Below are 144,179 nucleotides of genomic sequence, written 5' to 3'. Positions count from 1 at the left end.
AGAATTAGTAAAGGGTTTTATTTACTAGCACTGTGTTGATACCATTATTGAAGGACTATTAGTTCAAGAGAGTACCAAACACTCTGTAGACTATCAGGTCAAGAGAGTACCAAACACTCTGTAGACTATTAGGTCTACAGAGTGTATGATACCTCCACCCCCCTCTTAACTTAATTTGGGAAAAATTGATTGACCAATATGGATATATGTAAAATCGATTTTGGATAAACAAAACTTGCAGCAATTTTAACACCCCAACCCCCAAACTATTTGATTTAAGTTTTTATCCTACATTGATCTTTTGATGCCGTCCCTAAGTTTCGAAATCGCTTCGACAAGGTTGATTTAGAATGAATTTAACTATGTTTTTGTCAAATTTCGGTATACAGCTAGCGCTTCATGGAGTTTAGTCTTATACATCCTGGGCTTTCAAATATTGTAGTTTGAGAGTTTCCTGACGAGCTATCTTTGAAAAAGCGCGTCGCACGCTCGAAATTTAAAAATATTTGATTTCAATTATTTTTTCTAAATCAAAGATGATAATTGGTTTAGATGGAATAAGATGTTAGAATTTTTTTTTTATATATTTGTTCTTAAACTTGGATATATAAAGATGAAACAGATTAAAGTAATAGCATTCCTGTTAAAGGTAGAACCAATTGTGGTGTTAGCTATCTTGCTGAAGTTGGAAAAGATTATTGTGCTTGCTAACTTGTTAAACTGGAAAAGATTATAGTGTTAGCTTTCATGTTAAAGATTGAAAAGATATAATGGTATTAGCTATCTTGTTAAAGCTAGGAAAAGATTATGGTGTTAGCTATCGTATTCGTCCTTTTTTTTCTTGGTTTATGAGGTATCCGTGGAAAACTTTATGGTTTCAGCTATCTTATTAAAACTGGAAAAGATTACTGTGTCAGCTATCTTGTTCTTCCTTTTTGGTTGTTTTAAGTATCAGGACATAAAACGCTTGAAAAGATTAGGGTGTTTGCTATCTTGTTGAAGCTGGAAAATATTATAGTGTTAGCTATCTAGTTTAAGTCTGCAAATGTAATGGTGTTAAGTTTCATCTTCGTAATTTTTGGTTCATGAAGACTCCATATTTTGGTTTACCGATTCGATAAAAATGCCTATTCAATATTATAAATGCATGAAATTAAACTATTTGTAAACCCAAAACTTTTTCATTAAAAAAAAAAATTAAAACAAAAAAATTAAAAACAAAACTTAATAAAAGATAGCGAACAAATCCACAAAACACTATTATAGCAACAAAGTAATGACACACCAAGATGACCTCTGCCGAAATTCACGGATGAACTCATATACTCTGAAAGGCAAACAGTGTCTGCATTACGTGTGGCACTAGCTAAAACAAGGAACATTCACTCGTTTTAAATGTAAATTTTAAAGCGGATGTTGACAGATTTGAGTAAGTTCAAGGAAGTCATATAGAATTGTTTACTGTTAGAGGTCGGTTAAGAAATAATTCTATAACTTTTGCAATTTATATTGAAGATTTTTTTTTAGATATAGATAGGGAGATGTGGTAGGATTGTCAATGAGACAACTATCAACTTAAATTCTAATGAAGTTGAAGTTAGCAATTATTGACAACCGGATGGCAAAATACAATAAAGTATATAAAACCTTCAATTTTTACTATAAATGTAATAAAACGTATCCGGAATCTGCGAGTGTCGATAAAATATTTGTGACAGAAAGTGGAAATGGGTTTCGGACAGTAAAAAGTTAAAATCTATAGATTTTTTTAATAATTTGCCAAAATGAATTTTTTATCATGCTTTTTTCAAAAATATAATAAAAAGTATGATTCACTGCTACAGGTTGTGCAACATGGTCAGATTATTTTTGTGTGATAAAAAAAAAACTGCTCCATAGATTGATAAAATGTGAGAAGAGGGGCGAAAGATACCAGAGGGCCGGTCAAATTCATAGATTGAAAATAAACTGACAACTAATAGTACACAGGACACAACATAAAAATCTAAAGACTAAGCAACACGAACCCCACCAAAAAATGGCGGTCATCTCAGGTGCTCTTATAACATGCTTTCCGATAAGAAAAAAGAAAAAAAAGGGTCAGCGGACTTGTTTTCTCGCTACTTATTAAAATAGGGAAATTCACAACACTTTCTTTTATAAATTAACTTTATCTGAGTTATCTCCTCTACTATGTCAGTTATCTCCCCTTATTTGGCAAAGTTAAAAAAAAAATTTAGATCCTGGTTTTTTTTACCATAAAATTTATTAATATTACGTTCAGGTTGATGCTATAGAAAACGGACGGCTAAATGAGAGGTGAAAGATCCAATTGGTGATATTTAAACTCATCAGCGGAAAGAACTTACTGGCATTGTAAAAAATGAAATACGACGAAAAGAACACAAAACAGCAAAAAAAAACCAAACAAACTGAGCAACATAAACCCATCAAAGAACCAAGTGTGATATAAGTGTGATATAAATAGTTGAGTTCCGGCCTGGGACATTAGGTTTTAACTTTGAAATCTAAAGTGTCAATTCGATTCTAGCCTCCCTCTACAACGACAACTCTACGATCCTATAAGCTGCTACTATCTCTCACAATATAAAAGGTACGGTCATTTCACTCTGATCAAAAGTTCCTCTTTCGAGACCCAGATGAGCCAGCCAGTTTGATAGAACCTTCTATGTTACAAATATTCAATCATGTTAACACATTTATCTATCATTCTTGTATAGTGATTTGGGAATAAACACCTTCATTTTACAACGATAACATCCTAGGTTGACATAAGAACAATCGAAATTTTCTGCATTTACGAAGAACTAATTTTAAAACATCTTAGCAGAGTTACGAGCATCTCGAAAGTTCAGTTACTTTTATTCATACCATACCATATTAACCTTTTCGTAAAATTAAAAAAAAATCTTCTATTCTACATGGTAAATCATGGAAATTGGAGAAATAAACAATGACTTTATATCTATATTCCTATTGTTTAATGTATATATCAAAGTAAACCATGCTATATTATATCGGAGTACTGTACTATTCAGTTCTTTCTGGAATATGCCTGGCTTCGAACGGTACATGCGGCAGAAAAGGTTTTACATGTGATGAGACGTTCGGGTCTGGATGGAAATATAATGGCAGATGTTGTAATGAAAGACCATGTTGCAAATGTAAGTAGAAAAATAAATCAAGCGATAGTTATTGTCACTGTTGATGAAATCGAATGAACTGCATTGGAAATTGGACATATATAATTATTTTTGGAGAAAACCAGCACGGAACAGTTTTTCCTTTCTCTTCTGAAATAGATTGTGCTTAACATCGACGATGATATGGAGACTTGTACATCCGACAAAGACAAAAAATCTAAGTATGACATGATAGTACTTAAAATACCACATCTGCAATTTACCTTGTCTATGAAGATTTCTTTATGTTACAATTTTCAGAATTATTTCTGTTCTTCAGTAATGTTTTGACTGTACATCTGCATAGAACACACTTGGGAAGCAAATTAATGTGTTTACATTTGTTTATTGTGCAATTTTTTTGCATATTCAATAAATGAATGTCGACTCACTTTCAATTAAAACGATTAATATAGTTAAACAAATGTGTCACGTCAGCGGAAATGATTTTAACATTGGTTTATTGATCAACTCGAGTTCTATCCTATTTCTCTTAATAATGTATATATGAATATTATGAAAACAATCAGTTTGCATTACACAAAGTATCGTTTTATTTGTTGTGATAAAAATAAATATAAACTAAAGGGTATTTTTCTTAATGTTTTAGGATTTATGAAAAGTTTGCAGTGTTCGAGTTTTGGCGTTTTCATAGGGCCCGCCCTTTCCCGAGTTCCATCATATGCCACTTTTCTGACGCCCTGCTCTTTTTCGCAAGTTATTGACTTTTTCATGTTTATTGTCGTTATATTTTGATGAAAATAATAATATTCTACCTGTCTTCAAATTTATGACAAGTTTATGACCACAGCTAACTAACATTTACAGCAGGTGTAATAAGTTGTGATTACAGATAATTCGCTTATCGCCATCGGATGATTCATTAATTCGTTAAATAAACCTTATAATTGTCCATTGTAATTATATTTCCCATAAGATTTTGTCATTTTAATTTCTAAATTTGTCAAAAAACCAAAATTTGCAGTTCGTTAAACCATAGTCCAAATAATTAGGACGTCTTGAAAGGCGTCAACGAAAAAAATATATAATAGCCTTTCAAGACGCTATAATTATTTGGACTAGTTTAACCATTATGTCCATAGACGCGTTGTTGTTTGTTTTTTGTTTTTTGTCAATATAAAAAAATTGTTCTCTACCGGACAGTGTTCATTTAATTTCAAAATTTTCAAACGATTACTTATTCCAGCTTCGTTGAGGTAGTTTCTTCATTTGAACGTATTTTCGTCATATTTTATCATAAATAAATTTGGTGTATTTACTGTCTTCTGATTGGTTAACAGTATTACCTTTTTTTTCAATGTTATCAATTTTTATGGCGACACGCCCACTCTGACGTTGTGTATTCATACGCCAACATGTGTGTACGTTGTTATTGTTAATATAAATAATATAAAAAGCTCTTTGAGCCTTATTTTTGATAGAAATGTATTTATAATGAATGGCTATTATTTTTTTTGAATTTATTGAACCATAAAATTAATTTTTGACTCTTCACATTTTACATAATCCGCTTCGCGGATTATTCAATGTGAAGAGTCAAAAATTAAATTTATGATTCAATAAATTCAAAATAAATAATAGCCATTCATTAAAAAAAATTTTCATTGATATCTATTGACAGTTTAGATTATAAAGATAACACTTTATTCAAAACGATCAAAAATACTTTCACGATTCAAACATGTGTTTTCCTAATCATGAACTGCGCATGCGTTCGCGTATCTTTTTTTAATTTAATAGAAACTTAAATGTCAAATACGAAACCATTTAGTATCAAATCAACCCGAAAGACAAATATATTTTTTACTGAGCAACTGAATTTAAAAAAAATGATAATTTCTTGCCTTTACATTTAACACAAACCAATCTGTAGATGAATCCGGAATCATTTTAAATTTATCTTCCTCTTGTAATTGTCACTTCCTGTTTTCATTTCGTTTAAAAATCGAAAGAAACCGTGATCTTCTATTGTTTCATTTAATAAAAAACAATCTTTTTTATCATTCCAAGCTCATACGCATCAATTCCAAATATTGATTTTAAAACGTTTTTAAAGAGATATTGATTATGCAGTAAAATAGTTGTTACAATTTCATTTGTGCTGGGACTCCTCGCTTTGAAAAAGAGGAACCCTACTTTTGTTGATCAGGATGTCAAAAATAACTGAAATTGTGAACCAAATTTCCGGATCCTTGTTCTTATCTTCATATTTAAACATCATAGCATGACTGCCTACATTTGTAGCATACCTAAGGCCTTCAAAGATCCTTGTTCTTGAAGGACTAGGGCATATGTATAGCTAGTAATATAGCTATGTGCCCGACTGCAATATGCAAAATTAAACAGAACATCATAAATAATGTATTCTGTTCCTTTACAAATAATATTAACGACAAAAGAGTAACACATTGTAGTAATTATACACTTTAAATACGTTATCTTTTGCAAATAAATTTGATATTTACTTGCAATGTAAGTATTCTTTTTTCTTTCCTTTATGTTTCTCTTTTGTTCGTCTATTCATTTAATTTATTTACAACTCTTTTTTTTTCTTTTCTGTTTCTTTTAATCTTTTTCTTCTTCTGTGTTGTTTTTATCATAAACTGATGTGTAAAATAAAATTGTCTATGCGTTAAATGCATAACATTGTCTGTGGAGGAGAGTTGTTTCATTGGCAATCATTCAAATTCTTCTTAATCAAAGACATACCTGTATCTTATGTATTTCTATTGCCTAAATTCGTATTATTTAAAATCAAGGAATTTTTTTTCCTGCATGCAAAGTTCTGAATCCTTGTCCAGCTTTGGCTATTCTGTTTTGTCCTTTTTAGTTTAAAGCTCTTCATTGTTTCAATAAGTTTAGGATTTGAAAATATTTTGGCCTCAAGCATCACTGACGAGACATTGATTGTCGAAATGCGCACCTGATTCAGAAAATTTGGTACCGTTTATGTTTAATTGATGTTCTGAAACATTCGATCAAGGTGATTCATTTTTACGTTATTATAATTACGCCATTGCTTTATCTGTTTGTGTTTTAATTGCGATTGTGGATAAAATTTAACCCATATGGTTTTTATTTTGAAAAGCGCCATGTGTTCCGGAAACTTATCCAAGGGGGTTCAGTCTGTTATCAAACCAATCAAGTAGTGCTTATTGTTATTTCGATGGTGGTTATTCATTTGATGATAGGAAAACGTGGGAGGAAGCTCAGGTGAGTAAGTCAATTAATCACTATTAATCTGTAGGCTGAAAATAAGATTAATAAAAGATTACAATAAAGGTATTTTTGATGTATTTATCAAGTGACATTACAGAAGTCTTTTAATCGCTGACTTAAGTAATTTACTACGTTATCATTACATTATAAGTGTAATAAAAGATTACCCGATTTATTATACGCAGAATGACGACTTTCAAACCCGATTGTATGAGTTTTTCATGATCATGTCATTGGCGTTGTTTCTATATTTAATTTATACAATACAATGTTGAAGGTCTGCTTAATTTTGGGGGGGGAAAAAAAAAATTATATATATATTTGAAAAACCATGTGACGCTTTTCGTGATGTTGAACGAAGCCGAGATCAATTGGACATAATTTAATCTGAGACAACAATGATATTTTGATAGTAGAATAATAGTACAACAAAATAGCTGAATGGTCTTTGGCGTAATACTGACTCCATGTAGACCATTTTCATATTACCGACTTTTAACTCCAGGATTTACATTTTTTCGACAGGTTACCTTCTATGTTGTAGGACATCCTAGTATTTGGTCAAGCAAGAGCAAAGATTTCAATCAATCTGCACAAAAAAAAAAGTTTTCTGTTTAATGCTTTCTATACACGACTGTATCCGAGGAAAACAGTAAACTTTCCCCCGAAATTGCACCGATTATATATTTGATTTTACTTCTTTAGGCTGCTCGTTATTGCCTGAGTACCATGATGTCCTACCACTGTGGAAACCTGTCGAAAAATTATAAACCCGGAGTTAGAAGTCGTTATTATGAAAATAGTCTACTGCATTTACGATATGGGAGACATATGTAGATGAAAAAACCAGCCTATTTACAAAAACAAAAATCCTAAAACAGATATACAATATGTGCTTAAACTTATACGATGAATAGTATTGACACTTTCTGCAAATAACAAATTATCTACTGTTATTCGTTTATTTTCGTGGTTACCAATTTTCGTGGATTAGGGAAAACTTGCATGTTCGTGGATACTTAATTTCGAGGTTTTGCTGAAGTCATCATAAAGCCTATAGAAAATGTGTCATTGGTTGAAAGTTTAATTTAGTTTTGGTTCACCTGTACCCACCAAATCAACGAAACTTGGTATCCAACAAATATTAATGAATCCACAGTACTATGAACAAAAAAATTCAGTGAACGAAATGTAAAAATAATATGAATGTAATCTTATTAAATTTCAGTCGATTTGTGCCGTGACACCAGGTGCCTACCTGTGGAGACCGAACACTGTACAAGAAGCCAATGCTGTTAAAAATGAATTTAGTCATTGTAAGGTGAGAATATAACATTAATTCTGTTTAAATGAAGTTATTCAGTAATCACGAATTACAAAAAAAAAACTGTGACAACAAATCAATACAATTCGTGTGAACGAACCTAATCCGTTATCACGTATTACAAAAAATGTGACAACGAATATAATCCGTTATTAAGATTTACGAAAAACTGTTATAACTAGTTCCACAAATTTAATTTGTGTTGACACATTTAATCTGTGATAACGAATTTTACATTTCATAATAACGGTTTTAATTCGTGATTTTGAATAAATAAAGGCAACAGTAGTATACCGCTGTTCGAAACTCATAAATCGATAGAGATTAAAAACAAATCCGGGTTACAAACTAAAACTGAGGGAAACGCATCAAATATAAGAGGAGAACAACGACACAACAAAAACACAACATTAAAATGTAACACACACAGAACGAACTATAATATAACATTGTTTTATCTGTTTGTGTATTAATTGCGATTTTGGATAAAATTTAATCCATATGGTTTTTAGTTTTAAAAGCGCCATGTGTTGCGGAAACTTGTCCAAGAGGGTTCCTTGTCGAAAGGTTAGGGAAGTATTTATAATGTAGAAGCGTTAGGATAAAAAAAGACCGTTACCGAATAGCAAATTCCACCTAAAGTTACCTTTGCCTGAATAAATATTGACTACTGTGATTCAACTATTTTCGTGGGTACCAATTTTCGTGGATTAAGGAAAACTTACATTTTCGTGAATATTTAATTTCGTGGTTTTGCCGGAGTTTGCATACAAGCTTATAGGAAATATGTCATTCATTGAACTTTTAATTCCGTGGTTCACCTTTACCTACGTTATCCACGAAAATTGGGATTCAACGAATAATTATGAATCCACAGTAATTTCATTAGTCTCATTTTTAGTTCTTCACATCAATGTAAATATAAAAAAGAAGATGTGGTATGATTGCCAATGAGACAATTCTCCACAAGAGACCAAATGACACAGAAATTAAAAATATAGGTTACCGTACGGCCTTCAACAATGAGCAAAGACATACCGCATAGTCAGCTATAAAAGTCCCCGAAATGACAAATGTAAGAAAGGTATAAGAGATTTGAATATTGCTTCCTACTGTTGCCTAAATTTACCATTATCATTAGGAATGAGAAACTATCAACTATCAACATTTCAATAATGGAGGAGTGTTTAACCAAATGGACATACAAAAACTATACTAAACAATCTGATGAGTTGAACCCCTTGTGAAACATTAAAATCAGTTGATTTTATGATAACAAATTTACCATGTTCACCCGTTTTGTTTCTATCAGCTGTTGAATGTTTGCCTTGTGTTTTGAATTTTTGATAATTTAGCCTCGATCATGAGCATTTGGTGCAGAAAACAATGTATCGTGAACATCAATTCCCACATCATGTCAAAAATTTTCATTATTTTCGCAGTAATATAGTTTTTCAAAAATTGCATCACATGTTCTTTAAAACGTGGTTCACAGTAAAAATAGTCTTCAATTAAACAAGAGTTGACTTTATTATAGAACTTGCAAAAGATTAGGCAACTTCTTTAATTGAAATTGAGTTTTATATTGTTAAGTATATATGTATGTGTATCTGTGTAAGTCCTAGACTTATAGTCATTTCATTCCCCCATTTCGTACCCTTACAAAAACCATTTCGTACCATGATTATTTCGTACGATGACCAGTTCATACCTCATGGAATATTTATATGTAAATCATTTCGTACCTTTTGGAAGATTTATACGAATGCAATTTTGTAATAATTGAATATTTATATGCATACCATTTCGTGTTTCACGAAAGAGACTTATGTTTGCTATTTCGTACGCAACGGAATACATCTATGTTTACCATTTCCTACCACACAGCAGATTTATATGTGTGCCATTTCGTACAGGACTGAAGATATACATGTATATGTATGACAATGGTCGTATAAGGTGCCAATTATTATGCAAACATTTTTATTCGTGGCTTTCTTCTTTGATTATATCTCATTTCACTGCATTTCACGACATTGCATTTCACGATAAAGCAGCTATAAAAATGGTTGCAGAAAATAATTCCGTTGTTAATTAACTCAAATTCAAAAATGTAAGTTGAAAAATTGGTTAAGGATAAACCCTTCAAACAAACAAAGTACAATAAAAAATATCCAAGTTTCTATGTATTGCCTTATTCAACTAATAATAGCTCTTTAGAAATTTTATAATGCTTAGTAGCATTTCATCTGTGTTAAATATATATTTGTTTTAAATCAAAATGATCTCAAAAGATTTACTTCATACATGGATTATGCCTGATATTCATATGATGAAGACATAATCTTTCAATCAGTTTAATTGAGGTCTGGAGCTGGCATGTCAGTAACTGCTAGTAGTCTGTTGTTATTTATGTATTATTGTCATTTTGTTTATTTTCTTTTGTTTCCCATTCTGACATCAGACTCGGACTTCTCTAATACTGAGTTTGACTGTGCGTACTGTTGTGCGTTTGTTTTTTTTTTTTCTACATTGGCAAGAGGTATAGGGGGAGGGTTGAGATATCAAAAACATGTTTAACCCCGCCACATTTTTGCGCCTGTCCCAAGTCAGGAGCCTCTGGTCTTTGTTATTCTTGTATCTTTTTTAATTTTAGTTTCCTGTGTATAATTTGGAGTTTAGTATGACGTTCATTATCACTGAACTAATATACATATTTGTTTAGGGGCCAGCCGAAGGACGCCTCCGGGTGCGGGAGTTTCTCGCTGAATTGAAGACCCGTTGGTGGCCTTAGGCTGTTGTCTGCTCTATGGTCGGGTTGTTGTCTCTTTGACACATTCCCCATTTCCATTCTGAATTTTATTCTACATATTTATTTATGTATTTTGATAAATGGAACAGTAAACATTTTAAAATATAATAACATTTAAAAACTTACAATTGGGCAGTATGAACGATCTTTCCCTTTTTGAATTATACATTTTTTTCCATTACCAATGTTCGGACACAATGTCATTGATATATATGATAAGCAAAAGTTATCATGTATTTATCTATGAGGTACGAAATAATTTTGAACATGGGTACAAAATGGTAATTTGGGGTATGTAATTGCAGAGGTACGAAATGGATAAGGTACGAAATGACTTGCTTCCAAGTCTTTAAGGTACATTGTAATATAGATTAATAACGAAAGAGCAGCGACAAAACAATTTTCCACTTTCTGGCTCTCATAAATTCACATTCAAGAAAAGAGTTTATCTTTGATTATATAGACAATTATTTAGAATTCATGTAACTTGTGTATCTTTATGTCAAAATGTTTGTCTAATGTTTATCCCTGATAGAAGTAACAATTGAAAATTGCATCACACGCTACAGATTCGGTACGTTGTATTTTACATTGAATATGAAGTGGAAATAATATTTGTATTTTCAACCGGGTGTCATAAACAGGTAATATTCGTGAGCTACAAAGGCGATTTGAGGAACATGTATGTAGTCAATGATGAAAAAATATCTCATTTGATATGTTTATTTTATATGTTAATTTTCCAAATTTACAAAACTAACTTTTATACGGGCAAACAATTTTTTTAAATATTTTACCCATACGGTTCCGTACCATAACAGTTTACATCGTTGTAACTTATGTTTTTCGTTCCCTTCAACCTCAACAGAATTAATTTTTCTTGTTTCTTTGAAAAATTCCAGTCAGGAATATGAGAAATGTTTCCCATCAGTTTTGCTGATTAAATATTAAGTTTGTCAAGTTTTAAGGACTTTTAAAAAAAATCTCATCGGAGTTGGTATTTATGTTCATACCTTTTTTTCTTAATCTACTGTTTTTCGATGAAGCTCATTTACATTTTATTCTCCTTACAGTCAATTTTTTAAGTGTATGGACTGGTGCAAATGATATAGACAAGGATGGGATCTTTACATTTGCCATAGACAATGGTCCATTTTCAGTCTCTTCTCCTCCATTCGGAACAGGTAAATTTGACATTTTTATGACAATTTAGCAAAAGTATATACACCATACGTCGATAAGACAGCAAACAAATAACACACAAAAAGAAGCATCATCTATAGGACAGTACATGGTATCCAACAATAGATATATGTGTATAAAAAAGTAGTGACAAATTTAATAGACTAATAAGGATCCGCCATCGGCACTTTTCCAATCGGTTCATAACAGGATAAAAAAATAAAACAAATAGTGTTTTTTTTTCGAATGTGACCTACCGAATTCGACTGATTAACGGGTTTGTACGTATATTTTGGGGTACGAACAATACAATTATCAATACGAACAATACAATTATCAATACGAACAATACAATTATCAATACGAACAATACAATTATCAATAGTCCTTTAGATTCTGAAACGGCCAGTTGACAATCATAGAAAAACCTTAATGATATTTTCATTGAAGAATTGTTTTTATATCCTTATTACAGACTTATATTGGATATCTTTTTATGTTTGAATTATTTTGATTCATTAGATTTGTAAATGGTGCTAGTCATCGACAACGTAACGAAATAGTCAAATAATTATAAGTTTCAAAAATGAAAAATACAATTGTCACCAATATGTATTTCAATGTAAAAAATTAATACGATTATTCTTTTTGAAATTCTAAAGATAGTTATAAGAGCAAGCATCTGGTTTTATAATACTTGAATAGATATCAGTGACTATTGCTGGCAGATTTATTCTTTCGTCTATTGTGGAAAAATACTCTAATATACAGTGCCTTATTAAATAACAGTTAGAAACAATGTATTCATGAGAATATATAATTAATAGCTGATAGATCTTCAACAAGACGAGGCAGAGTATACATTGAAGCTGGTATTTTAATTTGGTAAGAGGATTGAGTAAGATTGTCTACTACATTGGGATTGTCCCTTTTGTATTATTTAATACGAAATAAATATTGAGTTAATCAATTCAGGCGAAGTTTTACTTAGTGCTTAGTTCAAACTGTGTGGCGATACAGCTCCCTCCAAATAGAGATACGTGGGTTTGGATTCAAGAGTTGTGTACCATTTATAGTCGCTACATATGCGAGTATCAACGAGTAAGTATACTCCTTCATTTAGCCTTTAATTGGAAATATTCTAATTTCTTTAAAATATTGATATATAACTACAACATCGTCATGTATCATGCAAACTTTAGTACAATTCACAGACAGGCTACAATCGCCTGGCATTTGATACAAATATATTATGTTATTTTTAGAAATAAAGTATTCGTACTCTCATTCGTACAAGGGGTATTTGCCAAAAACCCTGGTTAAGAGCAAATTTCTAAAGCCGTTTCTAAAATGTTTACCTTTAAACCGATATTTTTTAACAAATGCCCCTTGTACGCATGACATAATTGTTTCAATTTATTGTAATCAGGTATCCTATGAACAGTATTGCTGAGGTCTTCGGAAGTCACGTTATTTTGAGAAATGTTACTTCCCGTCTGCCGTGGTATTTGCTATCCAATACCCCAGCACATTGAAGTCCCTTGCTACAAATACACCAACAGAGAAAAGAATATCTCAATATATAGGAAATTGGTGAAAAATATCATATTTCTCATCCAATCAAAATACAGCATTAATTACATAAGATGGAACTGTATGCAATAAAAGACGCATATCTTGAATTTTTTTTTTTATTTTTACTTTTGAACAAATATCTTAACCTCATCTGTATTTATACTCTCATCATTGCCCAATGCGGTCGCCAATTGTTGATTGCGTATCAATTTCAAGAATATCTATCTTGTCTTGTCTTTGCTTTAAGGCATCAATTGTTTTCAAAATAATGATAAAAAGTTTTCGTATTTAAAATCTAACGCTGTGCTGATCTTTAATATAATGCAAATTGTTGATTTCAAGTCAGAAAGGTTCACAGTATATAAACGCCACATTTAAGCACCACTTTTGGGCTATTTCGTGGTGGCTAGTTTTTATTGTTGAAGGAAGCTGGAGTGTTCGGAGAAAACCACCGACCTTCGATAGGAAAACTGACAAACCTAGTCAGTTAAAATTGGAGTCGAGTGCACCCGCATGAACGGGATTCGAAGTCACAACCTCAGTGTTGACTGGCTAGTGATTATAGTAGTAACTACTTAGACACTCGACCACCGAGGCCCCAAATGTGCAAAAGAAGAACGATTGTAAATGTAATAAATTTTATGATAATTTTTTTTTGAAAATTAACAATTGGTTGATATTATTCATTCAATTATATAATTACTGACACATCGGCAGGTTTGACTATCTTAAACGAATTGACCATCAATTTTCCTGTCACCTATGAGATAAATATGAGACCATAAAGCTGTTCAATTTAACGTTTTTACTTTGCAAAAAATTATAGAAAAAGACAAACCTAAAAGAGCAAAATACACCAACTGTTAAAACATTATCTCATCGATAGACTCAAGAATGTCGGTTTTCACAGGTTTTACAGATTTCCAATTACATTCATATGACTAAAATGTATATTTATAAAGTATTTCAGTTTAAATCAATACAATGATAGATCCAGCTAAAAAATACCATATGTCTACATAAACTTGCATCTGTTTTTTTTTTCTTTCATCTTATTTTCACATTTCCTTATATATTCAAATTTGTTTCCGAAGATACTAGTAATACATTTTAAAGAAATTAGAAATGTTAAATAATCATAATATAGATTTCGTATATGGTTCAATAATTTTTCTTCGTGATCAACCATATAAAATTATGTAGTCTATTAGATTTTTGATTGATTATTGTGATCTCTGGTATTTTAAGTTGATGATATTGGATACAATCAAATCAAAAATATATTCGATTCCATTTATTATCTCATATGGAAGCAAGTGTGGCTGCTCTACTTGCAATCTTTTGTTAAGGTATGTTACCTCATTTTAGCAAATTTGAAATGATGGACATCAAAATATAAATGCGGCTGAATTGACGTGAACCAATTAAATTTTTTGTTAGTTTAAGGCGAACAAAATAAACTTAGTTTTATTTGATCAGAGAATCAGCAGACAAGGGTGCCAGATAATATTAGTTTATGTTCCTTATAATTATACCACCGCTTGAAGAAAAGTGGGGGTATACTGTTTTACCTCTGTCTGTTCGTCCGTCCATCCATCCATCCGTCAGTCCATCCGTCAGTCCGTCCGTTCCATGGATATTTTTCTTCGCATCTTTCTCAGGAACTACAATACTAGGATTTCTGAAATTTGGTTTCAGGGTTTATATAAGTCAGCGATACCGTGTGATGGGTTTTAAGATTCATCACTCAACAACTTACTGTTTACCGAACACTTGTATCATTTTACACATGGTAGCAAAGTTGAAAATTTTCATAACACTTTTCTCAGGAACTACAATACAAGGATTTCTGAAATTTGGTTTGAGGGTTTATATAAGTCAGTTGTACTGTGTGTTGCGTTTTCAGATTCATCATTTACAACTTCCTGTTGACAGTATATTTTTAGCGGTCGGGGGTATCATTAGTGAGCAGTAGCTCACAGAATCACTTGTTGACAAATATTTTCTAACATATACAAATATATATCATGTGATCTCAATTTTTAATTCAGATATTAGTTATTTTTTATGTGTCTGTTGATTTATAGTTTTGTGTTTTTCAGAGAGTTTGTCCGTAGAGAGGATGTATGCCATTGCAGTACTTGATGTAATAAAATCGTTAAAGCAGATTTTTCTTTTCTTTGAAAAACAAAATAGAAAGGATATATCAATGTTGCATCAAACACGGTTTGACGAACTCACCCCCCTCCCCCCCCCCCCCCCCCCCCAAAAAAAAAGAAAGCCCAAACAAACAAAACAAAAAGAATCAACTATGAGAGTGATCAGTTTCTTTTCCACTATAGCATTGGTTGGTGTGATCATGCCAGGCAGATATGAGTGTTTCGTTAGTACGTCGGATTCGGCTTGGTCTTAAGGTGGTACCAAACACCTTGACTAAAATTAATTTGGCTTGTTTAATTTTCATAACATTTTGACAAAATGTTTGCTTTGACACTTTGTCAAAAATATAAAAAAAAAATTCAAAAAGCTTGAACCACACACTTTCTCGAAAAATGTTCATTGGATATATAGCAGTTTGACAAACACTAATTTTGCTCATTGAGAAGCTTAATGTATCCTTACCAATAGAACGTAATTACAACGTTCAGCTGATGTTTACAGAGTTATCTCCCTGTAGTGTTATGTACCACCTTAATCGAGGAGAAAATCAAAGGATTGTGGCCACGACGATAGAATATATTCGTATTCAATGTTGACCCTAATATTCTGAAAGGAGAAATTAAGCCATGATTGCAATTGCAATGCTTTTAATTGCAATCATTAAACGTAAACTAAAACGAAACTCTTGGTTCATAAGGGCTTCTTTATAGGCAACACACTAAGGGAAAACGAAAATAGAAACTTTGAAAACTAAAAGACAAATAATCCATACACGAGAGCTGCTGGAATAATTTTACACACAAAAAACGAACATCTAGAATTATATCTTTTTTCAAATAGGTATTTACATTGTGTCAAAGACAAAATAAATTCGATCAGTGTTGTTCACTTGTGTTAATATGTCTTTTGATTGCGTTAGGCTATTACAGTTGATATTTTGTAGTGTGTCTTTCTATATTGTGATGTTACACTATTGTTTAAGATAAGGGTGAATGTTAGTACATATTAAAACGTTTAAACCCACTGCATCTGTTTGCACCTGTCCTGTTTAGTGCTTGTCGTTTGTTGATGTGGTTTATAAGTGTTTCTCGTTCTCGTTTTTTATATGGATTAAACTGTTGGTTTTCCCGTTTTTATAGTTTTACACTTGTCATTTTGTGGGCATTTAAACTACATTATTCAAACATAACTCAAGTACATGGTGATGATAATTAACAAGCATCATTTATTAAATATAATCCAATTAACGGTTCCAATGTACTTTGCATAAAAGGATGAATCAACAGCGGTCAGATGATAACGATCCTTACTTCATAGTTCTTTTTAGCCATTTTAATCAACCGCACCATGATCTTTCTTTATATATGAAATAACGCATCATCGAGAAAATTTATCACCACATCAAAATTATGTGTACTAATATTTGTCTGTTTGTCTTTTTCTTTTTTAACCATGGCGTTGTCAGTTTATTTTCGATCTATGAGTTTGACTGTCCCTCTGGTATCTTTCGCCTCTCTTCTAAAAGCCCTATACTAAGTACCCTTTTCCGAAAATTTAGAGAAAATGTCAAGAAAAGGGAACTAGGTATTGCAATGACAAATGGTTGCAATGATAATGTCATATGAGTAATGTAAAAAAAAGTCCTCCAAATGTAGATTTCCCTTGTGAGCTTTGATGACATTCTTTCACATCTTCATAATCCGCTAGGCTTACACTGCATTATAACTATTCACTGTTATAATGCAGTGTAACACAATGTTGACTGCTGTACCCCTGATTATTTTCAAAAATGTTTGAGAGACTATGCACTTGACAAAGGATTCATAAATACATGTTCCCCTATATACAGTATAATTTGTGATGTAGCTCTTTATTTTTCGTCTTTTTAAACCAGTCAGATCGGAACCTTTACATGATGAAAAGAGAAAAATCCTCCCTATTCAGTTTACAATTATGGAATTGATGCAATAAACATCAGCAACGTTCTACATCACAATGAGGTAAATTTTAAAATTCCGCTTTATTTTCAAAATCAGTCTGTTCCTATTGTACCCTATAGTTGCACCATAACTATTGCACCTACAGTATGTGACTATAAGCAACGTTATTGATTTTGAACCATACATAAAAAAAACCTCTGACATGTGACTGTTCCAACTCGCCTAATATTTACAGCCCTTTGGCCATGTTATTAAGGTAGATCATAAGTATATACTTTTTGAGATAGAATTTTCTTATACTTTGCCAAAAGGAAGAATTTACTATGCTTTTTTCAAAAATATAATAAAAAGTATGGGTCACCGTGCTATTTCCCAAGCTATGAGTCGTTGAAAATTGCCTAAATTTGGTTAGATTGTTCATGAAAAAACGCATTTGTGTGCATAAAAAAAATTCTATGAGATAGAATTTTGAAATAAATTGTAAGAAGATAGGTTTTATATTATGTTTTAAGAAAATAAAAAGAAAAAAATGGTGTCACCGAACTTGTTTTCTTGCTACAAGTAAAAATTAAAAATTTCCCTATCAGTCCATTATATATTTTTTACTAAAAGAGTTATCTCCCCTTAAATTGCTTATTTGAAAAAAATGATTCTAAAAACACAAAATTTGATATTTGTTTAAATGTTTTAAATAATACAATAAATCACCAAGTTTCCTTTATATCAATAAACAATCTAACCATTAAATTGCAAATCTGTCTCCAAATTTGCAGATTTGGGCAAATAACTAGACCATTTTTGTGCTGAGATTGTACAATCCAAGATGGCGGTATACCATGAATCTACCTTAACTGAGATCTAAACATAATTCAACATGATCATCACCGAAAAGTGATTTTCATGGTCCTTAGTTTAGAGAGCTGAAAAACTGTGTAAATGATCGACCCAAATCCGTTATCAGAGATAAAGAATCTATGAAATGTTTATCATCTGTTCACGATATATGTTGATGTTCCTGCGGATAGAGCTTCAAATAATGTTATCTCTGCATGGAAATATTACGAATGTCTTCTTAAAGAAATAGAAATAGATAAGCACTCAGGTAATCCCACATACAAAAACATATCTTATGACAAGGATGAAATTTTGTCGAATTATAAGTCCTTCATGGCTTCAATGAACTTTCCATTGAACAGTAAATCGGAGGACCTACCTTGTATTGTATTGGATACTTAAGTTTCACAACATTCCATACAAGCACGGTACATTGCGGTTCATCTGCATGCTCCACCAAGGAATTGTCCATTAGATTGACAAATATGTACGCAGTGAAAGATGGTCTTCAGAAATACTACGAAACTGTGTACTCGCATAGTAGTAGCATTCATATGTGGATTCTAAAAAACTCTAAAATACTTCTGAATAATTTCAAATTTCGATCTTTCTCTGAAAAATGTTCTCATTAATCTTTTGATTTTTCAATCCTGTAAACAATTCATGCAACCATTCCCAATGTGAAATTAAAAATCGTGCAGAAAGAAAAAAACCACAATGCTTTTCATCATTAAAATGGTTGCATACGCTATACATTTATTTCTTTGGGATACAATACGGCATAGTTTGTTAATATTGAACAAAAGATAAAATATCGTACAAAAGAAACAAGTGATCAGTATGCTTGAGTTTCTTATTGACAATATATTTGTTAAATTTAAAGGTAGACTTTTTCAACAAATTGTTGGCATTCCTATGGGAAAGAACTGTGTGCCTCTCCTAGTCGTAGATCAAAGGAGCCAGATCATTTAATTTCACATTCAGATATATTGATGATGCTCTTTCCATTAACAAACCAAACTTTTCTGATTGGATTCCATTGATATATCCTCCAGAACTAGAAATTAAAGAAACAACGGACACGGCTTTGTCTGTCTCATTTTAGACTTATACCTCGAATTTGACATAAATGGTTATCTCAGTAACAGAATCTTTGACAAACGAGACGATTTTAATTTTTGAAATAATCAATTTCCCCCACCTTATACTTAGTAACTATATACCAACATCACCTGCATATGGGATATACATTTCCCAACTCAATCGGTATTTAATAGCTGGAAGCTGCTACTCAGACTTTGTAAAATGTGACCAGTGTCTGAGCAGAAAGGTGATTAATCAGGGTTGTATTAAAAAACGTCTCGCACTTTTTCATCGGAAGATACCAAGACCTTGTTGATAAATACTCCGTGTGAACTTCACAAAAATACACGATGGTTTTGACGTTTAGATTCTAGGTACTGACGTTATTTATCATCTTAATTACGTGATATAGTGTTCTTGTATTTCTCTTTGTAAAGTATATCTTTAACTGTTTAGTCTTTTCTTCGTAATATCCATTTGTCGTGGATTTGTACATATACATCCTGTCAGTTAAATATTGCGCTATTATACATTTTTTGTATTTTTTTCTTTCGTTTTTGCTAATGTTCTTTATCTATATGCCTTTTGTTTATCTTTGTTGACATTTTCGTTTGTTTTTATAGTGATTAAAACTATAACACAATGTTGACTGCTGTACCCCTAATTTTGACATTCATACCTATTATGTCTGTTTGGCAGGAATATAACTGTTGTTATCAATTCGTTTGATGTGTGTGAGCTTTTGATATTGTCATTTGACATGTTTGATAAGGGACTTTCCGTTTTAAATTATCCTCTGAGTTCGGTATTTTTGTTATTTTACTTTTTATTGTTCAATATTGTAACTAAAAACTCTAATTAGAAGATGTTTTAGACGGAAACATATAATAGTCAACTATCTAATTAGATATTAGCAATGCGAGGTATATTTTGACTAATTATATTGTTTTCTCTATGATGATTGTTTTCAGACGTCATGTTTTAAATGTTTTAGTACTGTACATTTTTACTCTTTTTGCTCAGGTTTGTTTCAATACTAAAACTTTTGTAAAGGTCATTTTTCAACTTATAAATATGTAGGAGAGCGATGGTTTGACGCTGGAGAGCGTTTGGATCACGCCGAAGTGCGATGGTGGCATTGTGACGCTATCTTGTTGATAGGTAAGCTGAAGTGCATTGGTGGTTACGCTGAAGTGCGATGGATTACATAAAACTTATAATCCGGTTTTTTTATGCTCGACATGTCATCCATTATCACTGAACTAGTATACATGTTTGTTTAGGGGCCAGCTGAAGGACGCCCCCGGGTGCGGGAGTTTCTCGCTGCATTGAAGACTCATTGGTGGCCTTCGGCTGTTGTCTGCTTTATGGTGATTGTAATCTAAGAGTTGGCAGTAGATCTTTAGAATTCTTGATATTTCCAAACTGTTGACACTACTGGTTGAATATATCTTATCCAAATTTATTTTGAGGCCATCTTTTACTGTTGAAAGAGAAGTCAGCACTTTAGAAAGATGTTTAGTTGAACATCTTGATGATCCAGCAACATGAGCAAGGTATCGTTCTTTATAAGAAGTCTTTTGAAGTATAGGTAACCAGCATAATGCTGGTAGATTTTCAGCAATTTTTTTGATGTTAAAACCATAAGAAAGAAGGACATATTTTTGATGTTTTAAAATTTTTATTATTTGTAAATGATGTTGAAGAATACGTTTGTATGTAGGATAACAAGTTTTGCTGTTTATTCCAAGCTCTGTTATGTGGTTTTCACAGAAGAAGACAATACTATTGGAGGCTTTATCTGCTAGAATAACTGACATATTTTTCATGAAAAGAGGATAAAACACTTTAAATCTCCAGGTTCTTGAATGGATTGGAAACCCTTGTGCTTATAGTACACCATACTTTCTGAATGCGCTTCTTAATTCATGATCAAATAGCTTAGATCCATTCAGACAATTATTTCAGTTCTGGTTCATCTGGTTCGCGCTTTGTCAATTTTCTTGCATAGTCCCCAACTGCATCCATCAGTAACCGGAAGTTTTTTTCCCAGATAATGGGTTTGGTAACTCTATATTTTGCTCCTGTGGCTAACTTAGTTGTTGGCTGTCACGTCTAACAGAGACGCCAACAAAAAGGTGTAGAAGATAGTATATTCGACAATGACGTCAACAAATAAGGTTTGTGCCGTTAATAGCACATACCATATAAAGTATACACTTTCTTGATACAGTAAAATAGAGTAAATATAAATACAATGATTAACAAAATAGAAATAACACTGTGAAAATAATTTGTCCGAATTGCACCTCCTGACCATCTGCCAACAGTCATGCCAAAAGTTGCAAAGTCAAACACCCGACTGCAGAATGCATAATGACTGAGACAACTCAAAAGTCATACAACCAAAAGAAACATAAAACCAAGAAGAAAAATAACCCGCAGAGTAAAGTAAAATGGAAACATACAATACTTCATGACCATCTTGTGTTATTTGTGAAGTTGATAATAAATATTCATTTTAAGGTCTTTGTACTTTCTAATGATAATTTTGAGAAAGGGGACGAGAAATTCTTTGACAAAACCTTGGGTCATTATTGTTTTGCAAAGTCATCAATTTACAAAGTTTGAGTAGCAATAATTGCATGCTCTTGAATATCGTATAATGTGAGAAAAATTTACAATTTTAAAATTGATATAATCTTGTTTGTTAGAGATTCTGGTACTAAGAAGACAAATGTCTGAAAATGATGCGGAAAAAGCTGTATCTGAGGTTTCTTAAATTCCTAGTTGAAGAGAATATACTGTGGATTCATTATTATCCGTTGGATACCAATGTTCGTGTTTTTCGAGGATACAGGAGTAGGTCCGGTAAGGGCCGATTTTGGCCTCAAATTTCAGGTTCATCTGATGAAAGATTTTGGACACTTTTTAAACACTTAAGTGTCTACTTCAGTCTATTCAATTAGTTTATGTGAAAGATTTTAACTGATTTAGTCATTAAATACGCTCAAATACAAGCTTAAATATGACAAATCTATCAAATATGTCATAATTTGTCACTTTTCGGATGGTTTTTGTCAAAAATGAAAGTGGCCGCATCCGTATTCACTTTCAATCTTTATATATGTTATGTATTATCATCAAATACAACTTACATTTCAATATTAAGAATGAACACAAATGCGGCCACTTCCATTAAAGACGAAAACAGTCTAAAATTTAACTCAAATGCTAAAATTGTGAAGATTTCAGTAATTTTGCATGACTTAATGATGCTAGTACCCGATATATGTGCATTGTTTTGTCAAAACAAGCCCATATTTATGTAGCAGAAGTATTATACTTTCCAATAAATAGCTAAAAGTTTACATTTTAACAATTTTGTAAAACTGCTATATTTTGGGGCCAAAAAGGGGTCTTACTGGACCTACTCCTTTAAACGAAATCACATATCCACGAAAAGGCAAGTGTTCGGCAATCCACGCAAATTGGAACCAACGAAAATAAATAAATCCACAGTATAATTGGGACTCAATCATACCAGTTTGAATTGTCAACGGAAAGAACACCAGCAATATTATTTAAAATTAAATAATCTAGCTTTATGTTGTAACTAATTTTATTTTGATGACATTTGAGGCTGATAAATAAATTACGAAAAGTCAGACATTTGTTTTGTCACGGGCAAACTTTGCATCCAAATTTCTGCAAATATGGAATTGTTTTAGTAGACACATGTTAGTTTTTGGCAAAAATCCAAACTTTCCAAATATGATTAATGCAGGGTTACATACTTTAGAAAGAGCAACAAGAAGTCAGATTTTTTAGAAGCATCTGAATACAACTCATGAAACACGTAATGTATACATAAAGACTGAGACTAATGAAAAAATATGGCCAACCTTGCTTTCAGCAGTAACAGCTGCTGAACAAGTTAAGGAAATAGGGGCATGATGAGAAAAAGGAACATTGTCTAGACCCAGAATAGGGATTTGTCAAGATGAGAAAGTGGTATTTGTCAAAAATTAAGGATTATATCTTAAAGCATCACTAAACAGATTCTGTAAAAAAACACATCTTTTAAAAACGAAATGAAACATGAAAATGCTATTCTACAAAGTAATGACACTATCTGTTTTATGTGTGGGTTGTTGCCTCATGCACACTTACTTATAATATCTCTTTTGTTTGCAATGATCAAAAGAGTTAACAATTATTTTTTAATGTTTTTTTGTGTTAATGTTGAATAGTTTTTGGTGTTTTCTTTGCTGGTGTCTTGACAGTGAGTTTGTCTTAATAAAAATCTGAATGTGTTGGAGAGGTGCTGGTCAGATTCATTTATACATGCCATGAATCATACACCACTTCTATACTAGTTATGACCAGAATACAGAATTCAAGCTTGTAAAATTATTTTTTTTTAGTTTTTCCTAAAAACAATTGATGGAAATGACAGGAAATCACTGAAGCACTATGGAATTTGAAACACTTTTCTGTTTTTCTTGTAAATATATATTATAGAAGAGGATTCCCTTTCATTTCTTTCTTTCATTTTGCATTTTTATGACAAAAGATATCTACCCCTTTTTGCTGTCACATTATATGACAAGTCCCTTGACAGTATTTTTGTTTACAAAAATCCCACCCAAAACTCCCTCGGTAATATAGAATAAAATGGTTTGTGGATACATCCTCTTACACTATGACACTTACAAGCAGACGACATTCACATATATTCTTGTCAGGGGTTTAAACACTGATTTTAAACGTTTAAAGCTGTTACCTGTTGAGCATATGTTGTATATGTATAACTGTCTGTGCATAGACTAGTGTCTGATATATATAACACCAGATAGCATCTGTGTGTGTTGTCACTTTCAAAGTCTCTTGGTGTAGACGAAGTAGCAAATCCGGTGATCCGGAGCAAAAAAATCCGACAAAATGTTCCGATTTCATGTATGCGCTCAGTCTCGCCAGAAGAAATAACTTTCGGCATTAAATTTTGGAACAAAAACAAACAAGATATGAAATAAAACACTTCTGGCTAGCAACTGCGCGCATATTTAAAGTAAGCAAACAGGAACATAATTTAAACTTTTTTGTAAAAAATCCGGAAATCCGTCTCTGATTCTGATACTATAAACCGTCTTTGGGCTATTTTTAAACTTAAACAAAAAAATTTTCATTGAGTTATGAATGTCTATGATCGTTTTACATGCTCATTTGTTTGACAGATTATTTTTTTTTTGTTGCTTATACACAAGGCCAATAATAGGGGTTTCCGAATCTAGTCCTTTCTATTTGGTCTTTTTGGAGGATGCATGTTTGAATAAATATTGCATGAATAAAGTAGAAAATATTTGTTTTTGGTAGATTTAGATTAACAGTGAAATGTAATCCGTTACTTATATAAAATAAAATATGAAGCTTAATTCAACATCAATGACATCCATATCTATTAGATAATTAATACTGATTTTAGAAAAATGATGATAAGTCGAGAAAAAAAAACTGACAACGCCATTCGAAGAAGACAAAAAGACAAACAGCAGTTTAAAAAACACTAAATAGAAACCTAACGACAAATAAACAAGACACCTACTGCACCGAATTCGTCGCATTGCTTTTATATCTGAATGAATACTTACTGTCCAGTAGCTTCACATGTGTGGTATCTGACAACATTGACACAATACCAAGTGCTATTCATTTGACAACATTTATCACACATCGTTATATTATTCCAGTCTATGACAGTACAAGGAACATCGCATTCAATGTTGTATTTTGTAAATTCTGGATACGCATATTTTGTTTCACACAATTCGGCTAAAATTAGAATAAAAAGTGCAGTCAATAATTATGAAAAGTGAAAAGATTCCACACACGGCAATCAAAATAATGCATCGAAAAGACAGATGTTGAAATTATAAAAAAAACTGTAGTATGCAAACTCGTATTGATTTTTTGTGATGGGAAAAATTGAAATAATTGATAACTGGACATTACCAAAAAAGGTTAGTAGTTTTTTTTTCATAAAATTGATTTTGTTGATTTTGTTGATGTTTTTTTTTTTTTTTTTGCTTGGCTTTAAATCTTAACGCAATAAGGTTTAAACAAAAATTCATACGGCACGTTATAAATTGTATGCATCCGGAGCACTTTTCTGAATAAACCGTCATCTTGAGCAAAGGCAAATGAACAAGGCAATGTACTGTAAATTAATATGTTTTTCTGTATACCTTTGTTCAACTTAAGTGAAACCAGAATAAAATGATATATTGAGCACTCATAGCTGAATATTTGAAAGCCAACGATTTATAAAATTGAAACTGTTGAAGCATTATGTAACCAAAATTACCTAAAAAAAGCCAAATCCATCTAAAGTCGACTTTGCCTGAATGAGTTTTAACCTTAGTTTCTTTATAATTTCAAAATTCCAAAACGGACAATTTTAAAAAGGTTTGTTGTAAATGATGTCTGTACCAAAGTACTGACTACTGAGCTGATGATACCCTCGAGGACTGTAAATTCATTCCAGACTATTTTTTGTCTTTCATTTCTCATAAACGACATATTGAAAATGTGTTATTTGAAAAAAAAAATCATTTCAATAATACTGATCCAGGAGAATTTTATTCAATGCATATTTCAAAATGTCCAACACATTGAGTCTGCAGGTTATGCATACATTTCAAAATATGAACCAGTCAGAGCCCGACTAGCAAGGCCTTGTAAAAATCATTTGTATATGTTTTGTTTAGCGCAGTATTACAGTGGAAATATGTGTATCAACACATATTCTATTTATTTATTCAATTATTTACCTGTTTACAATTTTTCAATTTATCCTTATGTTTATCTATTACACAAAAATCTGATAAATAATGAAAGCACTTACCTGCAGTATTGTTAAATAATACAAATAAAATTACTTTATCGAAGAAACCCTGTTTCATCTTTAAGACGTTGAGTTTTTCACTTGGACTAGTTTTGTTTTCTAATCAGATTATTGGTGTGAATTGCCTGTATCTTTTAACAGTTTTATCAGATGTTGAAATGTAAACAAGGGTAAAATGTCCAAGTGTAATCTTGACAACGCAATACATACGCATATTGTACTGTGAAACCTATTAAAACCGAACTATCTTGATGATAGAAATGTTTGTTTACATTTTGAAGGTATTCAATAAAGACATGTTCAACAACTAAAGAGAAGCCATTGCAAGTCCAAAAATAAGAATTCTTATAATCAAGGATTTTATCTTTACAATTGGGTTCGTTCAGACATGTTTTGAGTGTATTTTTATGAAATCTATATCTCGTTTTCTGAAATAGCTCATATACCTTGACGACCTTCAAATAGGGAATACAATAATTCGTTCACGTAGACAAATATTAATCATAATTACTTCTTCATATGTGTAACAACTAACAGATACAAACGATCATATATACAAAATATACTATTCATAGAGCAATAGAATTTAAAATTGAAATGTTTAAATTGGTATGATATGTTTTGCTTATTGAAATAAAGTTAGCAGGATTGTTTACAGTTCTTTGTATTTCACCATTATATTGTACCGGAATTTTGTTTCGACCGTTTATTCGAGAGTTATTCGACTTTGACTATTTGACACAACTCATCTGAGACAATTTGATAGAAAGCTGTCTTAAAAAAATGTCTGTACCAAGCCAGGAACATGACAGTTGTTATCAATTCGTGTGATGTGTCTGAGCTTTTGAGTTTTCTATTTGATTCGGGCCTTTCCGTTTTGAATTTTCCTTGAAGTTCAGTATTTTTGTGATTTTACTTTTTAATGGTAGAATTATGTTTTTTTAACTATATTTAATCGTCATTTTGATTCTCTGTCAGTTATTTGATTTTTCCTATTTTTTGGTTGTTTTTGCTATTGCACCTCTATGACACCTTCAGACAAACAATTTTATTCATCCTTAACACAACGACGGAAAACTCCACGGTACGGAATAGAAATATTGTTTTTATTCAAACCTCTAAATTGTACAGAAGGTTTGCGTCAAAAACCAGGAACCTCTTCATTCTGAATAAAATAATCGTGTAGGAACCAACAACAAATTTAATTTAAAATGTGAGACAAAACGCAGCATAGAAAGATAAAGACAATATAATGGGGATTCATCAAGTTAAGTCACGAATTTGAATTAAGTGGAAATCAAATTATTTCAAATTATATATAATATATCATATCTGTTTTATAATTTAGCCAATTATATATAAAAATGAACATTATATATCATTATCTATTTATCTGGTTAAGTGGTAATGTACTGAGATTTCAAAACCAAGTAACATGGAGAATATCACACATGATCTTTATTAAATACAATATTAACTTAAACCTTCGTTTGCTTTTGTTTAGTTTTCGACAACCATACTTGAGATTCGTAGACAACCATGACTTTTTGAAGAATAAGTCCAATATTTTGTGTTTTTGTGTTATTTCTGTATACGGCATTTTGTAATCCAATGGTTTCCATGTCGCTACTTGATGATACAAAAGCTCCGCTTGTAGTCAATCTAGACATGTCAAATATTAAATCTTACATCGATACTGAAATAGATCAACTAGAACAAAAATTAAATGAAACATTTTGGAAGAAGGTTGGCACGTTGATATCATATGAAAAGGACTACATTGAGGAGCTGGAAAACAAAAAACGAACTTCACATACAAGTAAGTGACGCATGTTCAGTCTGTAATTCGAGGTGCTTAAAACTTAGAACATTTCCTTCTTTTTGATTGTTTTCAAAGTGAAATTTTTATTGGATATATGTACAAGAATGGACAAGAAGTGTCAAAAGCAAAGCTTGTCAAATTTATGTGTCGATGCCACTGCTGGTGGACGTTTCGTCCCCGAGGGTATCACCAGCCCAGTAGTCAGCACTTCGGTGTTGACATGAATATCAATTATATGGTCATTTTTATAAATTTACTGTTTGCAAAAGTATGACTTATTCTTATCCCAGGCATAGATTACCTTAGCCGTATTTGGCACAACTTTTTGGAATTTTGGGTCCTCAATGCTCTTCAACTTTGTACTTGTTTTTGGCTTTCTAACTTTTTTGATCTGAGCGTCACTGATGAGTCTTATGTAGATGAAACGCGCGTCTGGCGTATTAAATTATAAGCCTGGTACCTTTGATAACTATTAGCATGTCGAAATGTACTACTGTATTGTTTATTTGTGTATTTTTCTGTCCTGAATGTTCTTGTATTTATTTGTACTGTAGTCCTGTCATGTTATGTTGTCATTTTAGTGTTATATTCAACATTGCCATAAAAGCGCGAGGTTTGGCTAGCCACAAAACCAGGTTCAACCCACCATTTTTTTCTTAATATGTCCTGTACCAAGTCAGGAAAATGGCAGTTGTTATCTTATAGTTCGTTTCTGTGTGTGTTACATTGTCGTTTGGTTTTTTGTTGCACTTATAACAACTACTGAACTGTCGGAATATAAACTGAAAGAACCGATATTAATTGACTGCAAGATATTGTCTTAACGGTATTGAATTCACCTCAGTGGATAAGTCTGAAAAGGGACTCTTACTTGATGTTTTAATGTTCTATTTTGTAAAGGCTGGTCAGATCAAAATGACTGTTTCAAACTGAAATGTGTAACTAAAACCAAAAGGACAATATGACAGCAGGAGGGTGTTGCTGTTGTTCCGTTGTTTTTCTCTGATGTGTTTTTTTTAGTTTTAGTTTGTAACACGGATTGGTGGTTGCTAAATCGATTTATGACTATTATACAGCGGTATACTACTGTTGCATTTATTTGTTAGCATTACTATTTATAGCAAAAACTATTAAAGATTGCATGGACTTAACAAGAGGACCAAGTGGTGTATACAGGATAAATCCAGAGGGAGGGACAGGATACAATGTATACTGTAACATGGAAATGGACGGTGGAGGATGGCTGGTTAGTTTGTATTAGACTTCCTGAGTTTGAATATCCCCACATTTAATGGAAATACAGATCACGTGTCCACGCTTCGCTAACAGGAATCTGACAACCCTTCATTTTACTTTCTGTTATCGTTCCAATCTGTATAACGGAGAGTTGTCAGATCCTTGTAAGCAAAGCATGAACTTTTACCAAATTTATTACTTGTATTGTTAAGACGCAGAATCTGTACTCTTATTAGATTTGATATCGCCGCCATTTAAACTACAGATTGGAACGATAAAATCTGTACAACAATTTAATATACATCTTTACTGGCATTCATTATTTAACCTGAGATGTATTTGCGAAACATTGAATTATCCCACTAATAATGTTTTTGTCTTACTAAATTTCGGGTCGGTGGGTGGTTATCTCTTTTTAAAACGTGATTTTAGTTTAATTTACCAGTTTATTTTAATGTACATATGCATTATAGAAACAAGGCACCTAAAATAAGAATACTGGCAGTTACTGAGAGCCAGTTCAGAGCTTATTATAACTTATTCATAATTTGTGTCTTCCCAAAGCCGAATTCGTAATTGTAGATACCCGATGCGCAGTAGAATTTGGTATATTTGTAATCTCATGTATAAAAGAGATTTACATCTCTGTACATGCGATTGCATACAAGGTATATAGGAAATGACAAAAATTTTATTTTAAAATTGATGTTACTTCTATATAAGAATATCACACGTATGAATTGAAAAATCATGTTTTAGTTGCTAACATCTACATCATTTGGTTTCTTGTTGATAGATGTCTAACAGACAACCATACCGCATATGCTTATTGTTACTTACTTATTTTACTTTCTTCTTCAAGGTTGTTCAAAGACGCTTTAACGGAGACGTCAATTTTGGAGATAAACTTTGGGACGATTACAAAAATGGATTTGGAGATGTTGCACAAGAGCATTGGCTAGGTTTGTATAAATATCAATATTATTCCTTTGAATAATGCTTTTGTTCATGTATCAATATATCGACGGTTTAATTCACAAGTACCGATATCTACTATAAATTCAGAAATTATTGCGTGCATTTTTATTGCGATTTTTGAAAAATGGACAAAAATGCGAGTTTAATTGTTGCGATGTCAGGAAAATCTGCATACAGATATATGTATCAGATATAAGAATACGAGTTCTTATTATTGCGATACTCACTCAGTCGCATTATCCGCATTAACAAAAACCTCCCAATAATTTCTGAATTTACAGTAACTGTTATAGCGTGTCCTTCACCATGATTTAGAAACATAATTTGACATCTCCGCACTGTTAACCAAGTTCCCATTGAAATATTCATCACTTACCTATCAACACTGTAGTTATAAGTGCGACCTCAATCGTGCGTATGATTAGTGTCTGAATTGGTATCTGATTTTTCAATTGGTACTACAGATTCTTCCACCAATAAAAAAAAATAATAAAAAAACAACTGGATGCCAAGTATTTCGTGTGCTGTTTTCGATTTTGCATAGTTTGCTCTGTGTTGAATGTCTCAATGTTATGACAAGATGAATTTATCAATACAAGGTTTTACTTTTTTCTTTTCTTTTTTTATTAGTTTGTTTTCCTCTTTCTGGTTCTTGGTGTTTTTGTTCTCCTTTCCCCCCTTTATGACGATGTTTATAAACAGACCTCTTAACAATTTCAGGTAACGAACGTTTACATCAATTGACCTCCAATGATCAATATGAACTGCGGGTCGATTTACTTCATGATGAATTAAAGAAATTTACAGTTTTTGCGTAATATAAACAGTTTTCAATTGGAAATGAAGATTCAAAGTATATTTTAACTATTGGTAACTTCAGTGGAAATCAAGGTATATAGTTTTATTATAGTTATAACTGAAATAACACCTCACATCGTTGCATTGTGGTTGCAAATGTTTGTTTAGAAAATTGTATTTACAATGCAATGGGAAAGCATGGCTCACGGATAGCTTCAACTGATTTATTTCGTGTAATTTCAAAACGTATTTGAATAAATAGCGATAAGGTGTATAGACAGCTGCCATTTAAGTTATGACTATACAGATTGTCTGAACAATAGTTAATAAAAATAACTAAGATATAAAGTATACAACTACGAGAATGTTTAAATACCCTGGGTTTTTTTTACAAAAACAATAAGAAAGAGGCGAAGGATACCAAAGGGTCATTCAAACTCATAAGCCGAAAATAAACTAGCAACGCCATGGGTACAAAAAGGAAAAGACAAACTACAATACACAAAATTCAACACAGAAAACCGAAGACTAAACAAAACGAACCCCACCAAAAGCTAAGGGTGATCGTAGGTGCTCATGAAGGGTAAGCAGATAGTTCTCCGCATGTAGAACCCATCATTGTGCATACACAAAGGTATACTTTTGCGCCTATTACATCTGTTTATAAACGCAAGGAGTCATTTAAATGGAGACACAGTCCAAACAATAAACTTGCAACATATCTAATCTTTCATCGCATCTTTTTTGTTTAGCACCGTCAATGATTACAGAAAATGGTCTACAAGATTTTTTTTGGAAAACAGACAAAGTTTACCACTCCAGACATGAACAACATTGATGGCAATTCTGAAAATTGTGCTAATGGCGAACCAAAACTAGAGGGATGGTGGTTTCTTCCCAAATGTGAGACTTCATATTTGAATGGTCAATACCGTAACGGTATGCGATGGTCCTACATTCCGTTTTTCCAAAGACATGCGTTTTTAATGAAAGAAAGCCGTATGATGATTCGTCGCTTGTGATCAGCAAATGATAATTTGTTGATAGTGGTTACTAATTATTAACATCCTAATTTAGTTGAATACATTACTAAAAGCATGTTCAACTTCAATGCAACTAATAAATATATCATGTTTTTAAGACTTAAATATCAACAATTGCACATTCATCAGATTTAGTGTAAAGACGTCAGGTTCACTCCCAAAATTCGAAAACACAGTTTGTTGTCAATCTGACAGCTTTTGTTTCGTTTCACGTAATATCAAATATTACTCTTTGTAGCATTTTGTAATGATGGTTCAATCCGTAGAATGATTAATCAGCTTGTTCTTTTATGATAACATTTTACTTCTAGTAAAAGCAAGAGGATATTACAATCTAAAGGACAATAAATAATCACATTGATCGTAGTCTAAAATAATGATTACTTCACATTATTGGCAATCAGAACTACCCAGCCATTCTTTGTCGGCTTTGCGAAATACCCAAGTATTTACGATTGAAAAAACATTGGTTGAGGACGTTGTTGGCCGATCAAAACATTGTAAGGAACACTTCTAAAAAAATATCCTGCAACGCATTACAACGGTGATATTGAACCTATAATAGCCCTTTGAAGGTGTAAAAAGATATTCCCTTATTTTTGAATTATGTTTTCTAATTCTTTGAAAATTAAACCCTTTATGTGCCCATTTTTAAAATATGACTTCTTACAGTGGTAAAGGGTATTATCGGAATAATCATCTGGAGATGGTTGATTGCCGAATTTTCAAAGTCTGAGTTAAGAAGATGGACTACAAGATTTTTTCGGATGACGGAGAAAGTTTACCACCCCAGACATGAAAAATATTGATGACGATTTAAAAAATTGTGTTAATGTTGAACACAAAAAGGAGGGTGGTGGTTTCTTTCCAAATGTGAGACTTCATATTTGAATGACATATACCATTACGGTATGCTATGGTCCTATATGGGTCATTATCAAAAAACATGAAAATATATGTTATTTGGTCTTTATAAGTCAAGGACATGAAAATATATCAAAATAACACTTGTATATGCTAGATATGAATGTTTTGTGATACACTATATACAGTTTACAGTATGAAATGTTGTAAAAACATCCTTAATGTTTTCTGAAACTCTTGAATATAGCCAGAATTAAGTGTTATTTTTTCTATAGTACCTTTCAGGCCTGAAATAGGACTATTATTCATATCCTTTGTTATTAGGATTCATCACTAGTCTGTTTATTGCATTTTGATACATACAAACATTTTTTAAAGATTTGGAAAGTGTATGTTGGTTTGATAATAAAACATTTCAACAAAAAGGAAAGTGTCATTTTTAAGTCACTGGTGTAACCAAAAGACAAATTGGGTGGGTAAGAGTTATCTTTCTCAAGATTTTAGCATTTAAATAGTTTCTCCCGTAGCAATGTTACCTGTAAGCATGTAATGCAGACGACAAAAAATATATATGTTGAAAATTAGTGAAAAAATCTTAAAAGTATGTAAAAGCTATACTGTAATTGAAATTAGTGTCCATGGTGTACCCTTTATAAAAATCATTTTCCGAAAGATTACCTAAACTTTAATTTATGAAAAGATATTGATTGTAGAACCATGCACCAGGGACAACATAATAAAAAGGGGTAGGGAATGGTGAGACCACTCTAATAAAGTAAAACCATTGACCAGTTTGGTAACACCACTAAATTGATTATGACAATCAGCATTGTTTTTGTATTTATGAAATAGTGTCCCTGTCCATGAAATTTAGTCACCCTTATTTAGACAATATTTCACCATGAAATTTTGTCCGACGGACAATATTCCATGGAGGACAATATGTTCACTATGAAATACTGTCCATAAAAACATTTCTCAATCAAATTATTACAAAATTAAAAACATTACACAGGCATGCGGCATGCACATTTTAAAATTTATATAACTGAAATTATTTTGTTAATTAAGTACAACTATATGTAACTACATCAAGTTTATCTTCAATAATTACAAGGTTTTTTTGTAACATCATTTGTTTTTTTGTCAAAACCTTTGGAATAGATTTCATTATTTTGTAAACAAAATGAATTAGCCATTCTTCTGATTTATTTAGTAGTCTTTTCTGATTTTCAGAAATTCCTACCAATACAACTTTATGACCGAGATATTCGAAAAGTGATTTGTATTCCTTTAATACCATCCATGATGAGCAAAAATAGTTTTCTTTTAATATATCAATACCTGTATCTATTTATTAATTTGTGTTTATTTGTTATTATCAATCAAATAAAACATTTTAATAATATCATTATCCAACATGATATATGTTGATAACCTCCCCTTCATGAGACAAATTCATGACAATCTGTCTATGAAATATTGTGTTAATACAACAAAATATTACCTCCCTTTATCAGGACAACATTTCATAGTATTAATCTGTGAAATATTGTCTGTAGTAGAGAATTGATAAGAAATAGTGGATTCGTAAACGATAATCAACGAGCGACTTTAGTCGCAAGTTGATTATCGTTTCTGAATCCACTACTTCTTATCAATTCTCTAGCTTAACCCATTTCTAGTAAAACGACTGTCTGTTTTATGTTTTGACAATGAATCAACGGAATTTCATAAAAATAATTTCGTATTTTGTCTTTTTTATTTTATAATAGCTGAAAATGATTATATCCACATGGTTCACGTCTATATTTAAGTTAACATAAGTTTAATATAACTTAAATGGGTTGTTAGCTCCCCTTTTTATTACCAGATTTCATACTTGTATATTTATATTTCATTTAATGCTTTATCATTACAAAGTATTTAAATTATATAGATTTTGGTATTTATGATTTATTCAAAAAGACATATATAAAAATACAGAATTTATTTTTTTTTTTTTTAATAGTTAAAAAATTGTAATTACCAAAATTTAGAAACCTTTGAAATTTACATATATAGTATTTAGCAATCTGCTATTGTTGACAGCTGATTAAAGATTCTCTACAAATTAACCGTACTAAGTCAAATACATATATTTAGCGTAGTTGCCATAATACTACAATTTCATGATGCACCAGTTAATGATGCTTTCCGAAATAAATAAAATAATTGCTTAAAGTCTTTTTTGAACAATTATACATGAATTTTGTTTAAACTGTTTCCCTTTCATTAAGTTTAGATTATTTTTAACGTTATTACATTTGGTATCCATCGTAAACCAGTCAATAAACTAGTATTATCTGTGGTACGCATTCTGAATCTCCAGCAGAATTGCTCTTACTACAGATGTACAATGTATAATTATGTGAATTTTTTACTTTTACATTCAAGCTGTTCATAGCCGTGATCGTCTAGTCGTTGGTACCGAAAAACATAACTGTGACATTAACAGTGCCAAGTTCAAACCTTGTACCCGATTTGAAATTTTTTCATTGCAATTTTTTTCTCGACAAAAATATTGTTTTAATCTTAGAGGTATTATATACTTCATTTTCATTTAAAGGCGATGATTTTGTTTCTGGTTTTACAATCAAAGAAGTAGTTTTACGGTCGTAGCTTATATATCACACTTTATTCAAATTAGAGTCCGTTCAATGTTGACGCGATGTATATTTGGACCATTTATAATCAAACAAAGAAAAAAATATTGATAGTACGATATCATTATAAGACTAAAACCATAAGTAAGTATTTGCTATGATAAAAAGGAAAAGTCCTTGTACGTTAAAAGTGACAAGTGTAATGGGCATATGAATGTTTATTTTATCAAGGAATTGCACTAATATATACAATTCCTTGATTCTCTAGTGTTTAGAACTAGTGTGTAATAGCCACAATCGTATAAAGACCCATCGGTTCATTATAACGATGTTGAAAATCGACCAATGTTCAAACCTGACATCGTGAATAAACTCTGTTTTAAGATATTTCCATACTGCTATATAACTTTAATCAAGAACGTTCAAATGTAGAACATAATCTTCCTTAAAAACTAACGCCCAAAATAAAACAATTTAAATAAATTTGAAAAGAACATGAACAAATCCAGACATAGTATATATATTTTATTAGATAACAAAAGCGAATTATCTCTGAGACAGACATACAGTTTATTGACATGTATTGACAGTTGTGCGCTTTATGAGTGTTATTTAAATATTGATTTATGTCAGCACTCGTGGTATAGTGGTATCATGCATAGACTGAAGACTCTACTGATTATGAAGAAAATACGCGCGAGTTCGAACCCTTCATATGCCACTCGTTTTTGAGAGGATAAAAAATCGTAAGTTAAAAGTTTAAAGTTATAAAATAAGTTATCTTAAGTTAACGAAGTGGTCAGTGGATTCTTGAAAAGTAATCTACTATAAGAACAATAGACTGACGTCAGAGAAATGGGTTAAATATACAGACAAAATTTCACAATGAAAATTTGTCCTTCTCTGGACATTTTTCCATAGATAAGGACAATATTTCATGATACATAGTCATGAAATATTGTCTTGGTGGACAACATTTCATAGGACAATATTTTGCTTTACATAACAACTGAAACACCAATGACACTATTTAGTAACACTATTGACATGTTTAGTTATTGATGTTATGTTATATATTTTGGAATCTTTTAGCCTAAGAATTAATTTTCTTCTTTTTCTTTTGCTTAGTGTTCTTTGTTTTGTGTTCAGTACTATAAGAGTAAAATTTGAAATGGGTTGTCAATGGTGATACTTTTGTGTCATTGTAGTTACTGATAGATAGGTCAGTGGTGTTACTATATAAAAATGCAATATTTTATATTTTTTATTAACAACTGAAAGTTTTTTTTTACCGTATACGAAGGATTAGGCATTATCTAATCATTCAGTCTTACACATTTTACATATATTCAGTTTTAGTGTATTCTTTAATATTAACAACAACCATAAGTAGAAAAGATATGTTTTTACAACAATTTATTCTGACATTTATGTTCAAATAGAATGCATACTTATAAAATAATGTCAATAAATAGTAATTTAAACCTTAACAACAAATTGGAACAGTTGTTTGGTATTTAAAAATATTTTTTTAATAATTAAATGCATGTTTTTATATTGGTAACACCATTGACCTGATTATATCAAAGGATGACCTAAAATTGATAAAATTGAAGGAACTCCGAATTTTGCCCATTGCATATTTCTAAATATAGTTGCTACCATATTTCAGAAAAGCAGGACATATTTTAATTTTTAAAACAATGACATCAGTTTTCCGAAATTTCCCTCATCGAAATATGCATGTTTTATTATGATGACCCATATTCCTTTTTTGGACCGTAGATAAACTGTTTTAATTGCAGAGAGCCGGATGATAATTCGTTGCTTGTGATCACTGAAAAATTACGAGGACATAAATCTACAATGTGTTTCTGTATTTTTAGTTCCCTTAGCTATATATTTAATTTAACAATATTTTTATCTATTTTTAAAAAGCTTGTTATTTTGAAACAGAAAACAGAAAAGCGACCATCCTTTTTAAATATAAAATTAACATTTCAAATAGACTTAAACATTGTTAAATGTGAAATGTTCACTCTTGTTTTAAGACGTATTTATATATTGTAAAGTGGGTCGGTTTTGCTAAATGAGTTTTTAATTTTATATTTTCACTGATTTAAAGATAAAGATAAAATGAGGTAATTATCACCTATGTTTAAATTTGACATTAAAGGAACATGTTTTCGGGGTCAAAGCACGAAAGGAAATTGAACCTCGCCTACATGATTTACCCTAGAAAATCCAATCTCAATATTTTAACTCCGCAAATGTAACCCACTCTCCAGTAATATTCTTTTTAAAGTGTATAAGATGGTCACTGTACATTAAAAATTGTGCATGTCCTTAACAATATTGTCCAATGGCAACATATAATAAAAGGATTTCAAATTTCTAATATATTAGTAAAATAAATAGGACGACGTTGACAACAATAAAACAACGTAAAAGGAATCGATGTTGACAACTATAACACAACGTAAAAGAAATATGGCGATGTTGACAGTTGTAATAAAACAAGCAAAATATACATGTATTAAAGGGACATTCAATAGCAATAATTTAAATAGAAAATTACTACGCCCTTGGAAAAAACTAAAGGCAACGAAAAAACAAGCAAAAGTCTTCAGTACACTACGTATAAAACTAAAGACTGAGCATCACAAACCCGACCAAAGCCGGAGAGGCACCTGTTGCGTTACTCAATAGAAGGTTAAATTCGGTGATAGATGAGAATAATCATTTACATATTTTGTGTTTAATAGATTAACCTTCATCAGAAATGCTTCAGCCAAAGCATGTATAAGTAGTTATTAACGTTAGGATCTATATAACAAAAAGTCTGCTTCAAACTACTAGTATTAACTAGGTGAAATCATTTACCCTTCACTCTAATAGCATATCGATTTGTATATGTCGACACTTGTAATATCGCTCTACGAACAACCTGGAGTCATTTTGTATCGTTTGGATTAATTTCAAGATATACCCGCACTGTATAGCTTAAACAGAACAATAAAACGTAATTCGATATTTTATATATTTTCCATTGAATGTTTATCCTATAACAGGAGCACTCAAGCATGTTTCGCAACACTTTCCCCTGTGGCTGGAACTATAATGGGAACATCTAGATGCTTCACATCCACTTTGTTTATCTCCATATTCACAACCTGTTGAATACGATTTTCAAATATATTTTTAGCTGTTTGCAAAACATGTATAAACTTCGTATTCCGATTCCGTACGGTAAAAAAGCGAATTCACCCGATATTTGCCTATTGCTTGCTTATAAATTCTTACAACCACATTGATTTCAATCGTACGTCCAACCATTTTTTTTTAATCAATAAATAATCTTCGAAAGTTCTCCTCAATATTGAGTAATCATCTGAATTGAGTGGACACGATTATTTAAATTGAGAAATTGCACAATTACTTGCATATATGAAAAATCTCATTTTTTTAAACTAAAAAATGTTTCATATTAATCCTTTATTTGTTTGTTGGTCAGTTGCATTATTTGAAATTGTAAAATCCGTTCATCCAATTGTTTACTGATTTGTTTTATTTCGGGGTGAATGACTTCGAAAAACTGTTCAAAGGATCATTCCTTGATATAACCTAAACACTTACTACTCGAATGAGGACAGACGCATCTTGAGAATAAAATTTGCCGACATTTCGACCTTTCACAAACAATGTGTTATGAAGGCAGGAGACAAATATACTCTCAAATATGCATAAATTAATGGTACGTACCGTGGTGTGCCATATTCCTGTATTTAGAACAAGACCCGCAACATAAATCTGCATTATGTCCCCAGTAACACATCTGTTTATCGTTCTGTGAGGCTATGTTTGTTTGGCACCAGTCACTCTTGTCTCCATATTCACATCCTATCAGAATAGTAAGTAATAATTAACTGAACGTTATGAGAATGACAACAAACCAATCAACTTCCGAAGCAAGATCTACGGAAATCCGAACTTTCCTGAAGTCCTGTGTGTGCCCAGTTTATAATGAGCTTCGGTCCTTGCTTCAAAATTGCAAAAAACAATACTAGTATATGATAATCGAGTTTTTGGATATCACGATTGTTTAGTTATTTAACTAGGCTATTTTTCTTTATTATTATTAGATCTTTTGTATGGCGAAAAAAATCAAAAACGTTTACTTGATAAGTGTAGTTTGTCTTTTTTTTTATCTCACTAAATTGTGGTCTCTTGTGGAGAGTTGTCACATTGGCAATCATACCACATCTTCTTGTTTATATAAACGACGAAAAAAATGAAAAATGGGGTGGTAAAATAAATTGTATGACGAATAGTGTGTAAAAAATAAACGGAAAGAGAAAACGACTTTAACCAATTTTAAAATACAGGAATGAAAACCCCTCTCCAAGTTCAAGACCCTCAATTATAAACGCATTAATTAAATGATAAAGAAAATCATGTCAAGCATATACACTCAAACACATTATATACATGTACCTTGTTGATTTCGTAAGATGGATTGACAGGTTTCACAACATTTTTTTCTTGTATGGTCGTCATAGCAACGCCAGTGATGTTCTGGATGTTTTATCTGAGCACAAGTGAGACCGTGAGCTGCGATACCAGTCGACTGGTCCCCAAATGGACAGGATTCTAAAATAACCAAAAGTATATTCCGGATATATTTTATAGATATTTCTAGATATTAGTTTTGAAGCAGATAGTTCAAATTCAGATATCTTTTTTAATTGTAATCTGAATAAAATATAATAAACAAATACTCTCTTTTATGTCCTAGTTTTGTAATATTCGATGAAGGTTTTAACTTAATAGTAGAATAAGGAAATATTTTTACCTAGATTTATAAGACAAACTTTCGTATATAAAAGAAAATGTAACTTATATGTATAGGAAAACACGTAAAATATGAGAAAAATGTCATTTTCAAAATTTATTATAATAACTTGGCTATCTTTTGACCATGGAGAAATTTAGGTTTGGTAAAAAACATATTATCTCCAATTAATGCACAAGATGCACAAGATATTGTATTTTCATTATGGAGCAGCTTCGGTGAAAATAAGAAGTTCTATACAGGTTTAACAACATTACACTAAAATACACTATGCAAATGAAAATACCTCTCAATATGTTTCGTGCGTCCGGAAACTCTTTTCTAAATTTGTCTCCATCAGGAACGAATAACCCCAAAATTTTAAAAGCAAAGGAGACATAAATACGTCGAGAAGGTAAGACTTGAATGACTAAAAGGGACAAAAAAAAGAATAGCCCAATTCATCTAAGGTCAGTTTTGCCTGAGGGAGTTTCATCTTAGTTTCTAAGTAATTTAATCATGTTTTTAATTCCTTAACGGGGACTTGTAACTTTGAAGGTTGCAGATGAGACGAAAATGAAAAGATCTAGTAAAAAAGTAAAGCAGAAATAAACATTAAAATTATTTGGCGTTAAATAAAATGTTTGTCTGCAGTACGATACCTTGCATAGAAGGAGCTGCATTGTCGTGTACACATACTTTGTTGATGCACCACTGGAATAAGAAAATAAAACCACAGTACAGTCAGTTTAGCACACATCATTTAATTGCTGATAATGACAGTCGTTCTCGTGACATTGGTAAAAATAGAATACAAAAATGAATATTGAACCGACTGCTAGCAGCCGGAAGGATATTGCATATTGAATAACGAATAACGAACCGACCGCTACATTCACATTTCTCCTCCCTATTGAACAAAGAGAATACTTTCATTGTCCTGTGTACCCACTCAGGTCGTTTGAACAATTAGCACCTTTACAGCATCTACATGAATCAATGAAAACAGTGATATTGGCGTAGGAATATCTCTCTTTTAAACTTGGGAAGGATATTGCTTTCAATTCTACTCTCATTTGGATATTATCCTAATACAAGTAATCTTTCTTCCTTCACAATTTAGATAATAATTTGAAAGGCTTGACAAATTGCCTTTAAAAGAGTAATATGAAACTGTGATTAAATAATTTGGACAAGACCATGTCTTGGCGCGCTCAGGTTATCAATTGACTGGGTCAGATTAGTTGAACGTTCGTCTGTAACGCCCACTTGACATAATTTATCGTACGTGTTATACACATTTAAACTGTGGGGACTTCAAATGTTCTAAACGCTTAAATCAAATAATATGAATAATTAGCAAAGGACTTAACATTGTGTGTTGATTTAAATGTTGAATACTTAACCTTTCTTTTTTTTTCGTGCACCTGTATGTACTCTTTTATTCTATTTAAATCCCCAATGGAAGGCCTCTGATAGACTGAGTGAGCGTAAAATCACTGTTATCGATAGCCGTTGACAACTAACTTAAAGGTAAATGATTCAGTATTATTACCAACATAAGTATTGCTGTTATGAAAATGATTCTGTAATAAATGTAAGTTGAGTTCGGTTAGTCAGAAAACGAACGATTGAAATAAGCGATTACAAATCATGCAAATGTTCTGGTGGAAAATTAAAAGTTTCCTTCTGAAATGAAGCATTACTTTTGAATAAAAAGGGATCATTCTGCATTCAATTGGAGGTCACTAACCTTTTTATCGCCACAAGTCGTTCTATCATCAGATGACGATGACAAACACCAATTACTCCGTGTGGGGTCGTTACACATAAGGTCTGAACAAACCATCGAGAAATAATTTGCTGCTGAATACCGATGTGTTCCCTTAAATAAAAAGTGTATTTATTTTAAATTTTCTTTGTTTAATTCTTATTTAGGTTTTTTTTCCCCCTTTTTTGTTGGTTTTTTAATGTTGATATTTTTCAGGTCATCATGTTTTACACTAAACACAAATATCCTTTATTTTCTGTAACAAACACACAAGAATATTTGATAACCATTGATAAAGGAGTCTATCCTTTGAAATTGCTTATCTCAAGGACTCCTGATTTATATTTGGGTTTGTGTGCTGAATTTTGATTTTTTTGTTGTTTTATAGACTGTAATAAAGTTTTTAGTCAACTTATAAAAGCGTCGTTCTTTTTCTTGTTTTATCATATTTTGTTCATTTTTTATGCACCCTCTCTTGTAATTTCAAGCACTCTTAATTGTGTGTTGTGTCATTGATTATTGTTTGATTTCATGTAAAAAAAAAATGTAATATTGTTGTAATTGTTCTTTAATAAATACTGTTTAAACTAAGGCAAAAGAAGTAAATGAAATGCTTGTACGAATTCACTGCTATGTATTATACGGACAGTCTGAGTCAGATTTTTAATGTTGTAAGGTATCAGTCTGCAGGAAGACTAGTGTTTCCACACGGGCATATTATTCTAACTCCGAGCTAATCAGTATTTGCTGTTACTCCGTTAGATTGCGCTTAACGGAGAAGAAGCAATTACCAACTCTAATGTCTATGTTTGAACTATCGACCTCCTTGACTCGAAGCGAAGACGCGGCCACCAAATCACCGTGCACGTGGCGACGTGTTTTTGTTAACTTTGAAAATTACTTTCTTATGATTCTTACCCTGCAAAGATACGATCCCTGTCCATGTCTTTTCACACATTGTTGGTCTATGCTGATAGTGTTGCCATGTTGATCGCTGCCTGCGCATGTGCTGCAACATTTGTATTTAATGCCATGCGCATAACATTCATTTGGATCGGAACTAATCAATTGTTTGCACGTCATGCCATTTTTAACAACGCCTGTCTGGTCTCCAGCAGGACAAGAATCTTAACATACAAAACGCTGATTTAAAATGAATTCTCCGCGAAAAAGATCTTAAAATTACATAGTAATGATATTAAAATAAACAGTATGTTCTTTGGTGTTTCAGTACAAGCTTAAACAAATTGAATGTTTGTCTTTACGATTTGCTTTCCTTCATTAAGATGAAAACTTAAAGTTAGTATTTCATTTCCGGTTTTTTGCCAAAAAAAGCAATATTAGAAAAACAATCTTGAGTAAAGTAACGTTTAAGTCATCTGTCCCTGATAGAGGGTTGCCTCACTGATATTCAAACTTACCACATCTTCTTATAACTTTGTATAGCACTGATCGGTTTCAAGCTGGTAACACAATTTGAAAATATCCCGTTCGTAAGGTTTCCCAATGCAGTAACTTCGTTAAATTATGGTAGAGATTTCCATTTCATATGTTGGCTTACATAAATTAAGAATGGAAACGAGTAATGTGTCAAAGAGACATCAACCCGACCAAAGAGCAGAAAACAGCCCAAGACCACCAATGGGTCTTCAACACAGCAGGAAATCCCGCTTATGGTGGTGTCGGGCTTCAGCTGGCCCCCTAACAAAAGTGTGACTCAACTCCGAAACATATAAATGAACCAAATTAAAACAAAATAATTTACAAGACTAACAAAGGATAGACGCTCCTGGCTTGTGACAGGCGCAAAAATGCGGCGGGGTTACATGTTTTGTGCAATCTTAACCCCTATACATCTAGTCAATGTAGAATAAACAAACAAACAGCAATATGCACAGAAAACTTAGTTTAAAAGATTGTATTGTTCGTCATGGAATTTGGTGTTAAGGAAAGATTTTGGAGGTCTGTTTTGAACTAAGCCGCTACGTTTCTAGATTACTTTTTGGTCTGGATGGGGATTCTTAATTTTTGTCTTAATTAAATTTTTGCATTTTTCTTTATCTTTTAAAAGTAATGCTGATTCCGTAAATTTCTCATAAAAATGATTTTACTTATGACTTTCCTGTAATTATACATGTTATATGATTTCTTTATTCTGCACATCATTCGGTTTATCATCTATAAATCTTTTATGTTCCACATTTATTCTTTACACTATTGAACCCCATTATTCTCCAAACCCTTTTTTTTCAAATATTGTGACAACACCAGTTTGAGTCCATCATCGTGTTTGTTATTCAATCTGATAAAAACACAGACCATGTGAACAAGCTTCGCTTACAAGGATCTGAAATAGCTCAGTTCTACTTCCTGTTCTTGTAATTATTACCTCAGCCAATGAAATTTCAAGCTTCGTCTATTTTTGGGTGTGTATCATTACGACAAAACCAGAGGATATCAAAAGATGTCGAAAAAGAAAGTAGAATGGACAGTTGTCTGATCTTTGCAAGCGAAGCTTAGTCACACGATATGTCAAGTATCTTAATCAGATTTGGGTTTGTATTCCCCAATATTGTACCGTTACTTAGTAATGGCCATAAAAATATGTTTCTTTATGGCCATTATATTTTCTGTGTTTTATTGCCTCTTGTTGTCTTCCCTCTTTTCCTCTGTCTAAAGTTGAAACTCGTGTGATGCCCTCTAGATGTGTTATTGTTTTTATGACTTGTTAGGTTGCTGTGTCATTATCGTTTATTCAACATTCTTTTATTGATATTCAGAGTGAAGATTTTTTATATAATCAAATTTGAATAAAAACACATTATCAATTTCATGCGTTCGCAGCGCTTTTTTGGATTAACCTTCATCGGGAACACTCAAAGCCGAATATTTGAAAGCCGAGAATGTATAACCGAAATAATTGAAGAGTTATATGACCAAAAAGTACCTAAAAATGGCTAAATCCATCTTAGGTCAACTTTGCCTGAACCTAAAGTATCAACACGTGAGGCATTCATTTACGTCAATGATATTTTAAAGACTACAATTATATCCTTCATTGATTCAAAATATTAATTCGAATAAACTCTGTTTACCTGAAACCGAGGGTGCATGATTATCCTGTACACATACATCCGAAATACACCACTGCAACAAATGAAAAAAAATCTACTTTTAGAAGAAAAGTGTTTAGCAAAAGCACTCAGTACCTACGTAAAAATTAAGTGTTCTAAAGTGTCACAGGTCAAATTTATTCGTTCATTGTGTGTTAATTTACGTTTTTTGATTGAGTTAAGCCTTCCAATTGATATTTTATAGTGTGTTTTTCTATGTTGTGATGTTATACTATTGTTTCAGAAAAGGGAGAAGGTTTGGTACCATTAAAACGTTTAATCCCTCTGCAAATGTTTGCACCTGTCCTAAGTCAGGAATCTGATTACAGTAGTTGTCGTCTGTTTATGTAGTTCATACGTGTTTCTCGTATACTATTGTTTCAGAAAAGGGAGAAGGTTTGGTACCATTAAAACGTTTAATCTCTCTGCAAATGTTTGCACCTGTCCTAAGTCAGGAATCTGATTACAGTAGTTGTCGTCTGTTTATGTAGTTCATACGTGTTTCTCGTTTCTCGTTTTTATATAGATTAGACCGTTGGTTTTTCCGTTTGAATGGTTTTACACTAGTAATTTTTTGGGGCCCTTTATAACTTGCTGTTCGGTGTGAGCCAGTGCTCCGTGTTGAAGGCCGTACCTTGACCTATAATGGTTTACTTTTATAAATTGTAACTTGGATGGAGAGTTGTCTCATTGGCACTCATACCACATCTTCCTATATCTATATAAAGGTATTTTTTTATGCTATGCATTTTCATCAATTTATTTTTAAGTCTCTTCATTAATGTTCGATTCTTAATAGCTTAAAGATGGGGTTGAGATAACAACAATAGAAATTATAAGGTTCAAGCATTGTAAATGAAAAAAAAATTCTTGGAAATGTGTACATGGTGGTTCAAGTTAGCGTTGATATTTTTAAATGTTACTAGAACACACCCGCGACATCTCGGGTCCTTGGCTGATTATAAGATATGCAGTTTGCTCTGCTTTCAAAATCTTTCTGCTTGAACCCGTCCTGGTTTTTCTCACTACAACCGGAAACTACATAAGACAATATCGGTATCGTATTCGACCCGGAACTTGTTAATTATTGGTAATATTAATTATGTGGATAACAAAAGGGCCTGGAATGGTGTAATTTTTAACCAACACCATTGTACCATTTTAGTTATATATAAAGTTAAATTGTTTGATTCGTCGTTTTTACGTCATGCAGGCTAACAAATTATACCTTGTTACTTCAGTAGTATAGATACTATTAAACATGTCGCGTAAGAAAAGATTAAAGCGTCTGAACCTTTTTGTTTCCACATGGTGTTCCATCACCGCCATCTATGTAATAACAGCTATCTCGCTTAGCATCGTAGCATTTCAGTTTTAGACAAATATTGGTGTAATCTTTATAGTACCTATCCTGAAATGAACAATAAATCGAATTTGAACATATGGATGTTTCAATTTTTGTGTAATACTTTAAACGAAATGCAAAACTAATTCCGTATAGTAGGTTATAAAACAGTCAGGGTTCTACTTCGTCAAAATTATCTCCCCATTACGCCAGGTTATTTTTACAATCGTAAAAATGGAAGCCATTGTAGGGATGACGCGTTTCCAATTTAGCTCTTGAAAACCGATAAATTTATCCACATAGCACCATTACGATCCTTATATGCCAGGTGTATTTTAAAAGACAAATGTATCTACTAGCTAATGAGCATCAGTTAATGTACTTGTCTGCATTCAGTCAACTTAAAACTTTTGTCGGATCGGTTGTCAGGTGGAAATTTCGGAAATTCATAAACATTTAAAAACATTCTAATTAAATATTTCGTGGAAGGGCAGACTAAAAATTTTCAGTGGTTGAAGACTATAAACCCTAATTGTCACACACAAAAAATGAAGTTTTTTCGAAGATATGCATTTTTAAGATCCAACTTAAAAGTCAGTCGTCAAGTACTTTTAGTAAAAATTTTCTATTCGAACACACCTACACTGTTTTTGTGATTCATTAGAAAAGTATTTCACTTGACCCATATATTTATTTTTTTAGTACTGTGAACTTTCGATGTTATAAAGTCAACCTGTAGCCTTGATATATAAAAATAATAGAATCTGAAGCGAGATGATGTATCAAATACTCTTGCTTTATACGTTTTCAAGACAAAATATTTAACTCAAACACGCCCTAACATAAAAAGGTGCACTCGATTTTATCTTATCGATGCAATTGTTACCCATTTTTTTGAATTTTTTCTTGAGTTACATAATGGAAGGGCAGAAACAAAAATCTAGGAACAAAAAGATTGATATGTTCTCCGTCCGTGGTTAAAAAAAAAAATAAAAATCGGAGGTTATGCATTTTTTAGATCCAACTGAATAGACACCCATGTCGTCAACTTGATATCTAATTGTTCTGCTTAATTATGTAATAGATAAATTGAAAACTTATGCAAATTGTGTTTTTATGATAAAATACTTCGTAATTTAGCCGAAAACTGTCATTTTATTTGTTTCTATTAACTTTTAAAAATTTTGTTACTATAGTAAACATTACAGTAAGCATTTATCGCCTTCTCTAACAAAGAGCTTCGATTCTTTTGTTCTATTTCAACTGGGTTTCCGCCTGAAAAGGCCCCGGTAAGACAACATTTAAATCAAAGCGGATTTGGCATTTAATTTTTGTCCTTTTTAGATTTGATTTTTTCTTGGGTAAAATATGGATTGCGTTATGACTAAATAATTCTTATATGATTTGCATATTAGGGAATACGTTGATATGATTGGCCGAGAGGACTTCCAGTATTTGTTCTTGACGTTGTTTATTTTTCGATAGACGACGTTGACCGAACTTCTTTTTGTAACCAATGTAAACAAGATGGCAACGATAATAACACAATCCGGCTGGACGTTTAAAATATTTATTTTCCCTTAGCGTTAATCATTGAATTAAATAATAAACATAAAATATTCATTTGAATGATATTATGATTTTTTGTAGTTTGTTTTTTATCAGATAGCAAATTTCATGGAGTACTACTTTTGTTTTAACAAAAAAATGTACTTATGCGCCAGGCTAATTCAAAGACATCATTATACAATTTACGTGTAAAAGAGGTTATGAGTGTGGAAAGGACTTTTATTTGTTTGTGAGTAAATTAGTCGAATTTATACACCAATAAATTAAAAAGGTGTTTAATCCTATAATAACTCACGTACTCGGCAAAGATAGGAACCTGCTCCATAGTGCACCCGACATTGCTCGTCAGCGGAATATCTCTGTCCATACCATAGAGTTGTAACATTAAGCACGTACGGGTCTGGATGTCTGTTCTGTGATGATAACAAACAGTCCCTATGCTGTCTATAACAATAACATTACAGTCTATGGTATTTGTGTTTAATTTGAGCTAATGCTTAGGCAAGGAAAAATCGACATTATCAAGTTTATGATATTTGAAGCTACTCATATAAAAGACAAATAAAAAGTAGGTCAAAAATGCACATCATGAATGCGATATCTAATGTTTTGCCATCAAAGGTCTTCTTTTTCATTTGACGTGAGCAAATAAGTAAACATGGAATAATTAAGACAACAACTTAATTCTTCGCTTCTTTCCTAAATCTATCAACCTGATATTCATTTTTCTGTGAATACCTTTAAGCATCATACAAAAAACTGAAAGTTATTTTGTAAAAAAATTATAAAGGTATTACTTTTTGGTTTTCTATCTATTTCTGATGCATTGTACTATTACATTCAACTGCTAACGAAAAAGTAAAAAAAAAAGAATGACTGTCCCTCAAAAGAAAGCTGCTGTTCGATGACACTGTTGTAGTAACACATACATGTAACGGGAACTGCAAGTTCATCTTTTTTTATATCTTTCCCCTGACCGATGACACAATATCTGGTAAAGATTTGATCGCACATTTCTTTTTTGTTTTGTATTGAATATTTCGAAATACCGACGAACTTACTTGTCCAAGCTAGATATGTATGTTTGAATGTAATTCACAGAACAAGACGAAAATGTCCATTTCTTTACATTTGCCAGGATAAAGTGTGTTGCCATGGCATATCCGTCTTTACTATTACAGGAGTTGCCATCTCCGTCATGATCACATCCCAAACTGAAAGGCAAAACATTTAGTAAAAATTATCTCTGGTTTTATATATTTAGTGTATTAACACATGAGCCATCAATTGTGCTGTATAAAAATTTATATTGTTCTGTACTAACGATAAATTTTCCAACTTTAAACCTAACTAATTGACCACTTATTGTGCTGTGTAGGAATAATTATTGTACTATTTTAATTAAATGAGTGAGAACTTACAAATCATGTTTAACCCCGCCGCATTTTTACGCCTGTCGCAAATCAGGAACCTCCAGCCTTTGTTAGTCTTGTGTGTTTTATTAGTTTAGGTTCAATTGTATGTTTCGGAGTTAAGTGTGATGTCTATTTCACTTAATATATTACTGTTTGGGCACAGTTGAAGTCCGCCTTCGTGTGCGATTTATAAACCTGTGCCCATGGACCATTTATTGTGCTGTATAGAAATCCGTAATAATCCGTATTGTCATGTATAAACGAAATTAACACAAATTTACTTACATGTACCTATGACCTAACTCCTTGGCAATTACTTGCGAAGTGTAGAAATAAGAATAGTCCTGTAAGAAGGAATTGCTCTTTGATAAACATACCTGTGGCCTAACTCATGGGCCATTAACTGTGCTGTATAGAAGTCGGTATTGTCCTGTACTAATGATTCGCCCTCAGATGTACATACCTGTGTCCTAACTCATGGGTCATTAACTGTGCTGTATAGAAGTCGGTATTGTCGTATTGTATCAATGATACGCTCTCAGATGTACATACCTGTGTCCTAACTCATGGGTCATTAACTGTGCTGTATAGAAGTCGGTATTGTCGTATTGTATCAATGATACGCTCTCAGATGTACATACCTGTGGCCTAACTCATGGGCCATTAACTGTGCTGTATAGAAGTCGGTATTGTCCTGTACTAATGATTCGCCCTCAGATGTACATACCTGTGTCCTAACTCATGGGTCATTAACTGTGCTGTATAGAAGTCGGTATTGTCGTATTGTATCAATGATACGCTCTCAGATGTACATACCTGTGTCCTAACTCATGGACCATTAACCCTTCTGTATAGAAGTCGGTATTGTCGTATTGTATCAATGATACGCTCTCAGATGTATATACCTGTGTCCTAACTCATGGACCATTAACTGTGCTGTATAGAAGTCGGTATTGTCGTATTGTATCAATGATACGCTTTCAGATGTACATACCTGTGGCCTAACTCATGGGTCATTAACTGTGCTGTATAGAAGTCGGTATTGTCCTGTACTACACATACTGCTCACGTGAATTTCACATAAATCTCACATGAAATTCACGTGAAAAATTGCATGTGAGATTCACCTCAAACGAACTTATACATGAAATTCACATGAAAATGTTCATGTGAATTTCACATAAATCTCACGTGAAATTTTTCACGTGGATTTAACGTTAATTTCACAAAACACAAAATTGGTAATTTTCATGATTTTAATTAAATTTGAAAATTATGATGTTATTTGAATGACTATATACTTTAAAAATTCAGGTGAATTTCACGTGAAAAAAATTCATGCGATTTTCATGTGAAATTCACGTGAGTTTCACATGAGATTAACGAGAAACTCACATGAACTGATTTCACGTTAGTTTCTCGTATAAGCTCGTTTAAGGTGAAATTCACGTGAATTTCACGTCAGATTCACATGAATTTATATTCCCGTGAAATTGATGTGAGTGAAATTTCCCTGTGTATTGATACGCTCTCAGATGTTCATAGTGTACCTGTGGCCTAACTCATGGGCCATTAACTGTGCTGTATAGAAGTCGGTATTGTCCTGTACTAATGATATGCTCTTAGATTTACATTCTGCATCTGTATAGGCATATCCTGCAAAAAAGAAACTGAAGATAGGAAAGGAGAATCAGAACACTTAAGATGAAGAGAGACTGTAAAAAATCATAGTAAAATGAAAATCTACAAAAAGACAAGCAAAATTCTACAAACTACTACATACAAAACTAAAGACTGGGCAATACGAACCCTACCAAAACAGGGAGTGATCTCAGGTGCCCCGGAAGGATAAGCAAGCAACATAATATATATACAAATATTTTTTTCACTCAAACTGCGTTTTCTAACATATCTGAATTTTGAGAATACATAGGAATACATGGATGACTTAAATACGTTCGTTACGTTTATAAAAAAAACTATTTGAAATATAGCTTTTGTTATTTTGTCTAAGTCATCTTTTCCCTGGAAACTTACTATTATTTATGAATAAGCAGTGTGGCGGAGACAAAAAAGATGGAAAGACATCTTATAATGTGTTATGAAACAGACAGTTTCATAAGATATGCCTCATGTGAATACATGTTAATAAATTCACAACTAAAGGTACTGCTAGCAAACAAATGACACCACCGCTCGGGCCCCTTTAAAGTCCATGATTTGTTAAGGAAACCCCCAAAATAATTCGGACCAAAAACAAAATAATTGTTGCACAAATGCCTAAAATGGTAGAGATTCTGAGATAGTTTCTTAAATTATGTTTAGGGGTTGAGGAGGAGAAGTGGATACAAATATGTACTAAAGTATCCAGATATGACGAAGGCAATCAAAATAAAACTAAAACATCATTCAGATGAAATATAATAGGAGGCAAAAGTACATCATGTGAGTAAGATGCTGTGAAAGTTTTACACAATTGTGTCTAGCTGTTGAGGAGCAGTAGGGGATTTAAGTGGGACAGAATGACGGACGAACAAATAAACGAACGGACAGACAGACGGACGGACTCCGTCATCACTATAAACCGCAAGATTTGGAAAGCACGTGGTATATTAACAAAGCAACACATATGATTTACATATGATATATGATATTTGTTTTGTAATTAATTCAATATAATGTGTAGATGTGTATATTAAAACAATTGTAATACCTGAAAATGTGTTATTGTCTCCGTGAGATAGGGCATACCTAAAACAAATATGAACAACAATAATACGAAGGCAATAAACCTGTAACATTGAAACCTGAAACATTGAAACTTGTAACATTGAAACCTGTAACATTGAAACTTGAAACATTGAAACCTGAAACATTGAAACCTGTAACATTGAAACCTGAAACATTGGTATAGCATTTAATGTTTTCCCCTACGTGAGGAAAGACCTTATTTTAACAGTTTTTTTTCTAATTTTCAAATTATTTTGACTGAACACACTAGAAAAATATAATTCATATACTAAGTATCCCGATTGAGATGTTATACGATTTTTGTACGTACGAACTCTGGTTCAATAAGTTAGTACAGTATTTCCAAATTTGTATATAAAGAAATAAACCTCTAGTTTTTCTCAAGTATAACTATGCATTTGTCTGATGTATATTTGTATTTTGTTTCTAAAGTATATCATAATATTTCTTGTGTGTCTTTCTCAAATAAAAACTGCTAATAAATTACAAAGAGTAAAGTATAAACGAAAAAATGATAAAAAAAAACTGTAAAATATATTCCGTGCTTGAGGTGTATGGCTAAATTTAATGCTCCTTTACGTTTTTCAGTAACCATGGTTACGTTAGTAAACTACGCATCACTCTCTTGTTGTTGTTTGTTTGCTGTCTTACTGACATTCACGCTATATATATATCTTATTATGAACGACTGATACATGTATAATATTTTAATCAGTAAAGACAGATGTTTCAAATAATACCGTTTTCTTTTAGAATACAATGTCTATAAAAGAGGGTCAGGATGAGGTTATGCATTTCTGTATTCTTTAATTTTGAGGCCATTTTTCTCTATTTTTTATGAATTTTTCCTGTTATTCTCTATTCTTTATATTTGAGCACCCCATTATTTTCTATTCTTTTTTTTTTTTTGACTTAGTTTTCCCTATTCTCTATATTTATTGCATGCCCTTTATTCTGCACTTTTTGCACATTATTCTCTATTCTGGAAACCCCATCCAGAACCTCATAAAAATTTGAAATGAGAAGTACAGATATTCACGTACATCGTAAAGACCATAGCATGATCATGCGGAATTGTTGATTGCAGCTGTACAGACTTTGGTTTGAAAAGAGGTAATACTTTGTTAGGATCTACTCGGTATTTCGGTGAAGCTCGGACCTTTACTGTTTCTGTCCAGGGCGAATCCGATGCTCTCTGTAAAGAAAGTTATTTTGGCAGATTATCAATTTTGTTGCAGTTTCACTTACAATGTATACCTTCTACAAGTCGAATTGATTGGACCTCTCTAGTGATTTTGCCAATGATTTGAATGAAATGTGGGAGTATTGTCAATAATACCACAACCCGACAAAATGATGAAATATAAAAGTTCTTTATTGATTTATATCATTTATACGTTTTTTTTGCTTTCTCTCAGTTATTATTTTTTTATTTCACTTATGTTTTTTTTCATTTTTTTTTTTAATTCTTTCTTTTCATAAAACGCGCTCGCGAGCGTGTGTGTGTATGTGTGTGTAAATAAAAAATAGAGGGGAGGGTTACTTTCAAGACTAATGATTTCAATTTCTTAATATTGGTTGGTTCTGGTTCACTATGAAGATTTTCAACTACAGTTGGTCGATGTCACTAATAGGGTTTCATCAGCCGAGTAGGCGACAATCCTCTGCCGTCAGGAAATATGATTCATTCGGTCATTTTTCGGTAAATTGGCTGTTAATTAAAATCAGTTGAAATCATCCGAAGGTTTTTTATCCTTAAGATAGATGGTCTTTGCTAGATTTGACTTAGCGCTTTTGATTATCAATTCTCTTCAACTTCGTATTTGATTTGGTCCTCTGACTGTTTTGAGCCTGATGTAGACTAAAATCGGGTTCGGCGTATTTAATTGTGAGCTTGGTAACTATGATAAGGTTTCACCACGATTTATCAGGACGGATATTCAAAGCTAAGATCCGATGGAATTGTTCATTCTATTTAACCTACCGCATCATAGAAACAAAATAAAAGACGAATGTGTCTGAGGACACGAATGCCCTTGTTCAAGCTTTGCAACGAAAACGGGACGGATGGACGGAAAGACGGAGACGGACGGTCAAGGGTAACATTTTATGCCTCCGTCGCCTACAGTGGGCGCATAAAAAAGTGTGAATTTAAAGTAAAGTAAAGTATAAAAACGATAATTACCGTCATGACGACAACATCAACGAGTTTAATCTGTACAAATATATTGTTTGGCTCCAGGCTTTTATAAACAATATTACTCTGTAAATAGAAAAATTAACATACTTTTTAGTACAAGCATAATAAAAGTTTCATGCATTATATAAAACTCAAATAATCAATCGTGAATAGTGGATTGGTTGGTATCTGCTTAACGCCCAGCGGCAAATATTACATGTTCATTTAGATCAATATCATGGTAATAAGTTACGAGTATAGATTTCTTACGGGAACTAGTCTTTGTCCTTAATGCGGCGCGTTTGTCTTTGAAGCACCCAAACACATTTTGTTGCATTGCACTAATGTTGTTGAACTATTAAATTTAAAACAAAATATTTCTTTTCCTCCGATTTAAGAGGATGAAAAGATTTACCTCTTATGCCGCGATGTTGGACACGTTTTAAGTCACATTTTTTTCAGCAATTAGAAGCCGTACCTTCTTGATACACACATGCATGTAAATCATAGAAAATGAAAACAACAAGATATAAATTGCATGCGTCCGAAGCGCTTTTCTGGATTAATCTTTACAAGGAACGCTCAAAGTGGAATATTTGATAGCCAAGGATGTGTAAGAATCGAAACAGTTTAAAGCTTATTTAATGTTCTTTTTCCCTTTTGTCATGTTTATAGTATTTGTTTGATTTATTGCTATTAATATAACTCAGTACATACCGATTTTATAAGACTCCCGATATAAGCTTTCAGGTTACTCTTTGCAGCGCTTTCTCTGTTTTGTGATGTGTCAGTTGTAGGCGTTTTATCATACCAGCTGTCAATCATTTAAAATTGTCATTTATGTGCATTTTTGCAAACTAGTTAGAGTCGTTTACAGAGAAAAAGTTTGGTTCTGTTAAACGTCTAGTTGCAACTATTACAAACATATTTGGGAAAAGCACGTGTAAATGTGCCGAATATGAATATATGTCCTGCTTTGAAGTAAACCGATAGGCTGAGCCATAGTTTTAACGTGGTAAAGGTCAGAAGTAACAGTCAAAAGAATGACATTCGCTCTCTTTCCCTGCACTCAATACCTCAATGCAAGCACGTATCCACAAGACAACCTTTGCGGTCCATGGAACACTATGTATAATTCTATTATTTTAAGCAGTTATAAAACTTTATTGTTTGAAAATTGAATATTACATGTAATACCCATAAACATCTATGTTTCTATCGAGTAATTTTGGCGGCGAGTCAGATGCAAAGGCATCCGTAAAGAAGCTTAAAACTTGTAAATAAGTGAACCACCAAATATTGAATGTTTCTTTGCTTTTTAGGGTGTTACATTTATCTTAGATTTGTTTGTGTCTATCTAATCGTTCACTGTGCCAGTATATTCGGTTTTATTGCTTGTTTTTTATCTTTGATATTTATGCACTCCTATGAATCATTGTTTATGCTCTTTGAAAATTTTATTTAGAACGTACTCATTCAAGGTCATTATATCATTTCTAAAATACAATTTTTCTTTAATTTGTATATGTTCGTATAGACGCAATAGTTCCATTTAAATTGCCATGCGCACGAATTTATTCCAAATTCATGATCGTAGCAGGGGCAGATCCAGCCATTTTTTAAATGGGGGGGGGGGGGGGGGGGGGGGGGGGGGGGGGTCCGAACCCAGGATAAAGGGGGGTTCCAACTATATGTCCCCCATTCAAATGCATTGATCGTCAAAAAGGGGGGTCCAACCCCCGGACCCCCCCCCCCTGGATCCGCCACTGCGTAGGCATGCAATAATACAAAATATGGTTGTACACCCCCAATTATTCCAAATACATAGTCCGTAGCTAGCAAATTACTTTTCGCATCGAGTTTACGAATGGTGAATGTAAATGTACTAGTATGTTTCCCGAAACTAAAACACATACTGGTAAGAGGTTCAAAAACGTTGTATGTCCTATAAATTGTCAATTAAGGTCGGTTGAAAACAAAACATTACGACAAAAGAGATGATTTCAGCTTTCCAATTGTGAACTTTCAATACCTATTTAGCAACATTCCAGCAGTGCCCGCATGAGGAGTATATATCTCCCAGTTGATACGATATTCCAAAAGTAGCATTCCTATCATTGTTTCTTGATAGAGGGTTGCTGCTTACAAGGCAGAAATCAAAGAAAGAGTTCCAAGTGCTGATGTAGAAATCATCCCTTTAAAGTTTTACGGACGTCATCACGAGTTGTTTGACCTTTATGGAATATCTGTTTCCCAGATTGTTCCAATTGTCGTAACTACAATCTCGGCCTCTTTTCCTCGAATGTGACCTACCGAGTAAGTCGGATTTGTAATTACATGAGCAACAAGACGGATGCCACATGTAGAGCAGGATCTGCAGGATCTGCTTACCCTTCCGGAGCTGTGACCTGAGATCACCCCTGTTCTTTGGTAGAGTTTGTGTTGCTTAGTCTTTAGTTTTTTAAGTTGTGTTTTGCGTACTGTTGTTAAAAAAAACAAGACAAGTACGAGTGACTATAAAAATAAGGAGATATGATATGATTGCCAATTGGACAACTACCCACAAGAGATCAAATGAATTGGATGCAAGACATACACTGTATGTAATGTAACTCACTTTTTATATGCACTATAATCGGCTACAATAAGAAGTTCTATCTCATGACGTGATGCTGCTCTTTCTTCTAAATGTGTACCTTATCAGGAAAAACAACAGGGAACAGAAATTCGTTATGACTTAATGATGATTTAGATTATTTATAACATAATGCATTGAGAACATACAAAGATGTTAAACTGCCATATCATTTTTCGCAAAATTATATCAAACTTCGTTCGATAACGTCAGGCTCTTCTATTAAATGATCAATGTAATATTCTTAAACTATATTTGATCATATTTTATGAATTGGTCCTTGATTAGCAAGCTGGTGTCCCTTTTATATAGAGCATACATGTAAGTGGAAACGACATTTTTGTTGTGTTAAAATATATATGACGACGCTGAATGAGGATAATTATTTCTAAGCCGGTTCTTTCTTAATCATTTCTAAACCGGTTCTTTCTTAACCATTTCTACCGCCTGGGTGGTCTCGTGGTAACGTATTCGAGTGCGGAAGGTCGAGGGTTCGAACCCCGGCAGGGTCAAACCAAAGACTTTAAAACTGGTATTTGCTGCTTCTCCGCTAAGCACGCGGCATTTAGGAATAAGAGCACAGACAAGTCGGCTCGCAGTCAGAATAATGAATCCGGGTAACGTGCCTTCATGTGGTCTGTTACTAGCACGTTAAAAATCAGGCTCAGCATGACGGTCTAGTACAGAGCAGAGTTTGAATTCTTACAGTAACATGTTCTCGCCCTAAATATGCATATCCATTTGCCACTTGACATTAAGCAGCCATTCATTATCATCATCTCAATCATTTCTAAACCGTTTCCAAAAGAGCACACACATCAAACATTTAATTAAAGAAGGGAATGTTATTCATCGATTTGAAAAGCAAAGTGTCATATCGATGATTGATTGATTGTGTTTGATTTACGTTCAGTGGCAAATAAGATATACTGTTCAGAACAACTAATACAATAGGTAGGCCTGCAAGGTATGAATTGACCGAGATGAAGGCCCGAAAATTTGGACTGCCCCTTGAAAATAGGTCAATATGTAGGATAGGGATACACATTTTGACTTGAAATAGATCACCTACGGACCTTTCAGAGAGTTGTTAGAATCGTTCTGTAACGTGATCTAACACGCATAGGGCGTCGCATTATCTGTACAAGAGGCATCTGATTATAAACATCCCTAATCACGCAGGAAATGGACGTGTATTTATACATCCCGCGCAACCAAACAGATGCCAACTTTAGTTACAGCCTGAACGAAAAAAATCAAGGGGTTGCCATATGTCTACTCCCGAGTCAACCATTGTGATTGTGTCATATTGCTAGACTGAGTATAATCAATATATAAAACTATGTATACCTTCAGTAAAATACACAAAAGCGAACAGTCCCAACCACAGGATTTCTTTCATGTTGAAGTAAGAATCGTATTCTGAGGCCAATAACCTTATCTGCAAACTGACGTATACAAAATAAGCCTAAGTTCCCTTGTTCTTATCGCAGATGACGAAACCATGTATGATATACTTATCGTCAAGGTTGAGGCACCACGTTCGATTACGGTTTGTTAGTACATCAACGTATTGTTTTTGTTGAATTCAAAATAACTGCCAAATATATATAGTGCAAGAACTGTTTATCACCTCAGTATACCCGCGGTTTGTTGCAAAGCCATCAGTTTTTTGTCCCGTGTCTTGTTTTGTTGATCTTTTTTTCTGTCTTTTCTTCTTTTTTTATTGACTATGACGCTGTCAGTTATTCTACGACTTCTGATATTTTGTTTTTTAGAAACTTTAAAAAAAAAATTATATATGCTCATAGAGAGACAAATGTTTGGACATGTAAGGATGACTGATAACATTGTACATGTGAACCTAAACAGAATAGCCAAACCCATGATTGACACAAATGTATGCACCTTCAAATGCTTTTGTTACTTTGTTTCGAATGGACGAACATCCGTGTTATTATGTTTTAAATAAGAAATATTGGATATAAAATGTATAGACGAAACATAAAGATACAAAAAAGAAAGAAAACAGTATAAAGATACATAGAAGAAACAAGGCAATATAAAAATACAAAGGAGAAACAAACCAAACCAAAGATACAAAGAATAGTGTTTTTCCACTGTTAGCTCTCGCGATTAGCTAATGCAAAAATTACCATCATTCCAATATCGATCAGCAACTAGTTTATAGATGATCATATATTACCGTATCAAACATGCTGACAGTTACTGGTACTTAATCCAACGTTGTGTATAAATGCAGGTTTTGGTATAGTAGAAAAATAAAGGATATGGGGTATCCATCCATGACACACAATCAATACAAGCAAAGAAAAAAACACAAAAAAAAAAGCAAAGGAACAGCGCTAATACATTTTTGTAAGTACGTTAATAGGTTTTTTGTGTACGGTGTATAGTGTATTCTGTACTGTTAAATGTGTATTTGTAGTTTCGTCTTGGTTTCGTCGGTCTCCCTTCGTCTAATGAGTTTTGACAGTCTCTTTTAATATCTTCTTACTCTTTTTTGACTAGTAAAAATGCGCAAAATAGAATGAGGAGTTCACAATTAGTACATTTTTAAAAAGAAACAAATTCCATCAATTTGATGCTATCTTTGGTTGCATTTGTAATGCTAATCAATAAGGTTTTTTTTGCCCTGTCTACATAGGACCACAATCTGATATCTAACATTATAAATCTCGTAATAGGAAAAGCTGTTATTACAAAGGTAATGGTGATTTCATCTTATTTAGTATGCGATATTTATAGATGGATCTTCGAATTAAAATTGGCGTATTGTAATATTTTGTACTCTACATCCTATTTTATGATATGCGTCAAACATTTTCAGCGTTGGATCGACAAATATTTAAGATGTTAGCTTACTTCAATGTTAATTATTTTTTGCATATTGAGGTTCTAGTACGTGAATATGCTAGCTTGCAGCTAGATAAAATGGAACAATCTACAGGTTTACCAGCAATCAATATGAAAAACATCAGCAATCAACATCGCAAAAAACAGTAATCATCATCGAAAATACCAACATTCAAAATCACAAATACCAGCAATTAACATCTCAAATACTTACAATCAACATCGCAAAAACCAGTATAATCATCATCGCAAATACCAACATTCAAAATCACAAATACCAGCAATTAACATCTCCAATACCTACAATCAACATCGCAAAAACCAGTATAATCATCATCGCAAATACCAACATTCAAAATCGCAATTACCAGCAATCAACATCTCCAATACCTACAATCAACATCGCAAAAACCAGTATAATCATCATCGCAAATACCAACATTCAAAATCACAAATACCAGCAATTAACATCTCCAATACCTACAATCATCATCGAAAATACCAACATTCAAAATCGCAATTACCAGCAATCAACATCTCAAATACTAGCAATCAACGTCGACATATACCTACAATCAACGTCGACACATATCTACAATCAACGTCGACATATACCTACAATCAACGTCGACATATACCTACAATCAACGTCGACATATACCTACAATCAACGTCGACATATACCTACAATCAACGTCGACATATACCTACAATCAACGTCGACATATACCTACAATCAACTTCGACATATACCTACAATCAACATCGCAAATTACAGTAATCAATATCGCAAATACCAGCAATTTACTTTTTTGTTTTTTTAACATAGAGTATACTCTATTTTCAAAGTACTGCATGAAACAGTTCATGATATTCTTAGGTTCAACAAATTTGTTTACCGCAATGAATCGGGGATACTTGGACCAGCACTGCAAAAAAGGTATGTTTGGAAAGGGCTGAATTATTGCTTTGCAACATAAGATGGCAACTGGCAATACAAATAACATGAACATATTCTGTTTCCATTCAGGTAATGGCATTTTATTTAATACTGTTTTATTTCAAAGAACATTTGTACAGACATATATAGTTCAGCTATCATTTTCTGCATGCAAGTGCCACTAACAACAGTATAAATATATAGCAGTTGTATATTGAATGTTGACATGGAACTGGTCTTCTATTAACTGTAAATAAAAATTGAATAAATCATTACTTTGTGTTTTTTTTAAAGAATGATTTTTTTTTTGCGAAAAATATACTTATTCTTATTAAACAAATTCCTGTGTTAAACAGTCCTGATTTCATCAACTAAATTTATTTTTATATAAATTTACTTTGATTGCATTTTGCATAAAGCCAGATTTTGAAATAACTTTTCTCAAGCTCTCGCGATACCAAACACAAATCAAAAGCTAGGGCCTAAATACGACAGAGAACATCACAGACACTTAAAGGCAACTTGGTCTTGGTATGTGCACTACAGGATAGCACAATTACGTAACAAATTTAATCTAAATGTAGTAATTCACAACTTTCCGATCTGCCGTGATTAGCTTTGCGGTCGACATTTAAGCACCGAAACTTTCTAATCGAATGCAGTTCAAGTGTGAAATACACGTGTAACTTCAGTCTTTGTGAAATAAGTTTAGTAATAAAAAAGTTCTTTTTTTTTCCTGTTCTCTTTTTGCTTTTAATATTTTTTTTCAAAGCATTAAGTTTGTCTTTTGCCATAGTAAAACTTTAATGTTTTTGTCATTTGGACAATTTATCGTGTCTTTGAGGGTCTCTGTTTATATTTTTTAGACTCTTGCGTTTAGCATCATATCTTATATAAAACTACAGGTATATTTTATATTTTTTTTATTTGTGTCGTTGGGTTACTTTCTCATTAATGTTTACGGCCCTACATCTCGTTTTTAACGTATTCACACTATTCTATTTACATACTTATTTTGTTTCATATTTATTATTTTTGAAGACTTTGGAGCGTATACAACGATCTTTTCAAATTATAGTACTCCCATGCAGCATCAGCAGCTTCGGAGCAATGCTCCATGCGGGATTTTAATGCAGTTATCAGAACATTTTCCTCCATTGATTTCTTAAACATGCTTTTGGAGAACAAACTATCTTCATTGGAACTGTCAGTCTAAAATAAAATTGATATTAGTAAACTATTAAATTCTACAATCAGGAATATTAGAATACAAATACAGATCGGAGGAGCGGATTCAGGCTCCGGCGCCGGATCCTAAAATGCAGAAAAATATCAGTTTTAAGCATCAAATACGTTAAAAAAATTTCAACACCAATGTTTGAATAAATGTGGGTTGCTTTTTATGTAGATGCCCCGCCTACATTGTAAAAGGGGATTGTGGCATTATGTTTTTACTGATCGCATCTGTCTGTCCTAGGGGTTATGCCCATATTTCTGGTTTTAATGGGTATCTAAATATGATAGAACAATGGGATATGGTGCCCTTTTAAAGGACACCTATTTTTAATTTCGTTTGAAGGTTCAGGTTTCACTCTCAACCATCGCATATTTAAAATCACATATACATGATAAGTATGAAATAAATTACAATCAACAAGGTATGCATTTTACACCATCTTTAATCCTTTTGCATTTTATTTTTGTTGACCGTGGTAAACATTGTACGGACGCCAACACGAGCACCTGAAATTATCACCGGTTTTTTTTTTTGGTGGGGTTCATGTTGCTCAGTCTTTAGTTTTGTATGTTGTGTTTTACTGTTATTTGTCTTTTGATCGTTTTTTGTTGTTTGCCATGACAGTGTCAGGTTTTTTTCGACTTACGAGTTTGCATAGCCCTTTGGTATCTTTCGCCTCTCGTTTACACGTAATTTAATATTTATCTTTGATCTCGTTTAAAAAAATGAAAATATCTTTATAAGTTAAGTAGTACCGCTTCGTTGAATTCTTGGTCATCCGTCTTATTTGGTTGGTCTTCTGATATCCAAGCAGAAGCATTCCACATGCCACGTAAGTGAAACCTAGCACATGCATCTTTAACATGCATCCCAACAGCCGGAAACAACCCTCCCGAAGGATAAGTGAATTTTGTCGATCCAATCTAAAAATTGAATGAATTTATCTTAAGAAATGTGTCATGATACAAACGTTAAGCTTAAAGAATACTCCTCTATTACCCCAATAACAATATCATTCTCGTTTAAAAATGAAGACAGTCAAGTACTCTTTTTGGAGAAATTTTACTATATGCTTCTGAAGGGAATATATATAGAAGATGTGTCCATTTGGGTCCATACCAAAATACTTGAATATAAACTTTAATAACATGACACTGATAAAAAAATAAACGGTATCAACTTAACTGCACCAGATACGCATTTCGAAAATTAATATCTCTTCGGTGGTTCCAAAAATCCAAAACCTAAAACAAAGAGCTGATAAATTAAAAAAAGGACCAACAGTGTAATCAAATTCGGACGAGGAAAAGCTGCTTTGCATGAAGGAGATATATTTCCTAATTTAGAATAATTTATGTCTTACATTATAAACAATGACATCGAAGACAGTAAATTAACAAAAATACCGAACTCCAAGGAAAATTGAAAACGGAAAGTCCCTTATCAAATGGCAAACATTTCTTTGTTTCATTATCCTTGGATATTATAAAACAAAATACCTTTTCACTGTTCAATGTAAAGAAGACATCCACTTCGGAGTTCTCTAGAATGTCGGTTGAAGGAAATACAATACCACAACCAATGATATCGCCGATATTTGCTTTCGGACCAAATGGTGTACCAACTCCTTCTGAATTATGCAATCTATGCAAAAATGAAAACAATTATTTGTCATAATACTATACATAAGGTTTTCAAATACCTGACTGATTGCAGGATAATTTTTTTATCTTACCTCCTATACATTTCTAGGAATATATTTGATTAACAGGGACCACGTGGAGACCGTGTATATTTCATATGGGGCTAGTAGGCGTGGTTTATTTTAATACACGGTTAGTAGTCATGTTACTGACCCCAGATATATCGTATTCGGTCACTAGCACACTATGTAACTAATAATACATGCACTTGCTAAATTTAGTCTCATTTGTAAGTCTGATCCATATATATACCTATATATTTACTAACCACCAGAATATAGAATAATATTGTAGGAGGAGAAAATAGTATTGTTTCTGGTATTTGCCTCAATTTCTCCTGTTTAGAAATTTCAAAGTGTAAACGAACGATGAAGGACAACTGACGCGTAGTGGAGAAAAAAGGATCGCATGTCATTTTGTCTTGTAGGTGAGGGGGCTATAAATATTTATTTCGTACGTTCCATCATCAACATGAATAGCTACAGATCCTTCATGCCAACCAGGAGCTCCAACTACACCATATGATTCAGAAACAACTCCTATCCCTGCAATAAAAAGCAGTGTCCTGTAATGTTTAAAACTCTCCGAATGTGACCAGGGATAACCACAGACAATTTTTCAAGTGTGGAGCTTATAAAATAATAACAGTATTTTACCAATTGAAAAATATTCATAATTTGTACACCTTTTGCCATGTACTCTTTTAAAATACAGATACATTTTTTGTACCCATGTGCAAAAATGTATGTATTAACTTAATTTTATGACAAAAAATTAAAACATATATAAAAAAAAAGATGGGAGGCTTCTTATCGAGTAATAACAAAAAAAATGTGGCAGTCAAGCCATGAATCAATGTATAATTATTATAACTGATTTTCCATAATTTTAAACTTACGAATTCCATAAATGTATAGACAATAAGACAACAAGTGAACAAATACATGTAGTACTGGTGTGTGACTTAAACCTTATCATGATTATAAATTATAGATTTAATTATAATAAAAAAAAATATATATATAATATTAATTATATAAAATGCTTACCATTAACACCCAGGTTTACAATTACTACTTCAAAATAGTTACTTTCTTTTGTTAGACAGTCAGCAACGACAGCTGTTCCAGTTGAAGAACTTTTGTTGCTACAACACAAAAAAAAACTATTTCTAAAATATAATAATGCGCATACATGTCAGTAACTGCTAGTAGTCCTTTGTTAATTTATGTTGATACAAGTAAACCCCTAACGAGAGGGATTGTGCTTGATATTCATACGATGAAGACATGATATTTCAATCATTTAATTAAGGTCTGGAGCTGGCATATCAGTAACTGCTAGTAGGCCTTTCTTGATTTATGTTGATCATTGTCATTTTACTTAGTTTCATCTGTTACCTATTCTAACATCGGACTCGGACTTCTTTTAAACTGAGTTTTACTGTGCGTATTGCTGTGTGTTTGTTTATTCTACATTGGCTAGAGTTATAGGGGAGGGTTGAGATCTCACAAACATGTTTAACACCGCCGCATGTTTTTTTTTTCAATTTTGGTTCATTTATATGTTTCGGAGTAAAGTGAGACGTCTGAACTAGTACACATTTTTGTTAAGGGGCCAGCTGAAACCCGCCTCCGGGTGCTGGATTTTCTCGCTGTGTTGAAGACCCATTGATGGCCTTGGGCGGTTTTCTGCTCTTTGGTCGGGTTGTCTCTTTGACACATTCCCCGTTTCCATTCTCAATTTTATTATCTATGGCAAGCCGTTTTTATATTTATTCTATTTTCAAGATATAAAGTTAAAAAGATGTTTTATAAACTAAATAAGTTATTTTATAATTGAGATTAAATCAAAAACGATATTTCATAAGTTAAATAAGATATCTTTAAGATAAAAAAAAATATATATATAAGATATCTTAAATATACTGACCGACATTAGAAACGCAACACTAGATTATTCTTTTTAATTCCCATTTTCAAATATGCAATTTTATTAAACAAATGTATGAACATAAATTTCATTCATTACTTCATTGTTTAAAAACAAATTTGCAGTTCGAAAGTTGAATTGATTACGTAATTTTTAATGTTCAAATCATGTGGTAAGCACTGAAACGCTGGTAACAGGTAATGCAATTTATCAAGGTAGGTTGGTAGACATGTAAAAGTGAAAATAGTGGGATTTACTATACCTCAGTTATCATTTTCTATATAAAATAAGTACACAATATTTTCACTATTTTTTTTAAATTGCAAGCGTTGAACTATTTAACCGGTCAATAGTTTCCAACTATTGGACCTCGGTGAAGATATTTGACGGCAAGCGTCATTATATTTCGCAGAATTTCAAATGCAGGTACGGGATTGGATAATGTTGAGAATACCGCGGGAGTTACGACGTCGCGTTTTACCTATTGTATCTAGGGTTGACGTCGGTGCGGGACGTAGCCTTAACCCTCTTAATGCCAAAGCGACATATATGTCGTTTCAGTGTTGATGCCAAAGCGACATATAAGTCGTTTAGGGGTTTGATGCCAAGGCGACATATATGTCGTTTCAGCAATATTACAATAAGTATATATTATAAATCAAAACTTTGCAACCTATACTACACTAAATAATTAATGCGTTATAACATTGTTGACCATCGGTCATCTAAGTGTATTTTGGAGCAATGACGTAATATCCATGACGTCATTGTGACGTTATAATTATGGCACAAGTAAATTGAGTTTTCTTTCTCTGAAAAAAAACCCGTCTTCCAGCGGCAAACGACAACGTTGGTTTTTATATTTGCATGCACGCACATGACACTGATGCTGACGATTTAAAGATCGACATAAGAGCTGGAAACACAAGATAATTGAACAACAAGACCGGGCCGCCCTTTTTTTGGCATTGTAACTTACCAGACTAACATAATATAAAACACTTTATTAACCGCATATCCGACATATTCGTCAGGCTGTGTGTTGAAAAGTACTTTAGAAAGTTTCGCACATTACGTATGTTCGAATAGTAATGTTTATGTGTTTACCCTCTCAGTCCGAAACGGGAAATCGGTCCACCCATGACAGAATCATGGCCCAAGAGAACGCACAGTTAGGACTCGCTAAATATCAAAAGAATATTGAGATTTGGAGTTATGAAAATTTAGAAAAACACTAATTTTAAACATGGAACTCAACAGAAATTCCCTAACATTGTCGATAAAATACACACTGCCAATGCCTACAGTTTCTTATCTAAATTGAGTTCCTTTTACCCAAATGGTGTTTGACTGATAAGCGACAAATACTTTACTTTAATTTGATAAACAAAATTTCGTATTTATTAGTTTTCGATAATTGAAATTTAACCATGTTTTTAACTCCTTTTGATGTTTCAAAGTGTTCTTTATTATTGCTCGCTGAGTTCCTGTCGTGAAGGAGGAAAGGTTTAATTCCATTTTTTACAAACATATATTTCGTGAACTTCGACTGTTTTATTTGTGTGAACACCACAGGAAAAATATTTTACAAACATTTTAGAATGAAATCGTGTCATTAAACATTATATGGTGCATTATTGACGGACAATTTCAGTCGGCTTCACATAGTTGATAGACGAATTATTTAATTCAAAATGTGAAATAATTCAATTGAGAAAATTAATGACCTAATTCATAATACTACATAAGGTCTTATTAAATATAGACTAGACTGTAGTGAAAAACCTCATCTCTAATACTATATGGCTTATTCATACTCATTTTCAAGTATAACACACAACTTTTTAATCATTTATTGAAAAAAAAAATGAAAGTTACTGAATGTTTTTGACATTATTTTGGTATTTTTAGCCATGCATGCACCATCATAAAAGTTGAATTATTTCACATTTTTCATTTCGGGGCCTTCTATAGGCGACTAGTGGTATTGTTTTTCTCATCGTTGAAGGCCGTACGGTTGCCTGCAATACTGCTGACATCCACTTCTTTTCAACTTTGGTTTATTGTTGTCTCATTTGCAGTTATACCACATTCCCTTATTTTTATATTATAAGTATAAAATATTGGTCGCTGAACTAAATGACATGCAATTAATTAATCGTAAATTCAGTTTTAAAACAGCTTTACTTAAAATTTGAATTAAATATTTTTCCTGTGAGTCTAATTGTTTCACATTGTAAGGGAAAATATGAACATATGTATGGACATATACCGGTACATGTAAATAAAGCAAGATATGTCTGCCCATTAGGACCCCAAATGTCACATCCCATGTTTATTCCTAGTTTTTTTTTTATCTATGACTGTCTAAGCATGCACTACACAAACAAGATGTATGTGTTGTTGTAAGTTTTTCTCACATCCCTCCCATCTACATGTCCTTATATTATAGATCATGCTGTTTGGTTTTTCATCTAACTCTGCATTAACAGATCTTTGATTTAATCATTTTGTCAGGATACACGTACAAAATGTATTCACCAATAAGATAATAGATGAACATAAGAAAGCATATTAAATAATACACCTCCTTGATGCTTTATTATATATATTGGTATTCACTTTCTTAGCATTGATGTAGTTTTGCTTAAGAAAAAAAGAAGAAAAAAAAGTCAGTAATCCGGTACATTTTTGCTATGGCAATTAAATTAAGATTCTTCAGTTATTTAGTCATTAAAGCTACAATTACATTTTGATTAGTTGAAAAAGACTCATTTTGACCCCGATACCTCCATTAGCCTAAAAATCCCATGGCTGGTCACATATTATCACTTATGTAAACAGTACATGCACATGGATATTTGTACATGGTTGATATTTATTTGTTTGTTTAATGTCCAGTGGCAAATATTTCATGACTATACAATACAATTTCATTCTGACAGCACATTTCATCCGTTTTTATCGAAGTTTCAACCTCAATTAAATTTTTTTATTATATATAGAAACAATTATCACCGATTAAACAATTTTATTATGGATGTTACAAACAAACTTTTTAAACTCACCAATTATCGAGTACTAGTGTATATTTATTTATCAATTAACGATTCGACAGCTCTCAGTTTGGAAAGTTTTTCGATCTTTAAGTTCGTGTACATTGTAGATGAATGGACATACTAATGCTTGGAATTAATAGTCCCTCAGTTTTCGAGACTAAATCACATGAACATTATTTTTTAAATTATTATAATAAAGTTATTACATTACTGAATGTCATTCCTTCGACAGTTGTTTTTAAGTTTTCCTTTTGACTCTGATCAATGAGATTTTTCTCATGACTACTAGTAATTTAAGTATTTATAAATATATGAATATACCGGATGCTTCAAACTAGCTACTTTAAACAAAAGGTTATACAAGCCTTAAAGAATGATCAAATCTTATAAGTAAACTATTTCAAGTATTTGCCAATGGGAGAGAAATCTGAATATAATATATACTTACATTGATAATTCAAAGTAGCTGGATAAATACATACCTTATTGTAGCACCTTTTATCTCGATGCAGTTATGTACTTTTTTGAAAATGCTATTAGCTTTTGCATCTGTGAGTTGTTTTCTATGGGAATCATGGTCTAGAAAAAGGCAATTGGTTTTCCTGACAAACTTCGATGAAGTACTGTTTTTGTATTCAACAGCAACTACACGCTACAAGATATACATTCTATAGCAATTATTATCTGATAAACGTATTTGATATTTAGTGCTTTATTTCAGATTTTTTTTCAATTATTAAATTCCATGAAAAGAATATGACAAACATGACGATCTCAGAATTTGAAATGTATCGTGTTGTTTACATCATGCAAGTCCATATATTTTTCAAAATCAACAGAATGTAGAAAACAGGGGGAGGGGGTTGTATACCAAACACAAAACTATCGTTGCTTTGTCTTACAAAGTTACAAAATGACAGAATTTTGGTGCTCAAAATTGTCATAAACGTGGACGATGAAGTATAATTATTACTTTATTACTTGAATTGTATCCTGTATTTTGTTCAGCAAAATATTTATTTTCATCCTATCTTGTGCACGATTAATTATTTTCAGTTCTAACCAGGTCCAAGATTATCTATTTTCAGTTATAACCAAGTCAACATATTCACTTACAACCCCCCCCCCCCCCCCCCTCCGACCCCCATCACAAAAAAAAATATATATAATAAATTGTTTATCCCCTAGTATATATATATACCTCTTTTGTTAATAATTCTTTCAATTCATTTTCTTTCTCCACAAGCTCTCTATAAATTAGTTCTGCTTTCTGTTGTTCACTTTCATCGTCGAAATTGGTAACATCTTTTATAAAGTTGAGCAGGTCTCCAGTTATATGTTGTACAGGAACCTTTTCATATGAAAACATGACAAACAATTTAAATGTTAAATATTGTTACTAATAATTTAATAAATTAATAAATTAATAAATTAAATATTGTTAAATAATGTTTTGATTATTGTTGAAGGCCGTACGGCAAACTACAGAAACTTACATCCACGTCATTTGGTCTCTGTTGGGTAGTTTTCTCATTGACAATCAACTACATCTCATTATTTTTAGCGGTTCCTGTTGCTGTTGCATTGTTGATACGTTGTCATTGAAGAACACGCTGTCACGAATGTTGCGTTTTATTGGGTAAAAATCTGATTTTTGACCTTCTCGGAATTCCTATGGGAACCAATTGTGCACCTCGTCTTGTCGACTTGTTTCTTTATTATTATGAGGCTGACTTCATATAGGAACTTCTTAGGAAGAAAGATAAGAAGTGAGCAATATCCTTTAACTTTACGTTCCGCTATATAGACGATGTTCTCTCACTAAATAATACAAAATTTGGTGACTATGTTGAACGAATCTATCCCATCGAACTAGAGATAAAGGATACTACAGATTCAGTTAAGTCTGCCTCATACCATGACTTACATCTAGAAATTGACAATGAGGGTTGGTTGAAAACAAAACTTTACGACAAAAGAGATGATTTCAGCTTCCCAATTGAGAAACTTTCCATTTCTATGTAGCAACATTCCAGCAGCGCCTGCATACGGAGTATATATCTCCCAATTGATACGATATTCCCGGGCTTGTATTTCCTATCATGATTCCCTTGATAGAGGATTGCTTCTCGCAAGGAAGCTATTAAATCAAGAGTTCCAAATGGTGAGTTTGAAATCATCCCTTCGTAAATTTTACGGACGCCATCACGAGTTGGTTGACCGTTATGGAATAACCGTTTCACAGATGATATCGGATATGTTCATTATGTCGTAACTACAATTCCCTTCCCTTTTCACGAATTTGACCTACCGGATTAGACTATTTACCGGATTTGTAATAACATAAGCAACACGACGGGTGCCACATGTGGAGCAGGATCTGCTTACCCTTCCGGAGCACCTGAGATCACCCCCAGTTTTTGGTGGGGTTCGTGTTGCTTAGTCTTTAGTTTTCTGTGTTGTGTAATCTGTACTATTGTTTGTCTGTTTGTCTTCTTTTTTTTTTTGGCCATGGCGTTGTCAGTTTGTTTTCGATCTGTGAGTTTGACTGTCCCTCTAGTATCTTTCGTCCCTCTTTTGTCAGCCAATCACATTTACGCATTCATGACTTGTAAGGTGCATGCATGTAATGTACATAAATTACACCCAAATAAAAGGTCAACGGTTGATTACAAATTTATAAACGCGCAAATCCAATGTGAATATAGAACCCTGACGGAAAATCGCGACCTCAAATCAAAGTGAGTCTGCGTCGATCGAAAGAGGAAGTGTTTCCTGCTATGCAGATATAACCTGCCTTTGTCTTTTTTGTCGGATTGTTTGTTGAAATGTGTTTGTTCTTTGGGAAATAATACTATTATACCATAAAATCTTATCTTTGAAAACTTTTTATATGATTATTTTATAAGTCAATGATTATTAGGCAATGTATACTGACCTCTAGGTCTAGTATTAGAAGTCATTTGAATATCATAATTATATAAGCTATAATCACCTTTTTACGTTTTGCTGTTCCACAATCGTCTCCATCCGTTTCCAAGCTGTTTTCATAAATTCATGTTTTAAAAATGAAAACATATCAAATAAAATATTAAAATTATGATTTTAATCCATAAATTTTCTTAGAACATTTGCTTGTTAACTTATATCAATTTAAAAAAGACCATCCTTGCAAAAAAATGTGCCAAACAAAAAATAGTAATGTTGAGCAGGGAGAAATTGTTGTGTTATCTGTTTTTTTTGTTGTTTTTTTTTTCCACTGTGTTGACACGTATAAATAGTTTGAATACACACATATAAACAATTACCAATACCTTTTCTAATAAAACATTACTGAGAAGAGCCTCAACAATCCCAGTTTAGAAGGTTGTTTAGTGAGAGCATAATTAGAATGATTGATCACTTGTTGGTTACTTAAACGTCCTTTGGCAAATATCTATGGAGGGTGGGACATTTGGACTAGCACTTAAAATGAGGGTATGTTGGAAAGGGTTCTTCAGTTTGCATTGCAACAAACTTCCTACAGATACCTCAGAGAGTTGTTGCAAGTGTTCTTTCACAATGTTTAATGTATAGGCAGTGTAACATCACTCTCGTCATACGGGGTTTTGTCTCCGGGAATGATTTAAACGTTATCAAAATCTGTACCCCATTTGAATTTTAAAATAATATCGATGTAAGGAATAGATCTGACAGACACACTTTAACACTCCACATGCTCTTAAATCAGGACAAGTGGTTTTGTGTTCTTAATTAACAGGGATAAAATCAACATAAATACCGGATTATGTCACCGATTTATATTGTTTAAATTCCCGTGCAAAGACCTCCAAAATTTTGCCCAATCTGTTATTTTTTAAGAACACAACTGAATATCTCTACTTTATCTAGAGATCTGATGAGTCAAACCCGTTCCAACTGATTGTCCATTCGTTGTGCTGTTACAAATGTATACCACTGTCCTTGGCCAGGATGAGCGCTCGCAAACATGTTTAAAGCCGCTACATCTTTATGTGCGTGACCCATGTCAGTAGCCTGTAATTCAGTGGTTGTCGTTGGTTGCTGCCTTCAATATTTGTTTTTGGTTTATTGATTTATCAGGCCGTTGGTTTTGTCGTTTGAATTATTTCATATTTTGACATGTCTGGGTCTTTTATAGCTTACTATACGGTTTGGGTTTGTCCATTGTTGAAGGCCGTAAGGTGATCCATAGATGCTTACATCATCATTTCTCTTTGGTTGCATGATAGGTTTTCCATTGGTAATCATAGAACATCTCCTTAGTTTTATATTCAGATGTGTGATTACGACAGATGAAGAACAAAAAATAATCAAATTACCTTTTCTTGAAATGCTGAATTAAAGCCGTAGTAACATCTTTGCCCAGAGCTTCCATGTTCACCGAGGGTATTTGATAATTGTTTATTTCTTGTAATCCGTCATCAACTTCATCGAAATCTGACTTCATTGTCTTGTAAGAAGTCAGAAAGGTAGTACTATGCTCTTCGTCTAACATTTTCCCTAAGCTTGTTTGGAGGCTTTTGCAAGAATTGAGAATCCGCTCTTTCGTCGCCAATGCAATTTTTAATTCCTGTTTCTCAAATTGCTCAAAGTCGTCAATTTCTGTTATTTTAATTTCCTTTTGTTTCTCAATAACTTTTTGGATATCCAGTATCGCTAAGTGCACTTTTGAGCGTAACTGCTTTGCGTCCTCTTCAAGCGCTTTTAATCTGACAGTTCGAATATCATCAACAGCGAACGAAAGTTTTTCTACCTTTTCATCCATTTCCTTAATTTGTTTCTTCAAAGAATTTCTCAAGTCTCCGACGACTGGTTCTATTTCAGAAAAATCATGGCCCTTGTGTTTTGTAGCAACGCATTTACTGCATATCAAAATGTTGCACGTTGTGCAATATAAAGAAAATTCTTGCTTATGAGTAGTACAGCTGGAGACCGAGCTGAACATAGATCGATCTATACGTTTTAAGTCAGTAATAGAATGACTTTGAGTTGCAGGAATTTTATCATGAGTCTTTCGGCAAGGCCCACACAATGCTGACTTACATTCATAGCAGAAATACATGCCATTGCTAGTATCACACAAACTACATTTGGTTGTCGATGTCTGCGCCATTGTCGCAGGTTAAACGGGAAGTATAAAGGGTTTATTTAAAAATATTATACTCGCTAAAAATAGAATATTAAGGCGACACTAAATTAATGTTCTGGTTTAAGATTATCAAAAAAGATTCGAATCGAAAAGAAGTTGTTTTCGTTAACAATTGAAACAGGAAACAAAACCAATTAAGGTTAAAATAAATAAGTTTGTCTCCGTTGACAGAGATATGGTATATGATTGTCAATTAGACAAATATAGACGAGGGTCTGCATGAGGGCGGGAAAGGGGGTGGGGGTTCCTTAGTCTCTTTATTCTTTGCATATTTAGGGCATTTTTCTTTATCTTTAAAAATAAGGTTTATTCTGTAACATTCTGATGAAAAGGATTTTACTATTATTTTTTTCTGTAATTATATGATTTCTTTATTCTGTACATCATTCATTTCTGTAATGGGTCTGTAATCAGTATATTATTACCTAATTCTTATATTTTCCACAAATATTCTACTTTTGACCCTCCACCCAGAGACTAAGTTAGAAATTTAGGTCACTGTACAACCTTCAGCACTCATCAAAACCCATACCTCATAGCAATCTATAAAAGGCCCCGACATGACAATTATAAAACAACTCCAACGAGTGAGTAGTATATTATATAGTAGTACACTACAACATTATTTTATCGAGCAAAAAATTGATTTTCGATAAATAATGGTGTAAGTTTATATGCTGTAGTCCTTAAAATGTCTTTTTCAGTCACAGTACTTTTATTTCATGAAGTGATTAAAGACATTAGTTTGTTTTTTGTTGGTTTTTTTTTCGTTTTGGAGATGAAGTATACCGGCAAGGGATTGTTATTCATAAAGGGGAATTCCTGTTGTAAATACAAGATGTTGCCTAAATCTCAAAAGGACCTCAATGAAACACCACTCGATAGATACCATACATTGTCTGTAAACAATCTAGTTGTCACTTTTAATCATTTTTGACCTTGATATTAGAATTTCTCGTGGTAATATCTTCCCATCTAAATTTAAGACAAACAGGATATTTTTACATTTTTATTTCTAATTTCCTTTCCTTGGTTGTGATGTCCAAATGGTTCTTTCTAATGGGGTGTACAATTCTTAGCTGGTTTGACACATGTGTGATATGCATACTTTGATATGATCACGTTAGTTACACAGTGTGCTAGTGATCTAGTACGGTCAGTAAATTCCATAAAGGGGTTAGAGCGAAGCGCGAACCCCATGTGGAATTTACTGACCTCATATATATCGAATTAGCTATGTCACTAGCACACTGTGTAACTAAATTATCTTGCCGACTATCTTAACATGTGGCATTAAGACTAGTGGCCAATCAAAGTGACCAAGTCTTCAATATTAAGAACATACTTCCATTGGTCTATACAAAAACAAATGCCAACAATAACAACTTGTTAGCTTTTAATGTGTTTTCTGCATTTATACAATCGTTCATCATCAATTTCTTCATCTGTTGTCAGGGCGAAACGTTTCAGATTTTCCTCAACGCCGTGTTGGTTTTATAAAGGGACGTAACACCACTACTAACCGTGTATTAAAATAAACCACGCCTATTAACCCCATATTAAATATGCACGGTCTCCACGCTGTCGCTTTTAACTAATGATATTCCTAGAAATGTATAGAAAGTAAGATAATATTTGCTATGCACATGTTTGCGGTTGCATATCAGGTACCGCATATATAGGTATACATGTAATGATTTGTTTGAAATATTCATATTCTGCACAAATTGTTATTGGCATTGCATAATATTGTGTCTGCATGCACTTTATACGACCTTTCAGTAAGATATGCTCTTTAATGTACAGCCGTCAATAAAAGAGTCGCAGCATGACTTTATATCAGCAGGATTAGTATTTTGGGCTTGTTTCAGTCACCAGCATTCCTAGTTTTTGTCGAGAACCTCATCAGTTATATGAATGTTTAATATATCTGTTAAGGAAGATAGTGTTGATGGCAAACATCTATCCTTTTCGGCTTCGGGTTACTTATATCTTGTGATATTGTATAGACATTTCGTCGTGTGAGTGTTTAACTGTTGTAAGTCCATTTTTCTAAGTGTTGGGAAATTGAACATGAAGTTTAAAAACGCGATATCATAAAAATTGACATAGATATAGAAAATAGGAATTGAATTTACGGACATAAAGAGTAACTATTTTTTCAATTGTCTTTTGAATAGACAAGCATCCTAAATAAACAAAGCACCTCCTTTTCTGGAGATAGAACACTTTGCTACAAACAATGTTGTTTTAGAAATTAATCCCTATATTTCTATTGTAGATAAATCATGGATTTTTCAATTTTGTAGTATTCCCAATTAGTCATAGACTGAGCTCAAACCATGCAAACAATTTAAGCATAGCACTACTAAGACAGTATTATATATTAATATAACTAATATTTTAGAGCAAAAATACTTGAAAAAAAGTAGAGATACAACACTATAAAACTATTTTTCTCTGAACTTCCGGTGTCCAACTAGATGAATAAGCTATTATAATTCAATGGGAGGGTGGAGATAGAACAGTATAGTTCTGACAAAAAATGGTAGAATGTAGAAATCTCGAATTATAGATATATAGAAAGATAGAATATTGCACCTGGATATCAAATATATAACTATATATAGATATAAGAAGATGTGGTATGAGTGCCAATGAGACAACTCTCCATCCAAGTCAAAATGTATAAAAGTAAACCATTATAGTACAAAGTACGGTCTTCAACACTGAGCCTTGGCTCACACCGAACAGCAAGCTATAAAGGGCCCCCAAAATTACTAGTGTAAAACCATTCAAACGGGAAAACCAACGGTCTAATCTATATAAAAAAACGAGAAACGAGAAACACTTATGAACCACTTCAACAAACGACAACTATTGAACATCAGATTCCTGACTTAGGACAGGTGCAAACAATTGCAGTGGGTTTAAACGTTTTAATGGTACCAAACCTTCACCCTTATCTGAAACAATAGTGTAACATCACAACATAGAAAGACACACTATAAAATATCAATTGAAATGGCTTAACTTTATCAAAAGACATATTAACACCAGTGAACATACACTGAACAAATAAATTTGATCTATGATACAATGTAAATACAAAATAAATAAACTAGTGGAAGAACAATTAAAGTAACATGTTATACCGCTGTGAAATGTTAAACAATTTAAGAAAAACAATATGCTTGAACAAAAATATCAGCCAATTACAATTACTTTAAACACAGGTAAATGAAAACAATTTTGTTGTTAGGTATACGTGTACAGTTCAAAGAGAGAAAGGAAATATTTTTACAAAATAAATAATTTTGATGTTCATAGTACGAAGAAGTGAAAATCTATAGTAATACCAAACACTTATCAAAGCTGGTATATAGACCAGATATAACCCTGAATAACATTAAATAACAAAAAAGTATTATAATTAGTATCAACAGGTCAAATAAACAAAAAATTACGATTTGAGAGTACTCGCAGTTACTGACAGCTAGTTAAAAGCCAAAAACAATTAATAATAAAAAAAATCATGCATCAGAGACTAAAATCAACTAAAACACATCTCAGGGATTTAGTATTTAAACGTCATGGACAGTCAAAGAAGACATGACTTGTGCAATGCCAAAAATAAATGTATCGACAGGCATTAGGATAGTTAGGAGTTAACCTCTTAATAGATCAAACTGAACGTGGGTGTGTCTTTATACATCCCGTTTGAAAAGAATACAAATTTAGTTATGTTTTAATTTGCTGATGACCAAATCGATATTAGTGCCAATGTAAACTATATTCAAAGATCTAATTACAACATTGGAAAGATAACCTTTATTAATAAGTTTGTTTAAAGGTTCGATGAGTTTACACGGATCACATAGTGATTTCCGCGCTTTAAGTACAATATTACCGTAAAATTTAGGATGTGAAATACCGTTTTTAATCAGTTTTCTACAGGTACAGCCAAATTTACTAATCAAATCTTTGTATCTATGAAAGAATTTAGTAAAAGTTTTACGTAATTTATGGTAACGAAATCCCTGACTTAATAATTTACCAGTAACGCATTGATTACGTTCGTTAAAATCTATGACATCACTACACACACGTGCATAACGAACTGGTTGGGATATATAAACACCGTATGATGGAGCCAAATGAATATCGCCGTCTAAAAAAGGAAAATTAACCATAGGGAATGAAAAGTCGTCTCTTTTGTCGTAAATTTTAGTATGGAGTTTTCCTTGAGAGATTGAAATGTCCAAATCTAGAAAAGGACAACTACTGCTGTTTATGTTAGATCTAGTTAAAGTAAGTTCTTTTGGGTAAATTTCGGTAGTATATTTAGAGAACTCTGGATTATCTAACGAAAAAATATCATCTAGATAACGGAAGGGATTGTTGAATCCATTATCTCCATTTTTATCAAAAGTGGACATATAGAACAATAAGACTCACACGACGATTTATCTACTTTTAAAATCTGTACGTTGACCTCTAGATGTCTGTTCGTTGTGTTGGTGCATTAAGATTTAACCTAGATCTTTTTTCATCCATATCCAGATGTTAAAGCTTGTATAGAAAATCATAAAACTATGACGAGAAATTATGTAGATTGAAAACATAATGATTGCATTAAGGATGTTCGCTAGTCATGTTTTGGAATTTTTGTCAGATTTTCGGAATCCTCTGGTTTTATCCATTTGAATGCCTTAAAAAATTTTGCCCACTAACCCCCATTTTTCTTTTTATAAATCGTTTACATGTATAAATATAAGGCATCTGTAAAAGTCTTATAAAATCTCTGTTATTTTTTAATGGTTTTTGAGAACTTAAACTTGTCAATGATAAAGCTATGAAAAATCAAGAGAGAACATTTTCCGCCAAAATTTAAATGGCTAATATCTCAAAAACAAGCACACGGACCTATATTTTTTTTCGCTCTTTTGGTTCCTTTATTAGACCCCTATCAATATATTCTAGTGTTATGAAAAGCTTGTTATTTTGATACTGAGTAGCGAACTTCCTTAAAGCTTATATAGACAATCATAACATTATGACAAGAAATTATGTAGATGAAAAACATAACGATTGCCTTTTGGTAAATGAAATATTGCATAGCATCTTCAAATGAATCAAAAGTGATTGGTTTTTTTACCTCTGAACATTCAGTCGCATATATCAGATATATATTCCGGACATGATATATTTATGTGATAGGACTGTGATATTATATCCTGCTTTTACTGGACTGGAACATTGAGATGGATTTTATTTTTAATTGCACACAAAGTCACGTCCAACAGGAAGACTTGTCACCATACTGTGAACAAATTAATATTCTGACCTGGAGCTGATGAGTTTTTCTTTAAAAGCCTATACTTAGCGGAAAAAGCATCAAATGTTAGTTTAAATTATTTGGTTTAACGCGGTTGATATTTGAACCATCAACCTCCCACAACCAAGGCGATCAAGTTACTATAGTACTACCAAGGCAAGTCTAATAATACCAGCCAAAAAATCTAGCATAATCTAAGTTAAACCATCCAGGTCAGAGAAGCGCAGGCTCAATAAAAATATTCAAGAAAATTAAAAGACATAGTCACGAGATTTTATCTACAAAGCAAATGTTTGAAGAATTTCATACCATGTACAGCTATCCCAAGTAACTATGACCTTGACTTTGGACCAACTGACTTAAAAAAGACAGGCTTCCTACCTTTTTCTACTGCTAACCACTTGCATATGGTTGTCTGATATGTTTTAAAGTGTCTCATACGTCTATTCTAAGGCTGGATATTTTATCTCTGTTTTTATTATGAATTGTTGTATATATATATTGTTTGATCAAATATGTGACACTATAATAAAATAATTATTTATTATTTATTTATTTATTTTGTATAAGTTTCTTTCAAAAACAAGTGTACCTCAAAACATCAACAAGAAATATAAATGTACCTCAAAACATCACCAAGAAATAACGAATGACAATTAAGGTTTCTTTAATTTCAGTCTATTTTTAAGCAGCTGTGAGCTTGATTTTTAACCTTTACCTAAAAATCAATAGGATTCAATCCCTTCTCTATATCTCCCATCTATACAAGTTTGATTATAAACCAAAAAGTAAACTCAAATTAAAAACCATCCCGAAACCAACTTTAAAAAAATATAATTTGAGTAACAATTAATTTTATCTTCTACCTATTGATTCCAAAAGTCAAAAGCTTCTTCTCCTTTCGTGTATCTTTCATCTGTACAAGTTCCTTTCCAAACAGACAAAGGACACTCAATTTACCTTCCTAAAACCATTTTTCCAAAACAAATTCATTTTTAGTAACAGTAAAATTAAATTATCAATTTAACCCCAAAATCAATAAGCTATTTTCTCCAATCTATGTTAGCTCTATTTTAATTCATTAGGGGAAAGGCAAGTCATCATCCGGAAACCATTTGCTTCGGACACGAAAACGGACGGAAGGACTGACGAAAGAATGGACGTACGGACAAAGAGATGACTATATGATTTCGAATTATTTTTCCGGGGAGCCTAAAAATGATAAAAGCTTTCCAAGAAGTAGCTTTCGTCCTGAAATCATAGTATTTGGCCAGTTTCTGTTTTATTCAGAGGAATTTTATAGCTGTGGTCATGAAATCTATTTGAAGCGCTAGTTAATTATCTAACTTTTGTATTGTTTTTCATCTGTGTAGTCTATCCCTCGCCATAACTATATAGTATTATGCATGCAATGTATAAAAGATAATTGAAAATTTAAAGAATGTTATTTCCTTAAAAATCAGTATTCCACCAACAGCTATAGCTACCTTAGGTACATGTAGATTCCTGCAGCAGTGAACACATTTTGACATAAATTACATGTATATGTTTATTTTTATTTATTTCCATGTTCAAGTCGCTTTTAATCCTAGCTGTGCTGTGGTAACTGTACTACTTAGTATAAAGAGAAGGAGATATGGTATGATTGTTAATGAGACAACTATCTAACGGAGACCAAAACATGAGGATGGAAACAAATGAAAGGCCTTCAACAATGGGCAAAAACCGACTAGATAGCTAGCTGAAAAAAAAAGAACCATGCATAATACAATTTTAAACGATTCAAACCACAACCACTGAATTACAGGTTTCTGACTGGGGATAGCACATAAAGAATGTGTGGTGGGGTTAAAAATGTTTGTGAACGATCAACCATCCCCTCAACAATATCCCTTATATTTGACAGTGGTGTACAGCGCACCATAAGAAAAAAACTGAAAACAGTCAGGTTTCTATTTAGTGTTTTATTTTAGCGACATATTGCTTTGATAAGCATACATGTTGGGGTAGGTCTCGACACCCATAAAACAAGTTTTAACCCAACCACATTTAAAGTCAGGCTAACTAGCCAATTTGATGTTCTTTTGACTGGTTTTTTATTTGCTTTTTGTTTCTCGGAAAATTAGTTGTTTGAGTTGATGCAGGTTGCTGTACTGCACAGAATTTTTGGAGATTTCTGTTATCATTTTCATATATATTATTTAGGTATTGGTTTTTATATTTGCGATACCTTTCCTGTCGCATTAATTAAACATTGAAAAAAAATCTGAATTTTACAAAAACCATTACCCCTTTTCTAGATTTTCTTGTCGAAATAATGTTTCAGTTGCTTTACTTTTCTATCATAATCGAAACTTGAAAACAATAACAGTTGCTAAGGAGTGCAACGTGTTGATCGGTACAATGTACCTACATCTGTATTTATGCTGTACATGTAAAACATAGGCATAGATGGCATTAGACAGATGTGGCACATTTTTGGGGAATTTTTGGTTTTGAATGTTTCCAATGTTCGATGTTTACCTTCCTTATTGATTTGGCCTTCCAACTGTTTTTATTCGAGAGCCTCTGGGAATCTTGTGCGGGCGGAACGCGCGTCTTGCGTACAAAATTAAAAGCTTTGATAGTTTTATCAAATTAGTAAATATGATGATTTATAATTTAATTATTATAATTGGTGAATTATTTATCAAAATGACTAATAATTCATTTATCACATTAAATTCATCACATATGTTATATTTATTGCAAAATTGCGACGGGATAGGTTTTGCAAAAAATAAAAAGTAGCGTTTCAAATTTTTTAAAGCAATATTTGTATTTAACATTCCCTGAAATCGTAATAACTCATCTCGTAGTGTGGTTCGTTTATTAGCAATCGCAATTATTAGCGCACGCAAATATTTCTGAATAAAAAGTACTTAGGAAAAAATAATTTTCTTTCGCAAAAAATATCTAAACCGAATTCGTTAATAATAATCTATTCGAACCAATTATAAATGGTTCTTAGTTTCTGTAAACAAAGGTTAACGTTTTCCTCTATGAAATGATAATCAAGTCTAACTTAAAGGTCGGCAAAACACTGTGAGGTAAAAGGAACCGCCCGCTAATCCTTCAATCCACCGTACAACTCAAAATCAGAAAACGGATTTCCATCGGAAAACCAAGTTAAAAAAGTATAAACAGAACTGCCAAAACCGTTTAAAGTCAACTTTGACTAAATTGTTGCAAACTCACTTTTATAACAAGATATCCGTGCACACAATGACGCAATACAACAAATGTCTATGAAACATTAAACTATAAAGCAAAAGGATTTAATAAAAGTAAATGATATAAATCATGTCAGTTGATCAATAAAAGTAAAATGATTAACCAAATAATCAATCGTACGAAAGCCTATAAGGGTCACAAAAAAAAATTATCTCGTAATTACAAGATAAATAGCTCGTAATTACGAGAAAACTATCGCGTAATTACGAGATAATCATTTGTTATCTCGTAATTACGAGATAATTATCGCGTAATTACGAGATCACTATCGCGTAATTAAGAGAAAACTATCTCGTAATTACGAGATAAAACTATATATATATATATAGAGATATACAGATCATGATTACCCTTCCGGGGCACCTGATAAAACGCCCGTTTTTATTAGCTCAACTGACCCAAAAGGTCAAGTGACTTTTCCAATCACATGGCGTCCGTCGTCGTCCGTTAACTTTTACAAAAATCTTCTCCTCTGAAACCACTTGGCCAAATTGAACCAAACTTGGCCTTAATCATCCTTTGGGTTTCTAGTTTAAAAAAATGTATCCAAAGACTCCGCCCACCAACCAAGATAGCCACCATGGCAAAAAATCGAACATGGAAAGGGGGGGGGGGGGGTAAAATGTAGTTTATGGTTTATATCTAGGAAACTAAAGCATTTAGAGCAAATATGACAGGGTAAAAATTTTCAGACGAATCAGACTTCCTGTTGTTGTGATGCTGCCCCTGAATTGGTAATTTTAATGATTATTTTTCAGTTTTTGGTTATTATCTTGAATATTATAATAGAAAGATATTAACTGTAGGAGCAAAAATGTTTAGCCAAGTAAGATCTACAAATAAGTCAAATGACCAAAATTGTCAATTGACCCCTTAAGGAGTTATTGCCCTTTAAAGTCATTTCTGCAATTAAGTAAATTTGTTTAATCTTTTACAAAAATCTCTCTCCTCTTAATCTACTTTGCCAAATGAATTTTTATCTCGTAATTACGAGATAGTTTTCTCGTAATTTCGCGATAATTATCTCGTAATTACGCGATATTTATCTCGTAATTACGCGATAATTATCTCGTAATTACGAGATAGTTATCTGGTAATTACGAGATAAAAAACTTCTTATCTCGTAATTACGCGATAGTTTTCTCGTAATTACGCGATAATTATCTCGTTATTACGCGATAGTTATGTCGATAATTATCTCGTAATTACGAGATAAAACTATGATTATCTCGTAATTACGAGATAAAAATCTTATCTCGTAATTACGCGATAATTATCCCGTAATTACGAGATAAAACAATGATTATCTCGTAATTACGCGATAATTATCGCGTTATTACGAGATAATTTTCGCGTTATTACGCGATAGTTTATCTCGTAATTACGAGATAAAAATATTTTTTTTGTGACCCTAATAGGCTTTCGTACTATCGAGACCATCATTTAAGCATTCTGTCTTTGTCTTTAACATCATTCTGCACATTATGGATGAAACAAGTTTAATCTGCACATCATGGATGAAACAAAAATTATTCTGCACATAATGGATGATACAAAAACTATTCTACACATCATGGATGACAACTGGTAAGGAATCTTCATTTTTTTTGTTTAAAGTTTTATATCTCGAATAGTTGTTCATTTTCCTGCAATTTGAAATACATATATTTAGTGTCTATGAATATCAGCACATTAACCAGCGTTGATTAAACAGTGTATAGTTACGAGAATCTCATAAATGATATCGTAGACCTTGCATAATGTTTTTTTTTTATTTGACTTATTATAAAATATTCTTACATAACGGATAAAGCAAAGTTCAAGTAAACAAACTTTTTTTATGTTTTTTCTCTGACTGTTAATGCCGTCTATACATTAAATCCATTTGATATTGGAGGTGCACTGATTGATGTTTTAGTCTTAGATACATGATATTTTATTAGTTGTTATTGGCTTTAAACTAGCTTTCAGTAACTGCAAGTACTCTCAGATCTGTACTTTTTCTTAAGCGTTTTTGTTAGTTGTTTTTATGCTTTGTGTCGATCTGAAGAGTTAAGCCCCTTTCAACTGATTTTAATAGTTTGTTTTTATATTGTGCTGTTACCCAACTGTCCAATTTAGTTGGAAGCTGGGGTGCCCGCAAACATGTATAACCCCGCCACATTATGTATGTGCCTATCCCAAGTCTGGAGCCTTTAATACAGTGGTAGTTGTTTGTTGCTGTATCAATTGAGATAGCCCCTTGGGATTTTCATTTTTTATTCACAATATTAAGGATAATATAAGTTATCTACGTTCATATCCGTAGATATGGATATTTTAACACCCTGAAGTATCCAAGTACACCCTGAGGCGAAGCCGAAGGGTGTACAGGGTACTGAAGGGTGTTAAAATATCCATATCTACGGATATGAACGTAGATAACGAATTTATCCCCGGTCTTAGTCCAAATCTGTCGATTTTTAGAGAAATTCGACCACAAAGTGTAACGTGAAAGCAACGTTTTTTTCATTTTCTAAAAATCTTTTATTGAAATTTGGGAATTTGACATATCTTTTACGGGGTGTAGGGTACTACCTTTGGTAGAACTCTACAGTTAGACAAACATAAGACGTTTTTAATACGGAGACAGAGAAACTGGAGTGGGTCGAATTTGGCGCTCAATGTTGTGAGAGTTACATCATAGACGGTGTGACGTCAACGTGGGTCATTTGCATAGCTAGGTCAGTAGTCCCATTCATAGACAATATGGCAGCCAAGTGATGCATTTACTAAAATGAGCACAAATGATCGACAAAATAAGTTAACATCGTTAGTGGATTACATATTTAATTACAGACATCATGAATAATCTACAGAATTCTATATTTCACAAGGAACAACCATGGAACCTAGGAAAACGCGCGTGACGTCCATCGGAGTAATGGATAGCAACGTCCGGGTTTATGGGTTAGCAACACCCAGGGGCTATGGGTTTTGTAACGACGTGCGTTATCCAATCAAAATCCTAGAAATATACTAAGCCGGGGATAACAACTTTTTAAAATAGGAATAAGAAGATGTGGTATGAGTGGCAACGAGACAACTCTCCATCCAAATCACAATGTGTTAAAAGTAAACAATTATAGATAAAATTACGGCCTTCAACACGGAGCCTTGGCTCACACCGAACAGCAAGCTGTTTAGAAGGAGATTTTGCTTATACGTCAATGAGACAGCAATCCAACGACATAGATAACCAAAAGACAACTGAAGATGTTTGAAATGTCTTTGCCATAAGAAGATACAAAAAAGAGTTATAAAACCAGAGATACCGTGTTGAACCTGCGTTGCTGCATGCAATCGATTGAAGTAACGTGTAATGATGGTTGCAATAAACCATTAGATATTATGGACCCAGCCATTTTATGAAGATAACATGGTATTCAGAATTAAGAGTATTGCTAATCCTGATCGGTCGTTGTGTACAGCCGAAATCTATTATTACTAGACACTCTGCAATATACCAAAGGCAAAATAATATATTTTCCTTAACCCTAACATAACTGAGAAGACTTTTCTACGTTCAATTTTTAAGCGCAGAATTGATAGGCAAGGGCGATAAGTACAAATTGCGTTAAGAAAAGCCATGGAAACTTATATTTTTTGGATTAAAAAATACTGTCTTAATATTTTTCTTTAATTCTAGCAAGGTTTCGTTTTAAAAATCAACTTTCTAAAGTCTGTAGCTCGAAAAAAGCTTATATTCTCGCCTATTGGAAAATTAATAGTATTTTGAAACCTGAAGCATATGAATAAAATTATTACATGTACGATGAGTAACGTAAAATTCAAACTATCAGCAGACAGGAGTTGGTTGCACGGCAGATGTTAGAATTACTTACACGCTAAACTCAACAATATAATGCTCCAGACCATTTATGAAATAATGCGCTTTCATAGAAGCAAAGAAAAGTTTGACGAATATTTTTGTGTACAATAAAGTGGTATAAAATCTTAAACTATCGGCTACATTTGTAACAGGAAGGAGCTGCACGGCAGATCTAAATATTGCTTAAACGTTACATGAAATTATTAAACGTGTTGTTTTCAATTTTTTACATCACTGGGTCGATACCTCTGCTGGTGGACTATCAGTCCCCGAGGGTATCATCAGCTCAGTAGTCAGTACTTCGGTACTGACATGATTTATAACCAACCTTTCTAAAATTGTCCGTTTATAAATTTTGAAATTATAAAGAAACTAAGGTTTCAACTCCCTCAGGCAAAGTTGACCTTAGATGAATTTGGCTATTTGTTTTATGTATTTTTGTCATATAGCTCTTCAACTGTTTCGGTACTTATACATCCCTCGGATTTCAAATTTTTGCTTTGAGCGTTCCTGATGAAGGTAAATCCAGAAAAGCGCTTCGGACGCATGAAATTATTAAACGTGTTGTTTTCAATTTTTTACAGCTCAATATTATATCAATTGAAGACCAAATGTAAAATCATTCTATTATAATTGTCTAGTTATAAAATATATAGGCTGCACACAATGATCAGGATTAGCCATACTCTTATTTCTGAATACTATGTTATTTCATTAAAGCCAAGACAATTTTCTTCCCAAGGTCTTTCTGACGGACGGTCGAACGGACGGACGCACTGAGTCGAGCTATATCATTTAGAAACATATTTTAATTCAGATTAACAATTTCAATTCTCATGGTGCTTTTTACAGTGTTATGTTAATAATCATTAAAAAATAAACGAATTAGTTAATACAATACTGATTACATAAATGAACGATGTACAGAATAAAAAAAATCATATAATTACAGATAAATTTGATAACATTTTCATGGCAAGTTTACAGAATAAGCATTATTTTTAAAGATACAGAAAAATGCCGTAATAAAAGAATACGGATATAAAGGAACCCTTATTCAGACTCTCTCAAATAGACCTCTGGATGTTGTTTGATCATATCTGTGTCGTTGGCTTTATCTCTAAGTAATGTTTAGCCCTAATCTCCTTTTATATGCATTCACACTATTCTATTTACATACCTGTTTTCTTTCTTATTGTTATTGTGAAGACTTTGAAGCGTGTCAAACGATCTCTTCAAATTATAGTACTCCCATGCAGCATCAGCAGCTTCGGAGCAATGCTCCATGCGGGATTGCAATGCAGTTATCAGAGCATTTTCCTCCATTGATTTCTTAAATTTGTTCTTAGAGAACAGATTATCTTCCTCGGAGTCAGTCTGAAATAAAACGGGTGTGCATCGTAAAGATTAAAGTTAATGTTGGTAAATTATTGAAATGTGCAATCGGGAATTTTACAATACAAATATAAAGATCTTGGCAATCATAGTCCACGGTTACGGCAGCCATTTTGAAAATTTCAAAGTTGAATGCCAGATATATAAATACCAATTAACATTTCTGTAAAATTTCGTTAATTATTGAAGATTTTGCTGTTTCCATGACAAGAAATTCTCAATTCAAAAATCTCATCTTTACTTGCCAGTTAACATTTGTATTAAGTTTCATTAAGTTTGAAGCATTTTCAAATTTTTGACATTTTTGCTGTTTTCACGGTAACGATGACCATTTCCAAAATTGTAATGACAGATGTGGCCATCGGTACAAAAGTGTTATCTTTACTTGCCAGTTAACTTTTATATGAAATTTCATTAAGTTGGGGGCATTTTCAAATTTTTGACATTTTTGCTGTTTCCATGGTAACAGCGACCATTTCCAAAATTTGAATAACAGATGCCACATTGGTACATGAGATGGAATCATCCAAAACCTGTTTATTGTGGACAACGACATCGAATTAAAATTTAATAATTTTAGGTTTAAGCATACTGAAATAATTTACCAAACTTCAAATTTTACTATTTCACATTTTTTTCGGTTTCAATGGTAACGGTAGACAATTTTTGGTTCCAAATCGAAAGTTTGTGTACTTTGTTTTAGTGATCAATCATTTATATTGGTTCCATTGGCTCTGAGTAAACCCCCCGGACAAAAAAGGTGGAAGATTAATAATAACAACAACAACAAAATGGAGGAAAACAATAAGTCACCCGACATTGTCGATCGGGTGACATAAAAAAAAAAATGAAACGAAGAAAAAGGAATATGTCACCCGACATTATCGATCGGGTAACATAATAATCAATCAATACCGATTCGTTAATTTCTTGGTCGTCCATCTTATCTGGTTCGTCTTCAGACATCCAAAGAGAAGCATTCCACATGGCCCGGAAGTGAAACCTAGCACATGCACCTTTGATATGCATTCCAATAGCCGGAAACAACCCTCTCGAAGGATAAGTGAATTGTGTCGATCCAATCTGAAATTATATGAGTTTACCTTTAGTTAATAAAATTAAAAATTTCATGAAATAAGCGTTAAACGTTATGAATACCCCCTCTATCACCCAAGTAAAAAATCATTCTAGTTTAGAAATGAAGACAGTCGGGTATTTTTGGACAAATTACATTTTCAACAACATGGCGGCGATAATAAAATAAACGGTACCAACATTACTGTACCAGATGTGCATTTTGACAAATTAAGTCTCTTCAGTGAGGTATCCAGTCATTTCGTACCATAACCATTTCATACCATTGCCATTTCGTACCCAAAATTACCATATCGTACCATGAATTTGCCACTTCGTACCATGAACATTAACCATTTCGTAACATAAGAAACCATCTTGTACCACTATATGGAAAAAAAAAGATTTACCATTTCGTACCATATGGAAAAAATGCTGTATCATTTCATACCATATGAAAATTGGACTTTACCATACCATACTTGGTACATGAAAAATATTTCATTTGATGAGTTATCTATTATAGACTAATAAAAAGTAAATGCTTATTCCTTTCTTTTGCGTTGAGGACACTTACAACCTGCTGAATACTGGATAATTCTAATCTCAATGGCTGCTTGTTGTTTCTTCAGCAGTTAAATCAGGGTCTAGATGTTCGGGTGTGGGTGTTCTACGTGGTTCTTAAGTTTATGATGCCATCCTTCTAAGTGGTTGTTTGTTCTTGGGCCTACTGTTTCGTAATGGTTCGAAACTTGGAACTGTGCAGCCTGCTTGCATCCAACCAATAACGCTGACCTATCCATAGAATGGCCACCATCCCAAGAAAGTGAAGAAATAAAAAAAAAATCCTGTTCGCACATTCTATCAAATGGTAGTCAATTAAACATAGGAAAACTTATCTTCAGTACTGAATTATGAATACATTTGAAAATAGCATACAATGGTACGAAATGGTAAACATTATACATGTAATCTTCCATATGGTACGAAATGGTAAACATTATAATCTTCCATATGGTACGAAATGGTATACATTATAATATTCCATATGGTACGAAATGGTATACATTATAATCTTCCATATGGTACGAAATGGTATACATTATAATCTTCCATATAGTACGAAATGGTAAACATTATAATCTTCCATATAGTACGAAATGGTATACATTATAATATTCCATATGGTACGAAATGGTAAACATTATGATCTTCCATATGGTACGAAATTGTTTTTGTTAAGGTACGAAATGGGTGGTACAAAATGGTTATGGTACGAAATGACTATGATTCTTCAGTGATGATTGAGTCCAAAATATTTGAAAATGTAATACATTAACCAAACGTTGAAGATCTGACAAAACAAAACCAAAAGAGGATCAAACCGGTATCCACATTTGGTCAAGGAATCAGTGCTTTGCACGAGGGAGATATAAACATTAATTTAGAATTAATTCCAAAATTCTACAACAGCAAATTTCATTATAACAATCTCGGGTGCGAATTCGAGAAAGGTTGTTGTTCTTTCCGCGATTTTTCCTCAAACTTCATAAATGAGCTACGATTTCCCTCAAATTTGTATCTGAAGATCATACTATTACCCGCAAATTGGTAAATCTGTACACCGAAATATATGACAATAAGTAAAACAAATACGCACAAATAACATGAATAGCATTCAGGAGTTCATCATGTAGCACCTACCCCATATTTGTTAAAAAGGTAAGCTCAGTGAAATCATTTTGGTGAAGTAACTTGGCACGTGTTGTCAAAGACGTTAAATCATTGGTATTGTTTTATTTTGTTTTTCTGTCTTTCATTCACTTTTATTGTGACAAAAGGCATAAGGGTTTGGATGGGGTGCTTCATTTCTCTTCGCTAATTTTTTAGGCCATTTTCCTTTTTTCTTTATTTTCTGCCCGTTATTCTCTCTTCTCTTTTTTTCCCTATTTGCTCTATTCTTTATATTTTTTGCCCTTTATTATGTATTTTTTGCCATATATTCTCTATTCTGTAAACCCCATTCAGACCCTCCAAAATAGAAGACAACCATAATCGGTCTTACATTCACATTTGACTTATGTCTTACATTTATATAAAGGGTAGGCTAAACAAAAGAGTTTTTTGTGTGAGTTAAGATGGACAGTTTGTATTGCATTTGTTTTCATCGTAGAACATTTCATTGGTCGATTATCCTAGGAAATGATAAATTATTTAAATGAAATTACCTTTTCACCGTTAATTGTAAAGAAGACATCCACTTCGGAGTTCTCTAGAATGTCGGTTGAAGGAAACACAATACCACAACCAATGATATCGCCGATATTTGCTTTCGGACCAAATATGGGACCTTTGAAATCTGATTCAAACAATCTATGGAAAAATAAAAACACTCATTTGTCAAAATATTGTACATTGAGTTTAAGAATACCATTTCTGACTAAAAAGGTATACCTAAGATAAGTGACTCTTGTACATCACAGGAACGCTTGTTTCGGTCGTTTGCATAAGTATATTCTAAGCCTCTGAGTACCATGGCTTATTTTACTTCTAGTTCACACCAGTACGTAAAGAGCAGTTTATCACAAACGCATCATACTGACGTAAAGATTGATCTCCCTGATACCAGGTTTACACCTTTAAATAACTAAATTGTTCTATGGCTATTCGATATATGTTCAAATTGTCGTAGCCACAAATCCATCTTGGTTCATTTGACTATGTTTTACTTGATTGTTGTTTATATTAAGATAAATAGTGTTGAGTTCTTTTTGATTTATGTCTTTGTTCTGTCTAATCTGATATTAGGTATGTCCCGTGATCGAAAAGGGACGAAGTACTGCCCACTACACGTTCTGGCTGGTGTTGAAACTGACCCCTCCCCTCCTGTCACCATTTTAACAGCAATCCATTTACACAAAAATCAATAGACATATATATATTCAATATCGGTCCTTCAACAATAGACAAGTGTCACTTCTATAACAAGCTCGAAATCGTTCCTTTCCACGTGTCAGCGAGCGCAAACAGTTGAAAGTCAATATAAACTCGTATAAACCTAAATTTAGAATGAATGACGAAAAGTTCAGCTACAGGGACTAACATGTTATTCCGTAATAAACTTAGAAAAGTATTCTTTAACTAGTTATAACAATTACATTTTATTCATATACCGAGTAATCCTGTTTAGATTGTTCTGTTAAAAGCTCTCATCTTTACATATTTCTCAAAGCTCTCGTAAAAAGGCCATGCAGACAGCCATCTTGATTGACTGACTGAGTATGAACACATGGATTGGTTAGCATCTATTAAGGAACATCCCTATCGTTGTTTAATTGCATCTCCTATTCTGGCTTGATTTTAAATAATAAAAGACCGTTTTACGACCATGGTCATGATATTTGATTGTATGGAAAATAATAATCGTCTTCAAGAATATATTACATGTACTTGGTATATTTAATCTCATTTGTCAGACAAGACTAGACAAGTCTGACCAATATACATATATATATACATGTACCTATTTACTAACCATAAGAAAAATAGAATATTTGTAAGAAGAAGAAAATGCCTGTTTTCTTGTTTTTGTCTCATTTTTTCCAGCTTTAGAAATTTCAAAGTGTCAACGAACCATGACGGACAAATGACGTTTAGTGAAGGGAATGGGTCAGATATCATTTTGTCCTGTGAAGGAAGCTTTTAAGGGGGCTATAAATTAAATAAATCAAAGATTTCGTACCTCCCATGATCAGCATGAAAAGCTACAGACCCTTCACGCCAACCAGGAGCTCCATGTACACCATATGACTCAGAAACAACTCCTATCCCTGAAATACAAAACAAATTTAGTATTATATACATTATAAAAATAGGTATTTCTTTTATTGAAAATTTAAAGAAAACGTTAAAAAAACTCTTTTTTTTTTATATCTATGGTCATTTTTTAATGTGTTGTCTTTCCTGTTAAATTGAGAGCATGCGTAGAAAATATTTCCGTGAGATAACGGTAATACAAGAATAGGTAATTCTTTGACTGTAAAATTTAGGAACATGTGAAAAATAAAATGTTGACGTAGAGATATGTCGCGCCTGTATGAAATGTTGATAGTACAATGTTAATAAAGATACCTTTTCAAAAGTTTCAAAGTAAATATACTATGAATCAGTTACTAAGAAAGCAGCGCCAAATAATCACCATGGAATTAAAATCTGATAATGCTAATACAACTGCATATCAAGTATGATTGACCTACCATTGTTGGTTCCCCTTAAACCGAATTTAATCAATATTTTGAAAGGCTTCAGAATCTTCTCGAGTGATTAAAAAAAACGGCAATCAAGACGGGCATCAATTTTATCATAACTGATTTTCCATAACCTTACGACCACTGGGTCGATGGCAACGTGGTGGAGGTTTCCTCCCCGAATGTATCACCAACCCAGTACTCAGAACTTCTGTGTTGACACGAATTATCATTGAAATGGTCATTATTATAAATTATCTATGTACAAAACTTTGAAATGTTGGAAATATTACCGAAAGGATGTTCTATCCAAGAAATAGATTTTCTTAGCTGTATTTAGAAAAAAACCTTTCGAAATTTTGGGTCTTCAATACTCTTCAACTTCTTACTTTATTTGGCCTTTTTTAATTTTTGTTATTCGAGCGTCCCTGATGAATCTTTTGTGTTTACGAAACGCGCGTCTAGCGTACAAAAATGTAATCCTGATATCTTTATTGAGTTTATTCCTAACTGCAAGAGACATCGTAGACAATGAGTGCAAAAAATAGTAGTTTTGTGTTACTGCAACCTGATAATATAAATAGTATTAATTATATTATTGACCCGTCCGTCCGTCTGTCAGTCCGTCAGTCATCTTCTTGTCATCGCAACTCCTCTGAAACCACACAACAGGATTTCATGAAACTTTGTAGATTATAAGGGCATACTATGTAGACGTGTATACCGACAGGAAATCAAAATTCTTTTTTTTTCTAGGAGTTATTCCCCTTTGGACTTAGAACTTTGGCCTAAATATACTATTGCAACAGTTTGTCATCGCAACTCCTCTGAATTCACACAACAGAATTCCATGAAATTTTGTAGATTATAAAGGCATACTATGGAGATGTGCACATCGACAGGAAATTGAGATTCAATTTTTTTCTAGGAGTTACATGTATGCGCCTTTGGACTTAGAATTTTGGCCTAAATATACTACTGCAACAGTTTGTCATCGCAACTTCTCTAAAACCACACAACAAAATTCCATGAAACTTTATAGATAATAAGGACATAATATGTAGATGTGCACATCCACAAGAAATTTTGTATCCGTTGACTTTTGTAGGAGTTTGAATTTAGGAATCTGTTAAGATTTTTTTTGCCCAGTGACAATGTGGTACCGTGGGGTATGTGAGCGTGCTCACTAAGGTTCTTTTAGTACATATATAAAATGCTTACCATTAACACCCAGGTTTACAATTTCTACTTCAAAATAGTTATTTTCTTTTGTTAGACGTCCAGCAACGACAGCTATTCCTTCGGAAAAAATTCCACCTTTGTTGCTACACAAATAAAAAAGTTTTTTTCCATGCATGATTTGTGATCACAGTTGTAGGAAACCTATCAATTTCTTACTTACTAATGTTCTACAAACGCGTAAATGAGTGTGTGGATGGGAGTCACTCATTTCTGTATTCTTTATTTTTTTTGCCTATTATTCTCAATTCTTTATATTTTAGCACCTTATTATTTTTTATTCTTTATTTATTTGGACCATTTTTCTCTATTCTTTATATTTTTGCCCATTATTCCCTGTTCTGTAAACCCCCATCCATACCCTCTTAAATGACCAACACAAGCAATCTGAAAAACTACGTTTCTGTATAGTCTCCAAGGAAAAAAGCTCGTTATGAAAATTTAATTTACCTCTTCAATTGAGCTTAAAATTGAGGTTAAAGCCAAATGAAATTTGTCAGACGTTAACATATATACTTCTCGCTGCAAATAATATATGCAGTAATTGGTACCATATCATACATTTTACCTTAGAGTTATACCTCATCCTGGAGAGTTAACCTGACCAATGGCGGATCAAATCAAGAGCAATGCCTTATGGAATGTGTCTAGCTCTTTGCAACCGATTAAAATGACCTACATGTGTCATGAAACAGGCTTCATTCTTAAAACGTAACCTACATTGTATCGACTTTAGCTTGAAAATGAGGTCAATGCCATATGACACATGTAAAATTACATTTATATTTCAAAGTACCTGGAAAAATACATACCTTATTGTAGCACCTTTAATTTCAATGCAGTCATGTGCTTTTTGGAAAATTCTATTAGTTTTTACATCTGTCAGTTGTTTTCTATAGGAATCATGGTTAAGAAAAAGACAATTGGTTTTCTTGACATATTTCGATGAAGTCCTATCTTTGTATTCAACAGCAACCACACGCTACAAGATATGTAATCTAGTACAAACCTATAAACAATATAGTCTGATAAAAGATTTTGATATTCAGTGCTTTATTTCAGATTTTTTTTAAATATTAGTTTCAATTTAAGGAACATTGATATATACCTTAAAAAGACTCAACCGAATGTAGAAAACAGGGAGGATGGATACCAAATACAAGACTATCTTTTTTTTTTCTTAAAAAGTTACAAAACGACAAAATTCTGGTGCTCAAAATTGTCTATAATTAGGACAAGGGAGGATATTACCTGAATTGTCTTCTGCATTTTGTTCGACAGAATAGTTATATTCATCCTGTCTTGTACAAGATTATTTATTTTCAGTTCTAATCAGGTGCAAAAATATTTATTTTCAGTTCTTACCAGGTGAGCTTATTTATTTACAGCCCCCCCCCCAAAAAAAAATAGATGTTTGTCCCCTAATATACCTCTTTTGTCAATAAATCCTTCAGTTCATTTTCTTTCGCTACCAGCTTTGCATAAATTAGTTCTGCTTTCTGTTGTTCACTTTCATCGTCAAAATTGGTAACATCTGTTATAAAGTTGAGCAGGTCTCCAGTTACATGTTGTTGTTGAGCAGCCTTTTAATATAAAAACATGACAAACAATTAAAATGCATGTTGATCATTGTCGAACTGTATTTGTTTCACTCACGGGTTCACAAACTAAAAGTTGTCAAATCGTATTGGAAGTTAAATACTAGTATTCGAGAGTCTGTATCATATACTTTAAGCATTCTACAATTTTTTCATATTTTCATAATACCCAAAAGTGTATTTTAGCAGTTCATCTTGCTGTTGAAGGTTCGCATTTTTATCAGGACTTGTGCAATTGCGAATTTTACATGTTTTTGAATAATTCTGCTTCGGGGATAATTGCTAACCAAATGAACTAATTTGTATCCGGAAGACAATACATAGCTCACCTTGCCGAACTCCTTTATTTTTAAATTTTACGATGTGTAGTACAAACTGTACATATCAACTCATTTGAGATTTGAATGCTTCTTTTTGTAATTTTCTTGGGATGTAAAATCTTTGACCGAGGCACATTTTGTAAGAAACGTGGAAGCTAAAAATGTGCGCACGATCAATGCGTTTACAACTTTTGAAATTACAAAAGGAAGCTGCATCCAATTCTTATAATCATATTATTATTCTGCAACCATAAAATAAACAGTTACACGTATCAAATGTTTCGTTACATTTCCTATGCATTGTTGATACGTTGTAATGAAAAGAACGTATTGTCATGAATGCTGTGTTTTATTGGGAAATAAAATCTGATTTTGGAATGCCTCGCCATTATTGTCAGACAATCAAAATTACGCATTGGTGTGAAACATAACTTAATGTAATATACTTAAATAAAGGTCTGCTATTCAGATGTATAACCTGCAATGTGTGTCTTTTTGTCGGAATGTTTGTCAATTGTGTTGGTTCTTTTGGGATTAGGACTATAATACCATACCATTTATTATCTTTTAAATCTTTGAAAACTTTTAAATATGGTTATTTAATAAATCAATGCTTTAAGAATTGACCAATCATTAAATCAATCCTTGAATAAACTAGTGTTGTTACAGGTTTTATAGACTTGATATGATTTCCGGAAAATTATAGATCTTGCAAAAACAAGGAATAAACTTAGAATATTCAAACATTGAAAAATAAAAACATTCTTCATTGCCATTTAAAATTTCCTTTATTTTGTACAGTTTATAACTTGGCATATTGCAAATACACATGTATATTATTGTTAAAAATGTATGCTGACCTTTAAGTCATTTGAATTTCATAATTATATAAACTATAATCACCGTTTGACCTATTGCTGTTGTAGAACCGTCTCCATCTGTTTCCAAACTGTTTTCATCACTAAGTCTTGAATGCATGCTTTGGAAATGAAATCATATCCAATATAATATCACAGTAAAACTGTTATGATTTTGATTAATAAATGTTCTTATGTTTAGAGGAAAATAGCAATTTATTAGAACATTTGCTTGTTAACTTAATACCAAATGTACCCTTATTAAAAAATGTGCCAAAAAATAAAAACTTCTGTATAGAAATTATTTTGTTACCTGTTTTCCAACTGTTTTGAAATACAAAAAAAAAACGCTTGATATAAAATGACTGATAATTAGTTCCTCACCAGCTCCGATTCGGGACAATTTTTTTTCAATGAATGCAAGAAGTAGGTTGTCTGGATGTATAGTGGGACTTTTGGACTGTCACTTGAAAATGAGGGCAACTATGTTGGAAAGGGAAACCAATTTGCCTTTCAAGAAGCACCTGCGGATACATAAGAGAGGGTTGCAAGGGTTCTTTAAAGTGCAGAGAGTGCAGCAGCACTCTAGTCACAAGAGGCATTGGATCCTGGAGGGATTTTAAACGTATCATAATCTGAACACCATTCGATTCTGAAATAATATTGGTGAAATGAATATATCTGATAAAACACTTAACCACTCCACACACTATAAATTGGACAAGTAGTTTTGTGTACTTAACAGTGATAAAATCTACTGCACATGTACATCGAATTTTGACAAAGATTTATGTACTTATTTTAATTCCCGAGCATGAACCTCAAACATCTTGCTCAATCTGTTAGTTTTAAGAACACAAATAAATATCTTGACTTGACCTCGCCGATCTAAAGCCTCTTCCAACCGATTGTTTACAGTTTGTCCATTTGTTTTTTTTTTAACCACTGACACAATATCACACACCTATACCCCCCCCTCCAAAAAAAAAAAATTTGACCCCCAAAAAATTACCCTCATTTCAAGTAAAAGAGCCCTAAATTTTCATAAAAAAAAAGCAAAAAAAAAACGCAAAAACACCAAAATTTTCTTACTCCCAAAAAAATTTTTTTTTTCCAAAGTAAAAAAAACGTTATTAAAAACACCCAAAAAACAACAAAAAAATTCCAAAAAAAAAATAAATAAAAAAACCGGGAGACCAGGCGAAGAAAGAATTCTGTGGGATTTAAGAGAAAAAAAAAAATTAAGTGTTTTTCCTTAAAAAATGGAAACAAACGAGCGGAGCGAGATACACTCCAATTTACCAAAATATCCACATTGTGTTATTATATGTGGACAAACAGGATGTGGAAAAACAGAGTTTGTTCTTGATTTATTAGAAGGAGAATATAGTGGAGTTTTCAAATATATAGTCATACTTTGTCCAACAATTCAATGGAACAAAGCATACAAAAATCGTGAATGGATTGGTGATGTTAGAAAACCAAAAACAAAAAATCTAATAATTGTTAATCCTATTGTCAAAGAAGAAGAGAAGCTACAAGAACTACTAAGAATGTTCTTTAAAAAATATGCTGGTCATCCAACATTATATATCATTGATGACTGCAGTGCAACAAAAGAACTAACAAAGAAAAAAGATATGCTGTCCGAGCTTGCATTTTCAGGAAGACATGCGGAACAATCAGTGTGGGTCATTTCACAGAGATACAACTCTGTTTTAAAAGATTTAAGAGAACAAACAAAATGGTTATGCATGTTCTACACAAAAGATAGAGATAGTTTTGATAATTGCCTAAGAGAAAATGATGTTATTCCTACTTTGGAAGAAAGACAAAGAATAAAGGAAGAACTTAAAAAAAAGAAACATCGTAAATTAATATTAAAGACAGATCAACCTACTGATTATTGGTTACTTGATTAATTTTTTTAGCAATTCTCAAGTAATGCTTAAGTAATGCTTAAGTAATGCTTAAGTAATTCTTAAGTAATTTAACCAAAATTTTTAACCAAAATAAGCAAAATAATGCTTAAGTAATGCTTAAGTAATGCTTAAGTAATTCTTAAGTAATTTAACCAAAATAAGTAATTCTTAAGTAATTTAACCAAAATAAGCAATAAAAAAAAGCAATGCTGTTGGAAATACTAACAATTGCAACAAACACTGGTTGGATATGTTGTATTTAATTTTTTTAAAGTTAAAAATAAATTATATCCGTTTTTTGAAACGTATAAAATGAATGCTGAAGAATTATTAAGCGAGCAAATTGTGGAAAACATAAATATTGATGATGAAGCGAGCGAAGTGAACGGTTCCCTTCAAGAAAAAAAAAACGCGAAAGATTATCATCCGTTGTTGCTGGTGGGAGTAGTAAACAATATCTGGGTAAAGAATTACAACTGTCAGATATTGATAAAATGACAACAGAGCAAATAAACAAACTATACTGTAAATATGAAGCAAGATTGGGAGCTAGTATGACCAAGACATTAGGAAACTCTTTTATAAATTTATATGTCATGGGTGTATCAAAGTTTTTCAAAGTTGTTAATCCACCAATTTTAATACAAGACTTAGAGGAAGATCCTTTTATCAATAATGCTTTAACTAATACATGTTGTGAACTGTACTATAGATATGAAATGTATCTTGCTCCTTTTACTGCAATATTAACAACAGCAAGACATATTGAACCATTCGCTTCGCTCGATTTCCGAAAAAAAGATGAAAATAATGACATAAAAAATGATGAATGAAAATCCTGAACAAAAAGAAGTATTTAAAAAACCCAAACCAAAAGACCCAAAAAGAGTAGCTGCTGGTAAGAAAGGTGCAGAAGTAAGAATAAGAAATGCAGAATTGAGAAAAAAAGAAGTGGAAAAATTAAAAAAAGAAAATTCAAAAATCAAACAAATAACAAAAGATTCTGATACAGAAACAGATTATGAATCAAACGAACATATCCCTTCTGTCAAAAAACACTCCAGTTCCCTAGTTGATTACAAATTTGTACTTTTTCCTATAAGTATTGTTGGATTGGGATTGTTTTTTTACAACCAAAGTAAGAAACCAGAAAGAATGATTAAAGAAATAACAAAACCAGAAAAACAAAAGAAAGAAATTGATCCTTTTGAATTTAATTAAATTTAGTACATTAAAATGACAACTCAAAAAGACGGAAAACAAATAGCAAATATGTTATATCATGCTGGAGTGGAAACATTGTTAACAGTTGGATATGCAGAAATAGGTAAAAAGGTATTAAGGAGGCCAGCACCAAAAGTGGATTTTAATATGAATGATGTTGTAATGTTATCCATTGATATATTACTTGCGATAGCAACAAAAGATATGTTGATTAAGCAAGGTATTATACCTGCTGATATCATGAAGTAATTTTTGTTTTTATAAAATGGCAAGTGCTTTAACAATGATGCTTGGTGGGGCAATAACAAATGCTTTTGCATTTTCAGGGAGTAATTATTTATTTTCACATATGGGTAGTAATGCAAATGAAGAGAAAATAAGACATGATAAAGCTATAGAAAAATTAGAAAAAGCACAATCAGAATGGAATAAAAAAAGAATACAAAGATTAGATTTTATAAATGAACAATTACAAAAGGAACATCATGCGGTTCAGACTTTTGATGATGTTGACCAGGCAATGAAACTATACTATCGTGTCACGAATAAAAAATTAACTTCATTATCACCTAAACCTACATTAAGTGATTTTTATACTCCATCAGAAGACCAGAAAAATAGAGAGATTGCATTTGTTGTTGGTGGTATGACATTAACTGGTTTTATTGTTTGGAAATTAAAATAAAAAATAAATACAATTTACGTTTGTATGAAAAATTGGAAAAATAAGAAAAAATTGATAAAAATTAGAGTCCCTAATTTCTGTACTTTTCCTGGTAAAAACAGCAAAATTGCAGAAAAAAGTATGTACTATTCCTGTACTTTTTCTGTTTTTAGGGGTATAGAGAAATAAAATAAAATAAAAAATTAAATTTCAGGACATGGTTTTTCAAAAACATATTCATAAACTTTATCTGGTCTAATAAAAGCATCCCAACCAGGAGGAAACTTAGATAACTTTTTACCATCAAACTTTTCCATTACTTCCATTTGTTTTGGAGTCAAAGGACATTCTCCATCATCTCTTAAACAACATATCTGATAATCTGATAACATTATTCTTCCTAATATAACTTTAGCGTCAGGATCATCTTTCTCAGTATAAGCTTCAATCATTTTTTAGTCTTTTATTTTTTAAAATAAAAATTTAAATTATATATTTTTTAATATCCATAAGGAAAACTTCTAATTAAATTTTCATTTTCACAATATACCATTCTTTTATCAAACATATAATTATAAGCTTTAACTTGTTTAACTGTTTTAAGTTGATGATCTTTTCCTATTTTTATGTTGTCATATTTTACAGTTTCATATTTTTCATTTTCATCAGTAACTATTTTTATTTTTTTATCTAATGTAATCTTTTTTTCTACTTCAGCATTTAATCTAAAACCTTTACAACAGCTAACTAGTTTTTCTGTATCTAGTTTCATAGAATAATCTTTTGGACCAGCAGATATAAATTGTTTTATATGATTAGCGTTATGTTTTGAAACAATTTCATCTGTTAAATCTCCTAATTTATTTCCCATCATACTTTCTATTTTTTTACAAGCTTCAGAACCATCATCATTATAAATACAAGAATCTGTATCCATGTATAAAACTCTTTCTTGAAGAATATCCAATAGTTCGTATAATTTTAATCTAGCATGTGCTGTTGTAAACAAAGCTATATAAACATTTACACTTGGATTAGGTTTAGAGTATTCTTCTTTATTTTTATATTCTGTTAAAACAATATCTTCATCTAATATCATAGTACTTATATCTTTATATTTTTCATTAAATACTATTTTAGTTATATGTTCTAAAGTAAAACAATATTCTTTTTGTGTAAAATTATCTCTCATACCAAAATGTCCCCATAAATTATTTAAACATATTTTAGCTATAAATCTTAATCCTGAATTGTACTTAACTTTGTCAATATCTAGATCATAAGCAGTATTATCTATAATGTATTGTATTTTTGTTTTACATTCTTTATCGTTTTTACAATCATTTTTACAATATTTAGGATCACATTTACATCCTGAAGCTTCTTGTTTATATTTCATAAACGTATCTACATAAAGTTTAAATATATCTGTAGATGTTTTTTCAAAATGTTCTAGTTCATATATTTTTTGTAATTCATAACCTTTTTCTATTGCTTTATCTATTTCTATTGTAGACCATGTACCTACTATAACTCTTTCCTCATCAGAATGTATACATTTTTCATTTTTAATATTTTTACATTCTTTACATCTTTTTATTTCATGTATTTTATCATGTTTATTTAAAGTAGGATCATCTATGTGTTTACATTTAAAAGATATTTTATTCATACATGTTCTACATAATCCAAAAAGTAATTTATGTGTATTATCACTAGTTAATTGTTTATAAGGTAAAACAGGGTGATACAATCCTTTAGGTGGTAATATTTTACATTTCATTATTCCGAAATAATTATTTTTTATATAATCATCTACAGATATTTCTGTAGATGTAATAGGATGTCCTATAGGATATTTACAATATTTATTTACTGATGGATACAGAGAACAAAAATCTACATATCTACCTTTTAAATCAGAAAGATTATTGTATAATTGAATAGTTTCTGTTCTTCCTCCATAAAATGCATCTCTTTTATCAATAGGTTTTAAATGTGGATCAACTTCAGCATATTTTTGTTGATCAAACTCACATTCCCATATTGTATGAATTTTTACATTTGGTTTTAGATAATCTTCAATAGTTTTAAGTCTTTCTTTAGTTTGGTTATATAACTCTTTCATAGTTTTTTTATTTCTATCTTTTTTACATATTTCTTCAGGACTATAACATTTTGTACATCCATGCCAATAACATCCAAAAAATTCATAAACATTACGCATTTTATTTTCTCTATCATAATAATAACCATCGACTTTATAACATTTATTATTAATGAATAATTTCTTTTCACCTCCCCTTTTAGCATGTTGAATCATTATATTATATTCTAAAGAAATATACTCTAACCATTGTATTGATTTTTGTGAATGTACTTCTTTAATTGTCATCTTTTTGTGAATTCCAATTGTTTCATTTGTCAACATTAATGTTTTAAATATTTTTGTACAACATTGAGCAATTGTAATATATTGAAATGGATCGATACAATTATTGGTTATATCTAAAAATAATTTTCTATATAAGGTACAACCTTTGGCAAGAATTAAAACATCCAATAGACAATAATAAAATATTTCTTTATAGAATTTAAATTCTTTTTCTTTAACTTTATTATACCATTCATCAAATAATTCTTTATTTTTAATTGTCATAGTATTATAACCAAAATATTCTTTATTAGGATAAATTCCCTCATACTTTTGATTCTCTGTTGTATTAAAATAATGTGGAAAATAACCTTTGTTACCCACAAATCCAAATGTTTTTGGGAAAGCAGCTAATCCACATAATGTAAAATTTATAGAATCTATGAATCTTAAATTTATTCCTTTAATAAATATAGCTGTTAATTTTAGTCCAGAAGAAATTATGTTATGTTCAATTTTATTTTTTACAATGTATCCTAAAATCGGTTGCATATCATAACCTTTTCCATAATGTGAAATAAAAGTGTAGTCTTTAAATTTATCTCTTATGAAATATTTACAAAAGTTGTCTATTACAGAATTTGTTTCATATTTAATTTTTTCTACATCACTAAAACAATCATCTATGTCTAATTCTAACAAGTTTAAATTATCAATATTGAAATCACATTTAAATACTTTTACATAGTTATTTTTAAAACAATAAATATTTTCTAAATCGTAAGCTATACAAAAATTCATTATATGTATTCCTGTTTCTTGATTTGCTTCAAAATCAAAATATATATATTTATTATTTTTTACTTGTTTTGGTACTGATGGTTTCATATAACATAAGTGTTCTTCATTACTTTCCGTGTATTTTTCATAACATATTAAACATATTTTTTCACCACATTTGTGATTTTTACCTGTATATGTTTTGTTACATTTATCACAAATATGTTGTTTTCTGATAGTTGTTACTGTATTATCTTTGCATGTATGTTGTTCAGTATAACCAATTAAACATACTTTACAAAACCTACGTTTAGCTAAAAATCCTGTTATATTTGTTATAGTGTCAAAGTGTTTATCATGATAATATAAATATATTTGTTCATTATATTCTTCATTACCACCATATACAATATATTCTGTACTATTTGATGCAAAAACAATTATCCTAATATTAAAATAATTTTCAAAAGCTTTTAAATCGTCTAAATCATTTCCTTCTTCTTTTATTTCTACTTCTGATTGTTCATGTAAATTTTCAGCAACTCTTTTTTGTAATGGTCTACCCTCTTTAATGTGTTTTAATTGAGAATCTGTAAAATCTTTTAATAACTTATTTGAAGCTAAAGAAGTTACAATTGCCCTTGATAAACATATTGTATCATCATTTTTTATTTTGATAATACTTCTTTTATTTATGACATCTAATATTTTTAAAGCTTTACCTTTTCCTCTTTTATTGGGTATAATAGTAACTTCAAAAATAACTTCTTCTAAATTTAATTCTTCAGCACTATTTAATAATCTTTCCATTTGATCCATGAATAACTTTTTAACTGTATTATATGTTCTTATAGGCCAGCTTTTATGTTTAGTAATTATGATTTCATGAATAGGTACTATTTTAATTCTTCCATTAGGGTAATCTTTTATGGAATAGTCTACCATGTGGTCAAAAGCATTTGTAAATGTTTCTTGTGTTTCATCCTTTAGACTAATTTTATAATTAAATACATAAATACTTGCTTTATGTTTATATTCTTTTGTCAAAACAAGTTTATATGAATCTTCTTGCTTGGATAAAATTTTATCCTTTTTTGCCTCCATTTTTTAAGAAAACATTTTAGTTACTTAAAAATGTCTAAAACAAATCTAACAAATAAATTAGCAGATGAATTACATCATAGAGTTATAAAATCTTTTCCTAAAAGACGTGTTTATGTTAATTCAATAGATCAAACATGGGCAGTTGATTTGATAGATATACAACAATATTCAAAACAAAATAAACACTATAAATATTTATTAGCAGTTATAGATGTTTTTAGTAAATATGGTTGGTTGATTCCATTGAAAAATAAAACAGGAGTAGCAGTGAGTGAAGCATTTAAAACATTATTTAAAGAAAGAAAACCAATGTATATTTGGTCGGATAAAGGATCTGAATTTTATAATCGACAAGTAAAAGAATTGTTAAAAGATAATAACATAAAGTTATATTCAACTGAGAATGAAGAAAAATCCAGCGTGGTGGAACGCTGGATAGGTACAATGAAACAACATATGTTTAAATACTTTACTGCTAATGAAACTTTTAAATATTATGATATATTGGATAAATTAGTTAAAAATTATAATAATACAGTACATTCTTCAATTAAAATGACACCTGTTAAAGCAAGTAAATTAGAAAATGAATTAACCGTGTATAAAAATTTATATCCAGAAAAGAAAGAGAAAATTAAAAAACCTAAATTCAAAGTAGGTGTTAGAGTAAGAATAACAAAAAAGAAAGGTAAATTTGAAAAGGGTTATACTACTCGTTGGACCAAAGAAATATTTGTAATTGAAAAAGTTTTAAATACAAACCCTGTTACTTATAGAATAATTGATTTAAAAGGCGAAGATATTAAAGGTGGATTTTATGAACAAGAATTACAGATGACTAAGTTTTAAATCTCTAGGTACCTGTAAATATTTACAATGATCGATTTAGTTTATTTAAAAGTCATATCCTATTGAATTAAACACTTACTTTAGAAACACTTTTATAAAACCTATATAACAAAAGAAATTTAAATGCCTCAATTGCTTAATATGTTATCAAGGCTATAAAATATCAAGTTTCTTTCAATTTTAATGAGTTATCCATTTTAAATAATAATGATCCCAAGGATCAAATGATACAACAATGATTATTTCAATAAAATACAACACTTCACATCAATACTTTAATATTTACTAACTTATTATCACAAAGAATAACAATACACCCCATTGAGCATTTTATCACATTAATAAGAGAAGATGAGAACTAGTATTGAATTAAATGATAATTGATAATTCTCTCCATTTTATTATCTTTACTCAAATAATCAATACTATGACTGAATTTTTAAATTGTAAGTGATACAATGATAGATGGAATGTAAAAATATCAACAGTTCTGTAATTGGATTATTGATTAACTCCTTAGTTGCAGTAAACACTTACTTAGTTACACTTTTACAAAAGTAAACAACTCCTTAGTTGCAGTAAACACTTACTTAGTTTCAATAAATACTTACTTAGATACAGTAAACAACTCCTTAGTTGCAGTAAACATTTACTTAGTTGCAGTAAACACTTACTTAGTTTCAAGAAACAACTCCTTAGTTGCAGTAAACACTTACTTAGTTGCAGTAAACACTATCTTAACTACCTAATTGTGACATGTTCATATTCAAAATGGAATCTGAATTGAGAAGATGTAATTTAGTTAAAGTGTCGGATGAATTAGAAAAATTAGAAACGTTGTTAGCAAAACATAATAATACGATAAATTTACAAGATACAGAAATAAACAGTACAAACAAGGAAATTGAATTGTTGACCGATAGAATAAACAAAGCTAAAGAAGATTTTGGTGATAAAAACAAAAGACGGATTTGGTTGAGATTAACAAGACAAAAAGTTAGTGCAAAGACTAAACTCAAAAAATTGACAACGAAAAGAACATACGAGAATGAAGAAAAAACTACATTGGAAATAAAAATAAGTGAATTGATTACCGAAAGGAATAAGATTGCAGAACTTGTTCGTCAAGACAGCAATTACTAGTAATCAACATTTTTAAATCTGCCATCTTCAAAATTAATTTGTGCATCCTGGATTACAAACAGATAAACATTTATTAATTTATTTGCTCCTGCTGTTTTAGTTATTTGGATAGTAATACCTTCAGAAGCATTTTCAATTCTTCTACCTGAACCGTGTAATGAGTTGTCATCTGTTGAACGTAAATCTAACCATAATGCATAATTAGTTGTAAGATATTTTTCTAATGTTGTATAGGATAAATTTAAATCCTTTAAAACTTCTTCTGTTGTTTTATTTCTTTTTGAATTTAAAGCAAAGAATTTATTTATTTCATCCCATTGTTGATATGCTTTCATTCCTTGACTGTATAGTTGATTTGGAACACCTTCTATTGTCATTTCTACTTTTGTTATGTTAGGATTATAATAAGTTTCGGTACTTGTTCTTTCAGGATCTTCGAACAACATTAGAATTCCTTTCATACTTCTAGCTGGAACATTTAAATTTATATTCCACAATGTATCAGATTTGTTTTTGGTTATTTTTCTATGTCTTAGTATTCTATCGTACAAAATAACCATCTTACCATTAACTTGTTGTCTTATCTGTCTTGCTAATTCTGCATCAGTAACCATATCAAATTCTAAACAAATGTTTTTGATTGTATAACTTGCAGATGTATCTGTTGATTTAATAACATTGCTATAATTATTAAATGTAAGTTCATATTCAAGTCTATCACCAAGACCTGCTTGATAAAAAGGCATATGAGTTTCTAATAGTTCAAAATCAAGTGGGATACAAAATCTTGCACCATATGCAGTTGCAATTGCTTCATCACCTATGTCTGATGCTTTATTATCTGCACCAACTCTGTGTTTTAACATGTTTGTTTCACCAATTCCTTGGTATGCCATATTTAAACGTTCAGATGTAGATTTCCATAAATCAACATAACAATGATAAATATCACTATCATCAATTGACATAATTTCATTTCCACTTATACGAATTGTTGTTTTTTTAACTATTGTTCTTCCTATGTTTTGATATATAGTTGCATTGTCGTCTGTAGATGTGAGTTCTATTTCAAATGCCAATCTGGTTGTTCCAGGAACAATAACATCATTATTGCTTAGATTGGGGAATCTCACTAATAGCTGTTGATTTTGTTCAATAGTTGAAGGATTATTTGTTATTGATACACTTTGACGAATACCTTTCACACCACGGGGTTCTCTTATTTTTCTGTAAGGATTTAATTTGTTTCCGTATGCCGACATTTTTAAGGATTAAATTTGTTATAAAAATAATTCAATTATCACTGATACTAGAGTATTGATACATGTATAATTATTAGTCATACTAATAAAACTTATTAAATCTCCAGCCTTAACTTCAAAAGGTGTATAAAAGTTATTAAAACCGTGTGTGACACCATTACCCAAACTCATTTTGTAACTAGTTGACTTATCATTAACAATCATCTTAATGGCTATAATATCTGTGCTTGTTCTTAAACTTACTAAACTAATACCCAATATTTGTCCTGGAAAGTTCATTACATAATAACCACCACCAACACCAAAATTAAACTTTTTATTTCCATGTATTGGACCATCAATTCCAGCATATATACTTATTATTTTTCTGTCTGGTTTATTTTTAATATTACCAACTATATTTTCAACATTTAAAACTCTGATGCTTAGGGCAGCGACACTCCGATGTAAATTTTTATCCTTAGTATCCATTGTTTGAAGCTCACTCTTCATATTTAATATTTCTTTTTCTACGTTTTTTTTTTTTGACACCAAGTATGCTCATTTTATTAAATAAATTATATAACTTCTAAAACACAATTAATTGGTAAATGATTAATTATCTTGTTATTATTTACATCTCTTATTTCTAATTTCAATTCTGTTATAACATCATTTACTAAACACTTATATTCCGGATGCTCAAATCTCGCTGTTATAACTTCACCAAACTCTTTATTTTCAACTGGAATAACAGCTAATAATTTACTTGGCTTACCATCAAGATAATTATGAGAAGTGCTAACTTGTTCCAAATGGATATATAATGATTTATGGATAGCAAAATCCACAAATTTGTTTCCATAATGTAATTCATTAGGTTCGAATTTACGTTTATTATTTAACCCTAACATATTTCCCAAACCCTTACTTATCCTTAACTCAGTAGTAGTGTATAATGAAGCGATACCATTTGCTTCATTTACGGATAATACAATATTTTCTTTTTGAAATTCATCCACTATTTGTTGAAAACTATAATAACCATTCATAATCCTTTGCTGTTCCTCTCCGGTTTTTGTTATAAACCCATGATAAACATTATACCAACCTATGCTGTATCTTATAAATTTCAAACCAATACGTTTATTTCCATTTCTGTTATTTATGTATTGTTCTAAGTTTATTGTATTATCAATATTTGAAATAGTATGAAACATTTTTAATATAAAAAAATGATAACAAAAGAATTTAAATATAATCCTAATGTTTCATATAATCCAGGTATTAAATATTCTGAAAAAGATCATCAATTAAAAACAAATCTTGTAAATCAAACGATATTTGTAAATCAAAAAGAGAACTTTAAAACAGCTTTTCCTGATTTATTTCAAAACTATCAAAACCCATCAATACACACTAACGAACCATGGAATGCCTGGATTCATTCTTCATTTGATTGGTGGCAATGTCAGTTAAATTTTGCAGTTTGGTGTGCAAGTACAGGATGTGGTGTTTCTTATAATGATCATATACAAAATACTTCAAATCTTACAAAGTCTTTTTATATGTTTCATTTATATTATTGTATTGCCAGAATTTTAAAAGAACTTAAATCACCTTTACCAACAGATTCTTCTTTCTGTTATTACAAGAACCCATATGACAAAGCTGCATATCAGAAATTATGTGATGAATTTAATATTTCTCCAAATACAAATTGGAGACAAAAACTAGAATCATCATGTCAAGGATTAGGAAGTTTTGAGCAATATTATAAACCAAGTGGAGAATATAGACAAAGAAATAAAATTAAAGGACCTTTCTTTAGTACTCATGATACTATTAAGCATGAAAAAGATATAAGTATGGCTTGGACAACATTTATTTTAGATAACTCTAATGGGTTTACACAAGCAGGTATTGAACGTATTAATGAAAGTATTAAAATGTATGTATGGGCTTTGTTAGGTGCACAATCTCAAACAAAAACAAAAATTTTAAAAGTAGGAACAGGATTTGGTGCACAAAAACAATTCTTAGCAAATGTACAAGATGTAATAAATAGTCCTATCGATTTACCCACCCAGATATCGAATTATGAAAATGTTTTAAAATATGCAAGAAGTAAAGTTGATTATGCTTATGGACTTGGTTTATATATGTCTCCCAGTGATATGGTTTTACAAATTGGAAGTATTGTTGGTTATAATAATAAAATTATAATTGCAACAGAAAATCAAACACTTGGGTTAAATGATGATTTAAATAATAAAAATTTTGATCATGTTGATTTTAAACCAAAAGAACCTGTAAAACCACAAGAACCTATAAAACCTGAAAAGCCTAAAGAACCAAAAATAGATCCAATAAAAAAAATTGAACATGAAGATCATGAAGATAATAAACAAGCAATAATATTTGTAAGTATTGTAATAGGATTTACAGCACTTTATTTTTTCAAATAATCTCTAGCAGCAGTAAACAATAAACTAACAACTAAAATAAGCAATGCCCATAAGTTGTTTGCAAACCAATTTACTACGTCTTTTGTTGCAGACAATAACCAAGAAACAATAGAACCTATAATACCTGGTAATGCAGCTGCTAATTTTCCTGCAAGAAAAGATAATAATTTTCCAAGATTTTTTAATTGTTTTTTTATCCAGTCTTGTACACCACCACCTTTTGATGGAGGAGAAGGAGAAGGAGAAGTAGTTCCACCAGTAAATGCTTCAACAATAACACCAATAATCATTCCAAAAGCAGTTAAAACACTAACTATTGTTATTCCTTGTTCTCTGAATAATGTTCTTATTCTTTCACCTAATGTTTTGTCTTCGTTTAACATTTTATGTATTGTTTGTTTAAATCTGTTTACTTGACTACGTAGTTTTTCTTTATTAATATTAATTACTTCTAGTCTTGCACTTCTCTCAGATTCCAACTCTCTTATTCGACTACTTATTCTATCTATTTGAAATTTATTATTGTCTTCTTTAGCTTGTTCTAATTTGGCATTTTCTTTTGCTAAGTCTTTATTTGTTTCATTCAGTTTTGCTAAATTATTTGCAATCTCATCTTCCGCTGTTGTAAATGCTTTTATTATACCATCCATCTCTCTTTTTGTCATTTTTGTTTGTGTTTCTTCATTTATTAAAGATGTTCCTTGTTCAATAAATGAAGTTTCTATTTCTTTCACATATGTTTCTGCATTACTTGCTGTTTCTAATAATTCTTGTCCTTCTTCTTGTGTAGATATTTCTTGTAATGGAATTTCTATATTATCGAGTTCATTTAACATTCTCTGAAACCCTGCTCTACCTTCTCTTAAATTATCAGATATTTTATAATCATCTACACCTAAAACATCCCTGACAAAATTAACACCGTATTCTCTTTGAAGAGTGCTAAATTTATAAAACTTTAATACTCCTTTTTGGTAATATGTTAATGCAATATCATTACCTTTTTCATCTTTTACATATAAGATTTGTCTTCCCTTATGATTTTCCCCAACAAAAAAAACCTCTTCATTACGTATAGTTTCACCATTTTTTTTATAAAATTGTTTAATCATTTTTTTTGTAGTTTCTTTTTTACGAATTTTAACATCATTTTCTGATAAATCTCTTGATATTTCAAATTCCTTATTTATATTATTTTGAAACTCTTCATCATCTTGAAAAGACGTTTCTTCTTCTTCATAATCATCATCATAATCATTATTTTTAAACTCAGGATTATCAAACTCATAACCTCCTTCAGCCATTTTATTCATCTAAAATATTAGATAATAAACAATAAAAAGAACCTGTTAAAAACAACTTAAGATAAAAATAATTAAATTTTTTATTTAACATTATTTTTACATTTTTTACTAATTTTTCTTTTGTTTCTTCATCCATTTATTTAATTAAAAATTGATTCATAGTTTGGTGGATTTCCGTTATCAACTAAAATTATTTTATTAAAGAAAATCAAAGATTTTCCATTTTTTTTTTTAATTCGTTTTTTACTCTATTTTCTGTTTCCTCAATTAGTTTTTTTCTTTCATCATCTGGTAAACTTTTTAAAATTACTTTTTTTTTATTTTTTTTCATCTCATTAAATTTTTCTAATTCATCTAAAATAAGTTTAAATTCATCTACACTTATCTGTCCGTCAGTTAAAGATTTTGATATTAAATCTTTTATGCTGTTTAACTTGCATTCTGCCATTGTTTTAATTTCATAATGTTTTTTTGATTTTGTTGTCAACTTTCTTCTAATTAATTTAACTAGACCTCCTAAACTTCCACATACAACAGCTGCAATTTGTATGGGAAGTAAGATAGGAAAAGCTATTCCTATACCAGCTAAAACAACAGATGTCGAAATTAAACTTGTATCAACACCATCAGTAACATTAACTCCGCGTTTATATTTTTTCTATAGTGATTTACGTTTATCTCTCTCATTTATTAATGTTTTTTCTATTTCTGTTATTTTTTGTAGTCTATAATTTTGTCCATCTTCTATAGGTAATTCTGGATATAAATCAGGAGCTGTAGGTTGTTTCATTTTTTAAAGTAAAAATTGATTTTTTTTTTTTTCTCTTAAATCCCACAGAATTCTTTCTTCGCCTGTTCTCCCGGTTTTTTTATTTATTTTTTTTTTGGAATTTTTTTGTTGTTTTTTGGGTGTTTTTAATAACGTTTTTTTCCAAAGTAAAAAAAAAATTTTTTTGGGAGTAAGAAAATTTTGGTGTTTTTGCGTTTTTTTTTGCTTTTTTTTTTATGAAAATTTAGGGCTCTTTTACTTGAAATGAGGGTAATTTTTTGGGGGTCAAATTTTTTTTTTTTTGGAGGGGGGGGGTATAGGTGTGTGATATTGTGTCCACTGTCCCAGGTCAGGGTGAGGGTCGAGCGCTCGCAAACATGTTTAAGCCGCTACATATGTATGTGTATGATGCGCCGTTTTACTATTTATTCCTTATTTTCTGATATCAAAAATTTTTTGGCATCAGGAAATCGATTTCTTGATATCAAAAATTAAAGAATATTTTCTGATATCAAAAATTCATTTTTGATATCAGGAAATCGATTTTTTGATATCAGAAATTCGCGAATTTTTGATATCAGAAAATATTCTTTATTTTTTTATATCAAGAAATAGATTTCCTGATATAAAAAAAAATTATTTTGTGATATCAAAATATCATTTTTTTATATCAAAATATCATTTTTTGATATCAGAAAATAAGAAATAAATGAATGATGGCTCCCTGTGTGTCAATAAAAGCATCCAAGCTCACCCATGAGCCCACACATAAGGAAATATCTGAAATAATGTTCCCGATAGACCAATTGTTTTATAATGCGGAGTACCGCTACACGATATTGGTCGTTATATTGATGACATAGGGTCCCTTGCTACAAAAGCAAAATGCTTATACCAAGGACACTTCAAGTTTTATTGATGATTTAGACTTCAAAGTCTCCAGAAAAATGCTATTTAATAACAATATTTGAAGCAAAAAACATGTACACTAATCTTCAGTTTGTCAAAACTGGACGAGTACTGAAATACCTCGATCCAACTAATTACGAAATTCGAGTCCCATGCACTAAAAGACAATATATTGAAGATTTTTGAAATTATTCTAAAATATAATATATTTACTTTTGCGTCGAACAATCCCAATCGGCGGAATTAGTCGACCTAAAAATTTACTAAATACTGGAAAATATTTTAGAAAGCTTGACACATAAAAACAAAATACTGAATTGTTCAAGATTTAGATACGATGGCTGGATGATATATTCAGGTTCAACTGACGTAATACACGATCTTTTCGCCTTTTATATCTAATACAATGCATACCCACCTAAATTTTACATACCAATTTTCTCAAAATGAAGTGTAACTTTCTTGACAGTCGTTTTATTACAAAGACAAACGCTTCCAAAATGAAGGTATTTTAGAAATGAAAACGTACATCAAACATACTGAAACTTTTCAATACTTCACAGAAAAAAACTCATTTAAAATAAATGTGTTTAAAGGATTTATGCAAATCGCGGTACATAAGAAATACTAGCAGTCTTTCAAAAAACGTCTCGTAAAAAGACGAAATAGACGAAGTATTTGAAAATACAAGACATGCGATTTTTTTTATTTGTTGTTATTGGCTTTGAACTAGCTGTCAGTAACTGAGAGTACTCTCACATCTGTACTTTGTATCTTTGTTGTTGTTACCCTGCCACGTCCGGTCTGTGTTTTTGTTAGCTGTTTTTCTTCTTTGTATCGATCTGATGAGTAAATTCCTTTTCAACTGGTTTTTATAGTTTGTTCTTACACTATATTGTGATGTAACACCACTTTCCCAGGTTAGGGGGAAGGTTGAGCGCTCAAACATGTTTTACCCCGCCACATTCTTTATGTGCTTGTCCCAAGTCAGGAGCCTGTAGTTCAGTGGTTGTTGTTGGTTCATGTCTGTCATATTTGTTTTTCGTAAATTGTTTTGTTATAAATTAGGCCGTTAGCTTTCTAAATTGAATTGTTTCATATTTTTCATGTCGGGGCATTTTATAGCCGAGCAAACGGTATGGGTTTTTCTCATTGTTGAAGGCTGTAGGGTTGCCTATAACTGTTTACATCCACTTCATTTGAACTTTCGTGGATAGTTGTTTCATTGGCAAACACACCACATCTCCTTATTTCTATACTAAATAGAACTAACTAATTTACTAAATTCGCAAAATAAACAAAGTGAAAAAAAAAAATAAAAACAAGATTACAAAAACACTGGGGCTTAATTTCACAAAAACCTGGCTGCACAAATCTGTTACAGAGGAAACCAATAATTGTTTATAAAAGAAGCGGGAACTTACAATTGTTGACTATAAACCTTAAAATAATTAATATGTGAAACACAAACATACAAAACTTCTTATGACTGATGAAGCCGAACTCTGAGTTATTCTTTCCTTAAACACGACCGAAACACAAGACCTAATGTTAGGGCTCATAGGTGAGCTCGGATGCTTTTATTGTCGAGCCTTCGACTTTAGTCGAAAAAGCGAGACATAGCGATCCTACATTCCGTCGGCGTCGGCGTCGTCGTCGGCGTCGTCGTCGGCGGCGGCGTCCACAAATATTCACTCTGTGGTTAAAGTTTTTGAAAATTTAATAACTTTCTTAAACTATCCTGGATTTCTACCAAACTTGGACAGAAGCTTGTTTATGATCATAAGATAGTATCCAGAAGTAAATTTGTTAAAAAAAAATTTCCATTTTTTTCCGTATTTTACTTATAAATGGACTTAGTTTTTCCGCCAGGAAACAATACATTCACTCTGGTTAAAGTTTTTAAAATTTTAATAACTTTCTTAAACTATCCTGGATTTGTACCAAACTTGGACAGAAGCTTGTTTAGGATCAAAATCTAGTATCTAGAAGGAAATTTTGTTAAAATTTTTTTTACCTGTTTATCCGTATTTTACTTATAAATGGACTTAGTTTTTCTTCCATTTAACATTAAATACAGTCTGCAGTTAAAGTTTTTAAAACATTTATTAGAATCATAAACTATTCTGGATTTATACCAAACTTTGACAGAAGCTTCTTACAATCAAAAGATAGTATCTAAAGGAATATTTTTATTGATTTTTTTCCTCATTTTTGTTGAGCCTTCGATTATCAGCAAAAGTAGGCGAGACACTGGGTTCCGCGGAACCCTTACGAATTTTTGACACACAGGGAGCAATCATTCATATTTTTCTTATTTTCTGATATCAAAAAATAATTTTTTGATATCAGGAATTCAATTTTTTGATATCAAGAAATATTTTTTGATATCAGAAAATAAGGAATAAATAGCAAAACGGCGCCTCATATATGTGCTTGTCCCAAGTGAGGAGCATGTAATTCAGTGGTTGTCGTTCGTTTATGTCTGTTATTTTTGTTTTTCGTTTATTGATTAGTTTTCTCGTTTGCAACTACAATTATTTAATATGTTGCCATGTCGGGGTCTTTTATAGCTTACTATAAGGTATAGGTTTAGCTCATTGTTGAAGGCCGTACGGTGACCCATATAGTTGCTCACATGCACATTATTTAGTCTCTGGGTGATAGTTGTCCCTTTGGCTATTATAGAACATCTCCTTATTTTCATATAAAGATGTGTGATTTCAACAGATAATAAAAAAAAAACATAGTCATTACCTGTTCTTAAAATGCTGAATTACAGCCGTTGTAACATCCTTGCTCACACTTTCCGTGTTCACTGAGGGAATTTTATAATTGTTTATTTCTTGTAATCCGTCATCATCTTCATCGAAATCTGACTTCATTGTCTTGTAAGAAGTCAGAAAGGTAGTACTATGTTCTTCGTCTAACATTTTCCCTAAGCTTGTTTGGAGGGTTTTACAAGAATTGAGAATCCGCTCTTTCGCCGCCAATGCAATTTCTAATTCCTGTTTCTCAAATTTCTCAAAGTCATCGATTTCTGTTATTTTGATTTCTTTTTGCTTCTCAATAACATTTTGGACATCCAGTATCGCTAAGTGCACTTTTGAGCGTAACTGATTTGCGTCCTCTTCAAGCGCTTTCAATCTGACAGTTCGAATATCATCAACAGCGAACGAAAGTTTTTCGATCTTTTTATACATTTCCTTAATTTGTTTCTTCAAAGAAATTCTCAAGTCTCCGACAACTGGTTCTATTTCAGAAAAATCATGGCCCTTGTGTTTTGTAGCAACGCATTTACTGCATATCAAAATGTTGCACGTTGTGCAATATAAAGAAAATTCTTGCTTATGAGTAGTACAGCTGGAGACCGAGCTGAACATGGATCGATCTATACGTTTTAAGTCAGTAATAGAATGACTTTGAGTTGCAGGAATTTTATCATGAGTCTTCCGGCAAGGCCCACACAATGCTGACTTACATTCGTAGCAGAAATACATGCCATTATTTGTTTCACACAAACTACATTTAGTCGTCGATGTCTGCGCCATTGTTTTAACAGGAAGTTGTTTAAGAATGTATGATGATAGTACTTATAAATAGATATCTGTCCTGTCTTGACATACATTTATAATTATACAGATACACATTTAAACCAAGGCCATGAACTACATAGAGGTGCGATCGAGTGAAATATTTTTTTTAAGAAAGATTCAAATTGAAATTAATTCATTTTTTTGGGGGGCGATGACAGGAGTGTTGATTTCCGTTAGAAAAATATATACACAAAAAATATATTTTTTTAATTTTTAAACTGCATATCTTCCTTCAAATAAATTGAACATTTTTCAATAAATAAAAGAACCCAGATACGAAATTTAATCTCAAAAGTGATACCTTGTGATTTTTTAAACATATGTAAAATATTTCATAAACATGTTGAAGGAAAAAAGCTAAATTACAAAAATATATAGATAACCGCCTTAAGGGACAAATCAAACTTTTTAGTCTTAGATGCATGATTATGTTTTATTAGTTGTTATTGGCTTTAAACTAGCTGTCAGTAACTGCGAGTACTCTCAGATCTGTACTTGGTGTCTTTTTGTTGTGGTGATGTATTAGTACCCTGTCACGTCCACTCTGTGTTTTTTTAGATGTATTTCTGCTTTGTATCGGTCTGATGAGTTAAGCCCTTTTCAATTTTTTATAGTTTAATTTGTTCTTATGTTGTACCGGTACACAACTGTCCCAGAGTTTAAATTGATTGGCACGACTTCAAAACTAGTTTAACCCCGTCACATTCTGTATGTGCCTGTCCCTAGTCAGGAGCCTGTAATTCACTGGTTGTCGTTTGTTGCTGTATATCATATTTGTTTTTCGTTCATTATTTTTGTACAAAAATCAGGCCGTTAGTTTTCTCGTTTGAATTGTTTTACATTTGTCATATGCATGGGGCCTTTTATAGCTGACTATGCGGTATGGGTTTTTCTCATTGTTGATTGCCGTACGTTGACCTATAGTTGTTAATTTCTGTGTCATTTGGTCTATGGAAAGAGTTGGCAATAATACCACATCTTCTTTTTTTTTTTATATTTTATGAGTTCGATATAAGTTTCCAGGCTTATTCTCGTTGAGATTATAATTTTTACATTTCACACTTTTAATGTCTTTTTGATTTACAGTACATATTGTTATATCCCTAACTACGAAGAAGTATATAGTTTCATATCCATCCGTCAGTCCGTCCGTTGGCAATCTACCCGTCAGTCATTTTCGTATACAGATACTAACTAAAATACTGTACATTGGAATGCGAACATGCTTTAATATATGGTAATATATAATTTTTATATTACTTTTATAAGGTTACGGTCAAAGTAACCAAACCACAAAAATGACTGAAATTTGTGCAAAAATGTTGTACCATTTAAAAGACAAGATGTTTTTTTAATCATGGTTTATGTGGGGGTTAGGGAAATGCTCACTATTTTTTTTTATTGAGGGAGGGAGGTGCCGTCGAACTCTTCTATAATACCCTCAGCAATATTAAGCCTCAACAGCATCTAAGGTACAGTTACATGTAACCCCGCCGCATTTTTGCGCCTGTCCCAAGTCAGGAGCCTCTGGCCTTTGTTAGTCTTGTATATTTTTTTTTTATTTTAGTTTATTTATATGTTTTGGAGTTTAGTGTGACGTCCATTTTCATTGAACTAGCACACAATTTTATTTAGGGGCCAGCTGAGGACCACCTCCGGGTGCGGGATTTTCTCGCTGCATTGAAGCCGCATTGGTGGCCTTCGGCTGTTGTCTGCTCTTTGGTCGTGTTGTTGTCTCTTTGAAATATTCCCCATTTCCATTCTCAATTTTATAATTTCATTGAAGTGTACTGTTAAGTAATTATTGTGCAAAATCTTATAATTAGTTGTTGTCCGTCAATGAAGCCGCAGGTTTTATGGAGGAGTAAACTTGTCTCTTTTGTAATTGAATTAACTGAGGTATAACGGGCCGTAGAACTATTGAAGGGATGGATGGATGGACGAATGCTAAACGTCCATTGGCAGGTATTACATGCACAGCAGGACGATAGCATCTAGAGGTGATATGATTTTAATCATGATTTGTAAGAGACAGTCATCCACAGCTGGATTTTAAAAGTGGTAGTTCAAAAGGCAACAATATTCTGAAATACAGGTTTCCCTACCAGCATAAAATACTTTTGAGCGCAATCGTGCTTTCTTAGCTATTACTCCTGATGTTGCATGCTAAGCGGAGAACAAGCAAAATTCATTTTCAAGTCTGGTTTGACCAGGGACCGAACCCACGACCTCCCACACTCGTTTCCGTCGAGGTAAATGGTCTTTATCCGTCTCTAGGATAGTGCGGTCGCAAAATTACACCACAAAAATCGGAAAATAAATTCAGAGGTCAATGGAAGGTCTTCTTCCTAATACAACTTCTGAACAATGATGACCGTCTTCTTCAATAACGATATATTGATTTACACAATTAGGATACAAACTCAATAAACATAATGATTGCATTCGATTTCCGCACTTTCTGAAAGCATATCCAAAGATCATAAACTACTGGGTCAGATGCAAAACATTTACGAACACAAAATCCAACAGTTGTGTTTTTTTTTCCATCTGGAAATTTAAACTCGTGCAAAGTCAGGAAATGGGATTTCTTTTTGAAAGTTTATTGAAAGATTATTTGCCCTTCATGTATCAGCAGCGAAATTTTAAGTATAATACTAATTATATATTTTAAATTCTAGTTATTTAGCTTAATCTTAATTGAGTTCGAAATCAGACACTGTTCCATGATGTTTTCTAAAAATTTGTTAGAAAATGTTGGAGGTTTGTTTACTTTCATCGTGGTTGAGGTTGTCAAAAAATGGAATTCGATGCGACTGTCATACAAGTTAGAGGTTTAGCTATCTATATTACCAGGTTTAATCCACCATTTTGTACATAAGAAAATGCCTGTACCAAGTCAGGAATATGACAGTTGTTATCCATTCGTTTGATGTGTTTGAGCTTTTGATTTTGCCATTTGATTAGGAACTTTCCGTTTTGAATTTTCCTCGGAGATCAGTATTTTTGTGATTTTACTTTTTTTGTCAAAGGAACGTTTGGAAGAGTATATCATATGTACCTTTCAAATATTTTAGCTTCGGGTATCACTGTAGAGACATTAATTGTAATTGTTAGAGGTTTCTTAAAATTCCATGTTTATCAAAAGTTTATATACCTTGGTTGCAAACTTTGTTTGGTTCTTGTCTCAAGCATTGCTATTATGTTTTACAACTATATGCAATGAAAAGGCGAAGGAACAGTCTGTTTACAATATTCAAAAATTTGATTGGGCAATGAATAGCTTTGACTTTCAAGTGCCTGACTGGAACCAATATGATAATGTGCATTGTCCAACCAAATTTTTCAATATAGTAAACCCATTGTTGCTTCGCTTATCCATGATTGTAGTTACGTGTAAATCTTGATTTCAATGTTTGAGCAAGCATCCAACTTAAAGTTTGCAAACAAGGTGTTTAAACTTATGATCAGCATGGAATATTATAGAAGCTCTAATTTAATTTTAGAAAATCGCTAATTTTACTGGTTCAAATGTCCTGTACCTGGCCAGTCCGGTATACGGCAGTTGTTATCAAATAGTTCGTTTCTATGTATGTTGACGTTTGTTTTTGTTGCACTTCAGTGTTCCTGTTGTTCCTTTGTTTCCTCTTATAGTTGATGTGTTTCCTTCGGTTTTAGTTTGTAGCCCGGATATGTTTTTTCTCAATCGATTTATGACTTTTGAACACCAGTATACTACTGTTGCCTTTATTTACATATTTCCATAATGGGAATCAAAGTATAATTATTAATGTTCCGTATCAAAGAGTATTTGGACCATACGCGTCTGGGTATTTAACACGAAAAATGTTGAACAGTAATTGCGTAAGGTATAACCCTTCAATGTGTCATAGATTAAGTGTTTCTAAAAATGAGAATTTGACTTAGACAATATTTTGGTACATAACGTGATTAATGAAATAAAATGAATTTTACTTGCAAGATAAAATAAGAGTAGAAGCATTTGTGTATGGTCATTATTATTTGTCTTTACGAAAACCAATATGCCGATTTCCGAATATAACTAAATGAACTATTAAGCAAAAGGTCAACTGTTTTACACATTAGCAGTTGGAGCATTAGACCCTCTATTTTTTTTTTTTTTTGGTGTTTCAATTTGTGAAATTAAGATTTTTTTAAACACTTCAAATTATTTTCAGTTATTTAATTTGTTCGTGCTACTCTTTATACGATTTACAATTACAGTCATTTATACGTGCTGCCTCTATTCTTATGTAGATACAACTGTAATTGTAAGATTGTATGAATAAGAGTATGAACACGTAAGTTAAGATAAAATAAGTGGAAGTTGGAAAAAAATTAAAGAAAATCTAATCTTAACGCCGGGGAAAAGAAAAAAATGTCCATGCCTCAAGCACCTAAGGTTTCACGTACGGACGAAATTGTTGATAGGATAAAGGTGCTTAAAATTGACTCTAGATAGCGAAAGCAAGACAAGTTATATACCAAGATTCAGTCATCATGTAACAAGGATAAAGGATTTCAGTTTGAAACTTGCGCTGATTTTGGTTCAGAGAACGAGCTGTGTCTGTTAAGGAAGTTTAATCTATTCGAAAAAAATATATATGGTCTAAATACTCATATGGTCCGGTCCGTAAATAATCTTGCGATATTATACAGAAATTTGTCTACTTTTAAAATCTATACATTGACCTCTATATGTCGTTTCGTTGCACGCGCTCGTCGTTAGAAACATGCGTTAAAAACCGCGCACTGTTAAACGGCCGAGCCACCTAAATCTCAGCTAACGGCAGTATGTTCAAAGTGTCCCAAACCTCCTTTTTCATGACATACACAGAACATTGAAAATACATAACCAACGACTTAGTCTTCTTACTCATCCTCACCCAGTAGATCCACTTCATGTTTATCATCATCTCTCAAACTTGGGGAATAAAATTGAAAAAACACAGGCCATTTTTCTATCTAATATATAAAAAAAAGTGATAGATCAACAGCTATTCTAGATCTAACAATTAGATCTTCTCTGCAGTTGGTTCAGGCTTACAAGGAAAGTGCTGAGAATCCCAATTGTGAGTGTACACCATAATATTTAGACAAAAGAGGTACATGACCAGGGGCACATCCCAGATTTGAGGAAAAGAGGGCGTAATTGTTCGAAATGGTTAAAATTGAGACTTGCGGACCGTGGAGATATTTTTTAGCGATTTTATGCTCAAAAAGTTTGTTTTCTGTCAAATGGGACCGTATTCCCTTTACTCTCCCAACTGAATCAGCAACTGGTTACCTACCATAAAAAGGGATTCTTGAATGTGTAGGCAAATTTTGCAGGGTTTTCGTTTCAGAAAAAGAAGGCTTGACATACTTACATTATTGTACCTGTATGTCTATATAATAATTGTTGAAGACTATTTTATCGTACCCCACATCTTCTTTTGTTCGTATGAATTAAGTTAAAAAAACACAAGAACTATTGTTTTTTTTCTCAAGAAAATGATCATTTAAACAACTATAATATTGATTTGATTTCAGTAACTTCAAGTAACACCTTTCAGAAAAATGATTTACTGAAAACAAATAATATTGCGTCGTGCCCAATAATTTAAACTTACTAGTATATAATTTTAAACTTATTTTCTTCTTTCTGGGCGGGCGGGAAGGGGGCATGTAGTTTGTCCTGAGAACCAATGAAACATTGGAAAACAGCAATATTACGGTCGATTGCATATACGTTTCATATGAATTACTTAGAGACACCATATATGCACACAATAAAATTGTGACCCTGACTATCATATTTTAACATCTATGAGTCCACTTTTGTAATACTTTTGCTGGAGTACATTTATTAATATTCTCAATGAATGATCTTTTTAGATCGTACTAGAAGATGCCCGCGAAATCGCAGTACAATTGGGCAAGTGTAAAAACAAAGAATGTGGACACAGTAAGGATTTGGACACGGTTAATGCATTTAATTCTATTTTTTTAAAGAAATGAAAATAAGGAACACAATGTAAAAGATCCCATTCATCTCGTTTGGAAAATAAAATTATTAAATACCCTAAGAAAATTCTCTGTTTCTGGTAACATCATTTTGAAAAATATGGTCGGTAGGTCGGACATTTTTTTTTTTAATTTTTATATATTTTGTGACATCTTTAACGAAATCCAGAAAATAATCATGGATTTTAAGTCTTAGTCCGTAATTAAATTCATATACCGCAAATATGGCCATTTGCAATGTATTTTGAAGGAACTGTGCAAATGTCTTGGATTTTAACCTGTTAGGAATGTCTTTTGACATAAATAAAATATTTTAATGGATATTTTTCTGGCTTTCTGTGCCAGTAGAAGCAAGTAAGAAAATAATTTCGTCAATTTACAGAAGTCTGTGTCAAAAACAGGGGCAGGCAGCAGTACGTCGACTGAGCACGCGCGAAAGCGTATAAAACACGGATCGATAACTGTCTCCGAATTTGGACATTTTCTCAAAAATTGGCGTTTTCTGGGGAAAAAAGATTGTTTCAAAGACAAATTCTGAAGTACAAAACACTACATTTATACGTCATATCACAAATATTTCCGACTTTGTATGGTTTCAGAGGAGCTGCGGCTCAATGAAATTGGTCTCTTCCTTTAGTAGTATAGATGCAATATAGAAACTGAACAAGTTATCGTGAAAATGAAAGCGTTCATAGCCAAGTTTGAAGGTCAATAATTAAGTCTCCCAAACGAAGTTTGGGAAGACTTATTGTTTTTGCTCAGTTCTTATTATTATTATTATTATTCTTCCTCTTCCTCTTCCGCCGCTTTTAAATTTGAACTTGTCCGCACCCGTTCTCCAAAACCGCTTGTCAGATTAACTTAGGGTTTCACAATATGTTAGACTAACATGTCTAGTGGTGCAATCAGGGTTTTGTTTGTGCAATGGGGTTTATAAAGGGGTACTTTGAGGGGCAAAAAGAAAAGAGGGTTTTACTATAGAACCCTATGGGATTTTATTTTTAAAATTTTTCAAATGATTATAAATTGAAAACCGTTTGTGATAGACACAATCTTTTTAATTGGAAATGTTCTAAATGATAAAACCCATTAAATGAAATACAGGGTTAGTCCCAAGGGGTCACCCCCACCCCCTGCAATTTAAGAAAGTTCTAATACCTTGTAAGTGGTCAAGATCCCCACCCATAAACCATATATATTCTGGTTTGTCATGCTAAGATGGTTTGAATGATTTACAGGGTTAGTCTCCAGGGGTCATCCCGACCCCCTGCCATTTGAGAAAGTTCTAATATCTTGTAAATGGTCGAGATCCCCACCCCTAAACCATATAGATTCTGGTTTGTCATGCTAAGATGGTTTGAATGATATACAGGGTTAGTCCCAAGGGGTCATCCCGACCCCCTGCCATTTGAGAAAGTTCTAATATCTTGTAAATGGTCGAGATCCCAACCCTGAAACCATATATATTCTGGTTTGTCATGATAAAGCACATGAAATGAAATACAGGGTAAGTCCCCAGGGGTCACCCCCACCCCATGCCATTTAAAAAAGTTCTAATACCTTGTAAGTGGTCAAGATCCCCACTCCTAAACCATATATATTCTGGTTTGTCATGATAAGATGATTTGTATGAAATACAGGGTTAGTCCCCAGGGGTCACCCCCACCCTATGCCATTTAAGAAAGTTCTAATATCTTGTAAGTGGCCAAGATCCCCACCCCTAAACCATTTATATTCTGGTTTATCATGCTAAGATGGTTTGAATAATATATAGGGTTAGTCCCCAGGGGTCATCCTGACCTCCTGCCATTTGAGAAAGTTCTAATATCTTGTAAATGGTCGAGATCCCCACCCCTAAACCATATATATTCTGGTTTGTCATGATAAAGCACATGAAATGAAATACAGGGTTAGTCCCCAGGGGTCACCCCACCCCATGCCATTTAAGAAAGTTCTAATATCTTGTAAGTGGTCAAGATCCCCACCCCTAAACCATATATATTCTGGTTTGTCATGCTAAGATGGTTTGAATGATATACAGGGTTAGTCCCCAGGGGTCATCCCGACCCCCTGCCATTTGAGAAAGTTCTTGTATCTTGTAAATGGTCAAGATCCCCACCCCTAAACCATATATATTCTGGTTTGTCATGATAAAGCACATGAAATGAAATACAGGGTTAGTCCCCAGGGGTCACCCCCACCCCATGCCATTTAAGAAAGTTCTAATATCTTGTAAAGTGGTCAAGATCCCCACCCCTAAACCATATATATTCTGGTTTGTCATGCTAAGATGGTTTGAATGATATACAGGGTTAGTCCCCAGGGGTCATCCCGACCCCCTGCCATTTGAGAAAGTTCAAATATCTTGTAAATGGTCGAGATTCCCACCCCTAAACCATATATATTCTGGTTGTCATGCCAAGATGATTTGAATGATATAAAGGGTTAGTCCCCAGGCATCACTAATGCATATAACTTTACTGGACCAAACCAATTTTCACTGGACTTTGCTCATTGTCAGGCGACCCTGGGAATTACGAATTATGGGAGCTTCGTTTGGGAGACTTCGTAACAGCATCCTGTTACAATCATTTCTTGTTATTATTATTATTATTCTTCTTCTTCTTCCGCCGCTTTTAAATTTGAACTTGTCCGCACCCGTTCTCCAAAACCGCTAGTCAGATTAACTTAGGGTTTCACAATATGTTAGACTAACATGTCTAGTGGTGCAATCAGGGTTTTGTTTGTGCAATGGGGTTTATAAAGGGGTACTTTGAGGGGCAAAAAGAAAAGAGGGTTTTACTATAGAACCCTATGGGATTTTATTTTTAAAAATTTTCAAATGAGTATAAATTGAAAACCGTTTGTGATGGACACAATTTTTTTAATTGAAAATGTTCTAAATGATAAAGCCCATTTAATGAAATACAGGGTTAGTCCCCAGGGGTCACACCCACCCCCTGCCATTTAAAAAAGTTCTAATACCTTGTAAGTGGTCAAGATCCCCACCCCTAAACCATATATATTTTGGTTTGTCATGCTAAGATGGTTTGAATGATATACAGGGTTAGTGCCCAGGGGTCATCACGAAACCCTGCTATTTGAGAAAGTTCTAATATCTTGTAAATGGTCGAGATCCCCACCCATAAACCATATATATTCTGGTTTGTCATGATAACGCACATCAAATGAAATACAGGGTTAGTCCCCAGGGATCACCCGCACCCCCTGCCATTTAAGAAAGTTCTAATATCTTGTAAGTGGTCAAGATCACCACCCCTAAACCATATATATTCTGGTTTGTCATGCTAAGATGGTTTGAATGATATACAGGGTTAGTCCCCAGGGGTCATCCCGAAACCCTGCCATTTGAGAAAGTTCTAATATCTTGTAAATGGTCGAGATCCCCACCCATAAACCATATATATTCTGGTTTGTCATGATAACGCACATCAAATGAAATACAGGGTTAGTCCCCAGGGATCACCCGCACCCCCTGCCATTTAAGAAAGTTGTAATATCTTGTAAGTGGTCAAGATCACCACCCCTAAACCATATATATTCTGGTTTGTCATGCTAAGATGGTTTGAATGATATACAGGGTTAGTCCCCAGGGGTCATCCCGACCCCCTGCCATTTGAGAAAGTTCTAATATCTTGTAAATGGTTGAGATCCCCACCCCTAAACCATATATATTCTGGTTTGTCATGCCAAGATGATTTGAATGATATACAGGGTTAGTCCCCAGGCATCACTAATGCATATAACTTTACTGGACCAAACTAATTTTCACTAGACTTTGCCCAATGTCAGGCGACCCTGGGAATTACTAATTATGGGAGCTTCGTTTGGGAGACTTCGTAACAGCATCCTGTTACAATCATTTCTTGTTTCAATTTAATTTGAGTGTCGAACATATATTCAACTGTTTGATTCCAATAAACTGAATAATTTTAAAAGTATTCCTTACGCACTATTGACCGCATGAATAATTGCTTTTATAACGTCCCTGTAAAAGACAATTTGATTTAGCTCTTTACAACTGTAAGGTTTTAATTGATCTAAACCATCATCAAGTTCATCAAATTCTAATTTCGAAGCCTTGTACCCATTAAAAATGTTACTCAATAGTCCTCGGCTAACATTTTCTCTAAACTAGAACATATGGTACTTGCAGACGTTAGTTTAAAGGGGCGGACAAATCAAACTTGTATTGGTTCCACTCCTCAGTTCTAATGTTTGTAACATGAATATAAGTAATTCTCGTTAATCGACGAGGGAGTTTACTGTTGTATTTAAAGAGGAGCTCATTAACTTTTATGTTATTGCACTATTACATCCTTTAGTTTTCAGCTTGTCATATGAAACGTATAAAACAGAGGGAACTTAGACCAGTGTGTTTGATCTCAGAAGTTGTTATTGCATTGTCTGACTCAGCCTCCTAGCACTAGCAAACACGGAACGAATAAAACGAAACGTAATGTGATTGCTTAATTTTCCCATGAGGTAAAATTGTAACTTCTTTTTATAACGTTATGTATATAACAATCCATTTACGAATTAACATATTTAATGCACTAAAAGCGCAGCTTTGAGTTAAGTGCAATTTTTGTTTATATTTACAATGTATTTATATTTTTGCTTTTCTAAAAAAACAATATTGCCTCTTCGTTTATATGTTATTGCTTTTTTGAAGCCGCATCAAATCAGTGTTTTGTTAAGTTTTTATGTTTTCATTTGTTTGAATTTATAGGTGTTGATATGTTCAAGATATAGCTTACATTTAGGTCTAGGTCTAAGTTTAAGAATCCAAATATATATGATGTCACAGTATCCAAATTGCACCGAGTACATCCATTTTGTAAAAAAACAGTGGAAACCTTATCAGTATTCCAAGGGCCGAAACATTTCGTATTTTTCATAATTTGCACAAAACGGTTACATTATATATCAACAGATGAAGTATCAAGTCAAAAAAGTAAAATTTACGGAAACGTTGCATGCAACACCCACAAAAAGTCAACTTTTTAAAATGACCAATAAAAACATGTCACAGTCATCAATTTTTAACAAAATGTATAATAAGCTTGAAATCTTGTCACATTATTTTGAAAATGTTGAGTAATAAAACAGTTATTCGCTTTTTACAGATGTGAAGTTAATAGAAATAAGAAGATGTGGTATGAGTGACAATGAGACAACTCTCCATCCAAGTCACAATGTGCAAAAAGTAAACAATTATACGTCAAAGTTCGGCCTTCAACACGGAGCTTTGGATCAGACCGAACAGAAAGCTATAAAGGGCCCCAAAATGACTAGTACAAAACAATTCAAACAGGAAAACCAACGATCTAAACTATATAAGCATGTATGCAATTCGGGTGCTCCTTGTTACAGAATCGTGAGTCGTAAGGAGGTCGGTTTAAACCCATTTTTCTACAATTCAGTAAGGTTTCAAAATTAAATTTGTAGAAGAATATATTAAATAAGGACACATCTACAAAATAAACACAAAAGGAAAACTTTTGTCTGTTTCTTCAATAAATGAAGACGAAAAAACTGACAAAATAGGTGTAGTTTGTGTACCCTCACGTTACATATCCGGGTTTGAATCATGACGTAGTTGATAAATATTTGTGTTACTTAAAGTTGACAAAGGCATGCACATTCAACAGTATACATTTGAATATAATGTTTTATTTTGAAGAATTAGAAAACAATATGTTGTTGATACATAAATTTCCAATTTTAATGATGTAAAATTATAAAAGGGTCGCCGACTTCGTTGTTATGGTATAAATCGTTCAAAGTGGTGATCTTGGTGGGCAAATATCACAAAATATCGGTATTAGCGTAACGTTGTAAACCGGAAAGTCGATGTTTGACGTTTTTCACTACCAACAATATAACAGATTGGTTAATACACCAAAAACGAAGTTGGTGGCCCTTTAATTATTTAATATCAATCAAACAGAATTGCATATATCAACAACATTTCAATTTTAAAGAAGAATCTATGCTATTGTAGTTTAAGATTTGATGATTTTAGAACATTTTCGCCAATTTCATGTGCTTTCTTCACAAGCAGTCACATATTTTGAAAGAATAAATTCAGTAATCCATAAAATAAAAGAGATAATTCAAGTTTATCTGTTTGATATTTGACAAAAATATGTGACACCACCTTGATAAATCCTATATTAATAAAGTCCTTGTCTCATCAACCAATTATGTCTGTTTGGGTTGCTCGTATAATTTTGTCAATATAACGGAATTATAAACAACTGTCATACAAGTGGGAGGTTTAGCTAGCTAAAAAACCAGTTTTAACCCACCATTTTCTTCGAAAATTGTTCCAAGTCAGGAAACTGACAGTTATTTTCCATTCTTTGGTTGATATAGTCTAGTATTTGATTTTGTCAGGTTTTAGGGACTTCTCCCTCTTTGAATCAATTTTATCAGAAATCAATGCCGGGCTTCAGAGGTATTGTAAAACTACATATTCTAGAGGTGGTGTTAATCAGATGTGGATACTAAAAAAGTCAAAAGATCTGTTAAGGTACATACACTCTAAGTCTCTTTCCTCTTGCAATAGACTAAGTATAAACAGATCCAACTTTTCTACCCTTTATACACGTATTCCTCAATTGCAAACAGAATGGTAAATTGAAAGAATTGGTGCTTCTTTTGTTCCATATAATAGAAAATAATAATTTGTATAAAAACACTCTGATTCAAAAGAAAAATTCTCTGATTTGACATTATTACGGTGTTCGATTTCTGGATTGACAACATATTTAGTATGTTTGGATGAACTTTTAACAACCATTCATCATTCCTTTGGAACCAACTGTGCTCCTTTCTTATTGACTTGTACCTTTATTCATATGATCTCATACAGGAGCTTCTATGGATGAATGACAAGAAGCAAGCATTATCCTATAACTTTACGTATCGCTATTAAGATGATGTCTTCTCACTAAACAATTTAAAATTTGGTGACTATGTTAAACGCATTGGTCCAATAGAACTTGAAATAGAGGATACAGCAAATTCAGTTAAATCTACATCTTATCTGGACTCAAATCTAAAAATGGACATTGAGGATCGATTGAGAATACAACTTTACAACAAAAGAGATGAATTCAACTTTCCAATTGTGAACTTTCCATTTCTATATGACATCATTCCTACATATGGAATATATATCTCCCAGTTGATAGGATAATCCAGAGCTTGCATTTCCTATCTCATGATTTCTTTGATAGAGGGTTACTGCTTACAGTGAAGTTACTGAACCAAGGGTTGCAAGTGGTGAAGTGGAATTCATCCCTTCGGAAATTTTGCGAGTAAGTCTACCATTATGGAATATCTGTTTTATAGTGGACGACGGATATGTTCCAATTGTCATATCCACAATCCCGTTCTTTTTACCCCGAATGTGACATAATCGAATTAGACTCATCCCCGAATGTGAACTTATACAACGGGTGTCATATGTGGAGCAGGATCTGCTTACCCTTCCGGAGCACATGAGTTCACACCCCAGTTTTTGGTTGGGTTCGTGTCGTTTAGTCCTTAGTTTTCTATGTTATGTTTTGTAAACTTTTGTTTGTCTTTTGGTCGTTTTTGGTTTGTTTTTGTTTCTTTTTTTGTTGTTGCCATGTGTTGTCAGTTGTTTCCGACTTTTGAGTTTGAATACCCCTTTGGTATCTTCCGCCTCTCTTTTATGGTTCTTGATCCTGTAGATACTATGAACTTATATTTGGGTATTGCACAAACATCGTTAACCCCACCACATTCTGTATGTGTCTATCCAAAGTCAGCAGCCTGTAATATATTGGTTGCTTTCTGTCATATATGTTTTTCGTTTATCAGAAATCAGACCGTTTATTATTTCATTTGAATAGTTTCACATTTTTTCATGTCGGTGCACTTTATAGCTGACTGTACGGTATTGGGTTTGCTCATTGCTGAAGGCCTTATGGTGACCCAGACCTATAGTTCCTTAGATTTATTTCATTTGGACTCTCCTGTATAAATGTCGCACTGCCAATCGTTCCATATCTCCATATTTTGTACATGTTGAATTTCTGAAAATCTACAGAACTTAACTAGATTGACAAGAAGTATAATGTCTTAGCAGTACTGAATTTACAAAACAAATATTTGCAAAATAAGTCTGAACACGTGGACGTTTCAAATTCAGCATTAACAGAAGATGTTAAAATTGAAGTTGCCGTTTAAGACATTTACTTATGCAAGCTAGTACATGCGGCATTGGAATCAAAATACTTTTGCTTGAAATTCCAGATTTGACAAAAAGGGGTTCAAATTGGGAAAAAGGAAGTGCATGGATAATTTCGTTCTCAGCATTGAATAGTTCTCTGATGCCTATGATTATCGAACTATATTTTTATGCAACCTTGTCAGAGTGGAGGAATTGTCTGGTGCATAATAGAATTTCATTCAATACATACTATATGAATACCAATTTTTTTTTTAAAAATACGGACTGAAAGATTGTTAATCAAATGGTGCACATGGTAATAAATTAAAGCGTCATCCTGAGATATAATAAACTTTTTGGTGCAAAAGAAAATTCTATGTTCGTCATAAACATGTATATGTTTTCAAAATTCTGAGAGTGCATTAACGTAATGATGCGCGCCGGAGTCAAACAAAGACGATAAAAAGTTGCAATGTCCTGAGCAATGATAGCCCTTTGACGAAATTAAGAATATAAAATATAGCGTTATTCGCAAGATATTTCCAACGTTGTGATCCCTCAAAAATGCGTTTCATTTTCAGAGAAAAATGTTTTCAAAATCAACAGACGAATACCAAGTAATGTCAATATCAGACATTCTTCCTTTTGTCTGCTTAGCAAACATATGCAAAATATTTAGTAATTATTACGTTCGATAAATCTGCTATGTTACTATGATTTAAAATTGAATAGTCAATAGATTGATATTTCTTAAGAAAATGTACCAAATAAAAACATGTGTATCACCTCATAATATATCTATTAGAAGTTATCTTATATTTATTTAAAATAAAATCGTAGTTCATCTTAGAAAGTAAATTTGATGCATATGGTCCTAACAATTTCATTTTTCACTCACAAGAACACCACAAATAAGTTCAGGATGTACGTTTTCCGTTTTTTCTGAGTGTTTTCTAAACATAACTTGAATGTTTCCATCAATAACACTGTCCCAGCAATTTGACGATTTCACTGAACCTGATATATTATTTACCAATATTTCTATTACATACCAATTATCTTTTGATAAGATGACTGGTTCTTTCAGTAAAATATCACGTAACTGCACGTTGTCGTTGATCCCTAATTTCAAATTATCTAGTTTAGATAGTATATCTACAACTGTTGGTTGGTTGTTTGGACAAACCATTGGTAATTTTCGTTCTGGGAATGATTTAACTTTTAAATGTGTAATAATGCACTGAAATTTGCCTCCATTATACATGCAGCCAAGTGATATTCCATGTAAAATAGTTGTGACGCTACACGATACATCGATACACATTGCAAACGGTGGTTTTTGTGTTGAGGTTAAATGTATTATTTGTGCATCATTAACATTTCTGACCATTCTTTTAATCTGAGAGTTTCGTTTTACTGCTGAAAAGCAACCGTTAAAATTCCCATGGATTGTTTGAAATACTGAAATAACTTCCTTTTGAGTAAGGATACCGATTCTTGATACGTCGGTAAAATACGTTACATCCATTAGTGGAAATCTAATGTATTTGATTAATGTTTGCAATACTACTCGCTTATTCTTAATGTTGATTTCCAGATTAGTTTGTTGACACAAGCTTACGGCACATTTCATAACATACTCAAACAATACCTCTTCTTTACACGATAAACCTTTATAACTAAGTATCAGTTCAATACAGTTTTCTGGTAACGAAATAAAACCTGGCATTTGGAGACATTCCTCTGTATTATCAGAAATGAATTTGAGACAGCTGATTTGTGTATTCAATAGTGAAAACTGAACTGAAACCGGAAATGCAAATGCTATTCCTTGGATATTAATATAGGTATTTAGAACACCAACGCAGACATTTTTCAGCTTTACCAACTTGTAATTTTCTGCACAGCATAGCATGATAAACAAGTTTCCACCATTGATTTCATACTTGTCTGTATAGATTGATCTAAACAAATGAAAATATCATGATAATTACCGCCAAATTTTGTAAAATCAACGTAATTGGGACAATGTAAACTTTATGCTGATGACGGAACAACAATAATGACCAATGAGTATTAGAACGGATCATGGTTCTTGCATGATGTTGTGCATAGAAAGGTTTTTGATTTGAGATTGCGAATTAAGGGCGACAGATATAGTACTCTACATTAATGTATGTGATTTTTCCAACTACAAATGTAATAACGTTGTTTAAAAATCAGCTGAGAGCTTATACACAACGAGGTATCTAGTAAGTACAACGTTAAGAACTTTAAGCTAATGCCGTTCTTTTGACAATAAATTATTTTGGAGTAAGTAATTTTCTATTTTATAATGATGAATACTCGTTCGAATACAAAGCCGTGTGTTGAATTGTGTTGATAATTAACTTTATGTAACTATAATGATACGCAGACAGACAGACAGACAGACAGACAAAGAAACTTTCACACAGAAAGCTACTACTTTTATATCATCTCTCCGCAACTTCGTTGTTAACAATGCATTTTATATGGAATTAATTTGCCCTAGTTTATTTTATTTAAACATACAAACATGCATCAAAAGTTATTAGCTATTTTTCCTGACTACAAAACTATTGCTGACAAATTTTATACATGTCTGAACAAAATCAGAAATCTTAATTATATTGGCACAATAAGTTGAATATCTATCATGACTTATTCTTCTCTGCACAATAACTTTTACGTCTACAACTGTAGTACTGTAGTACTGTAAAAAATATTCAGAACAAGAAGTAAGAATGAACCTTTAAACTTGTTGGTTGAGATCAATCATATGGAATTTTATTTCGATACTAATGTGAAAAAAGTCTTAAGTTAGCAACATGGAAAACGTTCCTGGGTCAATGTCTGGTATTTCCATATCTGTTGTATTTGCTGCAGAACCATTAAAACAGGTGAAGAATACTGGACTTATACTGCAAAGGATGTTTTTGTGGGCTCTTATAGGCGTCTTTTCACGACCAACCAGAAACGTAACGTCACACATCAGTTCCAGTTTTAACATACTTAGCATTCTTTGTTGCAATGACTCTTCATTTTGCCATGCTACTTTTTCAACAGAGGCTTCCATTAAAATTCTGTATACTTGTTAAAACTGTTGAAGACAAAAAAATGTACATACAAATTACATAACATTTTTCTCGCTTGATAATAATAAATTTTTGAAGACACGATGTCGATGTTGTCGTTTGTTTTTGTTGCACTTCAGTGTTCCTGTTGTTCCTTTGTTTTCCTCTTATAGTTGATGTGTTCTCCTCGGTTTTAGTTTGTAACCCGGATTTGTTTTCTCTCAATCGATTTGTGACCTTTGAACACCGGTATACAACTGTTGCATTTATTTCGACAGTTTACACATGTTATTATAGTTTCATACTGCATCAGGATGATATATACATGGATAACTGGTGCGGTGTCGAAGGACATAACAGCTAAATTAAAATTTCAGATTGTCACTCACATTAATGTAAAATTGAAAAGAGATAAAACTAATGAGTAACACATATATCAGTTTAAAAATAGTACTTGCTGGAAAGGCAGGGAGAGAAATTCAATACATATTAAAAAGAAGATGTGGTATGATTTTCAATGAGACAACTCTCCACAAGAGACAAAGTGACACATACATTAACAACTATAGGTCACAGTACGGCCTTCAACAATGAGCAAAGCCCATACCGCATAGTCAGCTATAAAAGGCCCCGAAATGACAAATTAATGTAAAACAATGCAAACGAGAAACCTAACGGTCTAATTTATGTACAAACAAATGAACGAATAGTCGAGTAGGCCATTGTTTACTTTTTTTGTCTGATAAGGCAATATAATCTGAATTAACACTTTTAAAACAAAGATAATAAATTTTACATGAAAAAAAAGAAAACAACAAGTTATAAGTTCAATGCGTCTTAAGCGCTTTTCTGGATTTTTTTAAGCCGAATATTTGAAAGCCAAGGATGTATAAAGACCGAAAACGTTGAAAACCTATAACCCAAAAAGGACCTTAAAAAAATAACCAAATCCATCTTAGGCCTTCTTTGCTTGAGGGAGTTGAAACCTGTATGTACCGAAAATGGAGGCGTCTCAGAGTCAAATTGAAGGGGAATAGCCAATCTGAAATTGTTTGAATTCGATGTAATCTGGCAACATGGAGGAATTATTCAAAAACAAGTGGGATCCAAATAACAAGGATATTAACAGTGTTATTAGTCTTATGTCGTATTTGTTTTAAGTCTACATTCTGTTCTTATTTCAAGACTAAAAATTCTTCGGAGTGTTGGATTATAACTGATGCCGAAGGTGTTTAAGGTAAGATAAATTCTCTCCAAGAACAATAATGTGCCACGGGTGCTGTAATTCATTATATTTGATTGCGGGAAAGAAATAATTTGTTTTTTTGTTGCACTTTAGTGTTTCTGTTGTTTCGTTGTTTTTCTCTTATAGTTGATGTGTTTCCCTCGAATTTAGTTTGTAACCCGAATTTGTTTTCTCTCAATCGATTTATGACATTTGAACAGCGGTATACTACTGTTGCCTTTATTTGGCCTTTTTGTAGATTTTTGGAAAGGTTTCAAAAGTTTGAAGAGTTGGTTTCTTGCAAAAGCTAATTAAATATGGACATTGGTGGGGAATGTCATATGTAATATTTGAAATCAAGATATTAAGTTCTGAATTAAAAACACAATGGATCGATCAAAATAAATTAACCAGAAATTACTCTGCATAGGTATATAAATTGTATACCACTTTATACGTCGATGACACTTATTTTATTGGAGCCGGGATCAAGGTTACTACAGATTATATTCTTCTCATATATTTTATGACGGTATGATACTAAACCCGTAACGTGAGGGATTGTGCTTGATATTCATATAAGGAAGATGTAATCTTTCAATCAGTTTAATTGAGGTCTGGAGCTGGCATGTCAGTAACTGCTAGTAGTCCTTTGTTAATTTGTGTATCATTGTCATTTTGCTTAGTTTCTTTCTCTAAATAAGAAAATGCCTATTCCAAGTCAGAAATATGACAGTTGTTATCCATTCGTTTGAGCTTGTTTGAGGGATTTTGCCATTTGATTAGGGACTTTCCTTTTTGAATTTTCCTCGGAGATCAGTATTTTTGTGATTTTACTTTTTGTTACCTATTCTGACATCAGACTCGGACTTCTTTTAAACTGAGTTTAACTGTGCGTATTGTTGGGTGTTTGTTTTTCTACATTGGCTAGAGGTATAGGGGAGGGTTGAGATCTCACAAAACATGTTTAACCCCGCCGCATTTTCGCGCCTGTCCTAAGTTAGGAACCTCTGGCCTTTGTTAGTCTTGTATTTGTTTTTAATTTTAGTTCATTTATATGTTTTGGAGTTTAGTGTGACGTCCATTTTCACTGAACTAGTACACAATTTTATTTAGCTGCCAGTTGAGTACCACCTCCGGGTGCCGGATTTTCTCGCTGCGTTTAAGACCCATTAATGGCCTTCGGCTGTTATCTGCTCTTTGGTCGGGTTGTTGTCTCTTTGGCATATTCCCCATTTTCATTCTCAATTTTATAAACAAGTTAAAAATAATATATTTTACCTAAAATTATCATTTTACATGTAATTTAGGCTCCAATTAGACAGGCAATAAGGCATAAAACGAAAATGAATTTAAACTCATAAGCTGCTTTGAAGATAAAGAGAGGCCGGAAGATTAAAAAAAGGTTATTAAAACACATATTGTGTTTTTAGACTATTGTTTGTCTTTTGCGTAGCACAATTTCACTTTGGATAAGACCTTGTCTCTTATCTCAATGTAGATGATAAGATCTCAAAATGAGGCAGTTTTAATTCTTGTCCGACAAGAAGTTTGAAGCCTAAGTGACAACATGGTGGTCACAATACAATAACATAAATATCTAAGTATCTAACAGACTGATGATTTATACAAATCTGAAGGATACCATTTGATAGACTTATACTTCTCTATTATTTGTTAATGCAAGGGACCAACAAACGTAGCCCCCTCATCCTTTTTCCTTTATATGCATACATTCATTTGGGTTGAGATCGAATAATTAATAAGTATCCTGAATTTCAAGGACTGAGGTCGTGTATGATATACTTACTTTAAAAATAAAAGACTGATTATTTTTGATGTACCATAGATGCCAAATTGCTATTAATATTTTGCCAAAACAGGTCAAAACGTAAAATAAGGACCCTTATTAGTATTAGTGGTTTGGTTTTAGTTGATTTTGAGAAAACTTTCTTTTGTTATATATACCTATCATCTCATCGGGAAAGAAATGAACCCTTTAATGAGTTCAACTCATAAATAATAGAATTTTATACAAAATGTAATTGCTGTTGATTTGAATGCTTAAACCAAATCCCTAATTATAGTCTTTTAGAAATCCTTGACGATCTTGACCACGACAGTTTTCCGTTATTTTTAAATCAATATGAAAAAACGGAAACCAAATATTATTAACTACAATTAACTAAATTCAACAAAAACAAACTCGGTCACTCTTTATGCAGTATTTATACAAGCCAATAATTTTAATTTGTTTTAAAAATGCTCCACTAATTCTGCTGTAAAAACTTACATATATATATATTGAAATCAAGTAACTACTCCATAACACAAACAGTAATTTCCTTAAAATAAACAAATAGATTTAAATACGATTTTTGTAAGTAGGTTTCATGCTCCAGTTGTAACGACAAAAAGGAAGTTGTGTAATTCGGTTTAAAAACAATTTTCTGAAATCATGTCTCGTCTTATAGATATTTGATACGTGTAACGTTACTTTGTCACCAGAGATATATACAGCTATTAAATTGTGTACATGTATCGATGCTCCCTAAGACATTATCTGATAAAAAAACAATCTGATAATAATAGAACAAACCTCAACAATTTTCACCTGCTAGGGCATACATCAAAAGACTTGATGAAGGGAGGGGTTGTTTAATTACTGCTGGCTGCCAGGACTCTATAAAAATAATATTAAATGATACGAACGCAAATGAAAGAACCATTCACTAAAGTTCAAATGAGTTCAAAACAAATATAAGTTGCCGTACAGTCTTCAACAATTGGTTAAACTCGTACCGTATGGCCATCTAAAAAGGCCTCGACACTTTGTGAAACAGTTGAAACGAGAAAAACCAACCGTACGCCTGGTACATGACAGAACAAATATGACAGACAACAACAAACGACAAATTAATTTTATAGTGAAAAGAAAACGGCAAAATGATGACTTTTATCATGCCTCCCATTTTCAAATTATGAGATGTGACAACTTGTATCAGGGTTATGTTCAACAGATCACTCCTGTTAAGGAGGTCCTCTATTCTAGGTCTTACTTTTTTCAGTAAATGAAAGGTAGATTTCGAACTAAGCTGAAGTTTACGCATGATTAATGTATGATCATTAGCCTCAATTCGATGATTGTTAAACGGAAATGTCTTTCAAGCTGGCGAATCTTTTGCTCACCAAGTCCAAAAATATGCTCTTCACAAGACTATATAAAATATTCTTTTCATATTGTTTAACAGTTAAAACTATGTGATTCTTTGCTTTTCCATATTCTGAAATATTCTTCAGTGAATAGAATAAAAAGAAAAAAAGTACAACTTCAGCTCATATGTTCAAAAACAAAATCACCATATAAAAAAAACGTGCACGTAGTAGCTTTTCTAAGAACATGAAGAATTAAAAAAAAACTAAAATCAAGTCAAGAATAACGGACGTAGAGTAACACTTAAACTTCAGACCATAAGGCACTGACTTTGTTAAATGTCACCAGTATCTGAACAGAAAGTTGATGAACCAAGTGTATGTCAAAGAACGTCTCATCCATTTTCTAAAAAAAAGGTTCATCGGAAGGTACTGATTTTGTATTTACATTGTGTCATAGATCAATTTATTTGTTCAGTGTATGTTCACTTGCTTGTGTTAATATTTCATTTGATTGAGTTAAGCCATTTCAATTGATATTTTATAGTGTGTCTTTCTATGTTGTGATGTTACACTATTGTTTCAGGTAAGGGAGAATGTTTGTGCCTATTAATTAAACCCGCTGTATTTGTTTGCACCTGTCCATAGTCAGGAACCTGATGTCAATGGTTGTCGTTTGTTGATGTGATTAATAAGTGTTTCTCGTTTTTATATACATGTAGATTAGACCGTTAGTTTCCCTGTTTGAATGATTTTACACTGGTATTTTTTGGGACCCTTTATAGCATGCTGTTCGATGTGAGCAAAGGCTTTGTGTTGAAGACCGCAATTTGACCTATAATGGTTTACTTTTACAAATTGTGACTTGGACGGAGAGTTGTCTCATTGGCACTCATACCACATCTTCTTATATCTATTTGTCTTTGTGCCTTTTAGTGTTTATTTGTTTGCTTTCGTATTGATTAAGATTGTTGTACAATGTTGACCGTTGTGGTCCTATTTTGACATTTTTGCCTATTTTGTCTGTTTGTTTTTGTTTACATATCGTCAATATAGTGGAATTTTATGCGACAAAACCTATTACAACAGAATGAAATAACACATGTAAGATACAGAATCCAAAAAAAAAACAAACAACATACTCCCTTTAACACAAATCATTTACGTAATGTAAAGATCTGTGAACGATTAAACAGGGAAATGTACAGTTTGTAGTGTTTTACATCCCGTGCAATAGCAGGGAAAATAAGCATGAATAACTATAAACCCAACTTTTATAAACATGTATAAAGGTCCACAGTACTCTTAAGGCATTTTTCCATAATTTTCAACAATTCTGTTGTTATATCAATTTGACGCAATTGTCGTAGATTACATTGGTTGCCGTCACATTTCACTCGACGTCAAAGTTTGACAGGGCATCAAAGCAAACAAGTGCAAGTCAGCTGTTAAGCATTCTGTGATGTTCTGTCGGCAAACAAGACTTTTCCACAATCTTCATTATTCAAATGCAAGTACAAACTCACTGTTGATTTAGTGTCTCTATTCGAGATGTTAAAATGTTTTGACGTTAGATTCTCTTTGAAAAGTGTAATGTTTTTTTTCGAAAACAGGAGGGGGTTGTCGACTTTCAACTTGATTGTATATATTTTTTTCATGATACTTGCGTTCACTCAATAGTTTCGTTTTACTAATTGTGTAAATGTGCATCGGGGATAACATACAATTGGTAGAGTTTTTAAAATTGTTTTACTAAGAATCAGAAATATTACCATTTGATGTAAACAAATCAAATATACTGATATATCTTAGCAGACTGGTATCACACAAACCTGCAATTGGAGGTCTCTGTGAAATATTTTGTATTTCATGGATACTTGTATAAGATCAATGCGAAGATTGTATACAGCATTATGTACTACACTCTGTTTCAGTTGTTTATTAATTGTTCAGGAAGACATTATTATGTAATTATTACTAAAAGTGTAGTTTATAAACAACATGAGTGTATTTTTTCTGTAGTTTTAGCAATAAATACTCCCCATATTTGACATCATGTCTAGTTTCATGTTAAATGACCAATCCACAAAATAACAACTTCTTCTCTAATGCAGATTTTGAACTTCTTCCTCAGACAATAAAAGGGTCACCAAATCAGCATGGTATGCAATTATAAGTAAGAATATGCAAATATATATCCAATTGAATATATTGGAATGGGGATGAAGCAGAGGAAAGCACTAACATTATTAATTTAAGGATGTAACTTGCCAAAATATGAAACATTGACATAAGCGCAAAAGACATTTTCAGCTAAATTAAAGATTTAGGGGCCCAGTCCAAAACTCAAAGTAACCTTGGCTGTTGGAACCCTGATAATTAATTTGTTTCCTTGTTAAGTCAATGTAAATTGATATGAGATTCTTCTCTACTAGTTTTCTTTTAAATGTTATATATAAATACTTTTTATTTCTTTGAATATGGATTGTGTTGATATTTTTGAAACAAAGGACACATGTATTTACCCAGTAGTATAATTATTAATACACAGAGACAAAATGAGATTATCACAATAACAACTAAACAGATACGAAAGCAAAATACTGAGGGAAACAAATATGATATATGTTTCTTTTAGTCTGACAAATGACACAATCTGATTGTATTTTCTTAATAAGATTATATATATTATCATTTCCCTACAATGCTAAATGTAAAAACAAAGATTTTACCATCAATCCGGATCCCTCCCCCTTTTTTCAACCAATCTGTGAATGTAGATATGTTTATTTAACAGTACAGCAAACGCAAAAAACTGTTTTATATATACACATATAACTATCATTTCATAATGAAAATAATGCAGCTTTTAACTTCGAGACATAAAGTATAGAATTTGGTACAAAATGTAATTGTTATTGATTTAAATTTTGGATAAGACCTTGTCTCTTATCTAAATATAGTTGACAAGATCTCAAAATGAGGCAGTTTTTATTCTTGTCCGACAAACGCAAGAAGTTTGAAGCCTAAGTGACAACATGGTGGTCACAATACAATAACATAAATATCCAAGTATCTAACAGACTGATGACTTATACAAATCTGAAGGGTATCATTTGATAGACTTATACTACTCTATTTTTTTTTAATTCAAGGGACCAAAAAACGTAGCCCCCTCATCCTTTTTCCTTTATATGCAAACATGCATTTGGGTTGAGATCGAATAATTAATAAGTATCCTGAATTTCAAGGACTGATGGTCATGTAGGATATACTTACTTTAAAGATAAAAGACTGATTATTTTGATGTACCAGAGATTCCAAATTGCTATTAATATTTTGCCAAAACAGGTCAAACGTAAAATGAAGACAAGTGGAATTATTAGAGATTATAAGAGTAATTCCGTTTTTTTTTTAATTTTAGATATGATTCTGAATGTGTAGAGTGGTTTGGTTTTAGTTGATTATGAGAAAATTTTCTTTTGTCATATATACCAATCATCTCATCGGGAAAGTAATGAACCCTTTAATGAGTTCAACTCATAAATAATAGAATTTTATACAAAATGTAATTGCTGTTGATTTGAATGCTTAAACCAAATCCCTAATTATAGTCTTTTAGAAATCCTTGATGATCTTGACCACAACAGTTTTCCGTTATTTTTAAATCAATATAAAAAATGGAAAATAATTATCAGTAACCACAATTAACTAAATTCAACAAAAACAAACTCGGTTACTCTTTATGCAGTATTTATACAAGCCAATAATTTTAATTTGTTTTAAAAATGCTCCACTAATTCTGCTGTAAAAACTTACATATATATATTGAAATCAAGTAACTACTCCATAACATAAACAGTAATTTCCTTTAAATAAACAAATAGATTTAAATACGATTTTTGTAAGTAGGTTTCATGCTCCAGTTGTAACGACAAAAAGGAAGTTGTGTAATTCGGTTTAAAAACAATTTTCTGAAATCATATCTCGTCTTATAGATATTTGATACGTGTAACGTTACTTTGTCACCAGAGATATTTACAGCTATTAAATTGTGTACATGTATCGATGCTCCCTAATACATTATCTGATAAAAAAAAATCAATCTGATAATAATAGAACAAATCTCAACAATTTTCACCTGCTAGGGCATACATCAAAAGACTTGATGAAGGGAGGGGTTGTTTAATTACTGCTGGCTGCCAGGACTCTATAAAAATAATATTAAATGATACGAATGCAAATGAAAGAACCATTCACTAAAGTTCAAATGAGTTCAAAACAAATAAAGGTTGCCGTACAGTCTTCAACAATTGGTTAAACCCGTACCGAATGACCATCTGAAAAGGCCTCGACACTTTGTAAAACAGTTAAAACGAGAAAAAAAACAACGGTACCCCTAGTACATGACAGAACAAATATGACAGACAGCAACAGACGACAAATTAACTTTATAGTGAAAAGAATACGGTACAATGATGAGTTTGATCATGCCTCCCATTTTCAAATTATGAGATGTGACAACTTGTATCAGGGTAATGTTAAACAGATCACTCCTGTTAAGGGAGTCCTCTATCCTAGGTCTTACTTTTTTCAGTAAATGAAAGGTAGATTTTTAACTAAGCTGAAGTTTACGCATGATTGATGTATCATCATAAGCCTCAATTCGATGATTGTTAAACGGAAATGTCTTTCAAGGTGGCGAATCTTTAGCTCACCA

General features: G+C 32.2%; 4 protein-coding genes and 2 long non-coding RNA genes across 8 annotated transcripts; 1 reads left to right on the top strand and 5 right to left on the bottom strand.

Annotated features, from left to right (window-relative positions):
* Positions 1–29,214: 29,214 nt before the first annotated feature.
* LOC127716678 (uncharacterized) lies at positions 29,215–32,197 on the top strand. Its single transcript, XR_007989072.1, has 4 exons — positions 29,215–29,325; positions 30,178–30,277; positions 31,014–31,184; positions 31,844–32,197. It is a non-coding gene; the product is annotated as an uncharacterized LOC127716678 (long non-coding RNA).
* Positions 32,198–38,700: 6,503 nt separating this feature from the next.
* Positions 38,701–50,121, bottom strand: LOC127714074 (A disintegrin and metalloproteinase with thrombospondin motifs 13-like). The gene is made up of 11 exons (XM_052220021.1): positions 50,065–50,121; positions 49,334–49,486; positions 48,572–48,716; positions 46,653–46,769; positions 45,341–45,392; positions 43,164–43,372; positions 42,228–42,359; positions 41,137–41,188; positions 40,138–40,293; positions 39,406–39,543; positions 38,701–38,816 (listed from the first exon to the last, which is right to left on the bottom strand). Exons 1-11 carry the CDS (start codon positions 50,085–50,087, stop codon positions 38,701–38,703), a joined length of 1,293 nt encoding a protein of 430 aa, XP_052075981.1. The 5' UTR covers positions 50,088–50,121.
* Positions 50,122–54,627: 4,506 nt separating this feature from the next.
* On the bottom strand, positions 54,628–57,316 carry LOC127716683 (uncharacterized). The gene is made up of 3 exons (XR_007989078.1): positions 57,235–57,316; positions 55,335–55,431; positions 54,628–54,701 (listed from the first exon to the last, which is right to left on the bottom strand). It is a non-coding gene; the product is annotated as an uncharacterized LOC127716683 (long non-coding RNA).
* A 3,830-nt stretch (positions 57,317–61,146) lies between these two features.
* Positions 61,147–117,716, bottom strand: LOC127716653 (uncharacterized). Of its 3 annotated transcripts, none has more exons than XM_052222899.1 (10): positions 116,891–117,716; positions 97,429–97,504; positions 96,038–96,190; positions 95,420–95,589; positions 94,590–94,693; positions 64,467–64,554; positions 63,806–63,950; positions 63,062–63,229; positions 62,080–62,281; positions 61,147–61,316 (listed from the first exon to the last, which is right to left on the bottom strand). In XM_052222899.1, the coding sequence occupies exons 1-9, from the start codon at positions 117,682–117,684 to the stop codon at positions 62,099–62,101; spliced, it is 1,881 nt and encodes a 626-aa protein (XP_052078859.1). In that variant the 5' UTR covers positions 117,685–117,716; the 3' UTR covers positions 61,147–61,316; positions 62,080–62,098. The 3 variants fall into 3 exon arrangements, with proteins under 3 accessions (XP_052078859.1, XP_052078860.1, XP_052078861.1); XM_052222900.1 differs by lacking the exon at positions 94,590–94,693 and adding an exon at positions 65,059–65,156; XM_052222901.1 differs by lacking the exons at positions 94,590–94,693; positions 95,420–95,589; positions 96,038–96,190; positions 97,429–97,504; positions 116,891–117,716 and adding exons at positions 65,059–65,156; positions 69,483–69,652; positions 70,202–70,351; positions 71,996–72,041; positions 73,341–74,146.
* LOC127716658 (uncharacterized) lies at positions 111,120–113,553 on the bottom strand. Its single transcript, XM_052222908.1, has one exon. It carries the CDS (start codon positions 112,462–112,464, stop codon positions 111,136–111,138), a length of 1,329 nt encoding a protein of 442 aa, XP_052078868.1. The 5' UTR covers positions 112,465–113,553; the 3' UTR covers positions 111,120–111,135.
* A 14,994-nt stretch (positions 117,717–132,710) lies between the features above and the next one.
* LOC127716662 (uncharacterized) lies at positions 132,711–143,384 on the bottom strand. The gene is made up of 4 exons (XM_052222912.1): positions 143,279–143,384; positions 138,906–138,989; positions 135,020–135,107; positions 132,711–133,950 (listed from the first exon to the last, which is right to left on the bottom strand). Exon 4 carries the CDS (start codon positions 133,899–133,901, stop codon positions 132,870–132,872), a length of 1,032 nt encoding a protein of 343 aa, XP_052078872.1. The 5' UTR covers positions 133,902–133,950; positions 135,020–135,107; positions 138,906–138,989; positions 143,279–143,384; the 3' UTR covers positions 132,711–132,869.
* Positions 143,385–144,179: the final 795 nt, after the last annotated feature.

This window comes from Mytilus californianus, unplaced genomic scaffold (assembly GCF_021869535.1).
Source record: "Mytilus californianus isolate M0D057914Y unplaced genomic scaffold, xbMytCali1.0.p SCAF_9, whole genome shotgun sequence".
Classification (NCBI taxonomy): domain Eukaryota; kingdom Metazoa; phylum Mollusca; class Bivalvia; order Mytilida; family Mytilidae; genus Mytilus; species Mytilus californianus.
This window is presented reverse-complemented; position numbering and strand designations above follow the sequence as displayed.

Bases quoted from the DNA above. Each gene is read 5' to 3' on its own strand.
- LOC127716662 (XM_052222912.1), bottom strand. From the start codon at position 133,901: ATGCTATGCTGTGCAGAAAATTACAAGTTGGTAAAGCTGAAAAATGTC.
- LOC127716658 (XM_052222908.1), bottom strand. From the start codon at position 112,464: ATGAATAAAATGGCTGAAGGAGGTTATGAGTTTGATAATCCTGAGTTT.
- LOC127716653 (XM_052222899.1), bottom strand. From the start codon at position 117,684: ATGGCGCAGACATCGACGACTAAATGTAGTTTGTGTGAAACAAATAAT. The intron at 96,191-97,428 runs GTGATTATAGTT...TTATATTAAAAG, and splicing joins CAACAGCAATAGGTCAAACG to GCTGCTCAACAACAACATGT. The intron at 94,694-95,419 runs GTATGTATTTTT...TTATTTGTGTAG, and splicing joins ATTAAAGGTGCTACAATAAG to CAACAAAGGTGGAATTTTTT.
- LOC127714074 (XM_052220021.1), bottom strand. From the start codon at position 50,087: ATGGCCCATGAGTTAGGCCACAG. The intron at 49,487-50,064 runs GTATGTTTATCA...TTTGCCTTTCAG, and splicing joins GCCCATGAGTTAGGCCACAG to TTTGGGATGTGATCATGACG. The intron at 48,717-49,333 runs GTAAGTTCGTCG...TTATTGTTATAG, and splicing joins TACATATCTAGCTTGGACAA to ACAGCATAGGGACTGTTTGT.